General features: G+C 33.1%; 9 protein-coding genes, 1 long non-coding RNA gene and 2 pseudogenes across 12 annotated transcripts; 8 read left to right on the top strand and 4 right to left on the bottom strand.

The window, feature by feature from the left end:
* Positions 1 to 46854: 46854 nt before the first annotated feature.
* On the top strand, positions 46855 to 49986 carry LOC114398565. The gene is made up of 2 exons (XM_028360750.1): positions 46855 to 47454; positions 47545 to 49986. Exon 2 carries the CDS (start codon positions 48955 to 48957, stop codon positions 49984 to 49986), a length of 1032 nt encoding a protein of 343 aa, XP_028216551.1. The 5' UTR covers positions 46855 to 47454; positions 47545 to 48954.
* A 965-nt stretch (positions 49987 to 50951) lies between these two features.
* Positions 50952 to 58260, top strand: LOC114399813. Of its 2 annotated transcripts, none has more exons than XR_003663838.1 (9): positions 50952 to 54012; positions 54120 to 54413; positions 54521 to 54588; positions 54920 to 55060; positions 55689 to 55765; positions 56172 to 56256; positions 57102 to 57200; positions 57473 to 57797; positions 57887 to 58260. It is a non-coding gene; the product is annotated as an uncharacterized LOC114399813 (long non-coding RNA). The 2 variants fall into 2 exon arrangements; XR_003663839.1 differs by having other exon boundaries at positions 57875 to 58260.
* An 8128-nt stretch (positions 58261 to 66388) lies between these two features.
* LOC114399031 lies at positions 66389 to 66768 on the bottom strand (annotated as a pseudogene).
* A 1779-nt stretch (positions 66769 to 68547) lies between these two features.
* LOC114399149 (enhancer of polycomb homolog 2-like) lies at positions 68548 to 92761 on the bottom strand. Of its 2 annotated transcripts, none has more exons than XM_028361275.1 (13): positions 92667 to 92761; positions 91884 to 92109; positions 91306 to 91435; positions 91102 to 91204; positions 82730 to 82853; positions 72734 to 72799; positions 72527 to 72565; positions 71760 to 71840; positions 71580 to 71627; positions 70459 to 70509; positions 70300 to 70368; positions 69581 to 69829; positions 68548 to 69042 (listed from the first exon to the last, which is right to left on the bottom strand). In XM_028361275.1, exons 2-13 carry the CDS (start codon positions 92034 to 92036, stop codon positions 68791 to 68793), a joined length of 1365 nt encoding a protein of 454 aa, XP_028217076.1. In that variant the 5' UTR covers positions 92037 to 92109; positions 92667 to 92761; the 3' UTR covers positions 68548 to 68790. The 2 variants fall into 2 exon arrangements, with proteins under 2 accessions (XP_028217076.1, XP_028217075.1); XM_028361274.1 differs by having other exon boundaries at positions 92538 to 92741.
* A 2616-nt stretch (positions 92762 to 95377) lies between these two features.
* LOC114399361 (two-component response regulator ORR21-like) lies at positions 95378 to 98583 on the top strand. Its single transcript, XM_028361550.1, has 5 exons — positions 95378 to 96916; positions 97014 to 97166; positions 97438 to 97776; positions 97894 to 97970; positions 98109 to 98583. The coding sequence occupies exons 1-5, from the start codon at positions 96799 to 96801 to the stop codon at positions 98367 to 98369; spliced, it is 948 nt and encodes a 315-aa protein (XP_028217351.1). The 5' UTR covers positions 95378 to 96798; the 3' UTR covers positions 98370 to 98583.
* Positions 98584 to 101076: 2493 nt separating this feature from the next.
* On the top strand, positions 101077 to 106626 carry LOC114398564 (mannose-6-phosphate isomerase 1-like). Its single transcript, XM_028360748.1, has 4 exons — positions 101077 to 101298; positions 103632 to 103799; positions 104498 to 104706; positions 106028 to 106626. The coding sequence occupies exons 1-4, from the start codon at positions 101077 to 101079 to the stop codon at positions 106326 to 106328; spliced, it is 900 nt and encodes a 299-aa protein (XP_028216549.1). The 3' UTR covers positions 106329 to 106626.
* Positions 106627 to 108825: 2199 nt separating this feature from the next.
* LOC114398563 (40S ribosomal protein S7-like) lies at positions 108826 to 109250 on the bottom strand. Its single transcript, XM_028360747.1, has 2 exons — positions 109062 to 109250; positions 108826 to 108969 (listed from the first exon to the last, which is right to left on the bottom strand). The coding sequence occupies exons 1-2, from the start codon at positions 109248 to 109250 to the stop codon at positions 108850 to 108852; spliced, it is 309 nt and encodes a 102-aa protein (XP_028216548.1). The 3' UTR covers positions 108826 to 108849.
* A 4943-nt stretch (positions 109251 to 114193) lies between these two features.
* On the top strand, positions 114194 to 116999 carry LOC114398562 (annotated as a pseudogene).
* Positions 117000 to 117641: 642 nt separating this feature from the next.
* On the top strand, positions 117642 to 118578 carry LOC114398561 (two-component response regulator ARR11-like). Its single transcript, XM_028360745.1, has 3 exons — positions 117642 to 117893; positions 117991 to 118143; positions 118415 to 118578. Exons 1-3 carry the CDS (start codon positions 117776 to 117778, stop codon positions 118576 to 118578), a joined length of 435 nt encoding a protein of 144 aa, XP_028216546.1. The 5' UTR covers positions 117642 to 117775.
* Positions 118577 to 119558, top strand: LOC114399883 (two-component response regulator ARR2-like). Its single transcript, XM_028362101.1, has 3 exons — positions 118577 to 118751; positions 118869 to 118945; positions 119084 to 119558. The coding sequence occupies exons 1-3, from the start codon at positions 118733 to 118735 to the stop codon at positions 119342 to 119344; spliced, it is 357 nt and encodes a 118-aa protein (XP_028217902.1). The 5' UTR covers positions 118577 to 118732; the 3' UTR covers positions 119345 to 119558.
* A 2493-nt stretch (positions 119559 to 122051) lies between these two features.
* LOC114398560 (mannose-6-phosphate isomerase 1-like) lies at positions 122052 to 128608 on the top strand. Its single transcript, XM_028360744.1, has 5 exons — positions 122052 to 122273; positions 124607 to 124774; positions 125473 to 125681; positions 126998 to 127265; positions 128178 to 128608. The coding sequence occupies exons 1-5, from the start codon at positions 122052 to 122054 to the stop codon at positions 128187 to 128189; spliced, it is 879 nt and encodes a 292-aa protein (XP_028216545.1). The 3' UTR covers positions 128190 to 128608.
* A 992-nt stretch (positions 128609 to 129600) lies between these two features.
* LOC114398176 (40S ribosomal protein S7-like) lies at positions 129601 to 132059 on the bottom strand. The gene is made up of 6 exons (XM_028360339.1): positions 131869 to 132059; positions 130797 to 130881; positions 130629 to 130702; positions 130417 to 130540; positions 130068 to 130250; positions 129601 to 129975 (listed from the first exon to the last, which is right to left on the bottom strand). Exons 2-6 carry the CDS (start codon positions 130869 to 130871, stop codon positions 129856 to 129858), a joined length of 576 nt encoding a protein of 191 aa, XP_028216140.1. The 5' UTR covers positions 130872 to 130881; positions 131869 to 132059; the 3' UTR covers positions 129601 to 129855.
* Positions 132060 to 144179: the final 12120 nt, after the last annotated feature.

Here is a 144179-nt window from a genome sequence, read left to right as displayed (position 1 = left end):
GTTTGCACATCATAAAATTTGAATCACCTTAACAAAGTTTTCTTGTTTCACCATATTGTTTCATCAATGTTATCATTTACAAATATAGTCTTTACATCCATCTAATGCAACTCATAATCAAAATGAGTCATCAGTGTCATTATAGTCTTAACAAAATCTTTCTAAGAGACTGGAGAAAAGTCTCTCTATAATCATTGCCTTAAAGTCTTTGGCAACAAGACAAGTTTTATATACCTCAACATTACCCTTTGAATCCTTTTAAATTATAGATATTTGTTTACAACTTATGGGGTTCGTACCTTCAGGTAATTTAACAATATTCCAAAAGTCACTGTCAACCATTGATTTTATTATATAACTAATAGCAATAATCTACTTTTTTAGGGTTAGAACAATGTATTACTTGACTAAAGTTGATTAGATTTTCCTTAATCAACCTAATGTCATATTCATGTTCTTAAAGAGATGCACCATAATAATCCAAAGTTACATTTCTCTGTTTTCTAGTGGATCTTCTAAATGACACTTCTTGAGGCAGTTGAGTTTGAACTATAGGTGGTGCTTAAGGAGGAATCTAAGTGTTGTCTTGTCCTTGAATGATGTCAAGAATAAAATCATTATTCATTACTAGATATGTTTCTTGAACAATGGTAAGTACAAAGATTTATCCATTGTCAATAACAGGTTATTCTTTAAGGACAACACTCTTTATGTTTCCTTCCCTTCCAAACTCAACTTCCTCAAGGAATGTTGCATTTTCATCTCAAAGAATGATCTTGTAGTGGGATTGTAAAACTTACACTCACGAGAGTGCTCAATCTAACCAACACAGTAGTTACTATATCTTTAAGTCTAGTTTACCTTAATACGGCCTATAAGGCCTTGCTTCGACTAGACATTCATAAATGTGCATGTGCCTAATGATGGGCTTATTCTCGGTCCATAGCTCACGGGGGGTTTAGCGACTACTTTAATTGGTACCTTGTTGAGGATATAAACTGTAATCTTTAATGTATTTCCCCAAAGTGACTCTGGTAGAGATAAATCATACTTTTTACAATCATTCTACAACTTTGTTCATGCTAGGTTTGTCCAACATTGTATATTGTATAACAATTTTACACTTATTGAAGAAAGAGAATAAAACATGAAGAGTTCTAGACTTTCTTACCTTATCTGTCATATCTACCATAGTATTCACCATCACAATAAGATTTAACAGCCTTAATTTTCTTTCTAATTGAAGTTCAACTTCAACTTTGAAAGACTTGAAAACATCTAGAGACCAGGACTTCTTATCAATTAATGAAAGAGTAATTGTCTATAAACATAATAAAATATATTTTTTCATTCCATGAATCCCTTGGGAAGGCACCACAAATATCTGTATGAATTATTTCTAAGCCATCCTTAGCTCTTTTGGCACCTAAATTCCTTTTGTTTGTTTGTTTTCCCTTAATACCCTCAATAAAAACTTAAAAATCTAACAAATCTAAGGCTCTAAGAATTTCCTCTAGCACAAGCTTATGAGTTCTCTATATAGAGATGTGGTCTAAGTGCCTATGCCATAAAGTGGCAAAATTCTCATTTAACTTATGTTTCATACCGTGCGAATCCTACAACATTTAATTATAGGAACACTCAATATCAATTAAAGATCCATAACCATCATCATTTGAATCACAAAAGAGATTACTTTATTATTTCCAAATAAACAAGAATAATTGGATTTGTCCAAAATAAGAATAGAAATTGAATTCCGCACGGTGCAACATATGTCTCAACCAAATCCAAATAACAAGTCTTTAAAAGCAACTTAAAAGTTCCTATAACTACAACTCTGCAATTTTATTTTCATTGTCACATATAGATTATTCTTTCAACATCACTTGGCAAATGACTCCACAAGTAACCTTGTAAAAACATACTTATGTGAGTAATATCACCAAAGTCTACTCACCAAATGCCCTTGGGTACGAAAACTAAATTATCTTTAGAACAAGCAAAATAAGAAGTTTACCCTTCTTCACAAATCAAATAGTGTACTTGGAATAATTTTACTTCATATGTCCCACCTTTTTATAAAAGTAACAACTAAATTCTTTATCTTGCTCTTGTGTTTTTACTCTAATAGAGAAAAACTTTATGCAACATCCTTAACTCTCTTCCTTTTCGTATTAAAAAAAATACCTAGCTTGATCTAGTATCATGATAAATAAATTCCCATTAGTGTCTTTCGTAGTTAAAAAAGTCATTCAATTCCATGAAATTGAGAAAATTCTCAATTAACTCTTTTTAAACTGACAGTTTTGGATTCCAAAGAAATATGAGTAATAACAAAAGAGTGGTAGCAACAACTACTAATGAGGGAACAATAAACATACAATACACAATTATCTTTATGATAAATTTAAAGACCTAAATAAGATACCTAGTACACCATTAATCCCCAACCTTTGGATTGATAGGACTAACTGCAAGTGATACTCTCAACGCAATGATCAAACATTGGTGATAAGTTCTGTTAAACAATGGTTGTCTTTGGACATTCCATTGTCCACATGGAACACTAATATGGTGATAAATCCTATCAAATAATAATTGTCTTTGAACACTTCATAATTCACATGGAAAATCGATCCTTATAATCACCACACATTTACCATCGCATGCATGTAATTATCCAACCAAATTGTGTCTTTCTTTAAGCAAAACACAATTCACAAGAATAATTCCGCACAACATCTATGTAAATTCAATTAGATTAACCTATGCAACAAAGACTATTTTGGCAACATGTTGTTTCAATTAGTCCAACCAAAGATACCAGACGATCTAATTGAAATGGGAGGTCTTAAATTTACACATTTTAAACATAAGCGTATAAAACCAAAAATTGTACGTGCACATTATTGTTTAATGATTATATAATCGTTAAACAATCCACAGGTGAAAAAGAATTATTTCCAAAATAATTTTCAATTTCACAAGGGTTTATATATTATATATAATTGTAAAAGATTAACTCCAAATTACCATAATAAAATTGCATCACAACTATATATAATCAACCCATCAGATTCGATGCATTTTTTTTATAAAAAAAATGCTGAATTATATCTCACTACATGCAAAATCCAAATGACTTTAGTAGTTGATTAAAAAAATAGAATAAAATTCAATCATATTAATTTACAAACCACATGCACCTATGGATATTGTGATATATATTAATGTTGTATCCAAATCAATATTTCGTAGATTGACCTTGTATCAACCATAAGCCATATATTTGCTTAGTCAATAACAAAGAACCATTCCTAATATATAATGTTTACAAATGTATATAACATGACATGCAAATATTTTAAATAATAAGCCCATCACAAGATACTCAACACAACTTTGATTCCTAGTCATGGACAGAGAAATTAATCTGCAATTGGTACTGTCAAGATCAAATATTGACAATTATTTATGTCAAATAATAGTCTTTCTTTAGATTGACCATTATTCACATGAAAATACTTTATAATTGTCCCTTATTTATCATCACTCGTATGTTATTATATGGACAAATTGCGTCTTCCGACCGATCACAATTCGGATAAATAATCTCATATTAATATTTATTTAATTTTAATTAAATCAAATTTCACAATAGGAATTATTTTGACAATATATCGTGTCAATTTATTTAATTAAAAAATTACTAGACATGCAAAAAAATGAGGAGAATCCGTAACTATTGAATTTGCACCCAATCATGATAGTAATAAATATAAAAATATTAATCACAGAAAGTAAATATTGTATCCTTAAATTATATTTAATACTATCATTGATTTATACTTAAATTACAACAAATAAATATTACATCTATAAATAATGTTATCACGCTGTATCAAATTTATTATAACATCAAGACAATAACATCCAAGGATTTCTAATGACACATAATGTTTTATATAGAAAAAATTGAATCCTAACAATCAAACAATGAATATTGTGATACCACTTGTTGGAATATCTTTTATTTTATTCTTTATGCGAAAGTTAAAAATTCACAGGTGGACAATTCATCAAAAGCCCTAGGATCTACAACATATTTGATTATTAAGAATTAGATAAAATACCTGGATCCATAGTTGGTTTTTGATCTAAGAGTTCTTTGACATTTGCTTTAAGATCTCTAAAGTTATCCATCATGATCACGAACAATGACATTATGGTTCTTCCTCAACCAGAACCTCTTTATTTCTTAGTAGGGCCTTCATAACTTTTTAGATAGGGAAAATAGAAATTACATGTGACGGCTCGGTATATTAGGGGATCATAACCTTTTTATAGGTGTTAACCTAATATCCCATTATCCTTTAATGGACCAACACTAACATCTGTTTATTTAAGTTTATATCATCTTATTCAGTTGTCTAACAAACTCACTTAATTTGATCACATAAAACAAAACCACTAATAACAAATAGTATTGGAATAGAAAATTTCCAACATGAACATTGTGTACAAAGGGCTCAATGGGATAGTCACCAAAAAAATCATAACAACCCGTATGAACTTTCGTCTTACTCTGTGATAAGTTAATTGAAAGAAACTCTACCAGAAATTGAAGGGAAAATTCAGTTTCTACAATGATCTTCTCATACATGCAATTGAATGTTTACAAGATTAGCTATATACACACGCTAAACTAGAGTTAGTTGTAACTAACTATAAAACTAACCAAAAATAGAAAGTTAACAACTAAGTTAACAGAATTAGTTGCTAACTAAGGTCCAAAATGGAAAATAAAGAATACAATTGTTGTAGAACTTGTCTAATCCTAATACCGCATCTCAAGGTGGGCAATGTATATTAGCAAGGCCCAACTTGCACACATTCTACTTGAAAGGATTAGGATACAAGGCCTTAGCCTTAGTGAACACACCAGTTAGTTGACATCCAGAAGGAACATGGGACAATAGATGAGACCTTCTTGAATCTTGATACGAATCAAATGACAATCTACTTCAATATGCTTAGTTCTCTCATGAAAAGAGGGATTCTTGGCAAGCTGAATTGCAAACTCACTATCAGAAAAAGTGCAAAAAGGAACATAAATAGGAAGATGAAGATCATCACAAAGGTACTTCAATCACTGTAATTCACAAACAAGAGAAGCAAGAGCTCTATACTCAACTTCAATAGAACTCCTAGAAACTGTGGTTTGTTTCTTAGCTTTCCAAGAGATCAAGGATTTGCCAAGAAAAAATACAATAACCAGTGACTGATTTTATGCTAACTGGACATGTTGCCCAATCTGAATCAGAGAAGGCTTGGATCTTCAAGTCATTATCAACAAAATAGAACATGCCTAAGCTTGGAGATCCCTTCAAATATCTCAAAATCCTTAAAGAAGCTTGTAGGTGAGGAGTTCTGGGCTTGGAAACAAATTGACTAACTTGCTGAACAGCAAAAGCAATGTCTCGTCGAGTATTGGTTAAGTAAAGGAGTCTTCCAATAAGTCTCCTGAAAGAAGTGACATCTTCTAGAAGATCTCCTTCATAAGAATTCAATCTAATAGAAGCATTAGCATGAGAATTGGCTGGCTTTGCAACCAATAAGACCAAATTCAGAAAGGATTTCCAAACAATACTTCTTTTGATTAAGAGCCAAACCAGCCTTAGATCTTGCAACCTCAAAGCCTAAGAAAAACTTCAAATCACCCAGATCTTTAATGTGAAATTGATCATGAAGCTGTTGTTTGACTAAATTGATTTAAGCTAAATTATTTCCAGCAAGTACAACATCATCAACATAAACTAATAATGTTGCAAAAGAAGAAGCATTTTGCTTGACAAACAAGGAATAGTCTGAAGTGCTCTGAACATAACTGAGTTGAAGGAGAGCAGAAGACAACTTCTGATTCCACTGCCTACTAGCTTGCTTCAATCCATACAATGATTTCTGCAATTTACATACAAGGCTAGGATCATAAATATGCATGCCAGGTGAAGGTTTCATGTAAACCTCCTCATGGAGGTCTCCATGTAGAAAGGCATTATCCACATCAAGCTGCTGAAGATACCAATTGTTGGCAACAACAACAGACAAAAGAAACCGCACATTAGTCAACTTGGCAACTGGTGAAAAGGTTTTAAAAAAAATCAACCCCCTCTGTTTGTGTAAAACCCACCCTGAGCCACCAGCCTAGCTTTGTATCTCTCCATAGTACCATCTGCCTCATACTTAACTTTGCAAACCCATCTACAACCCACAAAAGGCTTGCCTGAAGGAAGCTTAACCAAAGACCATGTTCTGTAAGCCTGAAGAGCCTGTAGTTCTGTCATCATAGCATCTCTCCAACAATCAAGTTTGTTTGCCTCTTTAAAGGAATAAGGCTTAGCATTAGCAGAGATGGACAAGCAAAAGGAAGTATGATTAGCAAAACACTTAAAATAAGAAAGAAAGGATTACAAAGGATAAGAAGTTTTAAAATGAGGAGAAGAATAAGAAGAAATAATGCCACAGTAGTAATCAGAAAAATAATCAGGAGGTTTTTTGAGTCTAATAGAGAATCTGACAAGATTTGCATTGATTGGAAATATGTCATTATTAGAAACAAATTCAGTAGAAGAATTGGACAAAGGTTCTAGTACTTGATTCTGATCAGATAAATGTTGATGAAAATCTTGAGTTTAAGTAGAAATATCAACATCAACAAGAAAGTCAAAATTGGAAAAATCAGAAGAAACACCATTGAAAGTACTAGTATCAGTGTTGGCAATAGTAAAAGGAAAAACTTTCTCATAAAAGATCACATTTCTTGAAATAAGAAAAGAATGAAAGTAGAGATTAAAAAGAAGATAGCCTTTTGTACCAGTCTTGTAGCCAAGAAAAATGCATTAGGAAGCCCTTTTATCAAATTTAGTTCTGCCTGAATTCAAAGTATGTGCAAAAGCCAGACAACCAAAAGTTGAGGTTTGAAAAATCAGGTTTAGAACCAAAAATAAGTTGAAAAGGGGATTTTTTATGATTTAAAAAGAAGGATGGCAGCCTATTGATAATATAGATAGCATGTCTAATAACATAAGATAAAAAATGAATAGGGAGTTTAGATTGAAACAACAAAGCATGACCAACATTTAAAAGATGCTAATGTTTTCTCTCAGCAATGTCATTCTATTGAGGAGTTTCAGGACAAGATGTCGCATGAAAGATTCCATGTGTAGCAAAAAAATCTGTTAAAAAGAACTCCCTACCATTATCTGATCTTAATTTCTTCAATTTTACTAAAAATTGGTTCCGAATAAGGAGAATAAAGTTTGGAAGCACAGTTTTAACCTCAGCTTTAGTTTTTAGTAAGTAGATCCAAGTGAATCTACTAAAGTCATCGACAACTGTTAAGAAAAATCGATGACCTTCAAAAGAGGGAATAGAATATGGACCCCAAATATCAACATGAATTAATTCAAAAAACTTTAAGCTAACAGTGGTACTGATTGGAAAAAGGCAATTTTTTTTGCTTAGCATAATGACAATTATCACAAGGATGAAAAGAATCAAAAGAAATTTCATTATATTGAGAACATAACTGGTGCAACACTTTATTTGAAGTATGGCCTAGCCTAAAGTGCCATAACATGGAACTATTAGTAGCATTTACAATAGAATCTTTAGAAAAAGAAAAAGAATTCAAATCACTAAAATCCTGCAGATGGAAGAGACCATGATGTTGCTTAGCTACTCCAATAATCTTGAAGTTAGAGGTCTGCACAATTAGACAAATGGATTTACAGAAAATGACTAAGCAATCAATAGTGCTAAGAAGCTTTGAAATGGAAACAAGGTGAACAGAGAAATAGGGAACATACAAAACATTCTTTAAAAGCAAATCACCTAACTGAATGTCACCAGCAAAAGATGCAGTAGCATAACTATTGTTAGGAAGTCAAACATGAATAGGTTTGATCTTCTTAAGAAATGAAAAAGAAGATTTATCAGGACATATGTGGTCTTTGGCACCACTATCAAGAATCCAAAGAGAAGAGACAATACCTGATTGATTAACCATAGAATGTTGAATGTGATTAACAGAAGTAGAAGAGTCCTTGGTCGGCTGAAGAAGGGCTATGATGGCATTGTATTGATCTTTGGACAAATGAAACTAGTCTTAGCTAGAATTGTCCTCCAAGGTACCATGTTGTGAAGCTGTATCAGAATATGCTTCAGCCAAGCTAGCAGAAGATTTGAAATTTGAAGAACCTCCTTTACCATAATTTCTATATCCAACAAGAAATCCATGCTTGAAAAAACATGTCTCAACAGTATGATTAGTTTTTCCACAATAAGTGCAAAGCTTATGCCTTTAGATCCTTTACCAGAATTACTAGAAATCTTGTTATGATTGGAAAAACTCTTACTAAAGGAGGTGGAATTGTCACTATTTTTAACAGTGGAAAAAGCAGTAGTATCAGTAGGTGATTGAGAACTAGATTCACCAATAAATTCTCTTTCATGTTGAACCACAAGAGAAAAGGTTTTAACTAGAGAAGGCATGGGTTCCATAAGCAAGACTTGAGACCGAATTGGTGCATACACATCATTAAGTCCATGCAAAAAACAAATTACACAGTCGTCTTCACGTTCTTTCTTAAGTTTAGGAATGAGCCCATAGGAACAGATACTAGAACATGTACATAGCAAAAAACATCGATACAGTTCCAGTTCTTTCCACAGAATCTTTAGACGAGTATAATACTCAGAAAATGTTGGAATCACCTTGCTTACAACTCTGGATTTGATCTTGAAGATCAGCAATGCGAAACTTGTCAGAATGCGAAAAACTATCTTTGAGATCTTTCCAGATTTCAAATGTCGAATCCATCCACATAACAGATTGTTTGATCGAAGGACTCATGGAACGAGTGGGCCATGGCATCACCATGCGATTGCAATGCCTCCAAGCTTCATGAATTGGATCTGTTGATGGAGTACAAGGAAGTGTACCAAAGAGAAAATGCTCTTTGTTATTGGATTCAAGCCCCACAATCATATCATGTTCCCATTGATGAAAGTTGTTTTCAGTCAACGGTGGTGAAACAAGTACAATGGCGGGATTCTCTCCAGGATGAAGAAAATAGGGATTGGCGGGATTTACAAGGTGATCAGAAGTTGAATGCTGATTGTTAACAACCATGGTTGATAAAAAAGAAGAAGACAAGAAGGATCGAAAAAGGAAACTGAATCTCAGATAGAGAAAAGCAGAAGAATGACGATCAAAGATAGCTCCGTATACATGGATGATGCCATGAAAGAAACTCTAACAGAAAACCCTAATTTCTGAAATGATCTTTTCATACATACAACTTAATGTTTACAAGATTAGCTATATACACAAGCTAAAATAGAGTTAATTGTAACTAACTATAAAACTAACCAAAAAGAGAAAGTTAACCACTAAGCTAACTGCTAACTAAGGTTCAAAATGTAAAATAAAAAATAAAAAATATAATTGTTTTACAACTTGTCTAATCCTAATATTAATCCAGAGATTCCAAAGTACAATTCCTCATATTAACGCACCACGACGATAAGAAGATCCCCTGGTTGAAATCCAATCTTATGCAATAATCAATGCCAAGACACTACCTTAATATGTGTTACTATATCTAAGGATTCCACATCTTTGTTCCTAAAGATAACAGCATTTCTCGACATCCAAATGCACCAACAAGTAGCGTGCCTAAATATCGATTTTACCCGTAATATAATAATCAAGTATTTTTACGTACTAAAGTTGCTATATATATATATATATATATATATATATATATATAGTGATGAGATGTTGCTTTATACAATTTTTAATTTAGTCCATATGATATACCTTTTTCTTTAAGTCTTTTATTCTTTACCGTATTAACATTTAACGACAACTAGATAACGGTAGAGATTAATACCAAAAAATTACAATAACAATTTAAAAATTAAAAAATAAATATATTATAAAAACTAAGCAAAGAAAAAACGTAATAATTAACTAACAAGCAACTTCTTGATATATATTAATATAAGGCAAACGACAAGTTCCCATTTTGAATAATCTTTGATATCAAACTATCAGTATATACAATACAACCGCGTTGACAGTAGTATGGTCATATCATGTGTGGATTAATATTAAACATTTAATTAGCAACCACCATTTCTTTTATTTGTTTATGAAAACAACATTTTTGTTCTTTCTCTTGCTGAAAACGCGACAGCATTACAGAAACTTGTTTCATTGGAAATGGCACTCAAATAATTTTAAATAAAGTCACAAAATAAATCTTCAGCAAGATTTCTTTATTAGTACAACAAGGTGGCATTTGTTGCATTTTTATTTGTGGATTAAACTTTAGAGTTATATATATATAGAGAGAGAGAGCTTGATAATATGAGTTAATTTAAATTTAAATTTTACGTGTATTAAAATATTTAGACATAAAAAGTTATGCTCTATGCAAACAAATTAGTTGATAGATTTATTTTATTAAATAATTTTAAAAACATTATATTTTTTCTAAATTGATCTCAATTTTTTTAAATAAATTCTTTTGCCAGATTTGATTGTCTTCCTTCTTTTCCCTTATCTCCATTATATGAAAAGAAAGGTTTGGATTAAGAGGCGTGAATATGGTTGTTAATGAAAAGACTTGTATTGCTGCCTGTGAGAGGCATAAAAATAAGGGAAATTTAATATATACTTTTTTGGGTACAGAAAAAACTAATATATCTATATAATTTATATAATAAGGGAATAGTTAAGAAAAGTTAAAAAATTAATTTATGTTAAAATTTTGACACCTGCCAATAAATAAGATTATTTAAACATTTATCTATTGTTTATTTTCTCATTTTATCACTTCTTTACAAATAAAATTTTCTCTCTCCTCTCCTCTTCTTTGTTTCCCGTCAAATTTTCTCTTTGCTTTTCTTTCTTCCTCACTTTTTATTCCTCTGTTCCGTCATTCCTTTCCTCTTTCCTGTTTCTCATTTTCGTTTTTCATTTCTTTTTTTATATATATAAAACAATCCTCCTTTTCTCTCTCTCTCTTGTATTTTATAAAAGACTTTATAAAATTAATAATTTGATAAATACATAGTAATAAAATAATCAAATTATTTACCATTTCATATTTTAAAATTACAAAATAATCTTAACAAAAGTTAAATTCTTTTTAATTTTTATACTTAATACATTTTCATATAATTTTATAAATATTTAAAGTAAAATTAGAAATATATGTGAGACTCTAAATATATTTTTTCTGTTTCAATACTTTCTCAATCTTTTTACTATTTAAGAGAATTTGATTAACTACAAATATTTCTCTTATTGAAAGTATTTAATTTTATAAATATTTAAACCTATGTCAAAAGGAAAATATATTAAACACCTACAAAATATTTTGTTAATTATCTACTATTTAGAATTTTTAAATTGTGAATTGTAATATACTAAATTTGAACTCCGCATATAACTAATAATCCTCTTTGTATGATATCACATTTTCTAATAGTTAAATTTAGATCATATTTATTCATATTCAAAACTTATATGTTTACTTCTATGTTTTTAATTTATAAAATATTTTTTAATCAAATCTTATATTGTTCACACGTTAAAAAATGTATACAATCAGTCGAGTAACTTGTGCATAGGCACGGGTTATGTGCTAGTGTATGTTAAGGAGGAAAGAAAAATTTGAATAAAAAAATCAAAATAAGTGTGAAAAAAAGAGAAGAGAGAACTTTTTTTTTTTAATTTTAAGTCAAATTAGTTTATTATAACTTAACTTGTTTAAGTAAAATATGAAATATATTAAATTTTTATTCAAATATTTTTCATACTTTGTAGCTAAAACAAGCAAATTGAAACTTAAATCCACTTAAGTTAACAAATGTTGGTGTATCAATTGGCTGATGCAATAGGAACTGCGTTCCTATACACTACTAGAAAAATGACTTTTTACGACGGTTATTAAGTGCTTTTAACGATGGTTGTAAATCGTCATTGTATATAATGTCGTTGAAACGCAACTACTTTTTACAACGGTTATTATAATAACCGTCTTTGAAAGTTAGAACAATTCAAAGACGATTATTATGTAATAACCGTCTTTGAATGCAGTGTCTGGTTCAACATTCAAAGACGGTTATTATGTAATAACCGTCTTTGAATCTCGAGGAAATGTAACAATCAAAGGTGGTTATTATGTAATAACCGTCTTTGAATGTAGTGTCTGGTTCAACATTCAAATACGGTTATTATGTAATAACCGCCTTTGATTGTTACATCTCCTCGAGATTCAAAGACGGTTATTACATAATAACCGTCTTTGAATGTTACATCTGGTCGACATTCAAAGACGGTTATTATGTAATAACCGTCTTTGAATGCAGTGTCTGATTTGACATTTGAATTTAAGGTATTTATTCCCTGGCAGAGGCTATGGTGAGAGTCTGAGACAACAAATTATAGAATTTCAGGGAACAGTTACTAGTAAGTAATAGCATGGAGTCTATCTTAATTTTAGCATTTGTAAAAACACACCATCACCAGACAAAATTAGGAAGCTCTGAAATGGCTTCAGTACTTTACTCATGGCTTTTAGTAGGAGGAATCATCACATTTCAAAGGAAATAAAATTAGGATTACAGTAACTCAATATCTGATTGTAAATACCTCTAATCAAATGCATAGGGATCCTCTGCATATGGATTAAGAGACCCTTCTGAAAACAAATCACCAATGTTTGAAGGATGAGGATGGCCTCCTCCTTTGATGCTCTGCATCAGTGATGTGCAAAAAAGAAAAATCATATAGAGTATTACTACAGCACACCAGAAAATAACATAGCATATGCAAAAACACTTATATGTCACCATTAACAAAAGTATGGACAAAGATTAATATAGCATCAGCTTATCCTATGTTCCTTTAGAAACAAAAGGGGAAAGAGAAACTTTCAGCATAAACCCTTCATCCTTTTGCTTTTAATTATACCATATCAGTAGAGCATTACATGATATAACTCAATAAATATTGTGACAAAACAAGTGGACCTAGAGAAGCATAGATTCTTATAGAACTAATTAAAAATATTTCAATTTACTGAAAAAAGATAAATAGCTTCAACATTAGATAATCAACATGGAAAAGGATGAAAACTAAAAAATCATAACCAATTAAATATAAAAAACCTTAAACTAATAACATCATATTATCTACTAGCACTATCATTTCTGGTATCATCAGAATGGTGTAACAATGAAGATTAAGTGTGTGTATGGATTTGTGTTCGAAAAAATTGATTTTGGATCAACCTACTTTTGTAAAATTGATAATGGTTAAAATTGAGTTCAATGTAACTTGATTTTTAATTTGGATAACGAAAACATATATCAGGAAAATGATTTTTACAAAGAAATTGTTTGGATACTTTGAATCAAAATTGTTTTAGAATAATATGTAATTACCAAAATGAATTTTAATGTACATGAATACTTCTTTTCTATTATAATTAACTATTTTCATATATAAATTAATAAATTAGAAATGGAGTAATCCTATCATATGAAAATCATTATGCTAATTTTCAAATTCAATTGAAATTCATTACAAAGGTTGATTAAATTTGCACTCACTGAACCCTGTCTAATGTATTCTAACACTTAGATACCAGATCATCATCAAATTCATATGCTCATCACATTTGCCACGAATAAAAATTGGTTAGATATCTTAATCACTCATAACCCATCTTTTCAGCAGAACTTTTAAGCATACATGATATCAGAATAAAAAAACAAATTGCAATTGGAATATCCTTACACTCATGAAACCACTAAATAGTAAGTGTAGTTACTTTCTATAGTGTTCATCTTTAAGATAGTAAGGAGCTTGAAAAGAAGCATGATTAAAGTAACAGATACCAAATTGAGCAGGAAAAATCAAGTGACCTAGTGCCTGGAAGTTTTTAAACTTAATGTTAATCAAATTTCATAAAAAAGGAAAGTGATGACAAAAATAACATCCCCACAACTCAGTACATACCCATTTAAAGAAAGGTATAGAGGACTATAATAGTCAAAGACAAACTATAATGAACTTAGACCAATTTAAATTTTCACATGTAAATTTTGATACATTTAAATAACAGATTTGATGTTACTAATTATTACTATCATGAACAAATTATCCAAAAAGCTTAAGTGCATAGGTGAAGATACATGAATGAGTTTATTTTACATCTTTAACATGTCTCTCATGCAAGAGCCTTTTGGACATTAAGTGTGGATAATGCACAAGTCCACATATGATCTACCTTGGCTGAAATTTAACGTTTTATTAGAAGAATAAGAGTAGAAAAGATTGAACTCTAGACCACATAGTCATAGAGAATTCCGTACCATGTCATTAACAAACTATCCAAAAAGCTCAAGCTGCTAGGTAACGATACATGAATGGCTTTATATTGCATCTCTAACAAATACTAATCAAAAAGTAACTTTATTTAAAAAATGGTTTTTCAATTAATTAGAACATTAAGTAATTAAAAATATAACCAAAGACAAATCAGAACACTTATAATCCCATGTAATAGAATGCAATGATAGAATATTTCTAAGCAGCCAATAATTTCAAATTCAAGACTTTTTCTATGCTTACGAGCAACGTGTGTTCATCTTCAATGCGCATCAACTGCTGCCTTTGTTCTTCTTTGAATTCTTCAATTTTTTGGCCACACTTTGCCTCAATTTCTGCAATGGCTTTGTCAGCCTATAAAGGTTCAAATTGATTAGAAACATGTTGATGGAAATTACATTCTACAAATACCAGGAAATCATATCGAACCTTTTCTTTTTCCTTGTTCACAATTTCCATATTCTCCAACTCATACTTCCTCTTAATATGATTAATAGCCTGTTCAGAGTCAATTGCCAACGGCCCATTCTCTATCAAATAAAAAATACCAATAAAGAAATTTCTTACTGATATACAATTTTTTTTATAGAAATGATCAATTTCCTTACCTGTAAATTCTGGTCTTGTATATCGATCAACAGGCTTAGTTGATATCATATGAGCAAATGAATTTACAGTCATATCCAGCAAGCACAAGACCTCAGCAAGTAGTGTCAACACAGAGACATTCTCACGAATGTCATCCATAAGTTCTGTAATTTTTTTCTATTACAATAGATATAAATGCAATAGCTGAAAATATGAGATAGTGCAAGTCCAAGGAACTAAGTAGATAGGACCTTTATCTATATATCAATTTGTTCCAATTAGTTTTACGTTTTTAACATTTGCTAAAGACAATCCAATCCAATTGAATAACAATAGTTACATGCTAAACTAGATCAATTTAATCATGTAAAGCTCGCATTAAGTAGTTCCATTGAAAATTATTTTAAGATAATGCTAACAGAACATTGTGATAACTCATCCTACTGTAATTTTACCAAAAATAATACATTTTGCGCATGTTTATATGCTTTTACATGCAAACAAAAAATTACTCCACCCTCCCCCAAAAAATAACCATGCATGGACAAGTTCACACTCTAGTTTTACCAAATAAATGCTGAAAAAATATTTAGTTTACAAACAATGACAAAAAAAAAAAGAACCAAGTACAAAAGGGAAGGAGAAGAAAAGAAAATGGTGGATCGAATTTTAGTATTTTCTCTTGCAAATGTTTTTTATTGAAATTAATGCCACTTCACACAACCAATATTCCTTTAAATTATGCCAATTGTCTTTCTAAAATACTTATAGCAAACACTAGAGCTACATCCATAGTATAATCCTTCCCAGGAAAATAAGAAGTTAAATATATTGTGAGACTGTTTAGACCATGTTAATTAGTTATATGATAGGACTGTGTTCTCTTTTTAAAATACTGATACCAAATACTGATACCAAAGTCAACAAGAGTTGTTTAATACATGCAGAAATAAACAAAGAGCAAACATGTCAAGCCTGTGAGAGCTTGTACTGGAAAATAGCAATGCATCAAGTACTACCTTCCAGACAAACCTCTGTTCTTGTATAGCATTCTGCGGCTGCAGATTTATTCCTAGCGTTCAACTGAAAATTCCATTAAAATAAATGAAAAATGGAGACTTTTCAAGAGCCTAAACAAGCATCTGAACAAAGTAACATCTTACAGTGTGGTAACATATATGCAACTGCATTTCATGTTTCGTACTTATAGTCAGAAGCTTGAATAATGTTTTTAACTTTGAGAATCAAAAAGCATTTTGGGGCCAACCAAAAAAACATATGAAGATACTTTCACCAATGAAAAGTCAAAATGCCTAATCAATGTGACAACTTACAAGTGTCCTTAGCATATAAGCCATCTTATATAATGAAAGAATCTCCATAAACTAGTAGGAGGCAAATGGAACAGAAATGGTTTCTCATGTAAAATAGTGAAAAACTTGTGAATAGCTCTCTCTTGAGACATTTTTTGATTCCACCTATTTAATTTATGAAGAGAGAGATACACACAAACTTTTAAGATGACCTTGTCATGAGAAAATATCACATGGGATAATCCATTCTTGATCAGAGTAATCATTTTCTTCATGGGATAATGGAGTTAGCTTGACCATGATCTCATCAAACTTAATGCACACACAGTAAAGGCATTACGTAAGTAATACATATATATAGTCAACAAGCACAATTTGTCAATTTCAGTTCATGTATATAAATATATTGCAAGGTGAATAGAGTTCATATGTTCATGAAATCCAAATGATCAAACTACTCACAGATGCTACTTCTAAACTTGAGCAAAAAATGTTGTTCCCATGTTTTACAACCTAATATAAACCAAAAGAATAGTAGGTTCAGGGAAAATCGAGCTTTTAAAAGGACATTCTTATAAATATAGCAACAAAAATCCAATCCTTAACCTGAATGAACTTGCTTGGAAGCTTTCCTTGAATATTCTTCTGTGGTATAACAAAGTGGAATCCCTACCTGTTTTTATAGGTAAGCTTTAAATTGGGCAACTTAAAATCCTCTCGATAATTGTTTGCAAGATTGTGGATGGCTGTGAAAGTAACACCAAATGCTTTGAGAACACAGATATGATATGCTGCATTCCAAGAAAGATTACACTGTTGACAGAAAAGTAAACTCAAGCAAACGGATTATAAAACCTGCCTATAAATAAAAGATGATTTTACAGCAGGTAATGTTAATGATACAAATATACTTCATGAAAAGTTTTTGAAAAAAGATAGCTCATGTAAGGAAAAATAGTGATATACACAAATGGGCCAGATATGGAAGACTTTGTATCTCAAATGGAAGTAGTTAAGAATATAGACACAAATGTTATCATATAGATGTCTGGAATGTGGCATCAGCCAACAACAAATGCACTTGCAAACATACAACACAGTTTTGGCTCACACACATGCATACATGCCTGCAGAAAGCCATGCAGTTTGAACCACTTTGATAAAGTAATTATGGACAATAGCAAGTAGAAATGACTTTTAAGGGAAACAATTTTAAAACAGAAAACATAAAAATCAGTACATTGAATAATCAAAAAGAAGTTCAATATAATAAGCCTACCAAGATTGAGGAGCTAAGCGATCAGTTAATACCAGTTCCTGAGCCAGGTAACTTAACTTCATATCTTCCTTTAAGTGTCGCACCAGAGATAAGTTAGTCTTTTGGTCAAGCATTAAGCATGCAGATATGTATTCAACAATTAGACATGAAATAGAAGTAGGAAGCTAAAGAAAGACAATAAAGTAAAATAGCTCTAGAAGGCTATGCCGCACATCAATCATTCTTTCTGTTTAGAAATTCACATCAAACTGATAAGACCACAAAACAATAAACTAATTTATCTTGGGGTGGAGGCAACTAGTATGCAAATTTCTTCAAACAATGACAGATTTTAGCATTTAGTACATGTTGACCTTGGTTCAGGATCATATTTTTACGTGTTTCTAAGCTTCTAAACCACTGCTTTTGGACAAAGATTGATTTTGGTTTTCGTGGTTCTTAAAACAAATAAAAACATAAAAAGCTAGCTAGATTAATAAGAAAAATTGAAAGCCCGGCTAGCTTTTGATATTTTTGTTTTTATTATTGAAAAAAAGATTACTGAAAAATAACTCTAAATTCTTGATCATTTGTGTCAAACCAAAGTGGCAGCTTAATTAGTTTCTTTGTCCAACTCGACGTACGTTTATCTAAAAGAAGCAGCAACAAGGGTGTTCTAATAAATTCCTAGATAGGTTGGAGAAGGAGATGAATCATGCATGATATGGATTTGGTACTTAAGCAAGAAGAAATAGTGTGGTTCCAGAAATTTAGAACTAAATGGATTCAAGATGGAGACTGTACCAAGTATTACCATCTCAAAGCTATAAATAGGAAAAAAAGAAACAAGATTCTTATGCTTAGAGATATTCAAGGGAAGTGGATAGATGATGAAGTGCAAATTAGAGATAAGATTTCTTTACATTTCCATGATCTTTTTCTAAGGATAGTGATGAGATGCCTATAGTCATTTCACACTGGGTGCATGCCAAATTATTATCGCAAGATACAAAAATGTTCCAATACAACAGACTAAAGCATTTTTAAAAGCATTTATGTTGATAAAAGAAACAAAAAACAAATATCTAACAAGAAAACTTTTTTAGTGTTTAGTTTTTTTTCACAAGATAACTAGTTAGGAAAAAAAAGCTGGAGTAGAGTTTAACTGGAAAAAAAACTGAAAAGAAAACTATATCATGAAAGTGCTTTTTTTTACTGCTAAGTTTCTCCCATAAACCTTATATAAAAGGAGCATATACATTACAAGACACGGTAAACCATGCAAATGCACACGAAAAACAAAAATGTTCTCCTGTTCAAAATGGCTATATATGTTATAAGAAGGTCCAGATATGTAGATTACCTTCTACTGTAGGTATATTCACCTTTTTCTTCAGCCAAATCAACTCCCATGGGACGTCTCAATAATTCTGTATTATGCAACTCAAGAGCCTGTCATACAAAAAACAAATTGATTGTCAGCTCAATGTCTTCCCACTGAACAGGGCTTCAATGAACATAACACAAATGATGACAAGGAATAGAGACACAGGCACTATATATACAAGAAAGCCTAGAAATATAAATGTCAAACCTACATCACAAGATTCACAACTAATTGTCATGCAAAGACATATATAGGGTCAAATGATGCATTTAACCAATAGCACCTAGTGAGACAAGACTTGCCAATTTTTTTATTAGGCACAGACAAAGCGAATGGCTTTACAAGAAAATGACCAGATTAACAAGCAATATAGAATTTGCAACCTATGAGCTGGTTGGAACAATATACCATAGCATGAGTTAAAAAAGTTTAGATGAACTTATTTCACAAAAATTTTGGTGATCAGTTCCTGATTTTTAAGGTGATTGGTTCTTGATTTGCAGCAATAAACCGAATCCTCTGATTCTGTTTTCTTTTTACAGCTAGGAACAAATTCTTTTATTAATTTAAGAGATCTCCCACACAATCTTTCTATAATTAGTCCGCCAACATTTAAGAGGAGATTATACCCTCAGTTTCCAGGCCTAAAGCTGTTTACCTAATTCCCTGCCTATACCGCTGCCTTGTAATCAAACATGAAGTTGAGGAATACAATCTTCTTTTTGTGGGAACCTATTATCAATAAGTGTGAGAGAGCTCTAGCTAAGTGGAAGCAACTCTAAATATTTTCCTTTCCCTCAGACTTAGTTAATTTCAACGCCATTCTTAAAGTTTTACCATTTATTTATAATAAAAGTGTCAACTTCATATTAATGTCAAATGAAAACCCAAAAATAGTGAATCATATGAAAACCCATGAAATACCTGAAAAGGGGTGAGACAACTCTAAGAGAGAGAGGAGGGCTTCAGGCTTCAAGAACACAACAAGTTGGTCTTTTTTGGCACCTAAAACCAAATGGGTTATGCAACAAATTGGAGAGAAACGTGTTGCAGTAGTAAATTAAAAAAAAACAGTGAAGAAAACAAGAGTGTGTACGTGTGTGTTGATGCGGTGTTTGTGATGGAAGCAGAAAAATGGGGAATCTTTACAGAGACGGAGAGAAGGGTGCAGAGCAAGAGCGTGGCAATGATTGGCCCTGACCCCAGAGAGTGAAAAGGAGGAATGATTGAGAGCTACAGCGAGAAGGTTAGGGTTCAGTGAAGAGGGTAGGGGCTCAAATGCGAAAGCTGCAGCGAGAAGGTAATTAGGCTCTAAAATTTTATTTTCTTTTTTTATTTTGATTTACGACGGTTTTTTAATAGAAACCGGCTTAAATTTTATTACACAAAACATTCTAAGGAGGTTTTCAATAACCGCCTTAGAATGTGCGTCGTCAATTGCAGTTTTCTGGGCAATAATTACAAAATTGCCACCGCACCACTTTCTAGAGCGATTTCCTTATAACCGTCGTAAAAAGCAATTTTTGTAGTAGTGCTAGTTATTTCTAGTTTTCTCTTGTTGTTTGTCTATTTCATACTGATAAAAATAAATGTTGGTGCATCATTTATGTGTCTCTCTTTGTATTACATTGAAAAAAAAAGTGTCAATCTTTGTATACGATCACTGCATCTTTTTAATTATGAATTTGTTATATATTTCAACAGTGAAAGTCGTAATGTACATAGACTATCTGTTCAAAAGGTCTACAAATTAAGAAAGCATTTTGTGTTTTGTTTTAGAAACAGTTTGTGTCCTTTTATCCCTACATAATTATTTGAAAACAAAACAAGATTGCCTCTTTTTTTTATTTGTTCAACTGAAAAGTCATATGCATGAGCTTGTTTAATTTATTCGGGAGTTCAATCAATATATTTAAATAAATTTATAACATAAATTTTCTGTAATATTTCTTTTGCACAATTAAGCCAATCAATATATTCATGTCCTTAGATAAAAAATAAATTATGTTGAGAGAAAAATACTCTTCTTGTGTACGCTTAAGGTCTCCGACTAAGAATTGTTACTATTTTTGCCATCATTTAAATAAAAAAAAATCTCCTTCCCCTCTTTTTTTAGGTTTGATATAATTGAGGCATTGAGGAAATAGTTAGTCACCAGCTATTTGTCAATGGATCCAGATAATTTGACGTAGTTTTTATTGTGTGATAAAAACTAAAACACCTCATCCTGTTGTTATCATAGAATAATCATTCTGAATCGATTCATGTTTGTTGGTGTGAAAAGAAACGAAACAAAAATACAAATTGATACGAGTGAATTCTTTTGTAACTATTTTGAAACTTTAGCTCATCTCCAACTCACTTTATATGATCACGTGGAACCGTGGAAGTGTGATTTGTGATTTAACTCTTTCATTATTTATTAATAGAAGTATTTCCATGCAAAATAGTTTTGTTTTCATTATTAAATAAAAGAAGTATTAAATATTTTTATATTTCAAGAAATTCAATATTGTTCACGTCAAAAAACACCAAAAAAGACAATGGAATACCTTAATCTCAAAGCCTTAATCAACTTTTCTCAGTGCTCGGCCTAACAGTGAATTAGAGGAGAACCATGCAATATTCACCCTTATATGAGATGTCTTCCAACAGTCCTTTACACATGTCTCTTTGGATTTGGGGCCTAAAACCCATGTGCCTGAATATGCACGATGTTGTCGATTCCATACTAGGTGTGGAGGGGTGTGTTGTATGTGACACTCTCTACCCACACAAATATAAACTAATAATAAAAGAAAAAAAATCATGTGAAATTACTTAAATTTTTTAAAACAATTCAAAAGGATAAAAGGTTTACATACATTTAGTGAAATCATAATAGAATTTGTTCGAATAAAAGATAAAATTATTCTGACTCAAAACAAAGTCGTCCATTATGAATAATAAAAAAAACACTCAAGCATAAAACATGAAACAATTATATCATTCATGGGATTATAACATATGAAGTAAAACTCTATGCTCCAATGTCACATTTATCAGAGCATTTCCCTATCACAGGCTAAGTCTTTCTATCTCTAGCATGAAATTCATCATATGTTGGCTCACCTGAAACAAAATGACAATCAGCTCAAACACAAACACACAACAGGAGTGAGTTATCACATTTCTATATAAAATACGGATAAACAAAAACATAAGCAAAAATACATTATACAACTATTTATGACATAACTCAACTTAATTCAATCCATAAATTATCATTTAAAATTCATATTTGAATCACCAATCACATTACACATAAATCACACACTCGAGTCAAGACATAACAACACTCATTGATTTCATAATAAACAATTCATAGGTGTTATGCAACAATTATACGAAGACTCAATCCTATATGCAATGTGATACCATGTCAGTGAAAACCACACTGGAACACTCGAACCGAGTGTTTTTACCCCCAAGGCCTAGATTATGAAGAATCCGTTAGGACCTCACCTTTCTAATTCAGGTCCAACCCATAAAACAATTTTTGTTCGCAAACACTGTTCATGAATTATACAATACCCACGACATCACACTTATGTTTCAAACACGTTTAACACATTGTGCTACAATTTAACACTTTAGGTTCCTAACTAGGAATCTGACACTTTCCCTTTAACACTGCACATAAATATTTTTCTCAAGGTAAACACTAGTCGGGTTATTGTATAATGTAGAAGCAAGCTTCATGATGATGAACCAAGCAATTTTGATGATGCCAAAAGCCCAAGTGATTGATTTCAAGACTTCAAGATCAAGCATCAAGAATCCAATCTAAGATTCAAGAGAAGAAATCAAGAAGCAACAAGTCAAGACTTCATATAGGATAAGTATTAAAAGAATTTTTCAAAAACCAAATAGCACAGTTTTGTTTTACAAAAGAATTTTCTCAAATTTTCTAAGTTACCAGAGTGATTACTCTCTGGTAATCGATTACCAGTTATCAGTAATCGATTACCAGTGACTGGTTTGGTTTTCAAAATGTTTTCAAATGATTTATAACGTTCCAAAATGATTTTCAAATAGTGTAATCGATTACACTATATTAGTAATCGATTACAAGTGAATCTGAACGTTGGAATTCAAATCCAATTGTGAAGAGTCACAACTTTTCATAAAATACATTGTGTAATCGATTACACCTTTGTGGTAATCGATTACCAGTGAACAGTTTTGAAGAAAAAGTTAAGAGTTATAACTCTTAACATGGTTTTCTTAAAAAGTCATAACTCTTCCAATGGTTTCTTTGACCAGACATGAAGAGTCTATAAAAGCAGGACTTTGACACACATTCAATACATGTGTGATATTCTTCCTAAACAATCCTTTTTCACAATCTTTCTCTAACCATTGTCCATTGTTTTTTCTTTGCCAAAAAGCTTTCTAAACTTTATTTTCAAAACTTTGTTTTTTCTGTAAGTGGAAATTCTGCAGAAAACAAAAGTGTGCTATGTTTTTCTTCCTTCTCTCTCTTGTCAAAAGATTCAAAGGACTAACCGCCTGAAAATTCGTTTGATTCTTCCTCTTCCCTTTAAACAAAAGATTTCAAAGGACTAACTGTCTGAAATATCTTTTGTTTCCCCTTACAAAGATTCAAGGGACTAATCGCCTAAGAATTCTTTATCTTAACACATTGGAGGGTACATCCTTTGTGGTACAAGTAAAGGGTACATCTACTTAGGTTGTAATACTGCGAACAAGAAATGGTACATCTCTTGTGGATCAGTTCAAGTGGAAGGTACATCCACTTGGTTGTTCAAAGAGAACAAGAGAGGGTACATCTCTTGTGGATCTTTGCTTGTAAAGGATTTTACAAGGTTATTGGAAATCTCAAGAACCGATGGTTGCTTGGGGACTGGATGTAGGCACGAGTTTTTGCCGAACCAGTATAAATCTTGTGTTTGTCTTCTTCTTTCCTACACTTTTTATCTTTACGCTGTGTACTTTTTATTTTCGCTTTACTTTTGTCTAAGTTATTGTTTTTGTTCTTTACTTTCTCATAACTTAGTAGTAAAGCCTAATTGAATCTAGTAACATTAAGAAGGATAAATTTTAATTAGTCAAGACACGTTCATAATTAATTCAACCCCTCATTTTTAATTATTCCGAGGCCACTTGATCCAACGTATAATTTATAACTCCCAACACAAGTATGTCACATCAAGTATTAATCACACACTTGTTCACAACTATATCTCATATCTACAATTTAATATCTCACAATTTAACTAACTACAAAATATACTTAACAAATAGATAAACATGTATATTAACAATAATAAAACATATCTAACTTCAAGGCTTATAAATATATTTACATGTATCAAATATATATAACATATCACTATATGATTACATGTAATACTATATATATATATATATATATATATATATATATATATATATATATATATATATATATATATCTTAAATGTATTTTAATGAAGTCATGGAAATCTAACAATGAGAAACAACATTTTGATTTTGAGCACTGCACCATCATCATGAAAATTAATCACAATTTTTTTAAGAATTATTTTAGGAGTAAAATACAATTTGATAGAATTTATTATTGGCAAAAAGGAGAAAATGTTATAAGCATCTAAAAAAAATCATACAATAGAGAAACGGAAAAGACACACTTCCCTTAAAGGTAAATTCTTCTTTACTTAATCATCAACTAGAAAAATGCCCAATTTTCTTTTAGGATTCCCACTCAACACAGAAAACACGTCAATTTCACAACCAATTTCGCATTAGGACACCAATTGGTCTGTCAAACACAATCAATCCGTGATTTAAAACATAAGAACAAAATTACATTTCATAAACAACCCAAAATGGCCCAAAAATTGATTCTCTAAGGATTCCTAAACATGTTGAGTCTAATCCCCAAGTGTGAGTAACTCATTCCAAAAATTGATTCTCTAGGGACTCAGTTAGCAATGGTGGCGTTTCTAGTGCTCTTTAGAACTTCTCCTTCAGTTGTTCTATTAGGGTTCTTGAGAGTAAGAGAAAAAGGAACAAAAATGTTTTTACAAAGCTGCTCTGGGTTAATGTTCCTTTATATAGTGAGTACCAATGAACTAATCTTATTTTATTTATTTATTTAAAAGAAACAAATGGACGATTGTTACATTGTACACCTCTGACATGTTAGAGCGCAAAACATTGTCTGACACTAATGTTACATCCCAACGATTTTAAGGTTTCATACTTGATAGTACATTATATATCTAAGATAAAGTACTTGGCTGGTAAAGTTGGTCGGTAGGCCGATGACCAACACTCAAGGCAAAAACAAGTTTATGAGTCGACCCCTAAAAGAGAAAAAGGAAAACATGTTACAGAAGTCATGTCACAGAAGACTTCTTCATCTTCGTCATCGATGCTACTTCAAACATAACACTCAAACTTTTCCACCAAGCCAAACTTTGAACAAGCAAACCTTCAGACAAAGGTGAACACCAAACGAGGGAAGGCGAGAAATGAGAAGAGTATTTATAAGCACCAACAATCATGGGCTCGAGTAGTCACAACCCATGGCCTATTTCATCTAATGGTTTATGTTTAAAGGATCATAAATCTAATGGCTATTGGGGATGAAGGTGAAATGATCTAACAATTGGAGACCAACAATCATATCAGTCAACTGACGATTGTGATTGTTCCACCAATCACAACCTTTCATTTCAATAGTGCTAAAAAAAGAGCAACTTATCATTACAAGTGTTGACGACGTGAGTTCAAGAGACAGTAATAGCCCACACACATATCAACGCATGTCATACATGTCATCGGTCCAGTTCGACTCCGCTCAATAAAAAATGAATAAGCTCTTAGCTTGACTTGAGTTCAATATGAATATTTATTTTTGGTTCAAACTTGACTCAATTCAAGCTTGTTAGCAGCTCGATTCATTTCATTAGCTCGAGTCGTTTTAACATTATAATTGTTTTACATACTTTTATTCATTTATTTTTTACAATAAAAATAAGATGAAATTAATTAAAAAAATTAATTATATCAATTTAATAGTTTAAAAATATGTTATTTAATATATGTTATATATATGTAAATGAGTTGGTTCATGAACTATTCGAATCAAATTATACATAGTTGAAATTCAACTCATTTATAAACAAGCTCACCTTTTAACTCAACATAAAAATATGATTTTGATCCTCTAAATATTAACTCATATTAATTTAGTACTCCAAAAATAATTTCATTACATTTGATCCCTCAAATTCAGAAAATATATTTTTAAGTCCTTTGTTTAACTCCATTAATTTTCTATTAAATGTTCACAACAGTAGATGTCCAATCATTAACATTTTCATTTCCATCATTCCGTGTGTCCTAAATAAAAAAAATATATTACAGCTCTATTATTTCCATACAAATACACACAATTAAACTCATGTAATACCTATGTTAATGGTTAAATATTATTCTAGGAACAAACATCACTAGGCGCAATGAGAGTAACAGTTTGAGCCTCACCCACATTGTTTACCATAAGTGAAGGCAACTTCCATTTACAACAAAATAACAAGGTTAACTAAATGACTCTAGAGGAAAATTTTGATGTGATCTAGTATAAAATTTGAGACCTTGCCTCACTATGATGTGGTGAATGACACTAATATGACAAATGACACAAATATTACATGATGATGTGACATGGTAAAACAATAAATGATCATTGAACTAATAGGTTCTTTGATATATAAAAAGTTGAGTTCTTCCCTTGGACATGTTTCTGCGTTTCATTTTTATCAATGAAGCTAAGGTTGGGTTTTGGGTGTTTTGTGAGATGGGTGCCAAGGTAATTGGGATATAACTTCCTCAGTTTTCCTTTTCTTCCCATTTTTTTCAATAAAAAAATGAAAGTTATAATATGCATACCTTCAATAGAAACCAAAATTGCACATACATTTACTACTGTTAATTAAATAAATATAATTATATAGAGAAGATTTTTTTTTAGAAGAAGTACGTTTAATTATTTATATTAATTATTTTCATTAATAATATTATTTATAAGTTAATAATCCTAATAATATCAAATATTAATAAATTTAGTTGAATATAATATGTTTAAAGTAAAGTATATTTTTTATAAAAAAATATTTTTTTTATCATACACTTTAGTATAAAGTGCACCACATACCAAATATATAATAGTATTATCCTAGAATGAAAAAAAAAAAAAAAAAAGTCTTGTGAACAGATCTTATTCTACAGGACAGTATCCGAGAATGCGTTAACCGTGGATAATAAGATGTGATATCAATTGATGTACTGGAAAACACTAGATTGTGTTCAATTATAAGTATGCACTTTATTAATTTATTTGTTGAATTTTTTATGGAGTTTATTTGTTAAAAATTTAGATTGGACCACATATATATAATAATATTTGTTTAATTTATGTTTTAATAATAGTCATAAAAAAATAAAAAAGATGAGTTAAAGAAATTTTGTAACCTAACTAATCACTAGACAATTTAATTATCTCACACGTCAATACTTTTTTCCTAGACAACATATATTTTGTTAAATATCATCATATTCGAACTAAATAAAAGAGATGACAGTTTTTATTCTAAGTATTTAACATATACATGACTCAAACTTAAGATGATTGATTAGATTAGATTAATCTCACGCTAATTGATCAAAGTAATATTTTCTTTATTTTCCTATATATATCTATAGTCACCTTCCTCAAACTAATACCAATTTAATTTTTGTAACCTAATAAAATGAAAGAGATAAGAAAAAAAAATATTTTTGTAACCTAATAAATCACGAGACAATTTAATTTATCTCACACTCAAATGCATTTAAAGTTAGAAAATATTTAACACTCATACCAATTTTTTTTTATTTAAATATAATTTGGGCCCTCTTACTTTTTAAAATTCATAACTTTGGTCTTCTTATTTTAAATTAGAGATATTTAGTTTTCTTATTATTTAAAATATATAATTTTAATCTTCTTATTTTAAAATAAAAATATTTAATTTCCAGTTTTATAAAATTAACAATTTTAGTCTTTCTTTTCTTTCACTTTGTCTCCTTCAAAATTATATGAGCTGTATATCAACCACAAAACGACAAGTTATAAAAGTTGTGTAATTTTATATCTTTTGTTCGTAGTATATCTTTTAATGATGAAATATTATAAGATGATGGATAAAATTTAGACATTAATGAACAGTAACAAAAAGGTTTTAGTTATCAACTACAAAGATTAAAGTTTAAACCATTCACTCTAATATTTATAGAATAAATTATCTTAAGAGGAAAATATTCATCACTCATAGTTTTTAATAAAGATTAGTTATTGTTTTTTACAGTGATAATTTCTTATCAATAACATAATTAGAAAAAAAAATAAAACCCTACAAGTATCAAACAATATGGATGAATATCTATTGATAAATATGTTGAGTTGATTCGTGTATATGATCATAATTTACAAAGTCATTTATTCAGGTTTACGGTGTGCCTAGCTTGATCATGAAACGAGGCAAACTTCCTTTTTCTTAACTATTTTTTGCAAATGAAAATGTTTAATTTTTTTCTCGTAATTTTCTTATGAGACTTTCCACAAGTTTTATTTTTTTACAAGCTCAAATGCATGACATTGTATAGAGTTTAATTCCTGCTCAATCACTAGGCCCATTCTTGCGTACCATAATATCTTTGAGAGTTTGATCAAACTTTAATTTTATTTAATATTTTAGCTGAACACTGTCTTATATATCAATTTCAGAAAATATGCCATCTTTAGAGGTATTTTCATTTTTCATTGCGTAATAAATAACTAAGAAACGTGAATTAGAAATTGTGAAATAACTAATGATTTATTTTTGTATTTTGCGTAATATCGGCACAAATATTCAAACACATCATGCTGGCTTTTTTGTTATCTTAATCATTGTTCAAGTATAGGTTTTCTCTAAAGTTTAATGTTATCTACTCAAAGCATGTAAGTGTGTATATTCTATCTATCTACTAGGTTTGGCCTAAGTCTTATAATAGTACATGAGGAATAAACTTATCATATCTTATCTATTTAATTTTCAGAGACAAGATATGATAAATTGCGATGAGATATAACATTATTAGATATGAACATAAATTACGATAATAAATTATTTATTTGGGCCAAATAGGTCGACAACTAAGTCACTGAGTCCTGGATGACTCAGGCCAAAGATGACCGAATGCACAAACATAAAAAGACCAAAAATAAGTAAAGACCAATGTATTAATGCATAAACATAAAAAGATCAAAAACAAGTCAAGACCAATGTATTAGTTATTAGACTCGACTTAATGACAATCAAATTATACAAAATCTAAAGCTCAAATACCCAAATATAAAGAGGCTAAAAGTGAGTCGCAATCAATCAATGTATTAGTTATTGGATCAACCCAATAATGACCAAGGATACCATCATAATATTTATGATTTTACCTTTATTGGGCCATTCGATCATAATATTTACGATTTTACCTTTATTGAGCCATTCTTTTTAATTTTGCCAAATCTCTCACGAAATTGGCATGTCCAAAGCGAAAAATGTTAAGATAGTCGAAAAATGAACAAGTTAATCAGGAGACAATAATAGACATATATTTGTAAATTATCCTACAGTTAAAGATAGACAGTGAAATATGTTTCTAAAATTAATTAATTATTGTTCCTTCCAAATTGAAATCTATCCTATGATCCCATCCTATCTATCTTTTCAAAGTCAATGGCCCAGCCATTATATGAGAGGAGATTGAAACAAAAGAGCCACCATATCCTTGTCAACTCTTTCCCTCACCATTTTCTAATATTTTAATATGCTTTTCACTTCCATCTCTGGCCACTTGCCATGTGAAGAGAAACCAAAAGTCGAAAAACCAATTACATTTTAGGAATCTTGTGCCAAAATCGAGATGGACCAATAATACACAAGAGTGCCCCATCCATAGATCTTTTCACTGTCCCTTCCCTGCCCCTCCTCATCCCTTTACATACATAAGAACATGCTCTTGTGGTTGCTATTTGTGATTCTCACACACAAAAAAGTAAGAAGTGCCATAATCATATATATTTTTAATATAGTTATTATTATTAATTAAAAAATTTAAAATTATAAAATTATGAGTAAAACTAGTTAAATAAGAAATGAGATTCAATTTTTTTAAAATTTTTAATAAATTCAAACTAACAATAAAAAATATTAAAAAATGTATTATTAACCTTTCTAAAAAGAGCAATTAACAAAAAATGGTGGGCACAAGTAAAGTCTTGCACCCTCTGATCCCAATCTGAAAACCCCAATTGTCTAGTGTCATGGGAAGAAGAGTTTGGAAGCAAAGGGTGTAGTGTAGGACCCTTATTACAGATTGACAATCATGATCATGCACCATCACCTTCTTAGTACTCATAATTGAATGCAAAAGGGTTTGGAATTGGGTTGCCCTCTAAATCACACTGGATTGGTCTGTAACAAAGAGAGTGTGGTGTCTACTAGAATGTTTTAGATTTAGTGACTTACACGTAAGGAAGAGGAGGCAACCCTAGCTAATTGGGGAACATCAATGCATGAAAGTTGTACTATAATTGATATAAAGGGATTTTGGAATAAGGTGCGGAGAAAAAAAAATAAAAGGCTTTATGTGTGTGAATTGTGAAAAGCACATACTAGGTCATAGTCTCGACAGCTTAGTATGGTTTGTGGTGGTAAGTACTAATGAATTTGATTCCCTAGATCTTGATCATGGGTTGGATATTTAGAGATAATAGAGAAGATAGATTTTTCAATAGCAAGATACATGCATGCTTGTCGGGTAGAACATTAAATGAGTTTTGTTTTTAGTTTTACTATCTGTCGTGATTAAAATCATATCTTCCTAATTTTCGTTATCTATTCTTAAGTTGTTCTTTCACATAAAGGTAAAAAAAAAAAAAAATTGAGCATTTAATTTGTTGTAAAAATAAGGGTAATGGGAATTGAGTCTTAGATTTCTTAATTATGGAGATATACGAAGGCACGTGTAAATGACCAAGAGACCAACAATACGAAATGAGCATATAATTTGATCTCTAAAACATAGATATAAAAAAGAAACGAAAAAAGAATGCAAATAGAATTTCCCTTTCAAGAGTTTGGGTAGTAAATGTTCAAGAACTAGAGTCCATTACCATTCAGCATATGCCAAAACTAGGGTGGGCTTAGATTTCAGCCTAGTGGAGAGAAGCAGGGTGGGGCACATTTCATAGTTTGAGAACTGGCTTGAAGTTATTACATAATTAAGTTTGAAGTTTTAGTTAAGAAGGTTTCAATGCGAGAACATACTAGTCCCATTAATTTGTAAAACCAAATTATAAATGTTTTTTTTTATCATGTGGTTTATTCTTGTTAATTTTTTGTCGTTCATATATATGTGGGTTTTTTTCTTCTTATCTTTAGAAACGTAAAGTTTTTACCTATTTACAATATAATTACTTACTGTTTCCAACGAGATATTTATTTTTCAAAATATTTTATTAAATTGTTACATTTTTGTCCCCCACCAAGGAAGGGATCCATGAGTGTATTAGAGGGGGCTAATTTTTTTTATATATATAACTATTTAAATATTTAACTTTTAATAAATAAGTTTAAAAATATTTCATTATTGATTTTATCAATAAAATTAGAGATATGATGTATTATTAGAAAAAAAAATTAAAAACCTATTTTCCTGTATATTTTTTTATTGATATTTTTTAATTTTGGTTTTTCTTTTTTTTATATAGGGTATGACCTACCCAGTTATATAAACACTTATCATGTTTGTTAATCATCCGATATGAGATTCTTAATATTACTTCCATCTCTTATGAAATTGCATGGAAGAGAAGCGTTGAGAATATGCTTTCTAACACATTTTTTAATTTTTGATTAATTTAAAAATTACAAAATTATGAGTGATGGAGATTCACTAAATAAGAAGCGAAGTTAATAATTTTTTGTGATTTCAATAAATTTAATAAAAGACATATTTAAAAGAGTATGATAGAAGTATGTCGTTAGCATTTCTCTTCCAAGTTATTATATGGAAAAAAAAAAAAAAAGATTGATACACGTACACAACTAGTTGCGAATTTAAATTAACTTGTTACATGGGATTCACACGTATCAATGTTTGATATCTTAATAGTTGATTAAATTAATTTGATGTGTGTAATACTTTTTTCTTTTTTGTGTAAAATACTGGATATCCAGAATCTTTGCTTTGATCATGTTGTTGTCATGGGACATAAATCGTGATACAATTTGGTACGTGATACAGGTACATCATGCATGTGGTATGAACTTTTTCCCAATATGCAGTACGGGGGTGGCTACTTTTCCCTTCTACGTACTAAACAAAAAGGTCTTTGTTAGAATGAGAAAAATGTCGAGTAAATTTTTAAATTAATCTTCAAAATTTTATATATCATATCGACTTAGTTTTATAAGCCAAAAAAATTATTCAAATAATAAAGAATACTCTAACCCACATAATTTGACAAAACACTTACATTATGTACAGTTGCCATGAGCCGGGGGGGCAAGCAGATATAGATAAGAATTTAAAAATCGATCATTCTATTAGTTCTTCACAAAAGTATTTTATTTTAATCTTTATTTTATGAATTTAATGATTATGCACTGATAGTGAAAAATAATTTTACATCATCATTTAATTACAAATCATTATTTAAATTAATTATTTTAAAAATTAACAAAATTATCATATATAATAAATTGTGATTAGATGATTGTATAAATTTTTTATTCCGTAATCATCCTTTTTCTCTTATTTTATTGTGTACTAAAGAAACTAACATAATGGCATTTCGTAAAGGGAAATCATTTTTAAAATCTCAAGAATTAAAATATGACACATACAATTTCAGAAACCAATGCTTGATTTACTCTAAAGAGAGAAATGTTGCTTACACAAGAAATTATACAACAATTTGTATAATTAAAGGAGAGAAAATTGATCAAGTGTAATAAATAATATGATAAAAAAATATTAATACAAAAAACAATGCTATATATTACATCTCAAATAAAAGACGATAATTATGGACTTTTCTTTATCTTCTCAATTAATAATGTTAATAATTAATTAGTTACTACAAGATTAAAGTTAAGCTAATCCAAAGGGTTGATGTACGAGTGTAGGTCATATTATGTTTACATGAGTGAGAACGATCTATTTAGCAGGAGAATCCATATTCGATTCTCATCATGTGTAAAATTATCTTAGACTAGTGACAATCACAAACCTTGATTAGGATTAGTCTCTGATCCAATGAGTCGGAGGACATTTGTATTCTCTGATCTAGGACAAAAAAATATTAAAGCTAAATTGTTGTAGTTTTAAGGATCATTGAATTGTCAATGCATGAATGATCTTAGCAACAAGGAAGCAAAGGTGTTGATGTTATTACTTATTAGTGTGTGTTTGGATTAGTGTACGTTGAGTTGAAGTCTATAATTTTTTTAAGTAACAAATAGATAAAATCACACTGAGTTCAACATAAAAACATTTATTTGTTGTTTTAAACAATCATGATGAGTTTAATTTAGTGCCAATTCAAATACACACTTAATGAAACATATGGAAATCAATTTTTAGTTGGAATTCAGGGATAACAAATGATTTATGACAGTTTTTTTCTTGTTTTTTTTTAATTGTTGATGGAATTTATTTATGATAATTTAGAAGTGAACTAAAACAGTCCCTTATTTAACTTAGCTATAGTTATTATAGCTTGGATTGTGAATTGAGATTTATGATGTTTTGGATGAATTTTTGCCCCTTCTCAATATTAATTGTTATCTTATTCTACTAGTATGCTTGGGAGTGAAGTTTTGGAGGAAAATGGATAAGTTGGACAATTTTTTTGTTCTTAAATTAAGAGACTTGCATAATATTTATAAAAATAAATAAAATATTAGTACATTAAGTTCATGTTAATCAACCGTTTTTATTTTTTATTTTTAAAATATTAAAACAGAAATGTTTATTAAAAATAAAATTGTCTTTCCTTTCCTTTGTCCTATAAAAGTATAAAACTAAACTCTCAAACATACTCATCACAATTGTTAAGTGTCAGATTTCTTTACAAAAATAAAAACTTATATTGTGTTTTGTTTACTATAGAGCTAAAAAGAAAGAAACTCGAGGCTGAAGATTTGGAGCAAAAACCCATCATATTCTCCATTCTCTGCATCTAAAACTATTGGACGATAAAAAAATTGAAGGATAAATTATCTTTTTAGTTTTTCTATTTATTTATTTTGTTTGATATGATCTCTCTATTAATTAGAAAGTAAATGGAAGGGGAAGAGGGTGTGAGAAAGATAAGATGTGAGAATAATAAAAATGGGGTGAGAATAACAAATCCCTTAAAAGGGTTAAAAAAGCCCAGTAAACCAACAAAGTTGTAGATCCCTATTCTTTGGGAGTTGCTAGGTGCACCCAGCAATATTACTGGTGCACCCAACAATTTATTGAAAGGTCAATTTTACCCTTCATTTAAAAACATAAAAAACTTTATCCCTCTTTCGGAAGCATTCTGTCTCCTCTCTTCCGTTTTCTCCTCTCTTCTCTCTTCCGCGAAAAAGCATTTTGTCTTCTTCTCTTCTTCTCCGCGAGGCTTCTCCGGCTTCATCTTCTCCGCGAGGCTTGTCTTCCATTTGCATTCGAGGTAGGTGGCCTTCTTCTTAGCTTTCCTTTTATTTTGCACTGTATGTGTAGCATTTAGGGTAGGTTAGTTGAACCTTAGGGTAGATGAACCTTAGGGTAGAGGACGCCGGAAAAAATGGCGGAAGCTTGGTGACAGTGAGCCTTCCGGAAGACCCGTTAGGGGTTCTTTCGGAACTTCCGGAAGAAGGGTTCTTCCGGAGGTAATGAAACGACTTCCGGAAGAACAGATCTTCCGGAAAACTCTCGGAACACCTCTTACAGAATGTTTCCGGAAGATGTACTTGTTCCGGAAACATTCTGGAAGAGGGTTCTTCCGGATGACCTTTCAGTGGTTCCGGAAGCACTTTCTGGAAGAGCCTTCTTCCGGAAGTAGTTTTTAAATTTTTTTTTTTTTAAAAAAAATATTTTTTTTGTTAATTGTTTTAGTTTATTTTTTATATCATTTTAGTTGACTAATTTACTAATTATTTAATTTAAAATTACTTATGTATTATTTTATAAATGAAGTAGTTTATTTGTATAAATAAAGTTGTGTATGTTTGGAAATATTTTTTTCCTATTATTGTTTTATTTGTATATATAATTTTAGTTGTGTATGTTTACTAATTATATATTTTGAAAGTAGTTGTTTTTTTTTTTGTCTATAAATAAATTTTTTTATTTTATTATCAATAAAGTTGTTTATTTGATTATAAATGAAGTATTTTTTTTATAAATGAAGTTGTTTAAATTTTTTTTTAAAATTAAGTTGTGGATGTTTAGTAATGAATTATTTTTATATTAGTTGTGTTTTTTTTTATAAATGAAGTTGTTTATTTTTTTTAAAAAAAATTAACTTGTGGATGTTTACTAAGTAATTTAGTTGTTTTTTTTTTAGAAATGAAGTTTCTTATTTTTTTTTAAATTAAGAGTTGGATGTTTACTAATTAATTTTTTTTTTACATTAGTTTTGTTTTTTTTATAAATGAAGTTTGTTTAATTTTTTTTTAAATTAAGTTGTGGATGTTTAGTAATGAATTATTTTTATATTAGTTGTGTTTTTTTTATAAATAATTGAAGTTGTTTATTTTTTAAAAAAAAAAAATTAACGTGTGGATGTTTACTAAGTAATTTAGTTGTGTTTTTTTTTAGAAATGAAGTTTCTTATTTTTTTTTAAATTAAGAGTTGGATGTTTACTAATTAATTTTTTTTACATTAGTTGTGTTTTTTTTTATAAATGAAGTTTGTTTAATTTTTTTTTAAATTAAGTTGTGGATGTTTAGTAATGAATTATTTTTATATTAGTTGTGTTTTTTTATAAATAATTGAAGTTGTTTATTTTTTTTAAAAAAAATTAACTTGTGGATGTTTACTAAGTAATTTAGTTGTGTTTTTTTTTTTTAGAAATGAAGTTTCTTATTTTTTTTTTAAATTAAGAGTTGGATGTTTACTAATTAATTTTTTTTTTACATTAGTTGTGTTTTTTTTATAAATGAAGTTTGTTTAATTTTTTTTTAAAATTAAGTTGTGGATGTTTAGTAATGAATTATTTTTATATTAGTTGTGTTTCTTTTATAAATAATTGAAGTTGTTTATTTTTTAAAAAAAAATTAACTTGTGGATGTTTACTAAATAATTTAGTTGTGTTTTTTTTTTATAAATGAAGTTGTTTATTTTTTTTTTTAAAATTAGGTTGTGTATGTTTTAAAATAATTTGATTCAAGTTAGTCTTATTTGTTTATAAATAAAGTTGTTTTTTTATAAAGAAAATTGTGTATATTTTGACCGAAAGAAATACGTGTTCGACATGATTTACAGATCATGACCAGAACACGAGGTTTAGGTCGTGCCATAGGTAGAGTTGTAGGCAGAGATAGACCTGCTGACAATGATGCTGGCGATGTTCCTGAGAGGCGTAGGCCTACTGCCTCAGCCCGTAGACTACGCGTTCATCAGATGACTACGGAGGGACGTGATATGGCTGAGGACGTCGCTGACATGACTGATGATGTCCCTGAGCAGCCTACGGAGGCACCTGAGATGCGTGTGGACGCACAGGGTGCAGATAGTGGTGAGGGGTCAGATGGTGATGATGCTGCAGAGGGATTCCCTGGTGGTCCACGAGACCCGTCAGTGCTCACATCATTTGCCGAGCATGTTGCACATGCCGTGTGGAGTGGACAGGTATTTTAATTTGTTAATTATTTGTCATTGTTTATTTATTTGTTTATGATTAATTTTTTTTAATAATTGTATAATTTGTACTTCAAATCAGGAACGTCCTGATTTGAAGTTAGTGTCACATGGGAGGAAGGTGACACTGATTGGGAGGCCAGTGCCTGAGATTGAAGGCCTGGTGGCTGTCACAGGATTAAGTCCACTGATAGATTGTTCAGTTATTACTGGCGATCCTGGACTTATATCCGCATTTGTGGAGAGGTGGCACAGTGAGACTAGCACCTTCCACCTTCCTGTAGGAGAGCTAACAATCACATTAGATGATGTGCCGTCCATCCTACATTTGCCCATCACTGGCGCCTTGCACAGTTTCCACGCTCTTTCTACAGAGGAGGTCAGATTCTTGCTTACGGAGTTGCTGGAAGTGTCTGAGGAGGAGGCCAGAGCCGAGACAGCACTCACACGTGAAGCATATGTACGATTAGGATGGGTTCGTGACATTTATGAGACCAGATGTCAGGCCCGGCGGTGGATTGTCGCAGCTCGCGCTTATCTGCTGCACCTTGTCGGTTGCACTCTTTTTGCTAATAAGAGTGCAACATACGTGCATGTGGTCCACCTTGACGCTTTCCGGGACCTCGCTCATAGTGGTGGTTACGCTTGGGGGGTTGCCGCGCTGGTTCATATGTATGATCAGTTAGATGAGGCTTGTAGGACCACCACCCGACAGCTTGCGGGGTACTTGACGCTACTTCAGGTAAATTTTGTGTTTATTAATATGTTTGGTTCGATTATGATTTAAACATGTTTTTATGTTATGTTAACCTCAATTATTGTGTAGTGCTGGATCTATGAGCACTTCCCTAGTGTGCATCAGTGCGTGACTGACGATACATACCAGGAGACGTCCCCACGTGCTTCCCGGTGGTTGACGTCGAAGGCGCACATGAAGGGCATCACAGGAGCACCCTACAGGGCACGTTGTGATGGTTTGACCGTCACAGATGTGTCCTGGTTGCCGTACACGGAGCATCGGGGTGTTAGGGCGTTTCAGGAGATTTCATCGTTCCAGGGTCAGCTCAGATGGGGTCCTATGATCGTCACAGTTCGACCGGAGACAGTGGTACGCCAGTTCGGTTACATCCAGAGCATCCATCCGCCGCCTGTTAGTGCACGATTGTCACACGATCAGATAGATGACAGGTGGATGGAGTTTGCGGATCACTTACTACCTGCGGGTCAGCCTTGTCTAGTGCCTGGGCAGGTATCTGCGGATTACATTGAGTGGTTTTTCCGCATATCTCACCCTTTCATGACACCGACCCAGGCAGCTGACCAGCAGAGGGATGCACCAGCTGCAGACCCTGAGGACTACATACAGCCGCCCAGCCCCCAGGTTCCAGTGGCATTTGACCCCCCTCCATATGTGGTAAGATTATTTGCGCGTTTAATGTTTTATGAGTTGTTGTTTATTTTGAATTTCATAATAAATGTTTTTATTGACTTTGACAGGATGATTACGAGGGATATGAGGCGATTGCACAGAGGTTGGAGCGTGTGCTCAACCTTAGGATAGTCACTGCAGGCACAGAGTTATATGACATTATGCAGAACTGCCTGACGATCGCGAGAGGGGGACCCAGTGCTGATGGGACGGTTAGGGCTCGTCAGAGACGTCGCACGGACCATTGATCATTGTATTTATTTTGTTGTGTTGTAGTTGACATGAATATTTGTAATTATTACAGTTTTTGTTTAATATAGTTGACGTGTTTTGCACATTTTATTATTTTATAATATAGTTTGTTATTCCGATTGTTTGTGGTCCTTAAGCGAAGTTTACGGTTGTTTTAAATTTATTTTTAAAAAAAGGGAACCTAAAATCATGAGTTTTGTTTGTAAGAATTACATAAAAAATAAAAGTTTTTAAAATGATTAATAATTCATAAGTGAACCCTTTTTCCATGTTCAAGTACCCATGTTTGTAAGAATTACGTAAATGAACCCTTTTTCCATGTTTGTAAGAATTACATAAAAAACATAAGTTTTTAGAATCATGAGTTTTGTTTGTAAGAATTACATAAATGAATCCTTTTTCCATGTTCAAGTACCTATGTTTGGGATTTTTTTGCGTGGGTGTGCCTGTGCCCTGAGACAATGGAGGGTGGCCATTTCTCATGTTTGGACGTCAAAGAATCCAAAAAAAATAGTCCCGTTCCCCAGTTCTGTCAACTAACACGTCAAAACAAAGCCTCAAAATCCAAAAAAATAGGAAATGAACCCTTTTTCCATGTTCAAGTACCCATGTTTGGGATTTTTTTGCGTGGGTGTGCCAATGCCCTGAGACAATGGAGGGCGGCCATTTCTCATGTTTGGACATCAAAGAATCCAAAAAAAAATAGTCTCGTTCCCCAGTTCCGTCAACTAACACGTCAAAACAAAGTCCCAAAATCCAAAAAAATAGGAAATGAACCCTTTTTCCATGTTCAAGTACCCATGTTTGGGATTTTTTTGCGTGGGTGTGCCAGTGCCCTGAGACAATGGAGGGCGGCCATTTCTCATTTTTGGACGTCAAAGAATCCAAAAAAAAATAGTCCCGTTCCCCAGTTCCATCAACTAACACGTCAAAACAAAGCCTCAAAATCCAAAAAAATAGGAAATGAACCCTTTTTCCATGTTCAAGTACCCATGTTTGGGATTTTTTTGCGTGGGTCTGCCAGTGCCCTGAGACAATGGAGGGCGGCCATTTTTCATGTTTGGACGTCAAAGAAACCAAAAAAAATAGTCCCGTTCCCCGGTTCCGTCAACTAACACGTCAAAACAAAGCCTCAAAATCCAAAAAAATACGAAATGAACCCTTTTAACAATTAATTTTTTGGACCACTGAAACAACACATTCAACTTTATTATGGGAATTAAACACGCCGTAAACATATAAAGGTTACATCAACGAAAAAACAAAAAATTAAACATCACATTCAGTTGTTTAGCGACATCCCACTGACCTCGTCTTCAACATATTTAGTAAAGACAGCTAAAATTTCTATTGGTCCATATTTTTTCCAGTAGTTAGATTGTACTAACACCTTCAACAGTTCTTCGTTGGTGATCAGCTCATTTATTTCATATTTTATAACCGTATCTGAATACTCAAACCGAGCTGGTTGGCGGAAAAACAATCGTCTTACCGTTTGTGATTCGTGAATTCCAAGAGGGGGAATCCCTTTAGGTGCAACTTGTTTGATTAAATTCTTCAGTTCATCGATGGTACATGTTGAAGGAATTTGAAATTTCTTAGGATTTTTTCCTGTGAATGCGCATCCAACAAATTTGTTCTGCGGTGGCATGTTCCATTTGCCGTTGTAATACAGGATCGCGTCATGAATAATCGATCCATTTGGATAAATGAAAGCCAACCTTGAGTTGACAATCGTCTGACTGCTAGTTTCTCCTAGAAATGCCATAGTTTGTGTATCAGTTGGGAGATTATTTGAAAGCAAGATAATGTGTGATTTAGTAGCCTAGTCTGCCATATATATAGATGGTTGTGACCGAGCCTTTGTTTAACTTTGTTTACAAAAAAATAGACACGCGTAAATGTGTAGTCAAGTCAGCCAATGTGTTGTCGCTAATGTGTAGTCAAGTCAACCAATGTGTTGTCGAGCGACTGCTAGTTTCAAAATGTGTACTGAAGTCAGCCAATGTGTTGTCACGCTCAAACTGTAATACGCATGCATGTCATTATGTGTTGTCAATTATGACAATGATGTATGCTGCACGCGTAAATGATTTTTGTTGGACCAACAATTTCCTTGCTTAACCAAACGAGTAGTTGATAATATTAATTGGTTAGTAACGGGTTACAACAAATTATATCGCATAATGAATACAATTAAATAAACAATGCATGTTTAGTCTTCATTTAGGTCTACATAGTGTGTTTTGAATGACATCAAGCTTGTGTATTGTTGCATTCTACTAATATATGGAATTGCTCATTGCTTTGCCTGAGAATAACAATTGGTTGACCACAACAGCGCTGGAGGCGGCAACGAACAATGGTCTTTCAAATAAACCTGTTGTACATGAACAAACATTATATCATGCGCTGACCATGCCAAACGAACCAGCGAAGTCATTGCATAATTGTTACACTAACTATATTCAATGTACCTGAACAAAATGATTTCCAAACACGTGACCGACACATATGATGCGGTGGCCAGAAGAGTCAGGTGGTGGTTGACTTCTAAGAGGGAAAAATGTCATGCTTTGTTGTTGGGACAACGATACAAGGATTACGTTATACCGTGAAGCAATCACATATCCCATGTCTGTTATATCCATCCACTTGTCCACACTAACCTGAATGAACCAAACATACACATGTAAGTAATTTAAACATTGTTATTAAAAAAAATTAACCTAAAAACATACCTTTGAAAAGCCATCAACAAGTAGGGACAACTTTAATTGTTCAAATCTCTCTGTGCCACCGAAGAGGTTCATGTACTCATGCGACCACCTGCCAAGTTCTTTAAGCAATTCATTACGCACTAACGGCCACGAATCTTCCCCCATACCTAATAAAGCGCCAATGGACCGATATCCACAGTTACCGTCCGCTTTCACATCCACAACGTCACGAATGAAACCTTGAAAGAATGACGCAAATTGATCCAACATCGGGATGATCCTTGTTGGCTGACGCGGTTGAGAACATGATGCACTTCGTTTCACTGGAGAGTTGCTGCTTTGAACAGAATGAAAAGCATCAACATACTCCCAGTAAGACGGATCACGCTTTGTGGATGTTTGACTTCTTTTCATCGGTTTCTTCGGTGCACCTTTAGTGTTCACCTTTGACGGAGGAGGGCACATAGAGTTATGATCAGGGTATGCGATTTCTCAAAGTTTACTCTTCAGATTTACTTTGCCAGCCACATCAAGTTCATCAAACCTTTTAGATATGACCTCTATTTCTTCCTTGATGGTGACTTCCGTCTCACATAACCCTTGGTCTAAAAAGCAAAGTCTCCTCCAAAAAAGATGGACTGACTCCAATGGGATGCTGCTAGCAGTATACCTAGAAAGCTCACATGCACAAGGAAGCCTGTGCGTGCTTCTCATCACACAACCACAAGAAGAGAGATTGTTGCCGAGATAACGTAGACGGTCAATCTCAGAAGCAATCTGATTTAAAGCATCCCTCGAAACCATCCCAAGAAGCCTCTTGTATAAGGTTTTTTTATATACATGGCCAACCACATGCGTACTGGTTTCAAAGGATGCTTTAATTTCGACGTGTTGCAGCGTGATCATGTTGTTCATGGCATCCCAAACACTACATAGGTCTCCAACGCTATTTTGTAGTACTCTTTTGAGAGTCCAATGAGCTGATTCAACCCTACATTTAAAATACACAACAAACATGAAAATATACAACAATTAAATACCATTTAATATTAATCGTTACTAACAAATAAAATCAGTTGTTAATACCTGTTTGTTGTTGTGTTGCCTAGGTGCATGACCTTATTCGTCCATGCTGTAATAAATTTTTCCTTGTGGGGGATAATCCATGTGTCGTTAACATAGTCAACGAACATCGGCCAAGGCGAACAAGCAACTTGAAACTTCTGATGTGACTCATGGAACTCGTATTCGGACAGACAATCAACCAAAGTACCCCAGCTATCCATTACATAGTCCCACGCATTTTTTTCCCCGATTAAAGATTTGCACTTCGCCTTCACATTCTTATCGATATGAAACCTGCACAACAAATTAGTAGACTCGGGAAACACAGTTTTCACTGCATTCATCAGTGCTAGGTCTCTGTCAGTGACAATAACAAGAGGGAGGCGATCGTGTCTTAAAAATAGGCCTCGAAATCGTTCCAAAGCCCATACAATATTATTAACACGCTCAGCCTCCAGATATGCAAACCCAGCAGAGAATGTCATCGCCGTTGGTGTCACTCCAACAAAGTCAAGTAGTGGGAGTCTGTACCTGTTTGTTTTGTAGGTACTGTCTATAAAAAACACCAGATGACATGCATTGCATAACTTTACTGCATCTGGGTGACACCAAAACAGATCACGCACCACAACTTCATCCTTCAATCTATGCCAATGAATGTATTGATCACGTTCGAGAAGCTTCATCAGATGCTGCATTTCGGTATCAGCTCCTCTTATTGAAGAACGATATGCACTTCTTGCATTGTAAATTTGCTTTATCGTGGTGTAACTGTCGGCATTGTGTTCCTTCAATGTTAGCAAGATGTTTTTCGGTTTCACCATCGACTTTGTCATATCAGCAATAATTTTCTTTTCTTCCTTAGTCAATCGCCCGGCGTATGGATGTCCAACTAAGGACTTCGCCAATTCATGATTATGAATCCCACAGATCAACTTCACCATCCAACCTTCCCCTCCACGCACTGGTTTCCCACGAAGCCTGAAGGGACAACCACATTTCCTACTCCCGGTGTCTTTTCTAACGAATTCTTTATTTCTACACTTGTACGTACCACTCCTTTCACACCCAATTAACACAAATGAACTTCTTCCTCTGCTACCGGTCTCTGTGTCAGATCTCATAATCACTGCAACAAATCCATTTTCATGGGCAACTATTCGAGCCCATTGCAAAACATCATCTCGAGTAGCGAATACCTACAACGCAACCCTAACATATTAATTTTCATACAAACCATCAATTCAACCAATGACTCAAATTATCTATGATTACCTGAGATGTATTAAAAGCATTTAAACAATCGACATGTGATTCATTCACTCCACATTCTTCTTGATTATCATAATCATAATCCATATGAACTTCTTGTGACATCGCAAAGTCATACCTCCATTGATCTTCGTCCATCTTAAGGACATATGCATCATACACAAGTACATTCAAATTATCATATAACCACATCCAAAAATTTACTACACCTTAAATAACAAACATATTAATAGCACATATGCATCACACACGACTATATTAAAATTATCATATAACCACATCGATAAATTGACTACTTATTAACTAACAACTAATACAAATATATTCTAAATTTATAACTACATTATTTACTTAAACTAAACTTATCACTATAATAAACAACTAATAAAACATTTTTGTACCATTATACATTTAAGTTACCTAAATCATTTAATATTATACATATATAAAACAGAAATAAAAAAAATTATAAAACAGAAATATATATATATATATATATTATAAAACAGAAATAAATAAATTATAAAACAGAAATAAAAAAAATGCTAATAATTTAACATTCCGGAAGAAGGTCTTCCGGAAGTTACCCATTCCGGAATAAGTGCTTCCGGAAGTGTTTTCCGGAAGAACTTCTTCCGGAATAGGCCTCAGTGCCTAAAATTTCTTCCGGATACACTTTTTTTTACTGTTTTTCTTCTCTAAAAACTAGCCGGAAAAGAAAAAAAATACCCATAAAAGCGTACCTCCGACAAAATAGGAAGAACAACCACTAACAAAACTTCAAATACCGAACACGGGACCACCGAATCTCTAAATACTTCACGGGACCATCAATGGAAACTGCAAAAGGGACCACCGAAAGAACACCAAGCAACCGGAAGAAACAAAGCAGAAGAAAGCGAAAGGCAGTAAAAAGAAGCGAAGAAAGCGAAAGCGCAGTAGAAAGAAGTGTGTACGCGTTAATTTAAAGAAAATTACACAAGGGCAAAATCATCATTACATACGCATTAAATATTATTTTATTTTTACTTATTATTATAAAATGAAAATTCTTATTTCGTTACATACGTTCACTAATTATTTAATTATTTATGTATAATAATATTAATTATTTTATAATTTAGTTTATCCATTAAAAGTAAATTATATTATCAAATAATTTTTTTTTAAAAAAAAGTTAACTTCCGGAAGAAGGTTCTTCCGGAAACTTCCGGATGACATTCTTCTGGAAGTAGTTTGTGAGTACTTCCGGAATTCACAAATTCTTCTTCCGGAAGATGTTTTTTTTCGGAAACTTTCCGGAAAAGCTTTTTTCGAAAAGTTTCCGGAAATACTTCTTCCGGAAGAAGAATTATTGAAGGGCAATTTTGCCACTTCACTGTTTGCTGGGTGCCCCAGCAATAATGCTGGGTGCACGTAGCAACTCCCCTATTCTTTTATTTCCAGAAGAGGAAAGATGATATAGAAGACATGCGTTTCTAATTTTGAATGGAAAAAAAATTGAAAGAGAAAAAACTAAGCCGTTTTTTTATTTCATTTTCTCTTCAATCAAATAACATAAATATTTGAATTCGAAAAAAGTCCTTTATTTTTTTTCATTCAAAGGTAAGATTGAAAAAGAATAAGTGCATTTTGATAAAAGAAAAATGTTAAATGCAGCAAAAGAATAGTCAGGAAGAAGTAAATGTTTTTACTAGATTTTGACGAATTTGTTCGATTATTGACAAAATTGGTTGGGCCTTTTAAGCAATGTTATCGTAGTACTCGATTATGGATTCAGTTGAGATACTAAGTTTGAAATAGATCCGGTAAGTCACCAGTTAATCCATTTGATTCGTGTATATTAAAAAAAAATCTAAATAATTTTGTAACTTATATATATATATATATATATATATATATATATATATATATATATATATATATATATATATATATATATATATATATATATATATATATATATATATCATTGTTGTACAATTACATATATAATCTACAACAACAACAACAACAACGCCTTATCCCACTAGGTGGGGTCGGCTACATGGATCAACTTCCGTCATAATGTTCTATCAAGTACCATACATATATAATCTAATACATACATAAATTAGTCAAGAAAAATTAAAAATAATAACAACATTATCATCTCAAATTTTAAGATATGACTATGTTTGATTAAAAAAAATAAATAAATTTATAAATAATATAAGTGTAAAGTATAAATTGAATTTTCTAATATGAATGATGTTGTTTAATTATATATAAAAAACATTTAAAAAATGCATAATCCAATGATCGAAAATCACGAATATAGGTCGAATCACCTTCAACTAATTCACACCAAATCATTTGTATAACCAATTCAACAAGTGATTTGGATTGATTGGGTGCTCAATTCTCTAATCAACTAGTTGATCTGATTGGGTTTGAATTGAATTTAATAACTATACTTTTAAAAACATTTTTTTAATACTCAAGACTTAATCTTGAAACTCTTGATTTAAATATTGTATCAATTAATTTAAGCATTCTTATCTTTTAAGAGTAAATAAACGCGAGACATTTAGTTAAACTATGTTAATTTCTTAGTAGTTGATCCACATGATTAGTAGTATAATTTCTCTTTTAACAAAACTTAATTAAAACCGAAACGACAGTCTGGTGTGGTGCCGTTTTATCATCTAACTTAATCACCGTTTCTCTCAGCGACAGCGGAAACGAGACAGTGCAGTTTCTTTTTAAGGTGATTTTCTCCTCCAACACACATTTTCAGTTTCGCGCTTCTGTTGTTCAATGCTTATGCTAACTAACTGAGAACAACGTTGGAAAGATTGAAAACTATCTTAATCCCACAACACAATTTTTCCATTGGTTCGTTATTAACTGGGAATATTTACTCAAATGTGGAATAGTTTCTATAAATATTTTTTATTTTTTTTTATTTTATAAGTTCAATGTGACCAAATGCCATTATATTAATTTTTCAACTCAACTGTTATTTGAGTGTTTCTGTGTTGGTTATTTTATGTAAATGCTTGTGAGAGTTAGTGGATGATGTATTGTACCATCTCTCTTGTTCTTATTATTCTCTTCTCTGTTATTCAATTTTCATTGGTTTTTTTGTTGCTTTTACAACTTGCTGCTTCAATCTTGGGAAATTGATAGGAACGAATCGCTTGGTACAGGTCAAGGAATCAGATAACGCCACTTCCAAATGAAAGATAAGTTAAGGGTAGATGTCACAATGGTTCAATCTTGATAAGTCTGATATTGATTCCACAAAATGAGTTCAATAAGCTGAGGTGCAACTGAAAAGACATCAATTTATTTAATTAAAATTACAAAAATAGAAAAATATTCGACATGAGCCTTCAAATTAATTTGACCCTTCAGCAATCAAGATTCTTGGAAGTGGCTCTGGGCCTTCATCCTTCTCCACTTGGATCTTGTCAAGTATGGCTGCGACCATTTGCTGGAGGGTATCTTCTAACTGTTTGGTCCTACTCCTGGTCATAGATCCCTGTATTTGGGCAGCTTTGGGATTCTCATTAGGTCACCTTGTGAATCTTCTCCATGGAAATGTTTTCTTAAACAAATTATGTTCCAATGACTTCCCCAAGTTGGTTAAGCAGAAAACATGTCCTCATACTGGAAAATTTGGCAAGTTTCATAAGTATAATGCTGCCCCACTGGCTTTGCAAGGTTGTTTTACTTAAGGATTTGTTTATTTATTTGTTTCAAATTTGTTCTCTGTTTTTCATTATATGTTTTATTTTATGTTATTTTTGACAGGTAGTGGGGAGTTAGCAAATCATGTTGCAAACTCAGTTAACCATTTGGTAATATACTTTTTAGTTTCTGGGTCCCTTTTGTGCCACAAAAAATTGTTATGAATCTGATATTTCACACCATTCTAGGATTCAGTTTGTTATAATAAATGTTTGTACTTGATCAAATGTTTTGAAGTTTAATACAATAAATATGCTTTTAGTGGAATGGCAGTATTTTCTTCATTTTGATAATTGATATAACTACATGGGAAGGGGATGAGAGGGAGAGAGGTTGAAAGTTAGAAAAAAAGAGAGAAAGCAAATGCATAACTTCTGGAAGCACTGGCTAATGGGCATTATTATGTCTTCTCTTTGGTCCCTCTAATCATAGTTGTTGGATTTCTGTGAATGATATGAAAGAAATTGGAGAGCTTTGTTGTGTTTCTGAGCAACTTTAGGTTTCCTTTTGTCACTCAGATGTATTATTTCTCTTCTTACCAACTGTTCTAAACGTATAAACACAAGCCCATGATGCCTTGCATTGGAATTACATCTTTGATACTCTGGCATGGACTAAAAATTGCTCAAAGCTTAAGCCATTAGATGAATATCTAACATGACCCCCTGTGTGAAAGTCCTTTGTTTGGACTTTGGTGTTTGGACTAGAAGCACAATCAAAACACAGCCTATCATACCCTGTGTTGAAACTCACTTTAAGTATAAAGAGCAATGGTTACAACTTACAAGGAATGAATTCATAAGTCCTGATCACTTACAAAAGCAGGGACTGCCCTACCTAAAGAGGCAATTGAGCACAGCTCTCAAGCTGATTCTCGAAAGAAGGGGGGAATCACTCTCAAGGCAACAATTTGAACGGTGGAGTAAAAGCTTTTGGAGATCAGCCCCCTTATGAGGTACACGTGGAAGACACTCTGCTAATGGAACCCCACACCCATTTGCACCCCCATCAGACCCAATCAGGCATTGGGCCAAGTGATAGATCGGGCCCACTATGGAAAAATGAAGAGAGTAATAAGGATGGCTACACTTATGTAGCCCAATCCCCTAATGAAAAGCCTGAAAAATACTCCAAAGTCTACAGAAGACAAAGAGTGTCTCACTACAAAGCCCCCCAGCTTGAACCCGTGGCAGAAGAAACTCAAGGGCTAGAAAGAGTCAAAAATATGGCCATCACACCTGTTATTCAAAATCAAAGTAAAACCCACAATCAATTAGAAGCAAAAGGAAAATTAAAAAGTAAAATTGTTTGCAATAATCATTTGTTGGAAGAGGCCAAGCAATTATGGGAATTGGGGACACATATGGGCTTGGAAGTAGACAAAGGTCATTCTGATTTTATTCAAAGCTTTGCAGACATGGAGGCCAGGGACAGAAATGAAGCTATGGAGTTGGGAGAGAGGAAAACTCATAGATGAATATTCTTTCCTACAATATTAGAGGGTTGGGTAGAGGCATTAAATGGGCATCTATTAGGAAACTGGTTGGGAAGCATCAAGTGGATGTTCTGTGTTTGCAAGAAACAAAAAGGGATTCTCTTTCTAAGGAAGATTGTCAGGTTTTGTGGGGCCACTCAGATGTTGCATGGGAATGGCAACCTGGTGAGAACACTGCTGGGGGGCTGCTGTGTATTTGGGATAATAACAACTTTCAGGTTGATTTCAGAATCACTGAAAAGAGATTTATTATGTTGGGTGGGACTTGGTTGGCTGAGATGCAGAGAGTGGTTGTAGTCAATATCTATGCTTCTTGTGATATTGAAGGTAAAAGACAGCTGTGGCAGAGCTTGAGTAAAAGGAAATCTCAAATTCAGGATGATTGTTGGTGTCTGGTAGGGGATTTCAATTGTGTTAGGAATCCCTCTGAAAGATTGGGAAGTAACCGCAGCAATTCAGATAATGGCTTAATATCTGAATTCAATGATTGGCTTCATGAAATGGAGGTTGATGATATTCCTTGTGTGGGTAAACCCTTTACTTGGGTTAGGCCTAATGGCTCCTGCAAAAGCAAACTGGACAGAGTGTGTGTTTCTGATGGCTGGTTGTCCAGATGGCCTGATAGCTCCCAATTTAACCTTGAGAGGAATTACTCTGACTATTGTTCTATTATCATGCACTCTAAATGCATTGATTGGGGCCCTAAACCTTTTAAGGTTTATGATGGATGGTTAATGAACAAGCAATTTCAGAAGGTAGTGAGGGACTGTTGGTTAGATTATCAGCCTATGGGGTGGGGTGGTTATGCTTTAAAATGCAAGCTTCAGCATCTTAAACAGAGGCTAAAAATCTGGAGTAAAGACAACATAGGAGACCTGTGCAGCAAAGTCAAACAGCTTCAACAGAAACTAAATGACTTGGAGAATTCTATACCAGCTCAACCTTCTGAACAACAAGTCCAGGAGCTCAAGAAAACCCAAGCTGACCTTTGGGAAAAAGCTACTATGTAGGAGTCTATTGTGAGGCAGAAATCAAGATGCAGATGGATCAAAGAGGGGGACAACAACACATCCTATTTTCATAGAGTTATTAATTTCAGGAGGAGGAGAAATGCTTTGAGGGGAATGCAGATTGGTGACACCTAGGTGGAAAATCCTAACACTATAAAGGCTGAAATCCTTCATCATTTTCAGAACAGGTTCAATGAGTCTCACTTGAGCAGACCTAATCTAGATGAGGTTGCTTTTAAAAGTCTGACTTCTACTCAGAGAGATATTATGATTGAACCTTTTAAAGAGGAAGAGATAAGGTGTGTTGTGTGGGCTTGTGGCAATGACAAAAGCCCAGGGCCAGATGGCTTTAATTTCAGATTTATTAAGCATTTTTGGAAGGAATTGAAGCCTGAATTCCTATGATTTATAGCAGAATTCCATGTGAATGCTTCCTTCCCCAAGGGTCTCAACTCTTCTTTCATTGCTCTTATCCCTAAGATTAAGGACCCTCAATCCTTTAATGATTTCAGACCCATCTCCCTCATTGGATGTGTCTACAAAATCATTACTAAGATATTGGCTAATAGGCTCAGCAAGGTCATGAACCACCTCGTTGATGAAAGGCAAACAACCTTTGTGAAGGGTAGACAGCTGCTCCATGGTGTTTTAATTGCCAATGAGGTGGTTGAGGAGGCTAGGAGGTCTAAGAGGCCTTGCATGGCGTTTAAAGTTGACTTTGAAAAAGCTTACGACTCGGTGTCTTGGCAATTTCTGTTTTATATGATGGGAAGAATGGGGTTCCATGATAGATGGATTGGTTGGATTAAGGGGTGCCTCACATCAGCCTCTATATCTATTCTTGTGAATGGAAGCCCTACATCTGAATTTAAGTCTCAAAGAGGCTTGAGACAAGGGGACCCTTTAGCCCCCTTATTGTTTGTCTTGGTGGCTGAAGGCTTGACAGGAATGATGAGGGAAGCTATAATCAAAAACTGCTTTCAAAGTTTCTTGGTAGGGAAGCATAAGATCCCAGTGAACATCCTCCAATTTGTTGATGATACTATCTTTTTTGGAGAAGCTTCTATGGATAATGTCAAAGCTGTGAAGGCCATTCTTAGAAGCTATGAGATGGTTTCAGGCTTGAGAATTAACTTTGCCAAGAGCCACTTTGGGGCAATTGGCCAATCTGAAGAATGGTATTGTTCTGCTGCTGATTATCTTAATTGTGACATGCTTCAATTCCCCTTCTGCTACCTAGGGTTGCCTATAGGCATTAATCCGAGAAGAAAGATGGTGTGGGAGCCTATCATTAGAAGGTTTGAGGCTAGGTTGAACAAGTGGAATCAAAGGAACATCTCTATGGCTGGAAGAATCACCCTTATCAATGCTGTTTTAACAGCACTTCCCTTGTTTTACTTGTCTTTTTACAGGGCTCCCTCAACAGTCATTAATAGATTAAATGCTATTCAAAGACACTTTTTGTGGGGTGGAAATTCTGAAGGAAAGAAGATTGCTTGGATAGCTTGGAGCCATGTTTGTTCATCTAGAGAAAGGGGAGGTTTGGGTATTAAAGATATCAAGGCCCTCAACAATGCTCTTTTAATTAAATGGAAATGGTTGATGTTCCAGCAAAGTGACTAGCTATGGAGCCGTATCCTGATTTCTAAATACAGAGGCTGGAGAGGCTTGGAAGGGGGGCCACCAAAGCCTAATTTCTCTCATTGGTGGTCTGACTTGAGATCCATTAATCAGCATGGGTGTATGGTTGAGGTATCTAAGCAGTTTATTTGGAGGCTGGAAAGAGGTGACCAAAGTTTGTTCTGGGAGGACTATTGGATGGATGGGAGGATAACTCTTAAAGATAAATATCCAGAGCTATATCGTATCTCCTTGCAAAAACATCATACTGTAGCAGAGATGGGCTCTTTCTGTGAATCGAGGTGGGAATGGAAATTCTCTTGGAGGCGCAATCTGTTTGACAATGAAATGGGGATAGCCTCAGATTTTCTTGATCAGACTGCTGTCATCAACTTAAATGTTTTGTCAAAGGATAGCTGGGTGTGGGGAGCTGCTTCTAATGGGATATTCTCTTCTAAATCTGCTTATCTTTGCATTAAAGCTGAGCTGTCTCCTGCAGATCATCAACTTGGTTTCTGCCAGCTGTGGGATACTAAAATTCCTCCTAGAGCCTTAACCTTTGCGTGGAGATTGCTGTGGGATAGGCTTCCTACTAAGGAGAACCTATCCAGGAGAAATGTTGATCTGGTCAATGACTTATGCCCCTTCTGTCAAAGCAGCTTAGAATCTGCTTCCCACTTGTTTTTCTCTTGTCACAAAGTTATGCCTTTGTGGTGGGAATTTAACACCTGGGTTAAGAAGGATAGAGCTCTTCACTGCAGGCCCATGGAGCACTTCCTTCAGCAATATTCCATAGCAGGTTCGAAGGCTTCGAATACAAGAAGGAAAATTTGGTGGATAGCAGCTACAACGTCCATATGGAAGCTCCGTAATGATGTCATCTTTCATAATCAGCCTTTCCAGATTTCTAAGTTGGTGGATAACACTAACTTTCTTACTTGGTCCTGGCTGAGGGGGTGGGAAAAGGACTTCAATGCCCCCTTTCATCAATGGTCCTCAACCATGCCTATGGCATTTATTTAGTTTGTGGTCTGCTGGGCTAAGGGTTTTGGGGGATTCTTGTAGGGCATTTGTGTTTTGTATTTTTGAACTCATGTTCCTGGAGACTTTAGCTCCTTCTTATCATGTAGTACCCCTGGTACTATTATTTGATTAATATATATATATTATCTTTGCAGTTCAAAAAAAAAAACTTACAAAGGTTTTGATACCACAAGGACTAAATATTCTAAAAGCTCGGGCTGTTGGTGTATGCCCAAGATTGATATTATATGCATAAAAAATATGCTTAATGGTTATTGGCAATATTGGCATTAGTGTAGAACTAAATATATTTTGGTTGTTTGGATCTCATGTTTTTCCTTTCATTCTGTGGTATGATTTTCATAATTTTTGTCTCAATTCTGAAAATAAAAAAGCCCAATGACATAAAATCATATTGATATCATATATTATAACCAATTAGAATATATGTAATGTCAAAGATTGTCGATGTGGACTAAGCTTGATTGTCATATTCTATCATGAAAGGTGCTATTGGTTGTTTATTTTGTTTTGGTTCTAAATTTTATGCTTTTACTGTTAGATTTACTTTAGTAATGGTGGAGAGTTGATTGGTATTCCTCTAGGGAGGAACTTTTTGGAAAAGTTGTCATGGTCAGATTTGATTCTAACATATTGCTCAAGCGAGAGTGTGATGAGAAGAACCAATCAGTTTCTAATGTAGTATATACGATTAAATATTTACCCAAAGCTGGAGCAAAGGTCATCTTGGTGAGTGATTGGAATATGAATAATCTAGAACTTCAGAGTCAGTTGCAGGTACTTTCTTAAAGCCTTTTTGTAAATCCTTGTTTTCAGTTTCCAGTTGCCATGGCGAAGTTTGGCTATTATGCCATTATATGAGCTGTTTACAGCAATTCTAGTTTATTTAAGGGGAGAAAAGACAGAAGAAATTTATTTAAATCAAAACTGCAATCAATGTGAGCAATGAAATTAACAAATGACTTCTTTTATGTGAGGAAGCTTCCATGTTGGATGATTGATAATCTCTATGCTATAGATTTCTTGTCAGAAGTTCTTCAAATACAAGTTGTTCCACTGCATGGAATTTCTTTTAACAAGCTATCAAAGATGAATGGCCTTGAGAAAGAGAATATCCATCTTCTTGAGAATCTTTCTAATATCAAAGAGGAAGTTGCTAACTGTGTGGAGTTTGCTAGAGTATTATCGTCAGGAGTTGACATCTTTGTCAATTACTCCTTCTCCAACTCTCATAAAGTTCTAGCATCTACTGTTGGTGTCACCCGTTTCTGGTATGCCTGTATCGCTGGTTTTTACTTTGAGGAGAGGCTTTGTCTACTGAAGAATCTTGCAGAGGCAAGCAGGAAGCCATATGTAGCAATTGTATGTCTACTCTGCTACTATAGCATTAGATATAATAAATAACTTTTCCATTCAAGAAAGCCTCAAGTTCTTTTATTGAAAAATTTGTTCACTGTTTGTTTCTCCAGCAATCCAGATTGGAGGTGGTAATCTCTATGATAAAGCAGCTTCCTTTCAGTTTTTAGCTTCCAGATGTCAATGGTTTGTATTTGTGGGAATGATGCCATTTCAAGTAATGCATGCATTAGGAGTATCTGTTCCTCGTAATTTAGTGGACCATAAGGCATTTAATGAAGCTCTAGATACAGTGCGACTTACTCGAGATAGAAACATGCAGATTCTGTATCCAAAAGATTTTTGGTGCAGAAAAAAATGTGATCCAAAGCAATTGCAAGTATTTCCTTCTCATGGAATTTTGGATGGTGAGTTTTCTTCAAATTGATTATGGGCTTGTGTTACTTAGATATTCAATCAGACATTATCTCTTCATTTAGTAAATAAAGTTAATCCAAATTTGATTTTGATCTAGGTTAGGTGCCTGTTGACCTTGGACCTGTCTCATTGGATGAAATTTGTTCTATGCTTGCAAATTGTAAGGTACAATAGCAATTTATTGATACCTAGACATCAAGCATAAGCTTCAGTTGGTTTATTTTCTAAATATGTATTGAAGTATCTTCAGATAACTATCAACAAGGTTGATTTATCATTTGTGTTCTAGGGGAATCTTTTAAGATGGGTATTTCATGCCAGCATCATATCCTCTGCTAATTTTAGTTAAAATTTGCACATGTAATCATATCATACGATGGCTCTAGATATTGGTAATGGATAACATTTTTTTTTTCATTTTAAGAAAATGGATTGTCCATCCATTTTGAAATGTAACAAGGGCACCTCATAACATTTTTCTTTGAATCCATTACAGAAAATAATTTGGATTGGTCCTGTGAAATTTGCTGATTCAAGTAAATACACCAATGAGGCATCTAAATTGACAAGAATACTTGAACAACTAAGCCAGAACAACTGTGAAATAGCAGTTGTTGGGACTATGGCAAGCAAACTGGTGAGACAGGAAAAAAGTTCACTGTCCTTAATAAATATAGTTGAGAATGCTTCAGTTGTATGGGAATTTCTCAAAGGAAGAAAGCTGCCTGGTGTTATGGGAATTTCTCTGTTTTTTTTGCTGTTGCTGTAAATAGTTTATTCTAGTATTTTTCATTTTAATCATGCTGATGAATCTGATCTTGCTCTAAGCAACTTAAAGTGAGAAAAATTCTTCATCAATGATATTGTTATTGCTTATGGTAGTTACATTTTGCTGGGATACCCTTTTGAAATCAACTGGAACAGAATTTACTCTGACCCAGCTCAATCTCTGGTTGTTGATATAGGAAGTGGTATATTTTCTTTTTAAATTAATTTTCACTGTGACTGTGACTATGCATGCGTGTGTGCATCTAATAAATTTTTTGTAACTAGAAACATATTTGTTAGTTCTCAAGCACTATAAAATATATTAACAGTTGATGCGAACATATTCTCATTACATATATTTTCTTTTAACCATAAAATTGTTGTGTAACATTCCTAAATTCTGTAATAGAAGAAGAGGGAGCAAGGGACTCAGTAGAATAAAATATATAGAACTTCGGTTACTGTTTTTCTCGTGACATATGTGCTCTAAATTACAGGCAATGGGCTTTTTCTTCTTGAAATGGCTAGAAGGGAGCAAGATCTAAACTTCCTTGGTTTGGAGATCAATGAAAAGGTTCCATACTTGTTATATCCTCCCCTCCCTTCTACCCTGACTATTTATTTTTTGGCATACCATATTACTATGCTTCTTTATTTATTATTTTCCTTTTACCTGTTAAACATCCTTTTCAGCTTGTTTTGTGCTGTCTGGATTCTATTCATTAATTTGGCATAAAGAATGGGTATTTGTGTTGCTTTCATGGTACAAATAGATGCAGCATCTTTGTTTTTTATGGGATTCAATGAATTGGAATTTTATCTTGGTTAAACATCCAGGAAGGGCACAAGAACATTCTGGACTTATTATATCGACACATTCAATTATGATCATGTCACTAATTTTTTAGTTCCTTCATAGTTGAAATTTTATTCTTTTGTTTAACTTTCTAAGCTTTGGTTTCCTGTTTTCTCCATTTTAGGTACTGTATCGCTACTAATGCAACATCAACATTCCATTCTATTGTTTCTTCTTATCCAGGAGAGTTAGTTCTTGTCTCAATACAGGTAAATATTAAATTTTGTTTTATTATGAATTATGACATTACATTTTGACTGTTGTGGGTCTTTTCTGTGCTATTGATGCTTCCATGTACACACCCCTGTTGATGCCACTTCCATCGTTGCACTAATGAATGTATTTGCAGCATGCTACTAACTTTGCTACTAGTGATTAGCGACCACCTTTCGAGGCATCATTCATCTTGTGATATTTTTATACACACTACTATCACCAATAAGCAATTTCTTTGGCGCAACTAACTCATTAGCATACAGCAAGCTACTGTAGTGATGCTGCCGCTGTTAACTACTCACATTTTTCTCACAACCATCACAAGAAATTTCTGGCATGATTGGCATTCATGGAAGCTTTGATCATTCCTTCCCTGTATATTAGACTGAAGTGTCTTATGTTTGAGTTGTATTGATCACTAGCAAAAATAGTAAAGTAACTACATCACATAACTTTATTCCATTGTTTGATGAGAAAGGTCCAGTCAAAGGGAAAGAACCCGTATTTATATCTGCTGACCATTCTACTAATAACACTGCTAAAGCCAGTTTATAGAAACAATTATTTATTGCCTGGTTCTGCCTTTTCCTGTTAATAGACTGTTGTTCATTATTTGATGTCACGGCCTTCGTATATGATTGGTTAACCTCTGAGCTAATTTTCTATCACTATAACAACTAAATTTTTATTGGAAGGACAAAAGTTGTAGGGGCTTCAAACTTATTCCTTGTGGTAGATGAGTCTCTGAATTTAATGAAAATGAGTAATCACATTTGTAATTCTCTTTCTTTTTCCATCAACTGCTTAGCCTTAATCTATTTTGGCTCTTTTTATCCAGTGTCCAAACCCTGATTTCAATAAACCTGAGCATAGATGGAGGATGCTGCAGAGATCTTTAATCGAAGCAGTGGTGGATCTTCTAGCACCTAATGGGAAGGTAATTAGACTTTGAAGTATCTTATAAAACACACTTGCTTATCAATGTGCATTTTATAGTCAGGTCTCCTCCATTAATCTTATAAAACACAATTGCTTATCACATCTGAGTGGAAGCCATGGACCATACAGTACAACAAAATAGTTGTTTTCAGTATTATATTTCCTTTTTAGTGACACTTTATTGTGCTGAGCAATGACTTCACTTGTATTCTTTGAATACTTTCGAGTTTGTTACTATTGATGCTTACTTAGACTATTGACATTGACCAGATCTTTCTGCAATCCGATGTAGAAGCCGTGGCAATAAGAATGAAAGAACAATTTTTGACATATGGCAAGGGTAAGCTTGATATGGAGCATGGCCAAAGTGAGTGGCTTGAGGAAAACCCATTTGGACTTGATCAGATTGGGAAAGGCATGTTTTAGAGCGTGGGGCCCCCATGTACCGGATAATCATCTGACATTAGGGAAGTTTGAGTTGCTAATGATGTAATCCAGAAATCTGGCTAACACATCAACCCTCCAAAGGGTTTCTACCTTTTCAGAATCTATCACACAGCTAATGATTTCTCATTGCTGGGGCTGTATTTTACTGGTAGGTAATATGATGAGCATTACATATTTCTTTATCTTTATCTATCTTCTCTTTTATGACATGGATTATTCATTCAGCTTTCATTGCAGGCATGAACTTCCTTACAGCCTGTGGAGAATTATCGATGAGCACAGTCAAATGTTCCATAAGGGTTTCTAACGTTATTGTAAAATGTGCACCACTGCATATGATTACTTAACTCCAAGGTATCTTCAAAGATGCATTTAAAAGCTTACCACTGAAATCAAAGCTGTGGGTCTCAGATGACCAAAGTTAGCATTGTGTATATTTGTAACGTAGTTATATGCGGCTTGGAAAATAATAATTTCTATTCATTTTTTTTTTTTGAGAAGGTCTATGCATGGTATTATGACATGATATTGCATGCAAGTACATTTTATTTTGGTCTAGAAGATACAAATTTGTGAAGGGAATGCTCAAACCAACGTTTTTCGATTACACAAAGGTTATGATAATTCAAATTTCAATTTAGGAAATTTTATGCATTTTTAATGTAAACATTTGTACACTATTAATTAATCATAAATTATCTAAGTATTGTAAAGGATAGAGGAAAATAACCTTCTATAGACTGTTGTAACAAATAACAAACTTCATCCTTATAGTTAGAGTAGTTAGGTCTAGGTCTATATAAAGCTATCATGTCTTCTCTGTAAAGTGTATTCCTGTGTATACAAGAATTCAAGATATATCAAAGCAAATGCATATTTAGAATCTCCTTACATGGTATCAGATTAAGCCACTCGATCCACATCCATGGCTTCCGCCTCCATGGTTTTCGCTCCCCAAACCTTCTCTTCCGCTATCTCTTGCATGCTCACCGACGACAACTTTCTCACCTGGATGCAGCTTGCCGAATCCACCATCAAAGGTCACCGCTTGAAACAACACATTGTTGGGGATCACACGATTCCCTCACAGTTTCTCACCAAAGATGAAGCAACCGATTCCGTCAACCCTGCCTATGAAAACTTCGAGCAGCAAGATAATCTTCTCAAATCTTGGCTTCTTGAATCGATGGACAACCAATTTCGCGTTCGCGTCGTTGGTTGAGTCTGGTCGCACGAAATCTGGGCCATCCTCAAAACCTATTTCTCTTCCCAAACGAAAGTGCGAATCAAGCAGCTTCGCATTCAACTTCGCAACACCAAGAAGCAAGGGTCAATCAGCGAGTATTTGGTCCAGATCAAGCAGATCGTAGAAACCCTTGGCGCAATCAGCTCTCCCTTAACAGATAAAGAACACATTTATGCAATTTTTTATGGTCTCCCTGAAGAATATGATGGGCTCATCACCTCGTGTCTCATGCGATCTGAACCCTTCACTGTTCCTCAAATTGAAGCCTCCCTCATGCATCAAGAAAAAAGATTGGAGCATCATAAACAAAGGGGCACAACCCCCATTCAAGCACACACTGTGCATAGTCAGACCCAATCAAGAAGAGGGCTTTCCAACCCTTCTCGCGGCCATGGTCCAGGTAGATCAGGAACTCGTGGTAGAGGGAGCGGTGGCAGATCCACTTCCATCTCTTCCACTCAAGGTTGTGGTCCAAAGCTTCAATGCCAACTCTGTGGCCGTGTTGGTCACTCTGCATTCCACTGCTGGTACCGCTTTGATGAAAATCTCATCGAACCAACACCCCATGCGACCCACAGCCCAAATGACAACTCCACCAACCACTCTGCTCAGGCTATGCTTGCCACTGCTTCCAATCAAGCTGATGATTCTTGGTATCCTGACACTAGTGCCACTCATCATCTAACACATGATCTTGGTAATCTCATGATAAAGAATGAATACAATGGAGGTGAGCGTGTGCACGTGGGAGATGATACTACTCTAACTATTTCTCATACTAGACACTAATCTTTTTCTTCAAAAAATCCTCATATTCACTTCACACTACAGAATCTCTTATATGTTCCTAATATAACCAAAAATCTTATTAGTGTTTCCCAATTTGCTAAGGATAATGGTGTTTTCTTTGAATTTCATTCTAATAAGTGTGTGGTTAAATGTCAGGAAACCCAGCAGGTTCTTCTTCAAGGTCATCTCAAGGATAAACTCTATGTTTTTGAAGACCTGAAGCTCATTCTACCAAGATTAAAATCTTCTATGTTTGTCCATAATTCTATTGTTCTTGCAAATGATTTTGATACCTAGCATAGAAGGCTAGGTCATTGTTCAGATAAAATTGTCAAACATGTTATGAACATTTGTCGTATTCTTTGTTCTGAGAAAAATAAATCAGTGTGTCAGGCATGTTGTCTTGGCAAGTTGCACAAATTTCCATTTTTAATTTCTGATTCTGTTTATCACTATCCTTTTGATCTGATTTATACTGATGTATGGGGTCCCTCCCCTACACCTTCAAAAGAAGGCTATAGATACTATATTCTGTTTATGGATGCTCACAGTAAATTCACTTGGCTGTATTTTCTACATAACAGGTCCCAAGTTCCATCAATTTTCATCCAATTCAAAACAATGGTAGAATTACAATTCAATAAAAAGATCAAAGCTCTGCAAACTGATGGTGGCAAGGAGTACCTAGTGCTGACTAAGTACCTTGCAGATCATGGCATCAGACATCGCATATCTTGTCCCCATACACATGAGCAGAATGGTGCTCCTGAAAGAAAGCATTGCCACTTGACTGAAACCGGTCTCACTTTGCTAGCAGCCTCTTGTCTTCCTTCCAAGTTCTGGGCAGAAGCATTCAGCATTGCCACTTTCATCATAAATCACATTCCCTCTCCAGTAATCCACTATAAGTCTCCCTTTGAGGTTCTTTTTCACAAAACACCTGACTACTCCATTTTTAAACCATTTGGGTGCCTTTGCTATCCTTATCTACGACCCTACACCAAAACCAAACTTGAGTTTCAATCCACCTCGTGCATATTCCTTGGCTACAACACCAAATACAAAGGCTACAAATGTATCACTAACTCTGGAAGGGAGTATACTGTTAGACACATTATATTTGATGAAACACAATACCCTATGATAGCAAATCCATCCTTCTTTACTCCAAACACCATTGTTTCCCCCACTCAGCCTACTCTCCCTCCTTCTATAGCAACCATCAATCCTATCAATCCTCCTGCTCCAACACCAGCTGTACCCATCACTCCCATACCAGATCCCATTCCCCCCACATCTATCACACCTGTCACTGAGCACTCTACTCCTCCTAACCCTGCAACCAATACCCATCCTATGACTACTAGAGCTAAATCTGGCATCTTCAAACCCAAAGCCTTACTGACAGAGATGACTCCAAGGTGTACCAAGGATGCACTGCAAAATCCTCAATGGTTAGCTGCAATGAAGGCAGAATATATGGCACTTATGCAGAATAACACATGGGATTTAGTCCTTTTGCCCCCTCATAGAAAGGCTATTGGCTCTAAATGGATCTATCGTTTGAAATACAATGTTGATGGCTCTATAGCCAGACACAAAGCTCGAATGGTGGCTCAAGGGTTCTCTCAAAGACCAGGCCTTGATTACAATGAGATATTCAGTCCTGTTATTAAACCAGCCATTATTCGCACAGTCTTGAGCATTGCAGTCACCAGAAAATGGGATATCTGACAAGTGGACATCAACAATGCTTTTCTAAATGGGACCATTCAAGAGGAAGTCTATATGCAGCAACCAGAAGGTTTCACTTCTACCAATTCCCATCTTGTTTGTAAGCCGAAGAAGTCTATCTATGGGCTCAAGCAGGCACCAAGAGCCTAGTTTTCCAAGCTTGCATCTAGTCTGATTTCTTTTGGGTTTAAGCCAACTAGGTGTGATACATCTCTGTTTGTGCATGCTACACCAAAATTTATCACCTACATTCTGGTTTATGTTGATCATATCATTATAACAGGAAGCTACACCTCTGCAGTCCAATCTGTGATTTCTAAACTTCACTCTTTCTATCCTCTCAAAGACCTAGGCACCTTACATTTCTTTCTAGGCATCGAAGCCAACTACACCACTACTGGGGCTCTTCTCCTATCTCAATCCAAATATATCACTGATCTTTTAGCCAAAGTCAATATGCATAATGCCAAACCCATAAAGACTCATCTGGCCCCTGGTTCAAAACTGCATATGGATGGTACAGATGCCTTTTTTGACCGAACTCTCTACATATCTGTAGTTGGAGCCCTACAATATGCCACCATCACTCGTCCAGATATAGCTTATGCAGTAAATAAGCTTTGTCAGTTTATGCACAACCCTCTTGAAAGTTATTGGAAGGTCACAAAACGTGTACTCAGATATCTCAATGGCACAGTTGATCATGGTTTAGCTTTTTATCCTTCCCAGCATCTCTTCATCACTGGCTATAGTGATTCAGATTGGGCTTGTGACTCATTTGACATGCAGTCCACCTCAAGCTTCTGTGTTTATTTAGGAAACAATCTTGTGTCATGGCTTGCAAAGAAGCAACAGTTAGTCTCTAGGTTCAGCACTGAGGCAGAATTCAGAAGTTTAGCAGCTCTAGTTCCTGAAATTAAATGGCTTCAGTCTCTCCTTACAGAATTGCATATTGTTCAAACAAAGCTTCCTTTGCTGTGGTGTGATAATCAAGGTGCAGTGATGATAACAGCTAATCCAGTTCTGCACTCCAAATCCAAACACTTTGAATTAGATCTTTGGTTTGTTCGTGAAAAGGCTACCAATGGTGAAATAATTGTCAAGCACATCCCCTCCCAGTTTCAAGTAGCCGATCTGCTCACCAAGGCTCCTTCAAGCCATACCTTTTTAAGCCTTTGACCCAAACTGAATGTTCATCAACTACCCACACTCAGTTTGTGGGGGGATGTAAAGGATAGAGGAAAATAACCTCCTATAGACTGTTGTAACAAATAACAAACTTCATCCTTATAATTAGAGTAGTTAAGTTTAGGTCTATATAAAGCTATCCTCTCTTGTCTGTAAAGTGTATTCATGTGTATACAAGAATTCAAGATATATCAAAGCAAATGCATATTTACAAATCTCCTTACAAGTATGAACTATAAGTTGTTGGCACAAGCGGTTCAACTTTTGGGTCCTTTAATAAGGTCTAGGGTTTGATCCATGACTTAAGTACGAAATGACAACTAAAAGTACTGCTTTATCTAAAAAATAGACCAATCCAGCGGGAGGAGTTTTACACTTTTTGGTTATTCCAAAAAAATTGAAGTATGACTATTAATGTAATTCTTATAAAAGTTAACAAACTTTTATATATAATAAATTTTGATTGATGAGATAATGTAAAAAAAAATTAAAACTTTTATACAATTAGTGACTAGGTTTTTTTTCCAAAGAAAAAAAGTGTTCAAAATTGAGAGGTTTTTGGTTTATTTCTTTACTATTAGAATTTTTTTCTTGTGTTTTGTTTTTTGGTGAAACTCATTAGTGGCATATTAAGCATAAAGTAATTTACCACTATTTATTGTAGTGGGATAAGCTTCCGTTCACACAATTCAACCAATAATGGAGAACCCAATCTTAAAAATGAAGGAAATTTTTAGGGTGATGCTAGGTGCACCAACTTTATTGCTTGTGCACCCAGCATTTTTTGTTAATTCCAAAATTATCCTATGGTTGATCCGTATGGTTTGTACGGATGAACTTGATCCGTAAGTATAATTTAAACATACGGATCAACTTGATTCGTATGAAATCCGTATAAGTCATATGGATCAACTTACAGATCAAGTTGATCCATATGACTCATACAGATCATGTTGATCCGTATGACTCGTACGGATCAACTTGAGTGAAGGGTATTTTTGTCCATTCACTTAAAATGCTGGGTGCACCTAGCATCACCCAAATTTTTATATGCTAATACTGTACATTGTTCAGAGAATTTGATTCACATATTAGACTAATAGTTGATACTGATAGTGTCTATATAAACTCAGTGTACATTGGTTTATCCTAAGTCCGATTAGGATGTTAATCAAAAACATTAATCGTCCCATATGTAAGTGGCAAGTTTTCAACCTACCTCAAAAACTTCCAATTCTCCATCTATAAACAATTGCTTGCAAAACATCTTTCAAAGCCAACCCATACATGAAGATTTAAAGCCATTTAATGATAAGTTGCAAAATATTAATCAAGTTGATGTGCCACAATAGTCAACTAATCAATATGGTGACTTTGAGGACTGGATTAATCGACCTAATGAATCTATCTTGCAAAATATTCCTGTTCAATCTCAGATTGCTATAATGTGAATTTCTTAATGGCCAACTTTGAGCAAAGTTTTGAGCATTATCTATGTTATATAATATTTCTTCTAATTCATTGTTCAAAGTTGGACTTTAAGTCCTTGCCGTAAGATCATTAAAATTTATATTGCAATTATGAAGAATTACTGAAAGTTTGATGGTTTTTTCATGACATATATATTTATGTGTTTGAAAATAAAAATATTTAAAGTAAAAAAAAAATACAAAAAAGGAAGGATTACAATTTGAAATTTGAAATGTTTTCTTTTCATCACCAATCTTTCCTTTCTTTTTCTGTGGAACCTGTAAGTTAAACTTTTAAGCCTTTTTTATTTTAAAAAAGTGTAATTATATATTATGTATAACGTGACGAAACTTTTTAGAACAAATAGTGACGAGGATGGTGGTTAACAAGTATAAAGACAATGCTATGATAATAGTTAAAAAAATGAAAAATAAAAATTATTAAAAAAATATAATTGTCTTAAATTTGTTGGTTTACATAAAAAATATCTATTTATTAATTTTGGGTATTTATTAAAAAAAATGTTGTGCTTTTCTCATACAATTTTTGTTGGTTTGAAATGAGAAAAAAAAAATATTATCATGTATGCAGGAAAAAGAGAAAACCCGCTAAATGGAGATGAATGTGTTTTGCTTATGGAGTCACTGCAAACTGTTCAATTGGTTCATCAGATTATGACTTATGTGATAGACAGTTACTCCTAATCTGCACAATGAAATACCATACTAGCAATGATCTTGTATGAAGCAAAATAATGAACTTGGTTGGTTAAAAGTGCTTTTGAACCTCCCCAAACATATTGTATCACAAACAAGATGGTGTATCACAAAGTGGTGCATAACACATCTTAATAGCAGCTGATAACAACTTGCCACAACTAGTGCACAAAATGAAATTGTGGGTCAACAGAGTCCAGCATTTCTTTGTGTACCCAACACTGGACACAAACTAACTGAAGACTCCTTCAGATAAACACAAGCAATGTTATTAACAGCATGCTAGGAAACGATTCTACAAGCAAATATTTATACATGAGATGCTAAAGTGGAAAGATATAACATCTACACAACTCATGTCTTGCTATTTTTAATTATGTTTTTTGGTCAACGTGATGTTTTCCATGGAAAATAAGATTGTACTACAAGAGAAGATGAAGGAGTTAAGGAGAGCATAACAAGGTATCAACCAGGAAAAGAAAATGTTGCCAAAACCAAAGCAGACCCAAAATTAGCAACTGCCAATAGAATCATCCAACAAATTAAGCAAGCTAAAGAGGTAACCTTAAGAGGATTTTATCAAAACATTGATGATCATATATGGAAAAATGTAAATTCAATCTTTGAACAATGAATTCAAAAGAAATATTATATACAAAACAGACAATACTCTGAAACTACACATATGATACCCAAATTTACACTTTCTGCTAGCAACATAAATCCTACATTTGCAGCCGAAATCACTTTCAAGCACATAAATGCCTTAAAGTTACACATTAAACTAAATATTAAGAGCATCAAAATAAAAGTTGACTCAAAGTTAGCCATTCAGAAATTCAGATTATAGCAATCTGTTTGAAATCTATCCAAATATCCTCCACCTTGTTGCTCATTCTGAGATTCATCGTTGACTAGTCCAACAAACAAGATCAGAGCAATCATCAATAGGTCCATCAAACCAGTCCAGAAAGTCACCAAATGGATTAGTTGTATCTAGTGGCACATAATCTCTATTACTAAAACCTACCATCTCATTCTCAACATTAAGTGTCTTTAAAGCTGCTCCTCCTTGTTGCTCATTCTGAGATTGAACTTCAATATTTTGCAACAAGATAAATTCATTGGGTTGACTGGTCCAACCCAAATGATCATACCAATCAATAGGTCCATCAAACCAGTCCAGCAAGTCACCAAGTTGATTAGGGTTATCTAGTGGCACATCAACTCTATTACTAAAACCTACCATCTCATTCTCAACATTAAGTGTCTTTAAAGCTTCTTCATGTATGGGTTGGCTTTGAGAGATGTTTTGCAAGCAGTTAGCACTTTCCTGAACCACATCTGGAATGTAACTAAAGGGAGCATCAACTTATTGAATGTACAGTCCATGATTACAAGCTTCATAAAGTTGATTTATTGAGTTTGTAACATCCACACTCCCATTATTATTAAGTGGCTCCATAGGAGTAGAATGGGAGAAGGAAGCATTTCCCCAAGCCATGTTTTGCATGAAGTTGCCTTCACTTTGATGCATGTTTTTCAAAGTATGATCACAAGCCCTAATCTTGGCATCCACCAGAGCAATGAAAGCCCTCAATTGCTCCTCTTCCATGTTTCTGAAACTTGGATTCCAAGTTGGATACTTGATGTTGGTGATCTCTTTGTGAACTTTGGAAATCTTAGCTTCAACAATGCTCTTCCTATCCTCAACAAAGTCTTGAATACTAAGAGGTCTCTCATTCTTCTGAGACTCATACTTTTGAAGGATTGAGTGTGCCAACGCAGGGTCTTTGGGACAAGTCACTGGTTCAACATCACATTGCCATCATCATACACAATCAAGCAGGCTTCAACTCCACACAAGGTGGAAAATTCAGAGCTTTTTTGACAAGTACTTTCCTTCTCTGCATGAAAGTTTTCTTGCGAGATCTCTCATTTGAGATATGTTTCAAGGTGATTCTTGCACGACCCATTTTCAGTAAAACAACAACATGCATACAAAGATTGTTAATTAGACATATTATTATACTAAGAACTTGGACTATAGTATTTAACTAAATAAACACCACAAGAATTAATAATAATAGTAATAATTTTTAAATTACCTTGGCAGAAAGAAGGAGAAAGAGAGAAGATGAGAAGGTGAAAAGGAGATCGATCAAAGCCTAAGAAGCATGAAAGAAAGTGATCGAGGAAAGAAGCTGTGGTTGTTTCTTGATGTTACCGTTGGAAACTGAGTGATATAACTTAACACCCAAGACTACCTATTCTCCAAAAATTCAAATCTTAATCATATAATTGATTGATAACAACATATAAAAAAATTTGGTCTCTGTAAAATTTCAAGGTAAATTTATCATTGAAACCAATCAATCAAGTAAAATTTATTGTCTTTGTTTCAATGGGTAATCATTGTTGATACAGAGTAGTAATTATTTTTTTCTTTAATTTATCTATTACATTTATTATTTCTGTCCCTTCTTACAACTACCAATTATATCTAATAAATTCTCTCTCTTCTGTTTAGTTCTCTTTTCCCATATAAATTTTTATTTAATCCACTTGAATTAAAGTGTCCGTTGTTCAATAACCACAAAAAACCTATCTTGTAGTAAATCTATCTTGTTATGATGGAGCAAATTTATCTTATAGTTAGAATTGTAATAAATTCAATCTCGTAGAAATTATTACCTGCAGTAGTTATTGTAAAAAAAAAAATTATCCAATTTAACTGCAGTAGTTATTGTAAAAAAAAAAATTATCCAATTTAACTGCAGTAGTTATTGTCCAAATTATCCTTAGTATTTGATGTCCGTTGTTCAACTTTTTCTTCTATTTGTTTCTCTCTCCCCTATTTCTTTTTCTCTCTCTGTCCACCCAAATCTGTAATTAATTCAGACAAAGGTAAAGGTGTATTACGAAATTGTTATAAATACAAATCCAATAACCTTACACTACACCAATTAGTACATACCAATATACAATTCCAAGTTCTTTTAATAATCTTACAAGAAAGTTACATCCATCTATTAAATAAAAATTGTTGTAATTTCGGAGTTTTTGGATATATGTAACTTTTATTGAAATTTTCATATTGTAACTTGTAAAGTTATTATAAAATTCTGCACAAAGTATTTCAAAATTGTAAAACTTTACCTGTACGCCATTCAGCCCACATTAGTAAACCCAACTAACTTTTCAATTGAAAAATTGGATTTTGGTCTTTATTTCTGTGTATATTTTCTTTTATACATTTTTACTGAATCCTTACCAACACCACCAATTAAGTTCTTACTTAGATTTTCATGATATTCACTCAATTTTTTATTACCTTATCTCCTTACCCTTAAGACTCGACATCTCATTAGATAAAATATTTGAAAATCAATTTATCATGACTTCAATAAGATCTACTAGATTAAGATTGAGCACTGCACCAGTTCATTTCGGGAAAGAAGAAAAAATATACAAGTTGAAAAGCCTTTAGAAAATATTGCATAAAAAATTCCGACCAAACGGGGTTACCAGTCAGTGGGTCGTGCACCCTCAACCAAATGGCCATTTAACAATATTTCAATAACGTAGATCTCTGCATGCATCAAAAATGAAAACGACCCCTCAAAAAGATATCACCATGTGTAAATTCAGATTATGTTCTTATGGGAATTTATTGTTAAAGATATGTTATTTTGGTTCTTTGGAAGAAACTTTATTTTATTTATTTTCTACATAAAAAGTGTGAACCCATTGCATGAGCTAAGGCAGAGGAAACTCGAAAATATATCAATACAAAATGCATCTAGCTTTTACTACCCCAATGAAAAATACTTAATGGCCTTGTACCTAGAAAAGAAGAGGAAAAAAAAAACTTACAGGCCTAAATCATGTTTACAAGTTCCCTTCGCAACATTGTACCTTCCTAATGATTAGGTTATCAATTAAATTCTAACCAACAGGATAGATACCAATTTAGCACCACAGATTGCACACACAAATTAGTTACATGTTGAAGGTCGTGGTTTTGGCGGCATATAATAAGAATTACCACAATCAATTGGTGTTTGCATAAGTGGATTCCATCGGTCAAATATTATACGGCCACCTCTACCCATTCTTCCACGAAATCTATATGGCGGTGGTGACACCCCACCATTTGGTGTGATTGAATCTGGTGGCATGATGCCTGCCATGGCCAACTTATCTGGAAGTAGAGGTTTGGTGAACAATAAAACTGGCTCAAGTGGATCCTGCATAACCCCATTTCACACAACAGCTCAACAACCATACTGAACTGAGATAACAAAAAAATATATGGAACATGAAGAGGACAATTAAAAAAAAAATGAAATGTGTTGATCTTGACCGTGCAACCATATATGAATAGTAAAAAATGTGTTCATTTACATAAAATCTAATCTTTGACCATTCATTTATGATTATACAGTTAAAAATGTATCTCTTCCTAGTTCCTACGCTCAAGCCTAACACACTTCTCTATATCTTATTTATCTCTGATTCTCTATGAATAGATAGATGGATAGATATAAGACCTATTTGGATAAACTTCTCCACAAGCACTCCCAAGAGAAGAAAATAAAAAGCTAAAATGCGTTGAACTTCTTCCATAAGCTAACTTCATAGAAATTCTTCCCATCTAACTTCTTCAAAAACTAGAGTGCATAATTTTAACTTGAGAGAAACTCAATGCATTTTTACCTTGCTATTTTTTTCTCCTATAGAGAAGTTTATCCAAACAAAGTCAGATATAAACAAAGACATATTTACCAGTTTATGAGGCCATCCATGTGGGACATATCTCCTCCTGAACTCTTGCTTTGTACTAACGGCAGGAACCATGGGAACGTTGGTTTCATGAGAAGGCAAATACTGTACTGCAGTAGACCGTGTGCGGGGAAGACGGTTTATCATGACATCATCTGAATCGAAATATTCCTCTTCACTGGAAACAAACTTGGAAGTGAAGGGAGTAAATCCAGAGAGTGCTATGTTGTCTTCCAAAAACTCGGTTTCATGCTGAAATAGAGAATTATACATTAGTTCATAGGTTCAAAAAACTACTTCACAATGCATTTTATAGCCAAGCCAAAACAAAGTCCACAACGCCAATAAATTCCTATCGAAGATAAAATTGATCCAGCGAGGTGCATCTAAGTAGCATACTTTGGTACAAATTCTCTACTTTTTTTTCTTTATCACTCTTCTGGCTGAACCACCAAGAACTAGAGCATGGAGATTGCTAATTACATCTCTGATTAGCAGATCCTAAAATAAGTGCAAATACAAGAGAAAATTCTCATACTTTTACCTATGTTCAATAGGTATCAAATATATATGAAAAGGTTTTGTATTCTAACTCGTAAGTCATAACCAAAGACAAAAGCAATTCAGTCAAGATTTCAAGCAAAAACAGGAATTAACACTAAGAATCAGCTCTTAAATGTCAACAGATTCCACACAATTAATATACAAAAGAATACGTGTACCTTGTACTTCATTTGCATCCTCTGCAGCATAACTTCACTCTCCATTACTTCTCTTTTTTTCTCTTCCCTCTGGTTATGATTGTATATCAACATAATAAGTATGAAAACAATACGATATAAATAGGGTAAAACACTCAAGAAATAACTTGAAAGTCAAACCTTGATCAACGCTTCCAACAAGCTTTTAGCTTGGTCAAGGTTGCGCCTGACCTGTTTATGGTGAAAGCTTTAAATAAGTTTTCAGGTAATATATATTGCATCAGAAACACTCCAATTGAAAGAGAAGGAAATCCTTTAGCCATATATTTCTTCAGACAGACAATATGAATTATGAACATTTTCTACAACACTATACTAAAAAACAAAGAAATGAATTAAAGCTGACAATTATATAAAGAATAGTAGTACCATCTACCAAGAGTTGCATCCCATTCTTTACTCATTTCAAACTTACGTTTCCATTTACCAAATTATTTTTCTTTTGCAGTGAATTTGTGATTACTTTTGATACCAGATTATACAATTTCATTAATCTAGCCGCAAGTTGTCCTATCCACCATATGGCTTTTATTTAAAGCATGTCAGCAAAAGAAAATCCATGATATATAACACTTAATTAAGATGAGAACTTTTGTTAACCAGATTCTATGTTTTCTTTCAAACAATTTCCAGCACACAAGCCATGCACTAAATTATGGAATATATATCACTTGCATTGTTCACTCTTGGGTCAAATAATGATCAGTCCTAAGCACTGCTATCTTATTATTGTGTCGTACTACAATGACAACAATCCTACTTACAACCCCAAAACTGATCACTTTCAAACTGACTTTTACATCAATTTTTTTTATCAAAAAGTTGTGCTCTTGACAGTGAATGACAGAAGATACTGTAAGATTAAAAGATCATGACAATGTAAAGATGATTTTGCTAAATTGTCAAGTAAGGAAATACTATTTGCACCCAACATATATACACAATTGTTTCTCATCAAAACACAGATATTAGAACCACATGAAATATGGGTCAAATGTATTTCAAGAAACTAAATATTCTCTGAAACAATAATTTGGGGAAAATGCCTCTACTAATCCTTTGAAAACTTTTTAATACTCCCATTCTTTGAAATAACAATTCATAGTACAAGGATAAACCACAAGTTCATAAAACCATTATCTCACACTGAACACCAGACCCTCAAAAGAGAAGAAGATACAAGCTCAATTTTACTAACTTCAACAGATGCATAAGAACTAGAATCAATTAAAGGAGCTGACCTGGCGGAGCTTTTCAAATGACTGCACGTTGTTTTCTCTCCTTTGCATCTGAAGAGAAAAATGTAAGGGCTTAGTCAATCAAAAACCATGTGAAGTTTTCAATAAAGTCATGCCTTTGAGGAAAAAGCATTTACCCAAAACTGAGGTACAATGAAAACATGAGCCAAGTTTTCCACCTACCCTTCTTGTGTGAAGTCTGTGGGCCTTCTCCCTTGGCCGAAAGACATTATACGGGTTGGTGTCGTTAACTGGTGGAGGCGGCTGTATGCAAAAATGCAGTTCACCTTGTCAAAATTCTTCATGATGAGCTTGTCCCTCATAATACTTAGGCAAACAAGAATAGGTATAGCAACCACCCCCACCCCCACCCCCCCCCCCCCCCCCCGCCCCCAAAGGCAAAAATAATAAAAACAAAAATGGAGTATTATAGTTAGCAGCAAATTACAGGAAGATTTTGAAAAGAAGGAATCCAGAATGAAGAAAACTATGTTATGCATGAGATGAACAGTTAAATCATGCCAAAATCAATGGCACTAAGAATTTGAAAATTTGCAATCTGCAAAATCACCAACTGCATGCTTGGTAAGAGTATTTTCAGGGAAATAATCATTTTTTTTCAAAAGTTCTTTCAGGAAACTAGCAAACTCCAAAAAGAGTTAAACCAAACGTGTAATAACATAACAAAAATAATACAAAAATAAACCAGTAAAGGAAACGGTCTAAAAGATGTAATTATAATCTCTTAACAAATTTGATATCATATCATGAGTAATTATGCATACTAGAAGAAAAGCCAAAACATAAAATTATACATCTCTAAACAAATCAGTCCAAGGTACTATCATTAAATTGAATCATAGAAGCGATAAATATCAAATCACATATATTTAGCTCAATAAATATGCAGTGACAAACAATATATTAATTGTAATGTTCTAAAGTCTAACCTGCAAACGTCGCAGAACAGGCTTTTGCCACCGTTCTCGCTGCCCCCAAAAACATGCAAAAGAGGGAAAAGGTATCATATTTTTTGTAAATACTGGCTAATATAAAATAGAAAATTACTAATTATAATTTAGATAGCATGAAAGTTATATAGATTAACAAAGGAGACATGTCCCTCATAAGTGATAATATTGGAGCTGATTTCATACCTTCTCTTTCCAATAATCATATATGGACTGGATAATTGAATACTTGAAGCCCTGTGCTTGTAAGGCCTAACATTTAAAGGAGATAACTTTTGATAAGCCAAACAATAATCATATACACCACATATGCAAACTAATATTGCATTGCAGAACAATGATTCCAAATGCATTCTGAAATTTGAAAGATGCTCCTACATATCAAGAACAATACATTAATAGATAATGACCTAAATATGGAACTCTTGGGAGAAACCAATAATTCATTAGCATCATTACAATCAGGTCATTATAGACTACTAAATTGAATGCGGTTTCATCAACAAAAAAACTGTACAAACAGATATCCACAAATCAAATTAACCTTCAAAAACTACACCATCATTGGCATAAGATGTTCAATTTTGTACTCGGATCCTTAAAGAGAAAAAAATTGAATAACAGGAATTATCCATTTGTCTTTACAAGAGTGTTGAGACTTTAGGTTTGAAAATCAGTGTATAGTCATCTTGCAAGAAGAATATAGTCAGCTTTCATGTCAGTTTTTTCTAAATACTACATATTCATTTCATGCACAGGTTAAAAACTGTTAGAATAAAGTCGGCTGGTCTTCAACATAACAGCATAAAAGAGTTGGTTCTTGACAAGGAATTAAAGCCCCTTCAACCAAGGGGTCAAGTTAGACAATTGCCACTTCCATGCTTATTCTTAATTAGAGAGAATGAGAGGGAGAGAATGGAGAGATAGAGAGAGAAACAGAAGAGGTAGAGAGAGAAACAAAATAGGGGACCCAAGACATATCTACAACGGTAAATGGTACAACTGGGGAGCATGCTTGCACGGTGACGGAAGAGGCAAAAACAGTAGAGAGGGCGTGAAAAACTGGAGGGATGCTCCAGACATCCAGTCATTCTACTTCACTCGGTTTCCAGAGGAAATGGGGGAGGAGATGTGGATGCAGTTTAACAAGTGGGGAGATGTGAGAGAAGTCTTCATAGCTTGAAATCGTAATAGGAGCAGATGGAGGTATAGTTTCGTTTGTTTCGAAGGAGTCGAGAATGTGAAACTCCTTGAACAACGATTAGACAACATGGCCATTGGTGGCCTTAAGCTTCACGCTAACCTTTCGAGGCACACGAGGGAGATGAAAACAGAGAAAAGGCCCATAGCAGAGGTGCAGAAAGGGGGGGGGGGGGGGGGTTGAACAGAAGCAGAGCACAAGCTAAAGATCGGGAAATTAACAGAAATGATGACATATCCAGCACAGAAGGAGGCAGTTTGGCTAACCACAGTAAGCAACAATGGTCAAAGCCAAGGTCGTATGCGAATGTAGTGGCAACAAAAACCAAAAGCATGGGGAAGAGAGAAAATCAAAGGCAAAAACAACAGACATCAATAATATCACACTCAACAATGCAAATGAACATCCCTGTGGAGCAAATGAACATATTCAATAACACATGGGTTGGGAGGTTACGAAAACTAGACATGTTCGACAGATTGCAAGAGGAGCTTATGTGGAAAGCAGGAGAGGAGATCAGGCCTACATATATGGGTGACGACATGGTTCTCCTGGTGGGTCTCACTGACTCACGAGCAGAGCATGTGTATAAACAAAGATGAAAATGGAATGTGGCTTTTCCATTCACTAGAGAAATGGAACCCAGGTATGCGACCGGGGAACAGACTGGTGTGGCTGCAATGTTGGGGTGTTCCCCTACACGCATGGAACATAGAAAACATATCGAAGATTGTGGCAGCGGTAGGAGAAATGATGGAAGTGGAAGAAATGCGAAGAATAGACAGAGCTAGAGTATTAATCAGAACACCTCGAGGACCCATGATACAGCACACAGTCACAACAATTATTAATGGCGTAGAGTACGCAATACATCTGGCCAAGGAGGTTAGTCAAAGCTCATGCAGACACAAACAAGGCCTGTTGAGCATGTTTGGGTCTTCAGATGAGATCACCTCCATTGACAGTGAGGCTGAATCAATCATGCCACTAGACACCAACTCCCCGGAAGAAGAAATCATGGCGGCAAAAGGAAAAGCTCAATGTGAAGGAGAAGAGGATTCTGGAAGTGGCAACAAAACCCAAAGACCCAACGGTCAAGGACACGACACAAGACTGATGGGTAATACCCAGCCAACCCTGTCGCGACATCAGAATGCTGATGACAAAGACCCAATAGCTGGTACAGAGTCTGATAGCATGGGAAACATAATAGGGGCAGAAAGGTGAAAAACTAAGGCATATTCTGGGCAAGAACCCATCAGACAACAACTGGGACTGGACGGTAGGGGACAATTTGGTGGAAACAACAAAGATGAGAAGAGAGTGGACTGTAAACAAGGACAAAAAAGATGAAAAAGAAAACATGAATCTTGAAAAGGAACAAACATGGTCAGCAGAATTTGAATTAAAGGGGGATGAAGCAAAAGGTGGGAAAAGTAGCACAATAACGGGTCACAACAAAGCAAAAGGTGGGGAAAACAACCATGGTGTAGACAATAATAGTGGGCCTACTGCCACTGGGCCAGAACACCAATGGAAGGTGTATTCAAGAGAAAAACTACAACAAAAAGGAAAATAAAACAGAAAGACATCAATGCCCAAACAAGGACCAGGCAAACAAAGCAAACACAGTAGAACCAGATCCACAAATCAATGCTAAAGAAAAGGAAGTGTTTTCTCTGACAACACTGAAGGTCAACAAGGTGCAGGAAAGGAATGAATGGGTGGAGAGACACACAGAAGAGTCGGGAGCAGTGGGATCACCAATAGAACTAACCCAAGAAAATGTGGAAATCAAAACACAAGCAAACTTTAATTGGGAACTGGCAAAGAGCATAGGAGTTACCTGCCAATCACAGCAAGACACAATGATATCCAAGTTGATACAACTGGAGGAAAGGGAAAAGGAGGAAGCAAAAAGGTAGGGAAGGAAATGGTTGCCCATATGAAGATTATATCATACAAGAGCACTAGGGAGGGGTGTTAAATGGGCTGCAATACAAAAACTGGTCAAAAAAGAAAAGGTGGACATGTTTTGTTTACAAGAAACCAAAAAGGAGATAGTGGATAGGATAATGTGTCAAGCAATATGGGGTGATAAGGACATATCATGGGCAATGCAGCCAGCAAATAACAGTACAGGGGGAATCTTATGCATATGGAATGTACACACATTCAAATTAGAAAGGAAACACACAGAGACTGGATTTATCGATTTGGAAGGAACACCGGTAGCTGAAGGTGTCAAAGTCAACATTGTGAATGTATATTCACCTTGTGATGTGATTTGTGGGAGCAAATCAAGCAAATCAGAAACGCGAATATGGGAGGATTATGGTGCATACTGGGTGATTTCAACAACATAAGAAGGCCTATGGAAAGAATTGGCTCCAGCCAAACACAACATCATGAAAGTAGTATCAAGGAATTCAATGATTGGGTTTCTGATTTAGAGGTAGACGATGTACCTTGTATTGGCAGAAAATATACATGGTACAAACCAAACGGAACAGCTAAAAGTAGGCTGGACAGATTCCTAGTTTCTGCAGATTGGCTGAACAAATGGAAGGACACCTCCCAATTCATCCTACAGAGGAATTTCTCAGATCACTGCCCACTACTACTGAGATCATCCAATGTGGATTGGGGCCCTAAACCATTTTGAGTACTGGATTGTTGATTTCGGGATAGACAATTCAAAAAGGTGGTATCTGATTGGTGGACATCACAATCAATTCGAGGTTGGGGTGGCTATGTGCTGAAAGAAAAAGTAAAGGGACTCAAACAAAGGTTGAAGGTATGGGATAAAGAGCAATTTGGGAAAATCCAGAAGAAAATCAACAGGATTGAGCAGGAACTGAACCTCCTAGAAGTTGGTGGTGATGGAAGACAGTTAAATGATAAGGAATTGGTGTTGAGAAAAAAGTTGCAGGAAGACTTATGGCTAGCAACCACATCCTATGAGTCTTTGCTAAGGCAAAAGCAAGGACAAAGTGGATAAAAGAAAGGGATTGCAACACTAAATTTTTCCACATCACAGTTAATGGTAAACGTGGACATAATGCGCTTAGAGGATTGATGATAAATGGAAGCTGGATAGAAGAACCTGCCAGGATCAAAGAAGAGGTTCGCCAATTCTTTAGGAGGAAATTTGAGGAAGACGACAAAGAGAGGCCAAAACTTGAGGGAACCTCTTTCGAGACAATTTCACAAAGCCAAAATGAATTTTTGATGCAGCCTTTTGATGAGAAGGAAATCAGAGATGTAGTATGGGATTGTGGGAGTCATAAAAGCCCCGGATCAGATGGTCTGAATTTCAATTTTATCAAAGAGTTCTGGGATCTAATGAAACCAGAAGTGCTCAGATTTTTGGATGAATTCTATGTAAATGGCAGATTCCCTAAGGGCACAAATGCATCATTCATAGCGTTAATCCCAAAAGTGCTGGAACCTCAAAACCTTAATCAATACAAGCCTATATCGCTCATAGGGTGCATATATAAAATAGTGGCCAAAGTGCTAGCAAGAAGATTGAAGATGATGCCGAAGATCATAGATGAGCGACGATCAGCTTTTATTGAAGGAAGACACGTGCTTCATAGTGTTTTAATTGCCAATGAGGCGGTGGAGGAAGTGAAGAGAAATGTTAAGAGTTGTTTGATATTCAAAGTGGACTATGAAAGAGCATATGACTCAGTTAGCTAGGATTTTCTGACTTTTATGCTGAGGAAGATGGGCTTCTGCCCTAAATGGATCAAATGGATGGATGGCTGCATCAAAACAGCTTCTATGTCAATCCTCGTTAATGAAAGCCCTACAGCTGCATTCATTCCGCAAAAGGGAATAAGACAAGGGGATCCACTAGCCCCTCTCTTATTTAATATTGTGGTTGAGGGCTTAACGGGTTTAATGAGAGAGAAGCATTAAAAGCAAACAAGTACAAGGGGCTACTGGTGGGAAAAGATGGAATAGAAATCAGCATCCTACAATATGCAGATGACACCATTTTCTTCTGTGAAGCATCCATGCAAAACCTGAAGGTCCTCAAGGCAATACTAAGGAGTTTTGAGATGGTATCAGGCCTAAAAATCAACTATGCAAAAAGTCAGTTTGGGGCGATTAGAAAATCTGCCCAATGGTTGAATGAGGCTGCCTTGTACCTCAATTGTGGCTTGCTAGCTGTACCGTTTACCTATTTGGGTATCCCCATCAAGGCAAACCCAAAAAGCTATGTGACTTGGGAACCCATAGTTAAAAAATGTGAGAGTAGATTAGCAAAGTGGAAACAAAAGCCATTATCTTTTGGGAGCAGGGTGACTTTGATAAAGTCAACCCTAAACAAAATTCCTATCTATTTTATTTCTTTTTTCAGGATTCCAAAGAAGGTGGTACACAAGCTAGTCACACTACAAAGAAGGTTCTTATGAGATGGAGACATGGATAGCCACAAAATTGCTTGGGTGAGCTGGGAGACAGCATGTCTATCAAAAGAAAAAGGAGGCCTGGGAATTAGAGACTTGACCAAATTCAATCAAGCTCTCCTGGGAAAGTGAAAGTGGGATCTATTTCACCACCAGGGAGAACTCAGGACTAGAGTGTTGGACTCCAAATATCAGGTCGGCGGAGCTTGGATGGCAACAATACACCTCAAGCAGTCTCCAAATGGTGGTATGACCTGAAAAAGGTGTGTCACAATTCAGGGGAGGAAAGCTGGTTCAAACAGGGCATAAGATGGAATGTAGGGTCTTGTTCAAAAGCTAGATTCTGGGAAGATGGATGGATGGCTGATGGGATCCCTTTAAAGGCAAAGTATCCTAGACTGTACCTGAACTCGAAACAACAAAAGCAATACGTATTGCAGATGGGAGACAGTTCAGAAGGGCAATGGAAATGGTGTCTGCAGTGAAGGAGGCTACTGTTCGAGACTGAAATAAGTATGGGGGCTGGTTTCTGGAGGAAATACAAGCTATTAATATAAATCTCCAGCAATCGGATAAATGGGTATGGACAAATGATACCACAGGAAAATACACAGTTAGAAGTGCATACCAATTACTGAACTGGAACTCAAAAAGATGATAACACAGATGGAATTTTCCATGCCATATGGAAGCTAAAAATACCAAACAAGGTAGCATTCTTTGTCTGGAGATTAATGAGGGACAGATAGCCCACTAAATTGAACTTGACTCGAAGAAATATTGACATCAATGATACACTCTACCCATTCTGTACAGAAAAGGAGGAGGATGCAGGGCATTTGTTTTTCAGCTGTCATAGAATTAGGCAGATCTGGTGGGAATCCTTGTCTTGGATCAACATGGTGGGACCTTTTTTGCAACAACCAAGGCAGAATTTAATGCAGCACTCGTTCTGCAATACACATCTTGGTATCAAGTCACGTATGGAACCATAGAAACAGAATCATATTTTCAAACGATAGCCCCAACACAAGTAAGATACTGGATGATGCCATTTTCTTTTGTTGGAGCTGGTTGAGGAACCTAGAAAAAGGATTCGACAATCCTTTTCATCAATGGTCAAGCCATATCAGAGAACGGTTTTGTAATTAGTGAAAAATAGCTCCACAGATAGGGATCACCAATATATACATAGAGTTTTGGTTCATTAATCCATCACGATTAGTTTTGTATTAGGGAACCAACCTCCACATGGGAGACTTCATTGGTGATTGTAAAAATCACAGTACGACTTGTACTGAAACTTATCTAATATAAAATACTATTTTTGCGGATCAAAAAAAAATTTCAGAAAAAAAGAGGTGGTTCTAGCCTCTTATAACTTCAGGTTAAAGTCTAACTCAATCACACAAAACCAACATGTAAGGTGAGGATTGCCCAAGCTATATAAGCACTACTTAGATCATATCTTTAGGTAATGTGTGATAAACATACCCCCTTACACCCAACACAGTCAAGGTGTTGGAGGCTCAAATGAAGGAAAGACTAAAGAGGACATAAATAAGGTGGACTAAAACAGCCACAATTAAGGTGGCTTTCCAACATAAGGCCCAACACCATGGACCTAGAGTATGGACAATCCAGGTAGCCCAATAGCAGGTCTAGAATAGACTCTAAAATCATCTTAGAATTTGGGCTTTAGGTGTAATTCAACCCCCCACAAAACTGACTAGTAAGGTGAGGACTGCCCAAGCCTTATAAGTACTACTTTGACCATATCTCTAGGCAATGTAGGACTATACACACACCCTCACACCCAACACAATAAAGGTGCTGAAGACTGCAATGAAGGCAGACCAAAGAGGCCACAAGTAAAGCAAGCTAGGGGTAGTTATAATTAAGAAAGATTTCCAACATAGCCCTTAACACTTCAAGCCAATTCAGTTTTTGTATGAGTGCATGCCAAATATAAAAACCACTCTAAGGAAAAAGTGGCTGAAACAGAAAAATATGAAACAAAGAAGTCCAATCTCTTTGCATATCAGTAATCAAGAGTTCAATTGAAACAAACATGAGCATAGAACTAAAGAGAAACCAAAAATAAATCTCAGGCTTATGACAGATGCAATAGCAAAAAGACACCATTCAAAATTTGGGGATTCCTGACCAACCAAATACATCAGAGAACTGTATAAATTATAAGCTGCACACAATCTACCCCCAACCCATTTCTGAACTAGAGCTACACATAACAGATTAGGAGGAAAGGCCACATGAGGTTCCAAATCTCCATCAGGCATCATGTTAATTGTATTACTGGCAGTTTGCTGCTATTAAGCAACCATTAACAAAAGAACTTGATGTTAGACAGTTAGAGGAAGTTTTGAAGTTCAAAATCTGTTTCTCAAGGAGAAACCAATAGTATTAAGCAAATGAGCAGCAAATTAGAATAAGGAATTATAAGTAACAAGCCAGAAACTGTACAAACTAAAAATAGCACTTTAACTTTGTGCTACTATTACTTGAATAGTTGAATTTATTGAGTTAATGTAGGGATATATTTCAAAAACACCTGATTCTTCTGACAGCTGCACAATTACCATCAAATGCTTCAAAATAGTATAGGACACAACAATATTTATGACTTAACAAGCCAAAAATTAGAAAAACTTACATCAGATAGGCCCAAGGTATCATGTGTCTAGCCCTGTTAGTTAGGAATTGTATGAGCAAACCTTGTTAAGGAATCTGTTAGAGTAGTTAATTAGTTTGGTTAGTGTTTTTTAACTAGAGGCAGAGAATGTAAGGGAATGAAATTAGTTGGTCAGTTAGTTTTGGGTGGAATAGACTGGGCTCTTAATTTCCATTTTCCAGGGAAGACATGGATGTAAATCATTCTCACTCTTCTTTATCCTGGATGCCATTAAACCCAAGTTGGAAAACAACATGCAATGAAATTTTCTTACTTTATTTCTGTCAATCTCTATATTCCAAACCAACATCGCAGAATCATCAAAAGCTCTAACAAAGTATAGGATGCAAAACTGAAGCAGGAACTTGTTCCAGATCCTAGCCATTTAGGTTTTAGCATATAGTCAATTCAAAGATGTGCATCCCATTCAATAACATTTAGGCTTTTCAAAACATAAAGGACCTTCTTAGAAAATATAGTCTATTGGAGTATGTAAATACATAACTGTGTAAACAGTTTTGTTTCATATTATACAGCAGTGTATGTGTTGTAAGGGCTGTTAGTTTTCACTAAACTGCACCCAAGTAGTTACATTCTGTTAGAAGTTAGTTAGAGGTAGTTAGAGTTAGTTTACATTCTGTTAGAAGTTAGTTAGAGGTAGTTAGAGTTAGTTGTGGTTAGTTTCTCAAGTCAGAACTCTTTAAATACCTTTGTTGTATCTAACTCATTGAGTTTTTCTTTCTGAGCAATAATATCAGCTTTATCTTTTTCATTTTCTCTCTCACTCTCACTCAATTTATCAAAAATGGTGTCAGAGCCATTTTTTCGTAAGCTTGTTCTTCTGCGAAGCTTCCTACTGTGCGTCCATGGCTTCCGCTCCTTCCAATTCTGTTTCTCAATCATTTCCCAATTCAGTTGCAGAGAAACTTGATGACTCCAATTATCTGCACTGGCGTCAACACGTAGAGCCAGTGATCAAATCGCACAAGCTGCAGCGATTTGTGGTTAATCCCATCATTCCTCCGCGTTACCTCACCAAAGACAATTGCATCGCTGATCGAGTTAATCCAGAATAAGAAACTTGGGAGGTTCAAGACCAAACGCTTCTTGTTTGGCTACAATCTACACTTTCAAAGTCTGTATTGTCGAGAGTTCTTGGTTCCAATCACTCGTATCAAGTTTGGAACATAATCCATGAGTACTTTATCTTTTTCATTTTCTCTCTCACTCTCACTCAGTTTATCGAAAATAGTCAATCAATTCCATCCATCATTTCACACAGATATTTATCGCCTGTGAAGGTTGGATTTTATTTATTTCTGAAGTGCAGTGCTAACTTTTTCAAAATACCCCTTTTTTGTCACGTTGCATAACATGTTTTCAAATCACATCTTCTTGTTCTAGTAAACTAGATTTCTGTGCAGTTTAGTAATAAGTCCAACAAGTGAGGTTCTCCATATGCACATTTGGAAAAGAACTTACAAAAAAAAAAGTTCAGTGAATTTTGTTCATGCTATTGTAGCTAGATTTCGAACAACTTGCAGGTCATTTTTGCAGCATACTACATCTAGGGGCATTAATATAAAAATACATAATTTCTAGCTCATACATTAATGGCTAATCATTCAAGAACCCAAGGAAAGATGCCTATTCTTAGTAAACAAATTACAAAATACTTAATCTTTACCAAACTCATCAATATTATTCATCACACTGCATACCATTATATCAAATTTTTTGATATGGACTCTCTACTCTTTATTCATAATTTTTCAAAGCGACCTAACAACTAGACCAACCAACACAAAAGAAAAAAAAAATTATTTGAGATGGATTTTGAACAGGTGAAGACACTAAAAAAGTTTGACCTCAATAGCAGTATCAAGCCGTAGTAGCACAGGAATTGGTGAACCAAGTGTAGGTGTTATAAGTCCAGCTCTTTCACGAGCTTTATGATCCAATACCTCCAACTTGAAAAGAAGACTCTCAAACCTATCCACCAAATAAATTAAATGAAAACCAGAAGAAAAAGATAGCAGCATGTATGATGCAGATCTTATATTATCAGTACAGGATGATATGAAAAGTGACACAACCAAAAGCATAATTAAATAAAGGATACACAAACCAATCAGAAAAAAAAACTTGCTGGAGCAACACAAGGCTTTCAAGTAGGTCATATGTTGGGCAAAACTCAAAGTTAAACATAGCCCCGTTCAAACACTAACAATCATTATTTTGAATGTCTAAAACTCTACAACCACAATAAAAATTGTGTTATCTTTGCTTTTCTTCAACATAATGCTATTTTGATTCAAATTTCTAAGGGTACATTTGGATAAACACTTTAATTAAGCACTTGTTGTACAAGTACTTATATGTAAGTGTTTATATAAGTTGTTTGTATAATCGAAGAAAAAATAGGGTCAAACTGTTTCCATACAAGTTGTAAGTTATTTTCATAAGTCATCCTGCAGAGCAGAAAACACCCTATGGATATATCATAAGCTATTTTCCTAAACTCATAGATGCTTACACCCCCTAAATAAGTTGTAAATAAGTTTCTTCTAAACACACCATAAATCTACTTATCAATACAATAAAAAACTAATGTATTGTAAAAGAAATGACAGTTAACTAATTCAACCAAACCATGATAAATAGGGTACCTAATTTTAAGAGGTCTACAATACATAATGCAAAAGACAAAAAGAAAATGAAAAAAAAAAATCTGTCAGAATATACAACATTTTTTTTTGGAAGGCGAAATATATATTATATTATTGATTAAATAAAACAGTACAAGTGGTACTGAACAAAGAAAATACAAAGCACCTCTGGTGCTGCCTCTAGAATATCTTAATTTGTCCTCTAGGTTTAGCTTCCTTGTTTCTTCATCTCTTTGGATTAGTTACCAATTATCTTATCATGATTTTTTCACTAATCAAAGAACTATGATTAGCGTAAATAAGGGATAGTGGTCTAGGTTTATGAACATATCAAACACATCAATACATTACATTGTAATAAATTTCATCACACAATGACACAATAAAACTCCACAATTTCAACATGGTATCAAGGTAGTACCATCCTCCGTGATTTCAACATGGTATCAAAGTAGTACCATCCTACTAAGCTATTGATGTTGAATTCAGAGAGAAACTAAATCAGATTTTATTTCACTTTATGAGCTTCGAGTTACAACAAATGTATTTATAGTGAGCTGTCTTACTGACAGTTGTACCCTTACTAATTCTAACTAACTGGGAGTCAGTTTAGAACTGCCCTCTTAACAAGTCTTACTAACTGAGTTACACAATATACTCGCACACAGCCCCACAAACTCAGGGTGGATGAGCATGAGGAAGCACAGACACCTTTAGTTTGCCTCTAAGAAACAAAAACCAATTAGGAGAAAGAGGTTTGGTGAGAGCATCTGCCCATTGATCTTGTGCTGGAATGTGTTGAACCTTCAGTTGTCTGGCAAGCACCTTCTCTCTTACAAAAATGAGGTCAATTTTCATGTTTTGTTCTGGCACACAGAACAGGATTGTGGGCTTAGGAGACAGGACTGAGATTATCACAATAAACTGTAGGAGGGCAAAAAAGAACTCCAAGTTCAGTGAACAAAGTCTGAATCCAAAGAATTTCAGCAGTGACTTGAGCAAGACTCCTATATTCTGCTTCAGTACTGGATCTAGCAATAACTTGTTGTTTTCTAGATCACCAAGATACAAGATTAGGCCCAAAGTAAATAGCTGCAGCAGAAATGGATCTTCTTTAATCAGGGTCTGATGCCGAATCAGCATCACACGAATGGAGAGCCTGATTTTGCAGGATGAAGATAAAGACCATGATGTAGAGTTCCTTTTTTTTTATCAGCAAAGATAATTTATATATATATATATATATATATATATATATATCCGAGTACCAGAGGTACAAAGATTACATAGTTGTAATATTCCATACAATTGATTCCATAGATCAGACTTAAAACAGTCTCGATAGGAACCAAAAGCTGGCTACTTACAGGATGAAAATACTACTAGTAACCTATGGCTGCTATCCTCAACTAAGAAGCAAAACCTGTTCTAAGATTAGATGACCATTGATTAAAATGAATTACAAAATCTTTCTCAAAATTTCTAAGCCATGTCCATAGTAAGAATGTTGCATCCTCCAACAATTTGTTGCCATTGAAAGTGTCATTAGAAAAAATTATCTTGTTCCTCAGCTGCCATATGGACCATGTGAAAGCGAACCACCAGCACTTCCACCTATTAACCCGAATTCCATCAGCCAAAACAGTCACATGTTGAGAGAAATGTTGCCTTGGATTCTGCGGAAAGGCACCAAGAGTATTCACCCAAGACATAGATTCCCACCATATAGGGAGAATTTTGCTGCAATGAACGAATAAGTGTGTCGCATCCTCCTCCATGCTCCTACAAAATGGGCATCTTAAATCATTGATTTCAACCTATCGCCTTCGCAAGTTTGCTCTTGTTGGCAATCTATCTCTAAGTAATCTCCATGCAAAGACTGAAATTTTGCTTGGAATATTTAACTTCCACAGTTCCTCAAAAACCTGCATCATCAGTCCCCTCTATTGTGTCTCCCCTCAACACATCATAAGCGCTTTTTGCTGAGTATTGGCCACTTGGATCTGGTTTCCAAGCCCAGTCATCCCTTCTATGTGGTTGGATTGGCCTGCCTTCTACATCACTTAGGAAACTAACAGCCATAGCAATCTCACTGTCAAACAAGTGCCTCCTCCATTTGAAATCTCACTCCCACCCTGTGTCCTTATGAACTCCTATTTGCTGGATGACCTGATTTTGTTGACAGGAATTGAGGTATAACCTAGGGTATTTTGCTAATAATGTTGCCTCACCATCAATCCACCTGTCCTCCCAGAACTTAATCCTATCACCACACCCCACCCTCCACACCATTCCATTTTGAAAAGCATGTTCCTGTTGCGGATGATGAAGAGCCATTTTTAAATCCCTCCACCGTATGTAGTCATTGGTGTCTCGTGATGCTTCATCTAGGCTCCTCCATCCACCGTACTTTGACTCCAATACCCTAGCCCATAATTCTCATTGATGTTGAAATAAACTCATTTCCATTTGCCAAGCAGTGCAAGATTGAAGGTGTTAATGTCCTTGAGGCCCAATCCCCCTTTTTCTTTTGGGAGATAGACTGTCTCCCATTTAATCCAGACAATCTTGTTTTGGTCAGCTCCACCACCTCAAAGAAATTTGCGTTGTAAGCTCACCAGCTTGTCCACCACCCTACTAGGGACCCTGAAAAATGAAAAGAAATAAATAGGAATAGATGTTAAGACCGACGTTATAAGGGTGACTCTTCCCCCAAAAGATATGTGTCTTTGCTTTCACTTTGCTAGTTTTCTCTCGCACTTATTAATGATAGGATCCCACAACTGACACCGCCTTGGGTTTGCCCCAATGGGTATCCCCAGGTAAACAAAAGGAATGGACAGCAAGTTACAATTCAAGTAGTTTGCTGCACTTTGCTTCCACGATTCCGACATACTAATTGCTCCAAAACAACTTTTTGCAAAGTTAATTTTGAGACCTAATACAAGTTCAAAGGTCCTCAAAATGGTTTTGATTGCCTTAATATTCTCCATTGACGCCTCACCAAAGAATATTGTGTCATCCGCATGTTGTAAAATGCTAATATCCACGTTGTTTGACCCCACTGGAAATCCTCTAAAAAGATTTTTCTCCACAGCTTCTCTCATCAGTCCATTTAGAGCTTCAACAACAATATTAAAGAGAAGGGGCGCTAGTGGATCCCCTTGCCTAAGTCCTTTTTGGGGGATGAATTCTGCCGAGGGACTTCCATTCACCAAAATCGAAATAGACGCGGATCTTAGGCAGCCCTCTATCCATTGGATCCATTTGGGGCAAAATCCCATCCTTCTCAGCATGTATATCAAGAATTCCCATGAGACTAAATCATATGTCTTCTCATAATCTACTTTGAACACAAGGCATGGCTTTTGACTTCTCTTAGCTTCCTCCACCACCTCATTTGCTATTATGACACTATGCAACAAATGTCTGCCCCCTATGAATGCAGATTGTCTTTCATCTATAATGAGTGTCATCACCTTCTTCAATCTTTTGGCTAGCAGCTTGCTCATTCAGGAATTTTGGATCAGCCACCTTAGGAATTAAGGCTATAAAAGATGCATTACAGCCCCTTAGGAAAAGTCCATTAACATAGAATTCATCCAAAAAGCGGAGGATATCAGGTTTGATGATTTGCCAGAACTTCTTGATGAACTTGAAATTCAGCCCCTTGATGTAGAGTTCCTTTAAGATACCTTAGGATATGTTTGACAGTTATCTAGTGTGTCTCAAGGGGATTCGCCATGAATTGACATACTTTTGTTAACAGCAAAACTCAATTCTGGTCTTGGAATAGTAACATATTGAAGGGCTCCAACTACAGACCTGAACATGGTAGAGTCTTGAAGAAAATCAGATCCAGTCCTCGACAATCTACAACTAGAAGCCAAGGTAGTTGGCTTCAGACATATTACTCTTCTATAACAAATCTCTAATTTATTTACTTTGGGATAGAAGTAAAGAGCCATCCTCGAGATGACGAACTTCTATGCCCAAAAAATAGTCAAGATTGCCAAGATTTTTTTTTTTCAGCAAAGATAATTATATATATATATATATATATATAGAAGTACCAGAGGTACAAAGATTACAAATAAGGGTTGTCAAGAAAATGGTTCCAAAATCAGACTAGAGACAGTCTGAAAGGGAACCAAACTGAGAAATTGGCCATGAATTGGCAGCCAGATACATAATATATCCTATGCAAAGCATTCTCTAAGATTAGAGGACCATTGATTATAATGGATTACAAAATGTGGCTCAAAATTTCTGAGCCAAGTCCACAACAGAAACAATGCATCGTCAAGATTGCCAAGATAGTTCAGAGAAAAGCTGGAATTGAGCTGCCAGTGACAATTATGTCATCTAAATAGACAAGAAGCTATACAACTGCAGTAGAGGACTGAAAAACAAACACTTGCTAGCCTTGAACCCAAACTAAAGAACAGTACTCTGAAGTTTGTCAAATCACTGTCTGGGAAACTGTTTAAGGCCATAGAGAGCTTTATTGAGCTTGCAAACCAGTGATGAATTAGAAGACTCAAAGCCTGGTCGTTGCTGCATGTAAACAGTTTCTTCAAGCATCCCATTCAAGAATACATTAAGTTGATGTAAACTCCAACCATTGGCAAGAGCAAGTATGAGAATCAAACGAATTAACACTGGTTTAAAGACTGGAGAAAAAGTTTTTGTGAAGTCAAAACCAGGGAGTTGATGAAACCCCTTAGCAACAAGCCTTGCTTTATATTTATTGATAGTGCCATCACTATTTTCCTTGATTCTGAAAACCCATTTACAGACTATAACTTTTCTGTGAGGGAGAAGTGGAACAAGAGTCCAGGTATTATTTCTGAACAAAAAAATTGTATATTCTTGTTTCGCAGCCTCCAACCAATTGGAATCATTGAGATCTTGTTTGACAGATTTTAGTTCAGTGTGTAAGAAAAAGAGATGGATGAATGCGTTTTTGTAGAAGACCAGATTTTGACCTGGTTTGCATTGGTTGTATATTTTGAGGAATAATGGATGATGATGAAGCTGACTGAGAAGACTGAACAGGAACAGACAAATGTGACTCAGAATTAGATATTTCCAGACTGACAAGGAGATGTTCAGAATTAGTATAGACAGGTGCTGGCTGACAGTAGGTGCTGGACTGAAAGCAGCAGGGGAAGGCTGTTGAGAAACTAGAGGGGACAAGGACTGAGAACATGAAGACTGATGTGGAGACTCAGATGAAGAAGACTATGACTGAGATAACTGAGTATTTGGTACTAGTTCAGTGATGTTTGTGTGTTTGTGGGTGGTATGTTTATAGGTAAAGGAGGTATAATAGGTATGATGGAAGTGGATAAATTTGTAGAAGTGGAAAGGGGGGATTAGTGGTAACTGCAGGTGGGTATGGAAAAAGTTAGGGAAATCTCAACTCATTAAAAATGACATCTTTAGAGATGAAGAGCTTTCCAGTAGGTGATACCCATCTGTATCCTTTGTGACAAGGGGAATAACCAAGAAAAAGGCATTCATGGGACCTGAAATTGAGTTCGTGATGCAGATTCTCTACGAAAGTTCTCCAATCACATTTAGTGAGCTAGCAGAAGAGCTTCAACTTCTTCAATTGGAAGAAACCTACTTTCTATAACAGAGATCACTGATCCATATTCTTGTGGCAAGCCTTCGAGAATAACATCAATAAGTTATTGCGGTTGGATTTTCTGCTAGGCCTGGAAGGCATGAATGTTTCCAAGAACACAAGCAAGAATCAAACTCGACAAAGTAGATTAGATCCAAGAAAGAAGCATCTGATCTGGAAGTTCCCACGCAGTGTATGCTTGATTCACTACACCAGCAGTGCAATCGTACTCATTCACGAACCGCAGAGGAATCTTCAAAGCAACAAGGAAATGCTGAACTTGATGAGCCTTAATCACCGGCTCAACTTGTTGTCACCACAATAGGAAGTTCTGATCATTGAGCTTTTCAGAAATGGCATGCGAGAAGACAGAATGAGAGGCAGAAGAGGAAGAATTAGCAGCAGCGGATGAAGAAGGAGGAGGAGGAGGAGTAGGATTCAAATTAGAATCGGCCGTGGAAGAACCATTCAAGCTCTGAATACCATGTGGAATTCAGAGAGAAACTGAAAAGAGAGAAAAACTAAATCTGATTTCATTTCACTTGATGAGCTTGGAGTTACAACAGATGTATTCATAGTGAGCAGTCTTACTGACAGCTGTACCCTAACTAATTCTAACTAAGAGTCAGTTTAGAATTTCTCGCTTACAAGCCTTACTAACTGAGTTACACGGTATACTCACAGTTGAGCACCTCAAAATTCGGAGTTTGTCTTTTTGCTCCCTTTAGCTTTTGGTAGGCTATGCCTATTTGCCTAGCCCTTTTCACCTCTAGTTTCATCATTTTCTCTCTCCTCTTTCTGGATGGTTAAATTTTATCCTCTATAAAATTAGTCAACATCATCTTACTATTTCTAGTTGATGTCCGGCTATCGCTATTTTGCTTTTGACCACATTTGGAGGATCCTCTTGTTTGGATGCTTCTCCCAATTTCTATTCATAGTTGTTTGGTGACTGTAATTGGTTTGTTGCATCGTTTGGTTGTTTGGTAGCTATGCTTGTCTAGTTTTGCCCCACTTGTATGATTGTCTGGCGGCTGCACTTTCTACATCCCACTTCTTTGGTAGTTGCTCTCACTTTTTGAATTGTTCTTGCCTTAACCTTTATTTTTAGCTTGGCATTGGTTTATCTACAACAACAGGGGCTCTACTTTGGTTATCAAATTCTCTTCTATGACATTTGATGCTAATTTTGAAGAAGAGAAAGCAGGAAGGAGACTAGTCTTAGTAGTCTATGTTAGATGTGTTTTTGCCCTGTGGCAATCCCACTAATCATCATTGGCTCCTTGGTAATCCTGGAGATTCAGCCTGCTAGTCCCAAAGAATCTCTTTGGCCTGGCCAGTCTTTGGTCCTAGGCAATCTAATCCTGGCTTTTAGGCCAAGGTGTGGTTTGGCCCAGCTTTTTTACCAATCACAGTTTGACCCTAATCTCTCTAAAGTCTTCCGCAGCTCAAAGCTCCCTTAGAAGACTTTTTTGGTGGAGCCAATATTATTAAAAAGAAAGGATTTAATTTTTACAAGCTTAATAAGCTTTAGCCTGAGGGAAATATTAGCATATATGAAATTATCCTATCATATCCTAGATTATCCCTAGCCTTAGTTTTCCTATTTTCCCATTATCTCTTAGGATTGGTTATAACATTTCCTTATCTTATCATGATATGATTTTTTCATACTTAGGACTGTGATTAGTATAAATAAAGGTTAGTGCTCTTGGTTTTATAAACATATCACATCAACATACTGTAACACATATCATTACATAATAGAATAGAATATTATACAAAGCCTTTCTTTTCTCTATTCTATCCTTCAATGTCTAAAACTCCACAATTACCAACAATATATAAAGATGAAAACCATTAAACTGAAACCAACCTCTAGGAACCACAAAAAAATAAATTAAATGAATAAAACCAGAATTCAGTACAAAAAAGTTACGTTTCAGGTGTCAAAATCTTCCTCTCTTCATTAAACTCGAAAAGCCAATCCTCATCTTCATTATCTAAGTCATACTCAACAAACTCGCCAATCTCAGCCCGAGCTGCAATAAATGAAAAATTTTCAGTACAAGAATTGTAATTTATAAGATAACCTTCCAAAATTATTTCTATTATATCTAAATGATCTATCAAGCGGCAGTACTTCCTCTTGCCCGCAAATAGGAAGTCGGTTGAGAAAAAGTGCAAGAATAGTCCCTTTCATATGTATCCACAACAACAAACTGAGGAGTAGGTATTTCAGAAGCCAATTTCTTGCTGGGAGTTTGAGGTACCTAAAAATAATAACAAGAAATTACTGATAAAAGCAATAATATTTCTCCAACAAATACATTATCATCTGGTTCCTTTCCCAGTATCAGTTTTTGATAGAGAAGCAACATCCATGATCAGTTTCTAAATATTTGAAATTTCAACTATCAAGGCTTCTAATATGCAATATATTTAAACTAACTTATCATAGATGATAGATGTTATTGAGGAACATATTTCCTGTTTGTACAAGCCACAAGGGAAAGAGCTAGTGAGATATAGTGCAACAACCATTGCCTTGATGCTAAGTACAATCTAGCGTGTAGCTGGAAACTAGAAGAGCACTGATACAAATAGTCCATAATTGCCCAGAATTAAACAAGCCAACATAGTGGCATACACCAGAAAGTTAAGAAACAGGATAACTGGAAAACATGGTGCAGTGACAAAAACACCAGGATGAATCCATACCTCATTTTCGATCTCAGGAACAGCACGCAGTAATTGTGAATTCCGGGTAGTAGAAGCTGGTGCCTCATCATCATCAAAGTCCTTGATGGACTTGACAATGGGGAGCTTCTTATGAATGTCAAGTGGTCGAGGCCTGAAAGACAACCTACTCATTTCCACTCAACTATTTATTCTCCCAGCATTTCCACTGCTTTGAGTCTTTTGATGCCACCCCTTCTTTCTATCCCTGGGTTTAAAACCACAAGTGTTAAGGTTTTAATCCATGTTAAGTTAAAACCATACCAACAACACACACAATGTGCAAATTCAAATGTTGCATCACCTATCAACACATCCAATACGCACAGACACACACAATGCACAAATTCAATTGCCTTATCACCTACGAACACAACCAATATGCACACACAGCCACAATGCACAAATTCAAAAGTCTTATCACCTATCAACATAACCAATACACGTGGGCACTGCAAACATAGCACAATTTCAAAACCCCAGATGAAAAAATTAAATTTTGGGGGCGAAAACAGCGAGAGTTTAAAGAACAGACATCCTCATAAAAGTTCCCCAGTTCGAAATTTCACAGATGCACATCGAAAATTGAGAAGAAAACGCAAAATTGATTCGAAAGAGTTTGAGAGTTGGGAAAACCTAGCAAGGCAGTAATGTTGAGGTTTCTCCAATTTGGGGAATTTGAGTCGAATTTGAGTGACTATTCGATGCGTAGAAAAACCCTAACCCTAATATGATCGAACTTTTTTGTCAATTTTGTTTTTCTACCTTCGTTTCATCTGCGTTGCCCTCTTTCTTCCCCCGCGTTTCAGATAGCTCCATAGCTCTTCTTTTTCTCTTTTGAATTTAAATACAGGAATTAAATAAGAATGCAATGCAACTCTCATCCAATGCAATAATTTACATTTTTTAGGAGAATAATTTATTATATTTTACACTTTTAAGAAAATGAAAAAATATAAAATAATACAAAAATGAGATTATTTTTGTTTACTCATCTAATTATAATGTAAAGAAATCTTGATTAATCCGTATATCAAGGTAAATAAAATATATTTAATAATTATTTCTCTCAAATATTGAACTTAAATAATATGTGAAGATAGTATGTGAAAGATTCAACATTTATTTTAATACATTAATTATTTATCGTCAACCGTTTAGTTATATAGTTAATTTCACTTAAACTAATATTGACCCTTGATCAAAGTTTAATTTTATAATAATCATTAATGATGTTTTTTTAACATTTATTTTAATAGAGAATTAAATTACTCACCTTACTACTATTTAATATTCAATTTTGATAATTAAAAGAAATTTGATCTTTTTTATGTTAAGTAATAACATAATATTTATTATACAATTTTAATAATTAAATATTAATTTTTATAATTTTCATATTAAGTAGTAAAAATAAATTTTGACTTATAAATAAAATAATAGCATAAAATATTATATTACTACTCATGCAATTTTTTACCAATAATTAGTTCTCAAATCAAAATATATTTAATGATTATTATATAATTTTATTTTAATCTTAAATATTTTATAAATATATAAATATTATAATAATAACATTGAATATTATTTTAGTACTTATTCTTAAAGATTTTAATAATTAGAAGCAATGATTTTATAATATGTGATTTGTTTTCAAATAATTTAAAATATTTTTTTAATTAATGACTAAATTTTAAATTCATGCAAGGATTTATTTGTTTTTTATATTTATTATTATTTAAAAAATATATTTATAAAAAATGAATTTTAAATATTTAGTAAGATATTATGTTAATTATATTAAAATAGATGAAAAGGATGAATTATATTTAAAAAAAAAATTGGTAATATTGATTTATTTTTAAGCATAATATCAATATTTTTTTACCAAAACATTTACTGTTGCAAAACAACAATAAACAACACCATGCATATGATTTTTTTAAAATCAAATTAGTGTTTTTTATTCAATAATAAATTAATAAAAAATCAAATTATATTATTTACCATATTTCTATTTGATGTTGTAAAAGTGAAAATTTCAGACAAAATCTTCATTTTATCCAATTTAGGATAAAATAGAGACTTTGCGATGCTAATGTCATTAGTTGTATATGTGCATTATCTAAGTCCTTGTATAACACAATAAAATGCAATTAAAATTTGCATTGTAAGTGCAAAACCAAAATAACATAATGATATATAATGTTATAAAAATTCTTACTTAATGCTAATATATTTTTTTGTTGATCTTGAAGTTAAATATACAACTCACCTATAAATATAATTATATATAATTAAATTCAAAAATAAATTGTGTTTTTTATTTGCCTTAATTAACATTATAATTAAAATATGATAACATGGTATATTACCTTGAAATTATTTAAGTATTGATGTGAGAATTATCACATGTGTGGCCTAGGAGCACTAAACATATTATATTTGAATATTTGCTAAAAAAATCCAAATAATCATCCCATTTAATGACTTTTAATATATTCTCCCTAACTATATTTTAATTTTTATAAATATATTAGCATTAATAAATTGAAAGATACTTAAGGATGAGACACCTTGAATGTCAAGGTGTTAAGAATATCGGTTAGGACAAATACTTTAGTATTTTCAACACCTCAACATATAAAGGTGACCCTTCCTTAGGAGTATTAAGTAATCAACCTGACAAATATTCTTAACATCTTGACAATCAAGGTAATTCCTCTTAGAAATACTAGGATATTCGACCTAGTGAGATACGTGAGTACTCTCATCACCTTATCTCTAAAGGGGGATATGGTAGTACTTAGGTAGTCGAACACCCGAATAATTCTTGCTTTTCACTTAAACAGATGAGATTATTCCAATAATCATCATTAGAGGATGTCTTAAACTCTTAATGATGATTAGAAACACACTATTACGTAATAAGGTAACAATACATAAAAGCTTGTGGATCTAAGCTTGAATAAGATATGTATAAATAGCTACGAGAATATTGAGGTTAGCCACTTTTTATTCTCATTTAATACTCTTATTTGTTGCTCTCGATCATGACTTTACTTGAACATAGTATTATAGTATGGGTTGTAGGTGTTTGGATCCTTAAATATTAGATTACAAAGAGAAAAGACCCTTAAGAAAAAGAGATAAGAAAGAAAGTTACATATATTTATCTTGTGCAAGTACAATTTAAATAATAACATATTAATATTTAAGATTTTAGATAATTTACATGTTAATATAAATTTATGCAATTTGTATAAATAAAATAAAATAATTTATCTAAATAATTAATATAATTTACAATTTTTTAATTACTCATAAAATATGTTTTTAAAGCTAAAATATGTATTTTATTTCTATAAAATACCCAAAATTCATTTTTATCTCTTGAAAAAAGATATCTATTTTTGTTCATGCAAAAATTATAATGTGTGACTTTTATTTCCTAAGTTAAGTTTAGATAAATCTAAACTTATGTTATTGATATCTGTCCAATGAAGATGCAACACGTCTAATACCCATCTATCCTCTCTCCTGTCTCTCTTCACTTTTCCACATCCATCACCACGCAGTGCCCCAACGCCTCCACCACGGCGAAAACCGTCGTGAAGTGCTGCACTGAAATCCAACGCCTCGACAATAACAACACCTATTCCCTTCCTCACAGTCCACTTCAAACCCATGGACTCCACACCGACAACAACAACCTCAATTTCCACGATGACGACTTCAACAGGGAGCATAACAGCGAGAGCGATGCGGTGGCGGAGATGGTGGTCGCGATCAAGGTCCTCCACGACGGGTTTGTGAGGATGGAGCAGATGAAGAGGGAGATCGAGAGCATGCTGGTGGAGATGGACTGCACCAAGATGATCCTGGACTCGCGGCAGAGGATCGTGGAGTACTTGGTCTTCACTGTAGAAAAATCAAAAGTTTCATCGAACCACTTTTTTGTGGGTGGTGGGTTCCAACATGATCCGATTTGGGTTTGGAAGAAAGGAATTCCTCTAGTTTTTTTTCTTTTCCTATAATTTGTGACGGTTTTTAATTCTCACGTAATTAATTGTATTTTTTTTTTTTTTAATTCTCTTATACTTTATGATAATTTTTAATCCTTTGAATTGCATTTGAATTTTAAATTAAAAAAATGTAATATAGGTTTGGGTTTATCTTAAAAAGTCACATATTTTAATTTTGTAAAAATAATAATAAAAAAATTATAAGAATTAAAAATATATTTTAACCTTTCTAAAATTTATATTTAATAATACATAAGAAATAATGGTTACAATGTTGATAAAGGAAACAAACGCACAAAGAAATAATGTCATTCCTTTGTTATTTTCTTAAAAAAGTCATGGGTTTAAGTTTCTTTAAGATTTTTTTTTCTTTTTATTTTTCACTTCATTTCTTATCCTATAAGCGTTTACCCTTCTTTCTAAATTCTAATCCTAAAGATTTAGACCATCTTAAAGATTTTACCCTTATTTCTAATCCGCTGGAATTGAAACTATCCGTGGTGCAAAATCTGCAAAAAATCTCTGATTGAGCAAATTTATCTTTTAACCAAAATTGTAATAAATTCAATCTGGTTGAGATTATTACCTGTATTATTTAGTGTTAAAATATTTAATTAGATAGAGGAAACAATATTTGATCTCCTTTGTTCATCTTTTTCTTCTATTTGTTTTTCTCTCTCCTTTACCTTTTTCTCTTTCTCTACGTATAAATCTTCAATTCAGACAAAGGTGTATTACGAAATTGTTATAAATACTAATCCAACAATCCTAAACTATACTACCAATTAGTACATACCAAAATACAATTCCAAATTCTTTCAACTTTGCCTTCTTGGTTTACAACTCCAATTAGTCACAAGCTGTAAGCAATGGCCACTGAACAGAATGTTTCCTTCCAATTCGAAGGTCTTTGGGTCGTAGCGGTTGATGATGACACCACTATTCTTGAAATCATTAAACAAATGGGTTTTAAATGCCATTATCGTGGTAATTAGCTACTAAATTATACCATATCTAATTGTTACTATTTCTTATAATAGAAAGATTTGATCTTTGTTGATTAAACAAATGATTATTGTTGCAGTTGCCACATTCTCTGATGCCCCAGATGCTTTGAATTATGTTCTGGAGAATAAAGATCGCATTGATGTGATACTCGTTGATGTTCACTTGCCAAATATGGATGGCTATGAATTCCTTAAGCATATCAATAAGGAAATTGATATCCCTGTCATCAGTGAGTAACGAATTAAACTTGTCCTATAAATTGATTTTTAGGCTTAAATAAATTTTAGGTTTCCGATAAATATTCAATTTTTGTTTTGAGTCTTTGATAAAAAAATTTATTATATCTTGAGTCGTAAATATGTTAAATTTTTTTTTTAAACTTTTGACTGTTAATTAATTGATGACGTAAATCATTTCAACGATTAATATATATCATGAACATTAAAAGTTATTTAAGCATGTTTTGGACTTGCTTTACTTATAATAGTGCTTACATGTAGTCATGTCTGTTGATGGTTCTACGAGTGCTGTGAGGAAGGCTATTACACATGGGGCATGTGATTATTGGACCAAGCCTTTCAGTGAGAACCAATTCAAGATTATGTGGAAGCATGTTGCTATGAAAGCCTGGAATGAAAAGAAGCTACAAAAAAAAGATTTTTCTGAATTTGCTTCTTCTGTTCTTGATGCAAACTTGAAGGACCAAAAAGAGATCAGTTCCAATTCCAAAGAATCTGATGTTGATGATTGTGATGCACAACCAAAGAAGCCCCGTATAGCATGGAAAGGAGAACTGCATTGCCAATTTGTCAAGGCAGTGATGCATATTGGGCTTGACAGTATGATTAATACTTCAGCATTTATTTCTCTCTTTTCATATTTCTTTGTTGGTCTTGCAATATATGCACAAGGCATGATTATATGACTTTATAATTCGTCCCTTGATTATATTTCAGAGGCACAGCCAAAGAAGATTCTTGAAGTGATGAACATTCCTGGTTTGACAAAAGACCATGTTGCCAGTCATTTGCAGGTTGGTTTCTATATGCATTTGAAGCTTTCGGCTTATTTGAAATATAGTTGCCAAGCTTGTTTTCAATCCAAGATTGTAATTAATGTTGTTTTCTTATGCATGGCAATTAATATTATTTCCATTATTTGTGCATGGCAGAAATATAGATTTGATTTGAAGAAATCTAATGAAGTGGCTGTGCAACAGAATGAGATGCAATTGCCAAACAGTATACAATCAACAGAACCTATTGATTGGTTTAATCCTGAGGGTTGGACCAGTCAACCTGATGAATCTATCTTGGAAAGTGTTTCTGTTCAATCTCAGAATCAGCAACAAGGAGGAGGATCTTTGCATGTCTTGCCACCACCACTAGATGGATTTCGAATTCAAACAGATTGGTGTAATATGAATTTCTGAATGGCTAACATTCAGTAAACTTTGATTTTGATGGTCTTAATGCTTAGTTTATGAGTAACTTTTAGGCATTTATGTGCTTGAAAGTACTTTCGGCTGGAAATGTAGATTCTATGTTCCTAGAAAGTATAGGTTTTGGTATCATGTGTAGTTTAAGAGTATTGTCAGTTTTGTATACAATATTTCTTTTTAATTCATTGTTCAAAGTTTGAATTTACATTTTTCCATATATGATCTTTAATGTTTTTGATATAAATGATCTTAAGGTTACCTCTTTAAGTTGTATGTAAGTTTTATTCTAGTAAAATCCTACTGCACACCTTACGGAGGCACTTTGGTCAAATTTGTCCTTTATCATATAATTAAATCATGAAATTATGTGATTTCTTCAAACCCAATCATTTTTCATCAGCTTTGCTTTGACCAGAAAATCTGTGTAGATTGCAGAAGACATTGTTTCACCAAAGTTAGTCACTCATATTGTGATTAGTTTAGCCAATTAATATTTTACCAAACAATAAGTTAATTCCACAAAAGGATTTATTCATCAATATGGTTCTTTTTAAACAAAATATCAAAATGGATGTTTTGTAAAGCCAATTAATATGGGAGTTATTTTTGTCACGTGTGATGTAAGAGGTTTTATCCTGAGTAGCGCCTTATGTGTTTTTCTTTTGTAAACGTTACCTTATTCACTTCATCCCTTTTTTTAAAACAAGTATTTAAGGTTGACGAAATCAACTCTTAGAAAAGCAAAAAAATTATTTATTTTTTATGTGATGATGATAGCTAATGATAACGGTGAGAGTAGTTGTGATGACAATCTTAATATAAATTAAATATTTAAGATATTCAATAAAACTAATATATATATATATATATATATATATATATATATTTTTTTTATTTGCTGAAGTCAATTTTTTCTTCTATTAGTTGATTTTTTTTTTCTTTTTTTAAACGTTCCATTAAATACAAATTGTTCCTTCCATCTTGGAATTTTTCTCAATTTTCGAGAAAGTGAAGAAAAGGTATCGTTGAACAAGATAAGGAGCATAAACCAGGACAAAGTTATTTCTCTTAAAAAAGTTGAAAATTCCCTCTCTCTCTTGCTACGTTTCAATGTTGTCATTCCTTTGATGCGTTATTATTTTCTCATATTTTTTAATCTTTTTTGTTATCATTTTAATTACTGATTAACTTTAATTGTCAAATTAATTATGCAGTTTTAGCATTTGGGTCTATTGAATTAATTTTGTGTTTTTAATTTAATTTCAGGAGAATTATAAGCAATTGAGTTTGAATCCAAAATTGGGCTTGGACTTGAAGAGAGCATACTATTCTATTCTACCAAATTTTATCTTATCTAGATTTTATCTCATCTAGATATTATTTAGATTTGATCTCATCTAGATGTTATTTCATCTAGATCTTATCTTATCTAGATTTTATTTTATTTATGAGCTTGGATTTAAAACAGATTTGTAAGCTTTGGGGCTGAAAACTATATAACAGCACTAAGGTTCTAATTTAGGCTCTCTTCTCTCTCCTCTCCTCTCCTCTCTCTTTTTCGTTTTAGTTTTAGAGTGCTACTCTCAATTTGTTTTAGTTTCTTTTTCGTTTTGGAGAATAATTCTAGTTTTGTTCGTTTCTACTATAATTTCGTTTTCTATTGATTAATGGAAGGCTAAGTCTCCAGCGTTGTTTTCTCTTGAGGATCAAACACAGCTCTCTTTAAGGTTCTATTATTACTATTAAATTCTGATCAGTTTTTCCTCTTCACCAATTATATTTGTTGCTGTTAATTCATGCATGCTTAGTGCTTGATTAATTGTCTCTGCGTTTAATTTACGTTCATGCTTAATGATCGTTCATGATTAATTGGTGTATGTGTTGCTTAATCACATAATGAATGTCTTATGTTAAATTTCGCTTAGTAATTTAATTTAGGGTTGGATTAAGTGGTTGAACTGATAAAGGATAAACTATCGTAACCTAGGATAAGAGACTTGCTTGTGAATCAAGAGGGAGCAACGTGTTTTAATTTTGATATTTTCTAATTCACATTTATTCGCTGTTTAATTTACAAAAGCAAACAACCCCCAATTTGTTACTATTTTCCTATTATATGTTATGAACATTTGGTTGACCATTGCTCATTGAGAGACGACCTAAGATCACTTTCTAGATACTACATTTTTAATGCTTATTTAATTCGGGTAAGGCAAACCATCACCATGACCACCATCAATTTTTAATGCCTCGATCACCCTTCAAAAGCCAGCAAGACAAACCCATGACCACCATCAACAAAACCCACCTTCTTATAAACAAAGTTCAACCCCAACCTCTTTTTATTTATTTATACAAATAGTTTCCATTACCAATAGTGATTAATACTTAAACACACATTAGGTGAATATTTTTTCTAATATGATTTATTTTATATCTAAAAATTAATCAAAATTTAAATCCTAAATCATTTAATTAAAAGATATAAATCAGTATCAATCGATTTTCTCTTTATTTATATATATATAACAACAATATTTCCAGGTACAATTAAGACATGCAGTACGATCACTATTGCCTGTACAATGGAATTAGCATCCCCAAACTCCAACCATCACCATGAAAACAACAACGACAACAAGGTTATTCAGAGGCTCCATTGCCATGCCGCGATTCCCTCGTTACAAAGCTATTTGCCATGAATAATTCTGGGTCGTCACAATCAGAGCTTGACGATGAGGAGGAGGATCAGCCATATGCGGAGTTTTGGATGGGCAGCCACGTGTCTGGACCCTCTTTCATTGTTTTGGATGGTTCAGAACAAAGAGTGACCCTTAAATCTTGGCTTTTGGAGAATCCTAACGTGCTTGGACCAAAGGTTGTGGAGAAGTGGGGTGGTGATCTTCCCTTCTTGTTTAAGGTATGAATATGATCATATATATATAGTCTTGCTTTTGGTGCATGTTGGTTGATGTTGGAACAACTATTTTGCACCACAGCATCTTTATTTTCTCAATTAGGAGTTTTTGTTCTATGAGAATAATGTAGGGATTATTCAATTTTTTAAATCTTTCTATTTTTTATCCTTATTTTAAATATTATTTAATGTTCAAATCCAAACCGATCTAAAATAAAAATTTAAAACCTCTAAAAAAAACTTGAAAATCAAACCAAATTGATTCTTTTTGAATTTGTTTGGAATTTTTTTTTCTCAAATTGATTAGTTCAATTCAATTTGGGGTTTGTGTTTTTGAAATCGATCAAAATCCAATCAAACTGTAATATTTGAAACTAACATTTATATTACTTTAGTGTTATACATTTTATGTCTGTACCACTTGAGTTTTACACTGTTTTGTATGAAATTTATACAATGTATATTATTTTCTTTTTTAGACGATTTTCTTAAGATAAGTTTGGTTTAAAATAGATGAAATTTTGCATATTTTTTATTATAGAAAGTTTAGCATATTAATAAGTTCCATAGATTGTTATCAATAATTTTTTATGTATTTTTATTTAAAATATGAAAATAAAGTATATAAATTTTAATGAAATAGTATTTTAGTAAAAATCACAAAAATTGAACCGCATATATTTTTAAAGTTTGATTAAGGTGACTTTTCGATGAAAAATTGAACCATATCGAGCCGCAAACACCTCTAGTGCTAGCCAAGGTATCCTCACAACTTTCGATCCTTGGGACAGATTATGAGACTAATCCTTCGTTCGGACCTAATCACACTTAAAGCTTTTCGTCTTCTCTGAGAATGAATTCCACAAGAATCGAACTCAGTTCTTCTCTCACATATTTAATATGTATTGCTAACTGAACTATACTCATTAGATACTTTAAATTAAGTTTTAATATTTTAAAATAAATTATTAATAACTAAGAAAATGTATCTAAATGTAAATTGATTATCATAAATATAAGTATATTCCAAAAAAGATCATAAATATACATATAATTTCTATATATGTTTAAACGTTTATCTAGGACTAATTTAATTATGATATAATTTATATTAAAATATTTATTTATTATAAATTTTAGGGTTATAAAATAAATATTTATAATACTATTTTTTATAGGAAATATTTATCATACTAAAATACTAGTTATCATTTAATTTACTTATGATATGTATCTAGACTAGATAAAATGTACATGATTTTAAAAGTGACATAATGTAACATATGTACTTTTATTCTGTATATTAGAATCTTTAATTTGATAAATGAAACTCTCTCTCTTTCCATTTTCTTAGTAAAGAGTTTTTTATTTTTTTTTAAGAAATAGCCAAGAGGTTCTTAATACTCTCTCTTTTCTCCTTGAGGATATCAATGCATTTTAAACATTATCCTTTCATTTAACCAAAATATCTCTCTCTGACTTTTTACCCAAAAAATATCTCTTAATCATTGTGAATCATCATCTTTTTATCTTTATTTATATAATATTTAACAAGTAGTTATTTATCTAAATAATACTAAATTTTTCTTTAAATAAAATATTGAATTTGAGTCTTATAAATAAAAAAATATTTAAATAATATTTATTGAAAGATATTAACTATTTCAATAAATCTCATTAAATGAATCTCTCGATGGAGAGATACTTTTTGTTCGCCCAAAGTAAATAAATTAATATGAATGCCACTAAATGGATGTCTCGGGTGAGAGATACTTCATGTTCATCAAAATGCGTCTTAATGATTTAGACCAGGGGAAACATAGACACTTGTGCCTCTCTGTATCTTTGATAAAATGAAAGAAGAAGAGGATAGAGGTAAAAAAAAAAAAAAGAAACTGAGAGTGTTAAAAAGTAGTTGGTACTTGGTAGTTTTAGTCAAATAGTTTTGAGAATAGTTAGTAAAATTGTCTTGACAAAACGTAGAGATGATTAAGGGAAGGTTTTCTTTTTTATATATTGTTATAGATGAATTAAAAACATATTTAAATCTAAATCTTTATAATTTTGAAATGATATCATGTATAGTATAGCCTTTACAACTAAGTGGCTTTCTGGAGTTCAATCCTTAACGACTTCTGTTACAAGTTGAATTTTAAAATTGAGAGTCCGTGCGTGCACCTTCATTTTGTAGTCATTGATTTGGTAATTAATATTGAAAACCATTTAATTCCCAATACATTAAAATAGAAGATGAAAAAGTTAGGTGCATGATGCATCAATTTATGGTGGAATCACTCATCAATCAAGTATGCTCAAGATTGAGTTTTTGTTTTAAGGTGCTGTCCGTGGACAAGGCCTTGTCTATACAGGCTCACCCTGATAAGAATCTGGCCAGAACATTGCTTAAGTTGCACCCTGATGTTTACAAGGATGGGAATCACAAACCAGAAATGGCTCTGGCAGGGACAGAGTTTAAGGTTCTATGTGGATTGGTCACTCTTAAGGTAATGTATGCTGTGGAATTTTTGTTTAAGTTTCTTTACAGCATTCCTTGCACCTTTTTTTTATTTGGGGGAAAAAAACATATTTGGGAAAAAAAAATATTTTTTTCTTGACTAGAACAGGTCTTGGTTTTAATTGAGAGAAATTTGTGTTTTTCTAATTTACAGTCCTAGAAATTGAGGTTGTAAATTTTAGTGAGTCTTGTCATTGATGATGACTTACAAAATGGAGTTTTTAAGGATTTGACTGTTTGGTATGTTCAAAGTTCAAACCATTTTCTGTTCAGTTTTAATTAATTTAGTACTTACGCAGTTCAGGTTTAGGTGTAGGAAAAGAACTGTGCACTTGTTACTTGTTAGGTATAATTACATAAATATGATGTGACTTGAACATATTTTTTCTTTTGACTTGACTTTCCCTTATGCTTCCATCAAGTGAATACAACCTTGATAGCTGATCAAACAATTGAGAGCATCAAATGAAAAAAAAATCAAATAATAACCATTTGAGTTTAATAAACATGCAAATTAAGTGTTTTTTTTAGCAGTTCATAAAGTGGAAGTTTGATGCCTTTTATTATAAGTTTTAGAATCTTTATTACTTCAGGTCACCTTGATTTGATATTATAAGTTTGAGATATACATTTTTCTGACTGTTATTCACTTGGAGCAAGTTAGCAATTTGCTGTGATTTTATTCAGGAGCTTAAGGCCGTGCTTACTGTCCCTGAGGTTGTGGAGCTGGTTGGTGTTGAAAATGTTAACTTGGTGTTACAAATCACTGATGAGGATGGTGAAGAGAAGGTTAAGGCTATTTTGCAGTCTCTTTTCACTGACGTCATGTCAGAAAGTAAAGAGAGTGTAACTGGTGCAGTAGACAAACTGAGAATCGTCTGCATAAGGAAAGTCAGGTTGGTTGATATATAACTTGCTTTTGATTTAAAAAGTTTAGCTTGTGTTGATTTACTCTGTGTGTCTTAGTCCTTTTCTCCACCCTGAATTATTTGAATATTACATTATATTATTTGTGCATATGAAACAAATGTTGTAGCTAAAGTGAGGTAATTGGTTGCTATATCAGTCTCTAGTATTTATTGCTATAATGATATATCAGTTATTAAAAGTGGTTACTAAATCAAACACTAAATCAATCACTAAATCTGTGTCTTAATCCTTTTCTCCACCTGATTTATTTGAATAATAAATTATATTATTTGTGCATATGAAACAAATGTTGTAGCTAAAATGAGGTAATTGGTTGCTATATCAGTCTCTAGTATTCATTACTATAATGATATATCAGTTATTAAAAGTGGTTGCTAAATCAAACACTAAATCAATCACTAAATCTGTGTGTCTTAGTCCTTTTCTCCACCTGATTTATTTGAATATTAAATTATATTATTTGTGCATATGAAACAAATTTTGTAGCTAAAATGAGGTAATTGGTTGCTATATCAGTCTCTAGTATTGATTACTATAATGATATATCAGTTATTAAAAAAGTGGTTGCTAAATCAAACACTAAATCAATCACTAAGTTTTTTAGTTGGTATACTATGGTCGCACTAAGGTTCAAACGTATAACCTTATGCATATTACCACAAACCTCCTACCACCAGGCCAACGGCCTGACATTGACCGGAGTCCGGAGTGGGTTCATTAGTTGTTGAGTTGGTTGCTAAATCTTAGCAATTAGTGTTTTAGTATCCGTTTTGAATCAGTCTTAATTCAGTTACTAATTGATTTAGTAACTGATTTCTTCATTGTAGTGATCCAATTTTTAATATTAAAAGGCAATTCTTTACTTGTAGTGGTAGGGGATAAAACTCTCTCAGTGCCTATTTTTTTCATTAAAAATACTCAAATCTGAAACATTGCATAAGGAAAATGAACCCAGTTAGACCAACAGATATTGGTTTATAATCTTCTTTGTCATAATATTTGTGGTGAACAGCTACACATACTACTTAATGTGCAATCAATTTTTATCTCCTTGCTCCTGTTTCCTCTATTTTTTTAAAATTGTTTACTGTATTGAATATAACATATTGTGGCAGCTCTAATATGCAGCTGGGAATGGGATCATATTTCAGAATTCAGATGCATTAAACTCTTTAAGTTGCTACTATGAAACAATAATTTATGTATTATTTCTTTGTTAACACACACATGTTGCTAAAGTGATTAATCAATACAATAATATTTTTATTTTTTGCATCATTGGGTGAGGCAGTTGACAGATAAGGAGCAACTGGTACTGTGGTTGGAAAAGCAATATCCATCTGATGTTGGTGTCATAGCAGCCTTCTTTCTTAACCATGTGAAACTCGCTCCGGACGAAGCCTTATTCCTTGGAGCAAATGAACCTCATGCATATATCTATGGTGAGTGCATTGCATGCAAGGCAACTTCTGACAATGTTGTAAGAGCTGGCCTCACTCCCAAACACAGAGATGTCCAGACTCTTTGTTCCATGCTCACATACAAACAGGTAAATGATAAAGGACAAAATTTAAATGAAGTTCCTTAGATGTTTCAGGTGTTGTTTTCAAATCGAATTGGAATTTCATCTTGGTTAATTATTTGCTCAGTAAATGTTTGTTTTAAATGTTAATATAAGTTACTAAGGTGAAATTCCAAATCTGATTGGAAAACAACACAAAAAAATTCAAGGAAGTGCATCTAAATTTCATTCAATGATATGCAATTTTCTAGGACTATACTGTTTGCTATGGTTACACTTCCATACACACATAAGATTCTGATATATAAGATGTGTCAAATTTTCTACGGCGACTTGTTAAACCATGAATTTCATCCTTGTACACCCCTGGTCACTTGGCTGAGGCATATGCAGTTTACATTTTTCATTAGATAACTAAAACATCTATGGAACTTTTTTTTAATTGTAAAATGCATAGCTTCATGGAGATTCTTTCTGACAGATAAGAAGGTATAAAATAGAGTAGTACAAAAATTTATTTCTTGTTAGTTTTGTAATAGAGCAAACTACTTGAGTATAATGGTTAAAGTTTGAAATAGAGGTGGAAAATTAGAAATGTTTTTTCCAATTCTATGATATGGAAGTTTTTTATGATATGCCATCTATGATCTGCTGTGATTTTACAATGATTTTTCTTCAGGAAGGAAACATTCTTGTATGGGGCTATAAATAAGCAGGACTCATACTTGATGTCATTAGTCTTTTAATTTTAATTTTTATTTGATTTTCATAAATTTTAATATTTTTAAAAATAACTAACACAAACACACAAAAAAAGGACCAAAATTAAACAAAGTCATGATAATGTATAGAAACTAAAAGCAATTTTTTTTTTTAAGATAACAATTTTCTTACATCTGTTGAATTGAGATTGATTGTTGTATTCTTCCTCAAGGGAAACGGTAGTGTTCCCAGCAGTTCCTGGTCCTTCTATCTTTTTGGTCACAGTTGGGGAAGGAATGATGATCAATACATAATCACCAAAAGGGTATACAATCACTGAAGGGATGTTCTTTTTGTGGCTGCCAACACTGAGATAACTGTTACTAGTGCATCTCGGTTGCATCTATTTAGGACCGGGGTTAATAGCACATTCTTTCAAGCTTCCTAATGTGACTATGACTCATAACATATTTTTTGAGAGCCAATCATGTAATTGTGTACATATATTAGTATTGTACATTCAAGAATAATGAAACACATTATAGATAGAGAAAAAGTGCATTAAGAGAGTGTGCATTAAGAGAGTTGCATTGTCTTATATTTTCTTATATCATAAAAGTCTTTTCAATTGTATGCCTATTTTTATGTCTAGATAAATTCGTGATGTAACTAACTACGAATATTATGCAAAATATCATTTAAACTTTTCAATCAGAAGAATCATTAAACTCTGCATACAATTATAAGTTTGTACAATAAACAGACAATATTAAAGAAGAAAAATAAGTTTATTTGTTGAACAAGTTTATTTTAATGTGTTTTTTGATCTTCATCGAGAATTCATACAGTGGATAAAAAACGTGAAAATTAGAAGTAATATAGTGATTTTGGTTCCATGTCTTCGAGTTCGAGCATGTCACACATCAAGAAACTACACAAACTCAAAAAGTAGGTTTTTCAAAAAAAAAAAAATCGTTTGACGTAAAAAAGTTGTTTTGTCTGAACAAGATCCAATTATTTTTTCTCTGAATTTATTACATAATAAGACTTGCTGGGAATACTGACCAAGAATAGGAAAGCAGGCTGTAATTGAAGAAGGTATTAGAATCTAGATTTTCCTCAAAGAGCCTGAAAAGAAAATAAAAATACACAGGTTTTCTTTCCTCCAAACCAAAGGGAGGTGAAGGTATACAAATATTTATTATATATGTTTTCCTACATCATTTTCATAGACACAAGTAGACTCATTCTATGACAAACTAATCTAATTTAGTTCCCGGTCACCTTGTCAGACCAGCCAGAGTCTGGGTTGTAATTCAAAATGCCACTTTTTCCATATCTGGATTTTTATTTTCATTTTGGTGCCTCGGTAGCTATGTTTGACGTTACAAAATCACTAACAAACTACAATGGTTTAATCATTGGGGATACAAATGGATGAGTGAAATGGGTTGTCAACACTGCACAATATTTTTCAGAACATAACTCTAACGTCCATTCCACGTTTCAAGTATAATTGGAATGGAATGACTATCAAAACTCTTGAATCACTCCTAGGACACACATCTAATAGCACAAGAAATTCCGTTATGTTTGATTCAAATTATTTTTCCAAAAGAAACCCCAACCAAATATGCACTGTGGACAACACAACACTCGTGTAACAAATAAAGCCAAGGTTCAATATTTATCCTAAAGGAAAACCAATCTAAATCCAAGTATAGCCACAGAAAATACTCTCCCTTGGTGATTTAATGTCATCAAGGTGAAGAAGCATCAAATAAAATTCCAGAAGTCAAAATTTTGGTTATTGTTTAACATAAATATGTAATTCTAACAGAAAATCTGCCAAAAAACAATACTCCATTAAACAAGCAGCAGCATCTCAGGCTTCTGAGATTGGATACTCAAATACTACATCTTTTCCAGTAAGCTTCCTGTAAACTCCAGAAAAGGTCTCCAGCTTGTACTCAGTGTTGTTGCGCTCCTTGGGGTCCAAGAAAACTTAAATTGATACAAAAGGAAAAACTTTAAATTTATATGGGAAACAAAAATTAAAGGACATTTAAAACTAACATCAACATCACAAACACTCACCTTCATTATTTTTGAGCCATCAATTCTATATCTGGCCCGTTTGCCAACAATCTCTGCAGGATACACAACATCCTCCAGCATGGCATCATGGACAGCGGTCAAAGTGCGGGTTCGGGGTCGCTGAACAGCAGAGCCTTTCTTTGGCGGTCGCACGATCCTCCTTGTGGCAATCAGACAACATCCTGTCATTTGATAATCTTCAGTTGATACAAATAGTGATCCAGGAACTCACTATAACACATTAATGTGATAGGGTAAACAATACATTATGGAAAAACATTGAAAAAAACCAAAGATCAACTAATTTCATATCAAGTCAAGTAACATTGCAGTAAATACAACCTTCCACTAAACTTCTTCTCTATGGTTCTTTTAAAACAAAAATATCAAAATGGATGTTTTGTAAAGCCAATTAATATGGGAGTTATTTTTGTCACGTGTGATGTAAGAGGTTTTATCCTGAGTAGCGCCTTATGTGTTTTTCTTTTGTAACGTTACCTTATTCACTCATCCCTTTTTTTAAAACAAGTTATTTAGGTTGACGAAATCAACTCTTAGAAAAGCAAAAAAATTATTTATTTTTTATGTGATGAATTGATAGCTAATGATAACGGTGAGAGTAGTTTGTGATGACAATCTAATATAAATTAAATATTTAAGATATTCAATAAAACTAATATATATATATATTATATATATATATATATATATTTTTTTATTTGCTGAAGTCAATTTTTTCTTCTATTAGTTGATTTTTTTTTTTTCTTTTTTAAACGTTCCATTAAATACAAATTGTTCCTTCCATCTTGGAATTTTTCTCAATTTTCGAGAAAGTGAAGAAAAGGTATCGTTGAACAAGATAAGGAGCATAAACCAGGACAAAGTTATTTCTTAAAAAAGTTGAAAATTCCTCTCTCTCTTGCTACGTTTCAATGTTGTCATTCCTTTGATGCGTTATTATTTCTCATATTTTTTAATCTTTTGTTTATCATTTTAATACTGATTAACTTTAATTGTCAATTAATTATGCAGTTTTAGCATTGGGTCTATTGAATTAATTTTGTGTTTTAATTTAATTTCAGGAGAATTATAAGCAATTGAGTTTGAATCCAAAATTGGGCTTGGACTTGAAGAGAGCATACTATTCTATTCTACAAATTTTATCTTATCTAGATTTTATCTCATCTAGATATTATTTAGATTTGATCTCATCTAGATGTTATTTCATCTAGATCTTATCTTATCTAGATTTTTTTATTTATGAGCTTGGATTTAAAACAGATTTGTAAGCTTTGGGGCTGAAAACTATATAACAGCACTAAGGTTCTAATTTAGGCTCTCTTCTCTCTCCTCTCCTCTCCTCTCTCTTTTTCGTTTTAGTTTTAGAGTGCTACTCTCAATTTGTTTTAGTTTCTTTTTCGTTTTGGAGAATAATTCTTAGTTTTGTTCGTTTCTACTTAATTTCGTTTTCTATTGATTAATGGAAGGCTAAGTCTCCAGCGTTGTTTTCTCTTGAGGATCAAACACAGCTCTCTTTAAGGTTCTATTATTACTATTAAATTCTGATCAGTTTTTCCTCTTCACCAATTATATTTGTTGCTGTTAATTCATGCATGCTTAGTGCTTGATTAATTGTCTCTGCGTTTAATTTACGTTCATGCTTAATGATCGTTCATGATTAATTGGTGTATGTGTTGCTTAATCACATAATGAATGTCTTATGTTAAATTTCGCTTAGTAATTTAATTTAGGGTTGGATTAAGTGGTTGAACTGATAAGGATAAACTATCGTAACCTAGGATAAGAGACTTGCTTGTGAATCAAGAGGGAGCAACGTGTTTTAATTTTGATATTTCTAATTCACATTTATTCGCTTGTTTAATTTACAAAAGCAAACAACCCCCAATTTGTTACTATTTTCCTATTATATGTTATGAACATTTGGTTGACCATTGCTCATTGAGAGACGACCTAAGATCACTTTCTAGATACTACATTTTTAATGCTTATTTAATTCGGGTAAGGCAAACCATCACCATGACCACCATGCATTTTTATGCCTCGATCACCTTCAAAAGCCAGCAAGACAAACCCATGACCACCATCAACAAAACCCACCTTCTTATAAACAAAGTTCAACCCCAACCTCTTTTTTATTTAATTTATACAAATAGTTCCATTACCAATAGTGATTAATACTTAAACACACATTAGGTGAATATTTTTTCTAATATGATTTATTTTATATCTAAAAAATTAATCAAAATTTAAATCCTAAATCATTTAATTAAAGATAATAAATCAGTATCAATCGATTTTCTCTTTATTTATATATAAAACAACAATATTTCCAGGTACAATTAAGACATGCAGTACGATACTATTGCCTGTACAATGGAATTAGCATCCCCAAACTCCAACCATCACCATGAAAACAACAACGACAACAAGGTTATTCAGAGGCTCCATTGCCATGCCGCGATTCCCTCGTTACAAAGCTATTTGCCATGAAAATTCTGGGTCGTCACAATCAGAGCTTGACGATGAGGAGGAGGATCAGCCATATGCGGAGTTTTGGATGGGCAGCCACGTGTCTGGACCCTCTTTCATTGTTTTGGTGGTTCAGAACAAAGAGTGACCCCTTAAATCTTGGCTTTGGAGAATCCTAACGTGCTGGACCAAAGGTTGTGGAGAAGTGGGGTGTGATCTTCCCTTCTTGTTTAAGGTATGAATATGATCATATATATATATGTCTTGCTTTTGGTGCATGTTGGTTGATGTTGGAAAAACTATTTTGCACCACAGCATCTTTATTTTCTCAATTAGGAGTTTTTTGTTCTATTGAGAATAATGTAGGGATTATTCAATTTTTAATCTTTCTATTTTTTATCCTTATTTTAAATATTATTAATGTTCAATCCAAACCGATCTAAAATAAAAATTTAAAACCTCTAAAAAAAACTTGAAAATCAAAACCAAATTGATTTCTTTTGAATTTGTTTGGAATTTTTTTTTCTCAAATTGATTAGTTCAATTCAATTTGGGTTTGTGTTTTTGAAATCGATCAAAATCAATCAAACTGTAATATTTGAAACTAACATTTATATTACTTTAGTGTTATACATTTTATGTCTGTACCACTTGAGTTTTACACTGTTTTGTATGAAATTTATACAATGTATATTAATTTTCTTTTTTAGACGATTTTCTTAAGATAGTTTGGTTTAAAATAGATGAAATTTTGCATATTTTTATTATAGAAATTTAGCATATTAATAAGTTCCATAGATTGTTATCAATAATTTTTATGTATTTTTATTTAAATATGAAAATAAAGTATATAAATTTAATGAAATAGTATTTTAGTAAAAATCACAAAAATTGAACCGCATATATTTTATAAAGTTTGATTAAGGGTGACTTTTCGATGAAAAATTGAACCATATCGGCCGCAACCACCTCTAGTGCTAGCCAAGGTATCCTCACAACTTTCGATCCTTGGGACAGATTATGAGACTAATCCTTCGTTCGGACCTAATCACACTAAAGCTTTTCGTCTTCTCTGAGAATGAATTCCACAAGAATCGAACTCAGTTCTTCTCTCACATATTAATATGTATTGCTAACTGAACTATACTCATTAGATACTTTAAATTAAGTTTTAATATTTTAAAATAAATATTAATAATAAGAAAATGTATCTTAAATGTAATATTGATTATCATAAATATAAGTATTTTCCAAAAAAGATCATAAATATACTAATAATTTCTATATATGTTTAAACGTTTATCTAGGACTATTTAATTATGATATAATTTTATTAAAAATATTTATTTATTATAATTTTTGGGTTAATAAATAAATATTTATAATACTATTTTTTATAGGAAATATTTATCATACTAAAAATACTAGTTATCATTTAATTTAACTTATGATATGTATCTAGACTAGATAAAATGTACATGATTTAAAAGTGACATAATGTAACATATGTACTTTTATTCTGTATATTAGAATCTTTAATTTGATAAATGAAACTCTCTCTCTTTCCATTTTCTTAGTAAAGAGTTTTTTATTTTTTTAAGAAATAGCCAAGAGGTTCTTAATACTCTCTCTTTTCTCCTTGAGGATATCTGCATTTTAAACATATCCTTTCATTTAACCAAAATATCTCTCTCTGACTTTTTACCCAAAAAATATCTCTTAATCATTGTGAATCATCATCTTTTTATCTTTATTTATATAATATTTAACAAGTAGTTATTTATCTAAATAATACTAAATTTTCTTTAAATAAAATATTGAATTTGAGTCTTATAAATAAAAAATATTTAAATAATATTTATTGAAAGATATTAACTATTTCAATAAATCTCATTAAATGAATCTCTCGATGGAGAGATACTTTTTGTTCGCCCAAAGTAAATAAATTAATATGAATGCCACTAAATGGATGTCTCGGGTGAGAGATACTTCATGTTCACAAAATGCGTCTTAATGATTTAAGACCAGGGAAACATAGACACTTGTGCCTCTCTGTATCTTTGATAAAATGAAAGAAGAAGAGGATAGAGGTAAAAAAAAAAAAAGAAACTGAGAGTGTTAAAAGTAGTTGGTACTTGGTAGTTTTAGTCAAATAGTTTTGAGAATAGTTAGTAAAATTGTCTTGACAAAACGTAGAGATGATTAAGGGAAGGTTTTCTTTTATATATTGTTATAGATGAATTAAAAACATATTTAAATCTAAATCTTTAATATATTTTGAAATGATATCATGTATAGTATAGCCTTTACAACTAAGTGGCTTTCTGGAGTTCAATCCTTAACGACTTCTGTTACAAGTTGAATTTTAAAATTGAGAGTCCGTGCGTGCACTTCATTTTGTAGTCATTGATTTGGTAATTAATATTGAAAACCATTTAATTCCCAATACATTAAAATAGAAGATGAAAATTAGGTGCATGATGCATCAATTTATGGTGAAATCACTCATCAATCAAGTATGCTCAGATTGAGTTTTTGTTTTTAAGTGTGCTGTCCGTGACAAGGCCTTGTCTATACAGGCTCCCCTGATAAGAATCTGGCCAGAACATTGCTTAAGTGCACCCTGATGTTTACAAGGATGGGAATCACAAACAGAAATGGCTCTGGCAGGGACAGAGTTTAAGGTTCTATGTGTTGTCACTCTTAAGGTAATGTATGCTGTGGATTTTTGTTAGTTTCTTTACAGATTCCTGCACTTTTTTTTATTTGGGGAAAAAAACATATTTTGGGAAAAAAAAATATTTTTTTCTTGACTAGAACAGGTCTTGGTTTTAATTGAGAGAAATTTGTGTTTTTCTAATTTACAGTCCTAGAAATTGAGGTTGTAAATTTTAGTGAGTCTTGTCATTGATGATGACTTACAAAATGGAGTTTTTAAGATTTGACTGTTTGGTATGTTCAAAGTTCAAACCATTTTCTGTTCAGTTTTAATTAATTTAGTACTTACGCAGTTCAGGTTAGGTGTAGGAAAAGAACTGTGCACTTGTTACTTGTTAGGTATAATTACATAAATATGATGTGACTTGAACATATTTTTCTTTTGACTTGACTTTCCTTATGCTTCCATCAAGTGAATACAACCTTGATAGCTGATCAAACAATTGAGAGCATCAAATGAAAAAAAAATCAAATAATAACCATTTGAGTTTAATAAACATGCAAATTAAGTGTTTTTTTAGCAGTTCATAAAAGTGGAAGTTTGATGCCTTTTATTATAAGTTTTAGAATCTTTATTACTTCAGGTCACCTTGATTTGATATTATAAGTTTGAGATATACATTTTTCTGACTGTTATTCACTTGGAGCAAGTTAGCAATTTGCTGTGATTTTATTCAGGAGCTTAAGGCCGTGCTTACTGTCCCTGAGGTTGTGGAGCTGGTTGGTGTTGAAAATGTTAACTTGGTGTTACAAATCACTGATGAGGATGGTGAAGAGAAGGTTAAGGCTATTTTGCAGTCTCTTTTCACTGACGTCATGTCAGAAAGTAAAGAGAGTGTAACTGTGCAGTAGACAAACTGAGAAATCGTCTGCATAAGGAAGTCAGGTTGGTTGATATATAACTTGCTTTTGATTTAAAAGTTTAGCTTGTGTTGATTTACTCTGTGTGTCTTAGTCCTTTTCTCCACCCTGATTATTTGAATATTACATTATATTATTTGTGCATGAAACAAATGTTGTAGGCTAAAGTGAGGTAATTGGTTGCTATATCAGTCTCTAGTATTTATTGCTATAATGATATATCAGTTATTAAAAGTGGTTACTAAATCAAACACTAAATCAATCACTAAATCTGTGTCTTAATCCTTTTTCCCCTGATTTATTTGAATAATAAATTATATTATTTGTGCATATGAACAAATGTTGTAGCTAAAAATGAGGTAATTGGTTGCTATATCAGTCTCTAGTATTCATTACTATAATGATATATCAGTTATTAAAAGTGGTTGCTAAATCAAAAACTAAATCAATCACTAAATCTGTGTGTCTTAGTCCTTTCTCCCACCTGATTTATTTGAATATTAAATTATATTATTTGTGCATATGAAACAAATTTTGTAGCTAAATGAGGTAATTGGTTGCTATATCAGTCTCTAGTATTGATTACTATAATGATATATCAGTTATTAAAAAAGTGGTTGCTAAATCAAACACTAAATCAATCACTAAGTTTTTTAGTTGGTATACTATGGTCCGCACTAAGGTTCAAACGTATAACCTTATGCATATTACCACAAACCTCCTACCACCAGGCCAACGCCTGACATTGACCGCGAGTCCGGAGTGGGTTCATTAGTTGTTGAGTTGGTTGCTAAATCTTAGCAATTAGTGTTTTAGTATCCGTTTTGAATCAGTCTTAATTCAGTTACTAATTGATTTAGTAACTGATTTCTTCATTGTAGTGATCCAATTTTTAATATTAAAAGGCAATTCTTTACTTGTAGTGGTAGGGGATAAAACTCTCTCAGTGCCTATTTTTTTCATTAAAAATACTCAAATCTGAAACATTGCATAAGGAAAATGAACCCAGTTAGACCACAGATATTGGTTTATAATCTTCTTTGTCATAATATTTGTGGTGAACAGCTACACATACTACTTAATGTCAATCAATTTTTATCTCCTTGCTCCTGTTTCCTCTATTTTTTTAAAATTGTTTACTGTATTGAATATAACATATTGGTGGCAGCTCTAATATGCAGCTGGGAATGGGATCATATTTCAGAATTCAGATGCATTAAACTCTTTAAGTTGCTACTATGAAACAATAATTTATGTATTATTTCTTTGTTAACACACACATGTTGCTAAAGTGATTAATCAATACAATAATATTTTTATTTTTTGCATCATTGGGTGAGGCAGTTGACAGATAAGGAGCAACTGGTACTGTGGTTGGAAAAGCAATATCCATCTGATGTTGGTGTCATAGCAGCCTTCTTTCTTAACCATGTGAAACTCGCTCCGGACGAAGCCTTATTCCTTGGAGCAAATGAACCTCATGCATATATCTATGGTGAGTGCATTGCATGCAAGGCAACTTCTGACAATGTTGTAAGAGCTGCCTCACTCCCAAACACAGAGATGTCCAGACTCTTTGTTCCATGCTCACATACAAACAGGTAAATGATAAAAGGACAAAATTTAAATGAAGTTCCTTAGATGTTTCAGGTGTTGTTTTCAAATCGAATTGGAATTTCATCTTGGTTAATTATTTGCTCAGTAAATGTTTGTTTAAAAATGTTAATATAAGTTACTAAGGTGAAATTCCAAATCTGATTGGAAAACAACACAAAAAAATTCAAGGAAGTGCATCTAAATTTCATTCAATGATATGCAATTTTCTAGGACTATACTGTTTGCTATGGTTACACTTCCATACACACATAAGATTCTGATATATAAGATGTGTCAAATTTTCTACGGCGACTTGTTAAACCATGAATTTCATCCTTGTACACCCCTGGTCACTTGGCTGAGGCATATGCAGTTTACATTTTTCATTAGATAACTAAAACATCTATGGAACTTTTTTTTAATTGTAAAATGCATAGCTTCATGGAGATTTCTTTCTGACAGATAAGAAGGTATAAAATAGAGTAGGTACAAAAATTTTTTCTTGTTAGTTTTGTATAGAGCAAACTACTTGAGTATAATGGTTAAAGTTTGAAATAGAGGTGGAAAATTAGAAATGTTTTTTCCAATTCTATGATATGGAAGTTTTTTATGATATGCCATCTATGATCTGCTGTGATTTTACAATGATTTTTCAATCCGCTGGAATTGAAACTATCCGTGGTGCAAAATCTGCAAAAAATCTCTGATTGAGCAAATTTATCTTTTAACCAAAATTGTAATAAATTCAATCTGGTTGAGATTATTACCTGTATTATTTAGTGTTAAAATATTTAATTAGATAGAGGAAACAATATTTGATCTCCTTTGTTCATCTTTTTCTTCTATTTGTTTTTCTCTCTCCTTTACCTTTTTCTCTTTCTCTACGTATAAATCTTCAATTCAGACAAAGTGTATTACGAAATTGTTATAAATACTAATCCAACAATCCTAAACTATACTACCAATTAGTACATACCAAAATACAATTCCAAATTCTTTCAACTTTGCCTTCTTGGTTTACAACTCCAATTAGTCACAAGCTGTAAGCAATGGCCACTGAACAGAATGTTTCCTTCCAATTCGAAGGTCTTTGGGTCGTAGCGGTTGATGATGACACCACTATTCTTGAAATCATTAAACAAATGGGTTTTAAATGCCATTATCGTGGTAATTAGCTACTAAATTATACCATATCTAATTGTTACTATTTCTTATAATAGAAAGATTTGATCTTTGTTGATTAAACAAATGATTATTGTTGCAGTTGCCACATTCTCTGATGCCCCAGATGCTTTGAATTATGTTCTGGAGAATAAAGATCGCATTGATGTGATACTCGTTGATGTTCACTTGCCAAATATGGATGGCTATGAATTCCTTAAGCATATCAATAAGGAAATTGATATCCCTGTCATCAGTGAGTAACGAATTAAACTTGTCCTATAAATTGATTTTTAGGCTTAAATAAATTTTAGGTTTCCGATAAATATTCAATTTTTGTTTTGAGTCTTTGATAAAAAAATTTATTATATCTTGAGTCGTAAATATGTTAAATTTTTTTTTTAAACTTTTGACTGTTAATTAATTGATGACGTAAATCATTTCAACGATTAATATATATCATGAACATTAAAAGTTATTTAAGCATGTTTTGGACTTGCTTTACTTATAATAGTGCTTACATGTAGTCATGTCTGTTGATGGTTCTACGAGTGCTGTGAGGAAGGCTATTACACATGGGGCATGTGATTATTGGACCAAGCCTTTCAGTGAGAACCAATTCAAGATTATGTGGAAGCATGTTGCTATGAAAGCCTGGAATGAAAGAAGCTACAAAAAAAAGATTTTCTGAATTTGCTTCTTCTGTTCTTGATGCAAACTTGAAGGACCAAAAAGAGATCAGTTCCAATTCCAAAGAATCTGATGTTGATGATTGTGATGCACAACCAAAGAAGCCCCGTATAGCATGGAAAGGAGAACTGCATTGCCAATTTGTCAAGGCAGTGATGCATATTGGGCTTGACAGTATGATTAATACTTCAGCATTTATTTCTCTCTTTTCATATTTCTTTGTTGGTCTTGCAATATATGCACAAGGCATGATTATATGACTTTATAATTCGTCCCTTGATTATATTTCAGAGGCACAGCCAAAGAAGATTCTTGAAGTGATGAACATTCCTGGTTTGACAAAAGACCATGTTGCCAGTCATTTGCAGGTTGGTTTCTATATGCATTTGAAGCTTTCGGCTTATTTGAAATATAGTTGCCAAGCTTGTTTTCAATCCAAGATTGTAATTAATGTTGTTTTCTTATGCATGGCAATTAATATTATTTCCATTATTTGTGCATGGCAGAAATATAGATTTGATTTGAAGAAATCTAATGAAGTGGCTGTGCAACAGAATGAGATGCAATTGCCAAACAGTATACAATCAACAGAACCTATTGATTGGTTTAATCCTGAGGGTTGGACCAGTCAACCTGATGAATCTATCTTGGAAAGTGTTTCTGTTCAATCTCAGAATCAGCAACAAGGAGGAGGATCTTTGCATGTCTTGCCACCACCACTAGATGGATTTCGAATTCAAACAGATTGGTGTAATATGAATTTCTGAATGGCTAACATTCAGTAAACTTTGATTTTGATGGTCTTAATGCTTAGTTTATGAGTAACTTTTAGGCATTTATGTGCTTGAAAGTACTTTCGGCTGGAAATGTAGATTCTATGTTCCTAGAAAGTATAGGTTTTGGTATCATGTGTAGTTTAAGAGTATTGTCAGTTTTGTATACAATATTTCTTTTTAATTCATTGTTCAAAGTTTGAATTTACATTTTTCCATATATGATCTTTAATGTTTTTGATATAAATGATCTTAAGGTTACCTCTTTAAGTTGTATGTAAGTTTTATTCTAGTAAAATCCTACTGCACACCTTACGGAGGCACTTTGGTCAAATTTGTCCTTTATCATATAATTAAATCATGAAATTATGTGATTTCTTCAAACCCAATCATTTTTCATCAGCTTTGCTTTGACCAGAAAATCTGTGTAGATTGCAGAAGACATTGTTTCACCAAAGTTAGTCACTCATATTGTGATTAGTTTAGCCAATTAATATTTTACCAAACAATAAGTTAATTCCACAAAAGGATTTATTCATCAATATGGTTCTTTTTAAACAAAATATCAAAATGGATGTTTTGTAAAGCCAATTAATATGGGAGTTATTTTTGTCACGTGTGATGTAAGAGGTTTTATCCTGAGTAGCGCCTTATGTGTTTTTCTTTTGTAAACGTTACCTTATTCACTTCATCCCTTTTTTTAAAACAAGTATTTAAGGTTGACGAAATCAACTCTTAGAAAAGCAAAAAAATTATTTATTTTTTATGTGATGATGATAGCTAATGATAACGGTGAGAGTAGTTGTGATGACAATCTTAATATAAATTAAATATTTAAGATATTCAATAAAACTAATATATATATATATATATATATATATATATATATTTTTTTTATTTGCTGAAGTCAATTTTTTCTTCTATTAGTTGATTTTTTTTTTCTTTTTTTAAACGTTCCATTAAATACAAATTGTTCCTTCCATCTTGGAATTTTTCTCAATTTTCGAGAAAGTGAAGAAAAGGTATCGTTGAACAAGATAAGGAGCATAAACCAGGACAAAGTTATTTCTCTTAAAAAAGTTGAAAATTCCCTCTCTCTCTTGCTACGTTTCAATGTTGTCATTCCTTTGATGCGTTATTATTTTCTCATATTTTTTAATCTTTTTGTTATCATTTTAATTACTGATTAACTTTAATTGTCAAATTAATTATGCAGTTTTAGCATTTGGGTCTATTGAATTAATTTTGTGTTTTTAATTTAATTTCAGGAGAATTATAAGCAATTGAGTTTGAATCCAAAATTGGGCTTGGACTTGAAGAGAGCATACTATTCTATTCTACCAAATTTTATCTTATCTAGATTTTATCTCATCTAGATATTATTTAGATTTGATCTCATCTAGATGTTATTTCATCTAGATCTTATCTTATCTAGATTTTATTTTATTTATGAGCTTGGATTTAAAACAGATTTGTAAGCTTTGGGGCTGAAAACTATATAACAGCACTAAGGTTCTAATTTAGGCTCTCTTCTCTCTCCTCTCCTCTCCTCTCTCTTTTTCGTTTTAGTTTTAGAGTGCTACTCTCAATTTGTTTTAGTTTCTTTTTCGTTTTGGAGAATAATTCTAGTTTTGTTCGTTTCTACTATAATTTCGTTTTCTATTGATTAATGGAAGGCTAAGTCTCCAGCGTTGTTTTCTCTTGAGGATCAAACACAGCTCTCTTTAAGGTTCTATTATTACTATTAAATTCTGATCAGTTTTTCCTCTTCACCAATTATATTTGTTGCTGTTAATTCATGCATGCTTAGTGCTTGATTAATTGTCTCTGCGTTTAATTTACGTTCATGCTTAATGATCGTTCATGATTAATTGGTGTATGTGTTGCTTAATCACATAATGAATGTCTTATGTTAAATTTCGCTTAGTAATTTAATTTAGGGTTGGATTAAGTGGTTGAACTGATAAAGGATAAACTATCGTAACCTAGGATAAGAGACTTGCTTGTGAATCAAGAGGGAGCAACGTGTTTTAATTTTGATATTTTCTAATTCACATTTATTCGCTGTTTAATTTACAAAAGCAAACAACCCCCAATTTGTTACTATTTTCCTATTATATGTTATGAACATTTGGTTGACCATTGCTCATTGAGAGACGACCTAAGATCACTTTCTAGATACTACATTTTTAATGCTTATTTAATTCGGGTAAGGCAAACCATCACCATGACCACCATCAATTTTTAATGCCTCGATCACCCTTCAAAAGCCAGCAAGACAAACCCATGACCACCATCAACAAAACCCACCTTCTTATAAACAAAGTTCAACCCCAACCTCTTTTTTATTTATTTATACAAATAGTTTCCATTACCAATAGTGATTAATACTTAAACACACATTAGGTGAATATTTTTTCTAATATGATTTATTTTATATCTAAAAATTAATCAAAATTTAAATCCTAAATCATTTAATTAAAAGATATAAATCAGTATCAATCGATTTTCTCTTTATTTATATATATATAACAACAATATTTCCAGGTACAATTAAGACATGCAGTACGATCACTATTGCCTGTACAATGGAATTAGCATCCCCAAACTCCAACCATCACCATGAAAACAACAACGACAACAAGGTTATTCAGAGGCTCCATTGCCATGCCGCGATTCCCTCGTTACAAAGCTATTTGCCATGAATAATTCTGGGTCGTCACAATCAGAGCTTGACGATGAGGAGGAGGATCAGCCATATGCGGAGTTTTGGATGGGCAGCCACGTGTCTGGACCCTCTTTCATTGTTTTGGATGGTTCAGAACAAAGAGTGACCCTTAAATCTTGGCTTTTGGAGAATCCTAACGTGCTTGGACCAAAGGTTGTGGAGAAGTGGGGTGGTGATCTTCCCTTCTTGTTTAAGGTATGAATATGATCATATATATATAGTCTTGCTTTTGGTGCATGTTGGTTGATGTTGGAACAACTATTTTGCACCACAGCATCTTTATTTTCTCAATTAGGAGTTTTTGTTCTATGAGAATAATGTAGGGATTATTCAATTTTTTAAATCTTTCTATTTTTTATCCTTATTTTAAATATTATTTAATGTTCAAATCCAAACCGATCTAAAATAAAAATTTAAAACCTCTAAAAAAAACTTGAAAATCAAACCAAATTGATTCTTTTTGAATTTGTTTGGAATTTTTTTTTCTCAAATTGATTAGTTCAATTCAATTTGGGGTTTGTGTTTTTGAAATCGATCAAAATCCAATCAAACTGTAATATTTGAAACTAACATTTATATTACTTTAGTGTTATACATTTTATGTCTGTACCACTTGAGTTTTACACTGTTTTGTATGAAATTTATACAATGTATATTATTTTCTTTTTTAGACGATTTTCTTAAGATAAGTTTGGTTTAAAATAGATGAAATTTTGCATATTTTTTATTATAGAAAGTTTAGCATATTAATAAGTTCCATAGATTGTTATCAATAATTTTTTATGTATTTTTATTTAAAATATGAAAATAAAGTATATAAATTTTAATGAAATAGTATTTTAGTAAAAATCACAAAAATTGAACCGCATATATTTTTAAAGTTTGATTAAGGTGACTTTTCGATGAAAAATTGAACCATATCGAGCCGCAAACACCTCTAGTGCTAGCCAAGGTATCCTCACAACTTTCGATCCTTGGGACAGATTATGAGACTAATCCTTCGTTCGGACCTAATCACACTTAAAGCTTTTCGTCTTCTCTGAGAATGAATTCCACAAGAATCGAACTCAGTTCTTCTCTCACATATTTAATATGTATTGCTAACTGAACTATACTCATTAGATACTTTAAATTAAGTTTTAATATTTTAAAATAAATTATTAATAACTAAGAAAATGTATCTAAATGTAAATTGATTATCATAAATATAAGTATATTCCAAAAAAGATCATAAATATACATATAATTTCTATATATGTTTAAACGTTTATCTAGGACTAATTTAATTATGATATAATTTATATTAAAAATATTTATTTATTATAAATTTTAGGGTTATAAAATAAATATTTATAATACTATTTTTTATAGGAAATATTTATCATACTAAAATACTAGTTATCATTTAATTTACTTATGATATGTATCTAGACTAGATAAAATGTACATGATTTTAAAAGTGACATAATGTAACATATGTACTTTTATTCTGTATATTAGAATCTTTAATTTGATAAATGAAACTCTCTCTCTTTCCATTTTCTTAGTAAAGAGTTTTTTATTTTTTTTTAAGAAATAGCCAAGAGGTTCTTAATACTCTCTCTTTTCTCCTTGAGGATATCAATGCATTTTAAACATTATCCTTTCATTTAACCAAAATATCTCTCTCTGACTTTTTACCCAAAAAATATCTCTTAATCATTGTGAATCATCATCTTTTTATCTTTATTTATATAATATTTAACAAGTAGTTATTTATCTAAATAATACTAAATTTTTCTTTAAATAAAATATTGAATTTGAGTCTTATAAATAAAAAAATATTTAAATAATATTTATTGAAAGATATTAACTATTTCAATAAATCTCATTAAATGAATCTCTCGATGGAGAGATACTTTTTGTTCGCCCAAAGTAAATAAATTAATATGAATGCCACTAAATGGATGTCTCGGGTGAGAGATACTTCATGTTCATCAAAATGCGTCTTAATGATTTAGACCAGGGGAAACATAGACACTTGTGCCTCTCTGTATCTTTGATAAAATGAAAGAAGAAGAGGATAGAGGTAAAAAAAAAAAAAGAAACTGAGAGTGTTAAAAAGTAGTTGGTACTTGGTAGTTTTAGTCAAATAGTTTTGAGAATAGTTAGTAAAATTGTCTTGACAAAACGTAGAGATGATTAAGGGAAGGTTTTCTTTTTTATATATTGTTATAGATGAATTAAAAACATATTTAAATCTAAATCTTTATAATTTTGAAATGATATCATGTATAGTATAGCCTTTACAACTAAGTGGCTTTCTGGAGTTCAATCCTTAACGACTTCTGTTACAAGTTGAATTTTAAAATTGAGAGTCCGTGCGTGCACCTTCATTTTGTAGTCATTGATTTGGTAATTAATATTGAAAACCATTTAATTCCCAATACATTAAAATAGAAGATGAAAAAGTTAGGTGCATGATGCATCAATTTATGGTGGAATCACTCATCAATCAAGTATGCTCAAGATTGAGTTTTTGTTTTAAGGTGCTGTCCGTGGACAAGGCCTTGTCTATACAGGCTCACCCTGATAAGAATCTGGCCAGAACATTGCTTAAGTTGCACCCTGATGTTTACAAGGATGGGAATCACAAACCAGAAATGGCTCTGGCAGGGACAGAGTTTAAGGTTCTATGTGGATTGGTCACTCTTAAGGTAATGTATGCTGTGGAATTTTTGTTTAAGTTTCTTTACAGCATTCCTTGCACCTTTTTTTTATTTGGGGGAAAAAAACATATTTGGGAAAAAAAAATATTTTTTTCTTGACTAGAACAGGTCTTGGTTTTAATTGAGAGAAATTTGTGTTTTTCTAATTTACAGTCCTAGAAATTGAGGTTGTAAATTTTAGTGAGTCTTGTCATTGATGATGACTTACAAAATGGAGTTTTTAAGGATTTGACTGTTTGGTATGTTCAAAGTTCAAACCATTTTCTGTTCAGTTTTAATTAATTTAGTACTTACGCAGTTCAGGTTTAGGTGTAGGAAAAGAACTGTGCACTTGTTACTTGTTAGGTATAATTACATAAATATGATGTGACTTGAACATATTTTTTCTTTTGACTTGACTTTCCCTTATGCTTCCATCAAGTGAATACAACCTTGATAGCTGATCAAACAATTGAGAGCATCAAATGAAAAAAAAATCAAATAATAACCATTTGAGTTTAATAAACATGCAAATTAAGTGTTTTTTTTAGCAGTTCATAAAGTGGAAGTTTGATGCCTTTTATTATAAGTTTTAGAATCTTTATTACTTCAGGTCACCTTGATTTGATATTATAAGTTTGAGATATACATTTTTCTGACTGTTATTCACTTGGAGCAAGTTAGCAATTTGCTGTGATTTTATTCAGGAGCTTAAGGCCGTGCTTACTGTCCCTGAGGTTGTGGAGCTGGTTGGTGTTGAAAATGTTAACTTGGTGTTACAAATCACTGATGAGGATGGTGAAGAGAAGGTTAAGGCTATTTTGCAGTCTCTTTTCACTGACGTCATGTCAGAAAGTAAAGAGAGTGTAACTGGTGCAGTAGACAAACTGAGAAATCGTCTGCATAAGGAAAGTCAGGTTGGTTGATATATAACTTGCTTTTGATTTAAAAAGTTTAGCTTGTGTTGATTTACTCTGTGTGTCTTAGTCCTTTTCTCCACCCTGAATTATTTGAATATTACATTATATTATTTGTGCATATGAAACAAATGTTGTAGCTAAAGTGAGGTAATTGGTTGCTATATCAGTCTCTAGTATTTATTGCTATAATGATATATCAGTTATTAAAAGTGGTTACTAAATCAAACACTAAATCAATCACTAAATCTGTGTCTTAATCCTTTTCTCCACCTGATTTATTTGAATAATAAATTATATTATTTGTGCATATGAAACAAATGTTGTAGCTAAAATGAGGTAATTGGTTGCTATATCAGTCTCTAGTATTCATTACTATAATGATATATCAGTTATTAAAAGTGGTTGCTAAATCAAACACTAAATCAATCACTAAATCTGTGTGTCTTAGTCCTTTTCTCCACCTGATTTATTTGAATATTAAATTATATTATTTGTGCATATGAAACAAATTTTGTAGCTAAAATGAGGTAATTGGTTGCTATATCAGTCTCTAGTATTGATTACTATAATGATATATCAGTTATTAAAAAAGTGGTTGCTAAATCAAACACTAAATCAATCACTAAGTTTTTTAGTTGGTATACTATGGTCGCACTAAGGTTCAAACGTATAACCTTATGCATATTACCACAAACCTCCTACCACCAGGCCAACGGCCTGACATTGACCGGAGTCCGGAGTGGGTTCATTAGTTGTTGAGTTGGTTGCTAAATCTTAGCAATTAGTGTTTTAGTATCCGTTTTGAATCAGTCTTAATTCAGTTACTAATTGATTTAGTAACTGATTTCTTCATTGTAGTGATCCAATTTTTAATATTAAAAGGCAATTCTTTACTTGTAGTGGTAGGGGATAAAACTCTCTCAGTGCCTATTTTTTTCATTAAAAATACTCAAATCTGAAACATTGCATAAGGAAAATGAACCCAGTTAGACCAACAGATATTGGTTTATAATCTTCTTTGTCATAATATTTGTGGTGAACAGCTACACATACTACTTAATGTGCAATCAATTTTTATCTCCTTGCTCCTGTTTCCTCTATTTTTTTAAAATTGTTTACTGTATTGAATATAACATATTGTGGCAGCTCTAATATGCAGCTGGGAATGGGATCATATTTCAGAATTCAGATGCATTAAACTCTTTAAGTTGCTACTATGAAACAATAATTTATGTATTATTTCTTTGTTAACACACACATGTTGCTAAAGTGATTAATCAATACAATAATATTTTTATTTTTTGCATCATTGGGTGAGGCAGTTGACAGATAAGGAGCAACTGGTACTGTGGTTGGAAAAGCAATATCCATCTGATGTTGGTGTCATAGCAGCCTTCTTTCTTAACCATGTGAAACTCGCTCCGGACGAAGCCTTATTCCTTGGAGCAAATGAACCTCATGCATATATCTATGGTGAGTGCATTGCATGCAAGGCAACTTCTGACAATGTTGTAAGAGCTGGCCTCACTCCCAAACACAGAGATGTCCAGACTCTTTGTTCCATGCTCACATACAAACAGGTAAATGATAAAGGACAAAATTTAAATGAAGTTCCTTAGATGTTTCAGGTGTTGTTTTCAAATCGAATTGGAATTTCATCTTGGTTAATTATTTGCTCAGTAAATGTTTGTTTTAAATGTTAATATAAGTTACTAAGGTGAAATTCCAAATCTGATTGGAAAACAACACAAAAAAATTCAAGGAAGTGCATCTAAATTTCATTCAATGATATGCAATTTTCTAGGACTATACTGTTTGCTATGGTTACACTTCCATACACACATAAGATTCTGATATATAAGATGTGTCAAATTTTCTACGGCGACTTGTTAAACCATGAATTTCATCCTTGTACACCCCTGGTCACTTGGCTGAGGCATATGCAGTTTACATTTTTCATTAGATAACTAAAACATCTATGGAACTTTTTTTTTAATTGTAAAATGCATAGCTTCATGGAGATTTCTTTCTGACAGATAAGAAGGTATAAAATAGAGTAGGTACAAAAATTTATTTCTTGTTAGTTTTGTAATAGAGCAAACTACTTGAGTATAATGGTTAAAGTTTGAAATAGAGGTGGAAAATTAGAAATGTTTTTTCCAATTCTATGATATGGAAGTTTTTTATGATATGCCATCTATGATCTGCTGTGATTTTACAATGATTTTTCTTCAGGAAGGAAACATTCTTGTATGGGGCTATAAATAAGCAGGACTCATACTTGATGTCATTAGTCTTTTAATTTTAATTTTTATTTGATTTTCATAAATTTTAATATTTTTAAAAATAACTAACACAAACACACAAAAAAAGGACCAAAATTAAACAAAGTCATGATAATGTATAGAAACTAAAAGCAATTTTTTTTTTTTAAGATAACAATTTTCTTACATCTGTTGAATTTGAGATTGATTGTTGTATTCTTCCTCAAGGGGAAACGGTAGTGTTCCCAGCAGTTCCTGGTCCTTCTATCTTTTTGGTCACAGTTGGGGAAGGAATGATGATCAATACATAATCACCAAAAGGGTATACAATCACTGAAGGGGATGTTCTTTTTGTGGCTGCCAACACTGAGATAACTGTTACTAGTGCATCTCGGTTGCATCTATTTAGGACCGGGGTTAATAGCACATTCTTTCAAGCTTCCTAATGTGACTATGACTCATAACATATTTTTTGAGAGCCAATCATGTAATTGTGTACATATATTAGTATTGTACATTCAAGAATAATTGAAACACATTATAGATAGAGAAAAAGTGCATTAAGAGAGTGTGCATTAAGAGAGTTGCATTGTCTTATATTTTTCTTATATCATAAAAGTCTTTTCAATTGTATGCCTATTTTTTTATGTCTAGATAAATTCGTGATGTAACTAACTACGAATATTATGCAAAATATCATTTAAAACTTTTTCAATCAAGAAGAATCATTAAACTCTGCATACAATTATAAGTTTGTAACAATAAACAGACAATATTAAAGAAGAAAAATAAGTTTATTTGTTGAACAAGTTTATTTTAATGTGTTTTTTGATCTTCATCGAGAATTCATACAGTGGATAAAAAACGTGAAAATTAGAAGTAATATAGTGATTTTGGTTCCATGTCTTCGAGTTCGAGCATTGGTCACACATCAAGAAACTACACAAACTCAAAAAGTAGGTTTTTCAAAAAAAAAAAAATCGTTTGACGTAAAAAAGTTGTTTTGTCTGAACAAGAATCCAATTATTTTTTCTCTGGAATTTATTACATAATAAGACTTGCTGGGAATACTGACCAAGAATAGGAAAGCAGGCTGTAATTGAAGAAGGTATTAGAATCTAGATTTTCCTCAAAGAGCCGTGAAAAGAAAATAAAAAATACACAGGTTTTCTTTCCTCACAAACCAAAGGGGAGGTGAAGGTATACAAATATTTATTATATATGTTTTCCTACATCATTTTCATAGACACAAGTAGACTCATTCTATGACAAACTAATCTAATTTAGTTCCCGGTCACCTTGTCAGACCAGCCAGAGTCTGGGTTGTAATTCAAAATGCCACTTTTTCCATATCTGGATTTTTATTTTCATTTTGGTGCCTCGGTAGCTATGTTTGACGTTACAAAATCACTAACAAACTACAATGGTTTAATCATTGGGGATACAAATGGATGAGTGAAATGGGTTGTCAACACTGCACAATATTCTTTTCAGAACATAACTCTAACGTCCATTCCACGTTTCAAGATATAATTGGAATGGAATGACTATCAAAACTCTTGAATCACTCCTAGGACACACATCTAATAGCACAAGAAATTCCGTTATGTTTGATTCAAATTATTTTTCCAAAAGAAACCCCAACCAAATATGCACTGTGGACAACACAACACTCGTGTAACAAATAAAGCCAAGGTTCAATATTTATCCTAAAGGAAAACCAATCTAAATCCAAGTATAGCCACAGAAAATACTCTCCCTTGGTGATTTTAATGTCATCAAGGTGAAGAAGCATCAAATAAAATTCCAGAAGTCAAAATTTTGGTTATTGTTTAACATAAATATGTAATTCTAACAGAAAAATCTGCCAAAAAAACAATACTCCATTAAACCAAGCAGCAGCATCTCAGGCTTCTGAGATTGGATACTCAAATACTACATCTTTTCCAGTAAGCTTCCTGTAAACTCCAGAAAAGGTCTCCAGCTTGTACTCAGTGTTGTTGCGCTCCTTGGGGTCCAAGAAAACCTTAAATTGATACAAAAGGAAAAACTTTAAATTTATATGGGAAACAAAAATTAAAGGACATTTAAACTAACATCAACATCACAAACACTCACCTTCATTATTTTTGAGCCATCAATTCTATATCTGGCCCGTTTGCCAACAATCTCTGCAGGATACACAACATCCTCCAGCATGGCATCATGGACAGCGGTCAAAGTGCGGGTTCGGGGTCGCTGAACAGCAGAGCCTTTCTTTGGCGGTCGCACGATCCTCCTTGTGGCAATCAAGACAACATCCTGTCATTTGATAATCTTCAGTTGATACAAATAGTTGATCCAGGAACTCACTATAACCACATTAATGTGATAGGGTAAACAAATACATTATGGAAAAACATTGAAAAGAAAACCAAAGATCAACTAATTTCATATCAAGTCAAGTAACATTGCAGTAAAATACAACCTTCCCACTAAACTTCTTCTCCAACTCTCTGACAAGTCGAAGATGAATCTTGCGGAATGCCTTCCTCAATCTGAAAGGCACATAGATGACTACAGCCTTGCGATTACCAGCCACATCCATTTGACTGCATGAAATAAATTGTCCTGACAATGAGAAATTTTTTAAAACCAAACATCCATCAATTCATCATTGATCATTCACAATATCCTTACATAGCTTGGTTTATGTAGAGATCTTTCAAGTCACTTTTCAGATCCTGATTGGTGTTCTCCAAGTCGAACAAGTACTGCACAGGCATCAAATAACAGAGTTTCAATATAAAGGAGAATCTTGAATTTATGAAATCAATTCACTCTAAAGAAACAGAAAAGGGCTATAACCTGTCCAACTGTCTCCTCAAATTCAGTGGGCTCGGCATCCTTATCCTTGTGAATTTTCTTCCTCGAGGTGTACATTTTGTTCAATCTGTTTCATGACATAAGGGCCACTATCAGAACCTTTGCTTAATAAATAAAAATAAGAATCACAGTGAACATGATTTCCAAAATCCTATTACACGATAAAGGACAACCCAACCCAATATTCATACGGTTACAAGGACAAGGAAATTTAGAAATTGCATAATTAAGAATATAGAAATCATTAACAAAAAGGAAAAAATCACCACCAATTTCATAATTTTCATTAAAGAAGACATATAAATGAAACAGTGTAACAACTAAAACAGTTTTCCACCTCCCCGCTTCCTCTCTCTTGTTTCTTATCTTTAATTCTAACTTACTGAGTCAGAGTGGATAGAGAAATTTAAAAGCTGCATAATTAAGAATATTGTGAATGAGAAAGTGGCAACCCAAACAAAACTCATAGGGTTACAAGGGTAGAGAAATTTAAAAGCTGCATAATTAAGAATATAGAAATCACAAACCAAAAGGAAAAGATCACCACCAATCTTAGAATTTTCACCATATGAAACAATGTCAACAACTGAAACAGTTTTCTCTCTCTCTCTCTCTCTCTCTCACACACACACACACACACACACACACACACACCTTTAACTCTCACTTGCTGAGCTAACAGACAAAAGATCAGCATTCCCAAATCCAGAAACTGAACAATAAACTCGAAGGAATATATAATCATGACTAAGATTAATTCCTATTATGCTCTCACCAACACATTCCCGATGCAAACATTACATTGCTCCAACAATGATGTATGAACAAATGATCAAGCCCGTAGTTCCAATAAAAAACAACTATCAGAAATCAATTCAAACCAATCAAAATCTGAAATTTAAAACACAAATTTTAAGGGATTGTCAGGAAAATTGTGGATTGGTTCAAAATCATTATAAATTAAAACTGGTGATAATCAGAAGCAAATTAAGCGATGGAAAAATTGAAGAGAGAAAATGGGGAACAAGCAAAGCGAGAGAAAATAGTTGAATACCAGATGAAGAGAGTGAGGAACCCTTCTGCTTCAGCAGGAACGAGAGAAAGAAAAAGGAGGCGCTTACAAGGGTTTTATAAGGAACACTGAGAAGAACGTTCAGGTTTACCCTAATTTTAGATGCACTGGTTGGTAAGGGTAACATAGGGGGTGTTCAGAATAGCCGATCTCTTCTGGTTTACCCTAAAATTAAACTCATTTACTTAAAAAAATTGGTATATATAATTTATTTTGATTTAAGATTTATGTTGGTGACCAAGGCAATTAATATTTTTGAAAATTCAATTATTTCTTTAAATATTGAATATATATTATGAATAATCAAAGGGTAAAACAAATTAATTTTTATATTTATTTGCTTTTGATTTAATTTATTTTTTATTTTATTTTTTTAAGAAATGTGATTAATATGCTTGCAAGTATACATGAACACAAATATATATATATATATATATATATATATAATAAAAAAGATATTAAAAATATATTAAAAATTATAATAATATAAAAATTTGTAAATTATAAACCTAATCACAAGTTTTTACATTAGTATATTTATAAAATCATCATATATGTATATATATAACTAATATCTATTTATGAAAAATATATTTAATTAAAGATATTTTTACTAATTATCTGAGTTAAGATAGTAAATATTATTAATATTATTGGTTATATAATGAAATATAAATAAGATATTTGATATTTTAAATTATTTTTTATTAAGTTTATTATATATCTTACATTTTATTTAATATTTTCTAAAAAAAGTAGGATTAAAACAAAAAATTGGTCAAATTCAAACCGCTTTAAATTAGATTGGATTCAATCAGATTAAAAATTTAAATTATATCAACTGAATAATAAATTAAGAAAAACAAAATGATTGAATTAGATGATTTTTTTTTTAAAATTGATCAAATCAGATCTTAGAACACCCCTAGGGTAATATAATTGTATTTGTTTTTTTAGCTTTATTGTATTTTTCTTTGATTACTTGCAAGTTGCATGTTTGATTTTAAAATTTATGTAGACAAAATTTAAAGTTTTTATTAACAAATATTTTTAATTTCTGTAAAAATATGAAATAAATATATAATTATTCAATTATGTAAATTAGATCTATTTTATTTTAATGACTTAATATAAAAATATATAAAAATCTTATTTGATTTGATTTAAATTGGAATTTGATAGTTTAATTATAATAATAATGATATTTTAAAGACAATGGGATTTTATTTTTTTTTATCATTGAAAAAGAAAAAAATAAAATAAAATAAACTGCTCATGCAAATAAACTATAATGAGATCATTAACTAACAACCAAGAAATTTTAAGTGACTTGACTAAGGAAGAAAGAAAAAGAAAATAAATCACATATTCAATTCCTCTAACTAACAAAAATTAATCATTAATATTTATGGATAAGAATATTTTCTAAAGTAACCACAGCTAAAGTTGCTCAAAGAAGAAGAGCTTTCTCTAACTAAATTGGTGCCATTGGTTTTCTCTATTCACATGTTGAAGACCCAACTCCACTGTCTATGCATAATGACTCTAATATGATTGATCAACGCTCCAATAATAGGTGAAATTGGAAATTAGCATGTGATAACAACTGAATAGCAGTGCAAGAATCAGTTTCACAAATCACTTTTCTATAACCATTATACCAAGCAAGATTGAGGTCATGAAAAATGGCTTCTTCCACACCGAGGTTAACATCGACAAAATATAGGAATCCAAATGTCGAACGCGCGATGAGTGTTATTGTAAAATAATATGGAGAGATGATTCCTCGGATGAACCCTAGATCTTTTGAAAGGATGGAAACGAGAAACATTCGGGAAAATAACGGATGTACGAGAAACATTGGGGAAAATAAGGAATGTTTGATTTGATTGTTTTCTGTTTTTATTTTTAGTGAAAACAGTAAATGATGATAAAAATATGTTTAGTTGAATTTTTGAAAACATTTTCAATGAAAATGAAAACAAAAAATAACTAGAAAATGAAAATAATAGGATGTGTTTGATTTGCATTTTCATTTTCTGTTTTCATTTTTTGAAAACTGTTTTCATTTTCAAAATATTTGAATTCTGAAAACATGTTTGGTTTGATTTCTTGTTTTCTGTTTTCATGAAATAAAAATACTGAAAATTTATGATATATTGACTTATTGTCTTTTTGTATTTTAAGATTTGCTTAAAACTACATTCATGGTCACCGCAATTTCATTTTAATCGAAATGAGATTTTTGTTCTCAATTGAAAACACTGAAAATGAAAATTTAGGGGGTGTTTGGTTTGGTTGTTTTCTGTTTTCATTTTCACTTAAAACAGAAAACGATGATGAAAATGTGTTTGGTTTGATTTCTGAAAACATTTTCAGTGAAAATGAAAACAGGAAACAACTAGAAAATGAAAGCAATAAATTTTCGTTTTCAGTGTTTTCAATTGAGAACAGAAACCTCATTTCGATTAAAATGAAATTGCGGTGACCATGAATGTAGTTTTAAGCAAATCTTAAAATACAAAAAGACAATAAGTCAATATATCATAAATTTTCAGTATTTTTATTTCATGAAAACAGAAAACAAAAAATCAAACCAAACATGTTTTCAGAATTCAAATCTTTTGAAAATGAAAACAGTTTTAAAAAAATGAAAACAGGAAATGAAAATGCAAATCAAACACACCTTATTGTTTTCATTTTCACTGAAAATGTTTTCAGAAATCAAACCAAACACATTTTCATCATCGTTTTCTGTTTTAAGTGAAAATGAAAACAAAAAACAACCAAACCAAACACCCCCATAAATTTTCATTTTTAGTGTTTTCAGTTCAAAACAGAAATTTCGTTTTGGTTACAATGAAAATGTGGCAAAGCTTATAATTTTAAGCAAATTTAAAAATACAAAAAATACAAGAAGTTAACATATCATAAATTTTCAGTATTTTTATTTCCTGAAAACAGAAAATAAGAAGTCAAACCAAACATGTGTTCAGAATTTTAATCTTTTGAAAATGAAAACGGTTTTCAGAAAATGAAAATATAAACCAAACACACCCTAAGAGATTTAGTTTTCTTAAAACTTAATTTGAAACATTCAATATTTAGTATAATTTTAAGAACAATGTTAGAATTAAAATAATCATTTTTACAAAGATTGTAAACATGCCCTTGGAAAGCATACAATCTCTGAAAGTGAAGATCACTTGTTGACGTGGAAGCTAAGGACACATAGACGAATGCGAGTGAGCCACGTTAGGGATTGCATTGCTACATTCTTTAGAAAGAATGCACAAAAGAAAAAACCAAAATAATAGTCACTCTAGTCAAAGTGATTAAACCATGCATGACATGGACTATCATGTGGGAGCCAGAGATGCCACACACATACTTAATGTGCCACCTAGGTTAGTCTGTAAGCTTTAACTAATGTAAAAATGTTTTACTCTTTAGGGGTCATTTTAGTAATTTTAATATTTTTACATTTTAGGGACAAGAGTGACAACAAGTTATACTTTCAAAAATAGAATTGAGACTTGAATGTAAGTTGATTTGAAAAATATTTGATAAGGACTAAAAAAAATAATTTACATATTATTGGGACTAAAATAAGAAAATAAATGCATTAGAAGGATGAAAATAAAATAAAAATAAAAAATAATAATTTTATAATGAACAAAAGTGAAGCAAATGTTTTTTTTTTAAAAAAACAAAACACAAGTATATGTTAAAGACTAAAAATATATTTAAGTTTTTATTTATTTTTAATTATTGTTTTTTATTTTTTAAATAAACAAATTGTTGGGTAAAAGTTTGCCATAAAAAGTATATTTAAACTTGAGATATTGCTACAAGTTTTAGTCATTTACACTAATTACAAGACTAATCAAAACATAATTACACTTTAAACTAGAATTGTCAAAATAAGTTAGAACTCGTGGGTCAATCCGGTCTACTATGGATTTGGCCCAGTACACTAGAAAAAAGAAAAATGCTTAAATAGTTAAGAAATTGAATCCGATTCACCTACGACTTGAACTTGTGGTGGGTCGGGACTGACCCACCTAAAAATTAACCTAATGTTAAGCCTATCATTACATTTGTGTTTTTCTACTATTTTTCTAGTAATTTGTAATGTAATATTGTTTTACACTTCAAAGCAACAAGTTCAAAACTTCCTATCTTTTTAGTATTTGTGTTTTGTAATATTGTTTAAGATTATTTTATTATTGACTATTATGACTATTTTGGCTCCCACTCCATTCCATGGTAAGGTATTTTGATATTTTTTAGCTTGATGAAATTTTAAAATAATGATATAATTTATTATTCAAAATTATGTTAAATATTCAAAAAAATTCTGAAAAAAATAATTTTTTGTTGATTATTCTTTTTAAAAAAATGAGTTTTTCAGTTTTGGGTGGGTCAATGGACTAGCCAGTTTAACCCACCCACCTGTGATGGACTAGGTTTTAAACAGGCTAGGCCAAACATTTGCATGATTCAATAGAAAGAGAACCGAGTTGGATCAACCTGTTTATAAGGTGGGATGATTCAACAAGTAGAATTGATTTGTTTTAACAACTCTACTTAAAACTCTCGACCTTTATATAATAATGTGTTAATTGTTAATTATTATTTCTTTGATAATTTATTAAAAATGTATTATTATTATTATTATTAATTATCAAGTCTGTGATAAATTATTATAACTAACTATCATTTAAATGTCATGTTTGGTAAGACATTTTGGTTAGTTTTTAGTATTTTTTTATTAACTAAAAAACTTGTGTAAAACTATTTGATAAACAAGCTTCTTTTAGTAGTGTCTGGCATAAAAAAAAGCTAGCTTCTAGTTTTTATCTATATTTTTCTTTTATTTTTATCCTTAATATATTTATTTATTTTCCTTATTATACTTTTCAAATAAATCATAGTTTTATTATTTTTCTGTCATTTTACACTTTTCAATTACTTCAACAATCACTTTTACTGAACATTTATAATTTAATATGCTAGTTTTTCAGCTTTTAGTTTTTAACTATCAAGTAACTTTTCAACTTTCAACTAATTTTTCATTTAGATTTGCTAAACATAGTCAGAGCCTACCACCTTAACCCATAAAGTTGACCAAGTAGATTGAATGTTTATTTAATGGGGGAATCCAAGAATGATCACGAGTGAGGTTAGTCTTTAATCCAATAGATTGAGAAACATTCATTGTCTTTAATTTAGGAAAGAAAACTATCACCTTATTATTATTGTTGTTATTATTATTATTTATAATTTTTTATCTCCTTATAAGAACATGCATGTAATTTATTTATTTTTAAATTTTTTTGTTTCCCCCCTAATTTTTGTAAAATAAACAAGGGTAAATAGTTATTTTCGTCCTTGAATACGTAGACTGCTGATAAATTTGTACTCGAAAGATGAAAATTCAAATTTTAGTCTCCAAAAGTGCAAAAAACAACAAATTCACCCATCCATAAACTTTTGTATGTTACTGTTAATAAAAAAGCCTATAAGATACAAAGAGATGAAAATGTTAGTATGTTGTCATTAGACCAAAATGTTAGTAAATATTGGACCAATCAAAATGTCAGTAATTTTCCATTAGAGTAAAATGTCATATATTTCCATTGAACCAAAGTTAGTAAGTTACCATTGGACCAAAATGTCAATATTTTTTGGACCAAAATGTTAGTACATTCCATTGAACTAATTTGTCGGACCCCAAATTTTGTTTCATTTAAGAGTAAAATATTTAATCTTCATCTTTCCTCTTTTTTTTTATCGTTGTAAGCATAACATTACAATAAACACTTAAAAAATAGGGAAGTAAACAAAAGTTAGAATAAACATAATATTAAGCATAAGATTGATTAATAAACATAATTACTTTAACAAACATTGTAACTCAAATGTAACCACAACAACTCCAATAACATTTTATAAAATTTGATTAATTTTTGTTGTTGTTGCTTACAAGTTATTTATGTTAAAAGTTACATATTTGTAGGATGGGATTAATTGCTCTTTGTCCGCTCCAGAAGTTGAACAACCTCCAACTAATTTTGAAAGTACTCCGACTCCTAATGTTGAAAGTGCTCTAGCTCCAACTTCAACTACCACTCAAAGTGTTTCAACTCCTAGTGTTGTGAGTGACTTTTACATATAATTGATCAGTTATTGTTAAATTATGTTATGCATAACAAGTCATTATTTATAATTATTGTAGGGAACAAGCTTCATACCTTGATAGAGGACTATCCAAGGAGGAAGAGCTTGGCTTAAGTGGGCACAACATGGATGGACCAATCACTAGAGCAAGGAGTAAGAGATTTCAAGAAAAGCTTGCAAGAGACTAAATTCTCTCATGGAGGAAAGAGAAGAAGAATTGAAGTTCATTTATTTTAGCCAACTTTTAGAATAAGATTTATTTTCATTTTTAATTATATTTTTGGGTCTATTTTTGGACTTGTAATGGGTTGCTACCTTTTTTATTATTGTTTTCAAGTCTTTTAATTAGTAGATTAATTATTTGACCTTAGGCCTAATTTAGGATTATTAGTAGGAGATATAAATAGACTCCTTAAACACTTTGTTGGCAATTTTTATGAAAATTTCAAATTAAGAGAGTGTCTCTTTTAATTCTTGTGTGAAACCTTAGGTTTTTATCAAAAAATTTTATTTTTTGTGGGGAATCATCCTCAACTTATCAATCTTCCAAGATTGTGGTGTTGTTTTTTTCATCTCTTTCTCCAACTATGCCTTTTCCTTTATATTTTCCCAATTTCATAAAGCCCCAAATTGGTTCCCTAGTGTAAAAATTGGATCCGTAAATCAGGGTTCCATCATACCTCCACCACTATCAACTGTGTTTAAGACCACCTCCAATTAGGCCTTCAACATCAAGTCGAATTATATTCTTAGATGTACCATCTCTTAGGATAAACCAACCACATTACATGAGCTTCATACCCCACACTAGGTGATGTGATCTGTAACATCCTAGAAATTTCTACCCGGAGTTTTCGGAAACGATGTATTTTGAATGATTATATATATATAAGTATTATTCAGTGTATATGCATATATATGTTCTTGGTAGAAATAGGAGTAGTGGGGGCAAGATACGCGGGTTAGGCTAATTAAGGAAGAGAAATCCATAACTGGGAGGTTATGGGTTAATTCTTAAGTAATTAGTCTAAAAATCATCGTTTTGCATGCGACTTAAAATTTAACGAAACCAACCTCTGAACCACGCTCGGGGTTCTATTCTGAGCGTTTTGATATATATATTGCTTGTTTTCGAAAACTGGCCCCGACGGACGCAGAGAAACGCGAGGAACTGGAACCAGAGAAATGGCACGCAAACCGAGGCAAGATTTTAGCGTTTCAAAGGTCAGGTTTTTCTCACTTTTTGTGGCTGAGTATGGGTCACAGTCAAAAGGGAAAGTGGGCCCTTTTTGCTCCACTCAAATGGAGACATGTGGCATTGCTTAAATAAAATAATAGAAAAAGAGAAAACCCTTTTATTTAAAACCAAAAAGCTTTTCTCTCTCTTCACTCAGCCCCCACACTTTTCAGACAGCTCTCTCTCTCCCTCACGTTGTCATTTTCTTCTTCTTCATTCTCCATTGAAGCTCCAAGCAAAGCTTCAACCTTTGGCCATCATTTCTGCCCCAAATCGCGAAAGGAGGGCATTTTCGGGGTCGTGAAGTGCGTGGCTACGAGTGGGACTTCGAAAATTCAGGTTTGGGTGGACTTCTTTCTCCTTTGATTTTCGTGGGTATGGGGTTTGGGGAGATATGATGGGTAGTCTTGCTAGGTTTCTACTGTGTGATGATTATTTGTGAAGACATTTGTTGAAATTGCCATGTTTGGATGAGTTAGACATACCCATTCTGTTTTAGGGTTTTCGTGATGATGTTTGTGATGTTTATATGCTGAAATTGCCCATGGAAAACTGTTAGAGATGAAATGTAGAGTTAACCTAGGGTTGGAAAGTGAGAATGTGGTGTTATGAGTGGAAAAAAAGTGAGGCTTTGAGAGTTGGAAGGTTAAGTCTGAATTCTGTGGTAAATGGAGGCTAAAGTGAGTTAATACTAGCTTGAAATGTCATTTAGGACTTGGGAGAAAGCTTGGACTGTGCTAGAGAGAAGAACAAATGATCAAAGTGAACAAAGAGCCATTTCTAGAGCAAAATTGGGTGTTGGGGAGTCAAATTTTGATTCGGTGGAATTTTAGGTGTAAATTCAGTTTGAGCAAGTTTAGATTGAGGTTATGGACTTGTGTGAGGTGAGAGTTTGCTTCAAACTTACCTCATTCTCAATTTCACTTTTCAAACCTAGAAAACCCATTGAATTGAGGGGTGTTAGACACCTAGATTCTGTGTTGCTGTGCTGTAAAGCTTGATTTTGGGTTAGACATGATTGATACATGATTTGGGACTTGTAGGAATTGATTTGGGCAAGATTGGATGAGAGGAAGTGTGATTTTCGAAATCTGCACTTATGCAGAATTTTGCTGTCAAAATAGGTGCAGCAGGATTTTGGCTTTGTGCAGAAAAATACTTGTGTGTGGTTGGCTGTGGAAAGTCTAGTGCAGAATGAGTCCTGGATGTTTGCTAGTAGATCCCAACGGTCACAATGTAGGCTTATGTACTATAGACTTCCAGTAAAATTTTGGAGTCGATCCAACGGTTAACGAATTGGATCGAAGGAATTGTTACTGGAGTCTTTAAGTGAGAAAAGCTGTGATTTGGTTGGTGTTTTGGCAGAGTTTTCTGCCTTTGCTCTGTTTTGCTTGGCTGTGATAGCTTGTGTTGTTTGTATGTTGTTTTGCTTGGATGTTGTGGAAGCTTGGGAGGATTGATGGGGACCCGGTGTTGAGAGAAACGAGGATATGGGCTACGTGGGAGTACGTGAGCTCAGTTGGAGGTGGGCAACAGGGGATGGTGGGTTTATGCGCGCTTTGTGGATGTGGAAAACTTGTTGTGCACCATCGCCCGACCGCCACCTAGTACCACATGTGATGGGTACCCCATAATCCTACAAGCTTGAGATGAGGAAGTGTTGAAGGGTGAAACTTCCTGCTTTTATTGTTGACCACAGAGTGGTACCTGGAGATATGTCGCGGGGGTCAGGAGACCTTGGGGACGTCAGGTGGGGTGCTATTGCCCAAAACCAAGCTTGACCAATCCCGACTCAACCCGGGCATAGTCGGTCAGTGAGAACCTGTGATGTACCTAAACATGCGAGCTCCTGGCAGTCAACAGATAAAAGGAACAAAGACCACAAAGCAAGGAGGCTTGTGGTGGCTGGCCAGCTGTGAAACTTGATTGATATGTGAGATATGGTCTCTGGTAATCGATTACCAAGGGTGGGTAATCGATTACAAGGCTTAAAATTGAAGACAAGAGGCTAAGATGGTCTCTGGTAATCGATTACCACGGGGTGTAATCGATTACCAGGCTTGAAAACGAGGTCAGGAAGCTAAGGAAGCCTCTGGTAATCGATTACCAAGGGGTGTAATCGATTACCAGGCTTAAAAAGGGAACTGGGAGATGGTAGAGGCCTCTGGTAATCGATTACCAGCCTGTGTAATCGATTACACAGAGGAATGGGTCACTGGTAATCGATTACCAGGCATGTGTAATCGATTACACAGTGCATTTTTGCATATTTCATGTCCTGAGGCTGTGTAATTCAAGTTTAGCCTCTGGTAATCGATTACCAAGGCTGTGTAATCGATTACCAGAGATGAAAAGCCTTAAGATACTCCTTTTAATTGCATGTAGTGGTTATGAAACGTATTGTGCGGCGGCATAGTTAGATTCTTGTGAAAGAGTCTACCCCTTTCTTTTCTTCCTTGTAGATCGTGATGGCGGCGCAGCTGATCCGTGATCGAGTAGAGATGGAGTGCCTAGAGGGAGCTTGGGAGACCCTCGAAGGCAACACGAGGTGCCGATTTCGGGGCACCATTCAATTCACGGCTACATCTTTGGTGCATCCAGATGAACCTGCACGGACGCTTCAGCGCACGGTGGAGTGGATACTACCCACGCCTACACCATATCGTCTAGTGGAGCCCGCCCAAGTGATCGAGGTAACGTCATCCGAGGAAGACCCTGAGGAGCATCTTGCGGAGCTACCTCCTGAGCCTGCTGTGGATGCTCTTGACTTTCTAGAGGGTGATGAGGATCCACTTCTTGAGGTGGATTCTCTCGAGGAAGTCATGTCGGCATCTGAGGCAGATTCTACGGAGGATAGTGGCCCGGGGGAGATGGCGATCAGCGGAGGCTCTTCATCCTAGTGGACAGCTCTTTGGATTCGTTTTGTATACTTTTTGAGGGTGGGTGTATCTAGGACTGACTGTTAGGTTTACTCTTTTGTTTTTGTATGGGTAGACCTGATGTATAGGAATTTGATGATTGTATACATGTGGCTGAAGCCAACACTGTGGACACCTTTGCTTTGGATGACGCTATATATTTTGTAAAACTCCCATATTTTGGACAACTTTAAATGATGAATGCATTTATAATCGATCTTGTTATTTGAAAAGAAAGCATTAGCAACCTTATTTGTAAAAGAGTTTATCGACCGTATTTTATTCTTTTATTTTCATGTGACGACCTAAAGTAATGACTGGTACATTCTTCCTTTTGAAACAGCAAAATAGTTCAGAGATTATGAGCGGTAAGAAAGAAATGACTCCGAATAGAGTTGTGAACTGGCCATTCAGGACTCTGTAGTGAGGATTTTCCTTCTAAACCTAGTTATGGTGAAAAGAGAAAGAAATGAAAAAAAAGAAAAAGAAAGAAAAAAAAAATTACCATGGTTTTTGTTATTTAAATTATTACTATTAAACCAGTCATTAATTTAGGGACGCCACATGATCCTTATTAGGAGTGGATCACTTGGTACAGGTCGCAGAAAATGAATGATGCCACGTCCACAGATGGAAGATAAGTCAAGGATAAATGTCACAAGGGTTCAACCTTGATAAGTCCGAGATTGGTTCAACAAAGAACCTAGAGAGAAACTCTCACAAAATACACACGTATTTTCTCAAAATGCCAAAAGTCCCCCTTCTTGAAAATGAGTTCAATACATATGGTGTAGATGAGGTGCAGCTGAAAAGGAACCAATTTTATTTAATTAAAATTATAAAAAAGAAAAATATTTGACATGGGCCTTCAAATTAATTTGGGCCTTTAAGTAATAATCAAGATTCTTGGTAGTGCCTCTGGGCCTTTATCCTTCTCCACTTGGGCCTTGTCAAATATGGCTGATACCATTTGTTGGAAGATATCCTCTAACTGTTTAGTCCTACTTCTGGTCATAGGTCCTTCCATTTGGACAGTTTTGAGATTCTCATCACTAGGGCTGCTCCGCTGCCAAGATTCGAAGTAATGAAATATGAGATATGTTTGTCTTTTGTTTATAATAGATTGATGTGTCATCATTTTCTCCTATTTCTTAACCCTTTTTGTCACCATTTTAATTACTGATTAGCCTTAATTGTCAAATTAATAATGCAATTTTATCATTTGGGCCTACTGGATTAATTTTGTGTTTTTAATTTAATTTCAGGAGAATTATAAGCAATTGGGCTTGAACTTGAAGAGAACAGACAATTTTATTCTACCAAATCTTATCTTATCTAGATTTTATCTCATCTAGATATTATTTCATCTAGATTTTATCTTATCATATCTAAATTTTATCTCATCTAGATATTATTTCATCTAGATCTTATCTTATCTTATCTAGATATTATTTCATCTAGATTTTGTCTTATCTTATCTATATTTTATTTTATTTATGAGCTTGGACTTAAAACAGATTTATAAGCTTTGGGGTAGGCTCTCTCCTCTCTCTCGTTTTAGCTTTTTTCGTTTTGGAAAATAATTCTAGTTTTCTTCGATTTCTACTACAATTTCGTTTTCTATTGATTAATGGAAGACTAAGTCTCCAACATTGTTTTCTCTTGAGGATCAAACACAACTCTCTTTGAGGTTTTATTATTACTATTAAATTCTAATCAGTTTCTCCTCTTCACCAATTACTCTATATTTGTTACTATTAATCCATGCATGCTTAGTGCTTGATTAATTATCTTTGCGCTTAATTTACGTTCATGCTTAATGATCAATTTCGTTCATGATTAATTGGTGTATGTGTTGCTTAATCACATAATGATAGCCTTATGTTAAATTTCGCTTAGTAATTTAATTTAGGGTTGGATTAAGTGGTTGAACTGATAAATAATAAATTCTTGTA

This window comes from Glycine soja, chromosome 19 (genome assembly GCF_004193775.1).
Source record: "Glycine soja cultivar W05 chromosome 19, ASM419377v2, whole genome shotgun sequence".
In the NCBI taxonomy this organism is placed as follows: Eukaryota; Viridiplantae; Streptophyta; class Magnoliopsida; order Fabales; family Fabaceae; genus Glycine; species Glycine soja.
This window is presented reverse-complemented; position numbering and strand designations above follow the sequence as displayed.

Coding starts and splice junctions, on each gene's coding strand:
- LOC114398565 (XM_028360750.1), top strand. CDS start 48,955: ATGAATATTCTTTCCTACAATATTAGAGGGTTGGGTAGAGGCATTAAA.
- LOC114399149 (XM_028361275.1), bottom strand. CDS start 92,036: ATGAGTAGGTTGTCTTTCAGGCCTCGACCACTTGACATTCATAAGAAG. Junction 82,854..91,101: donor AAGATTTTGACACCTGAAAC/GTAACTTTTTTG, acceptor TTTGGTGGATAG/GTTTGAGAGTCTTCTTTTCA. Junction 69,043..69,580: donor ATGGATGGCCTCATAAACTG/GTAAATATGTCT, acceptor GGGGTTATGCAG/GATCCACTTGAGCCAGTTTT.
- LOC114399361 (XM_028361550.1), top strand. CDS start 96,799: ATGGCCACTGAACAGAATGTTTCCTTCCAATTCGAAGGTCTTTGGGTC. Junction 96,917..97,013: donor TTTTAAATGCCATTATCGTG/GTAATTAGCTAC, acceptor TTATTGTTGCAG/TTGCCACATTCTCTGATGCC. Junction 97,971..98,108: donor ATGTTGCCAGTCATTTGCAG/GTTGGTTTCTAT, acceptor TGTGCATGGCAG/AAATATAGATTTGATTTGAA.
- LOC114398564 (XM_028360748.1), top strand. CDS start 101,077: ATGAATAATTCTGGGTCGTCACAATCAGAGCTTGACGATGAGGAGGAG. Junction 101,299..103,631: donor ATCTTCCCTTCTTGTTTAAG/GTATGAATATGA, acceptor TTTTGTTTTAAG/GTGCTGTCCGTGGACAAGGC. Junction 104,707..106,027: donor GTCTGCATAAGGAAAGTCAG/GTTGGTTGATAT, acceptor TCATTGGGTGAG/GCAGTTGACAGATAAGGAGC.
- LOC114398563 (XM_028360747.1), bottom strand. CDS start 109,250: ATGACAGGATGTTGTCTGATTGCCACAAGGAGGATCGTGCGACCGCCA. Junction 108,970..109,061: donor ATGGCTCAAAAATAATGAAG/GTGAGTGTTTGT, acceptor GTATCAATTTAA/GTTTTCTTGGACCCCAAGGA.
- LOC114398561 (XM_028360745.1), top strand. CDS start 117,776: ATGGCCACTGAACAGAATGTTTCCTTCCAATTCGAAGGTCTTTGGGTC. Junction 117,894..117,990: donor TTTTAAATGCCATTATCGTG/GTAATTAGCTAC, acceptor TTATTGTTGCAG/TTGCCACATTCTCTGATGCC. Junction 118,144..118,414: donor AATTGATATCCCTGTCATCA/GTGAGTAACGAA, acceptor GCTTACATGTAG/TCATGTCTGTTGATGGTTCT.
- LOC114399883 (XM_028362101.1), top strand. Junction 118,946..119,083: donor ATGTTGCCAGTCATTTGCAG/GTTGGTTTCTAT, acceptor TGTGCATGGCAG/AAATATAGATTTGATTTGAA.
- LOC114398560 (XM_028360744.1), top strand. CDS start 122,052: ATGAATAATTCTGGGTCGTCACAATCAGAGCTTGACGATGAGGAGGAG. Junction 124,775..125,472: donor GTGGATTGGTCACTCTTAAG/GTAATGTATGCT, acceptor GATTTTATTCAG/GAGCTTAAGGCCGTGCTTAC. Junction 125,682..126,997: donor CGTCTGCATAAGGAAAGTCA/GGTTGGTTGATA, acceptor TTTGCATCATTG/GGTGAGGCAGTTGACAGATA.
- LOC114398176 (XM_028360339.1), bottom strand. CDS start 130,871: ATGTACACCTCGAGGAAGAAAATTCACAAGGATAAGGATGCCGAGCCC. Junction 130,251..130,416: donor AGAAGAAGTTTAGTGGGAAG/GTTGTATTTTAC, acceptor ATCAAATGACAG/GATGTTGTCTTGATTGCCAC. Junction 129,976..130,067: donor ATGGCTCAAAAATAATGAAG/GTGAGTGTTTGT, acceptor TATCAATTTAAG/GTTTTCTTGGACCCCAAGGA.